The sequence below is a fragment of the Telmatherina bonti genome, assembly GCF_933228915.1.
Source record: "Telmatherina bonti genome assembly, chromosome: 15".
NCBI classification, from domain to species: domain Eukaryota; kingdom Metazoa; phylum Chordata; class Actinopteri; order Atheriniformes; family Telmatherinidae; genus Telmatherina; species Telmatherina bonti.
The window spans coordinates 17,752,313-17,896,491 of NC_136613.1; the positions used below are offsets into that span (position 1 = coordinate 17,752,313).

At 39.3% G+C, this 144,179-nt stretch overlaps 4 protein-coding genes across 4 annotated transcripts in view; 2 read left to right on the forward strand and 2 right to left on the reverse strand.

Moving 5' to 3' along the window:
* The first annotated feature begins 1,965 nt into the window (after positions 1 to 1,965).
* rpe (ribulose-5-phosphate-3-epimerase) lies at positions 1,966 to 5,981 on the forward strand. The gene is made up of 6 exons (XM_079254589.1): positions 1,966 to 2,117; positions 2,440 to 2,519; positions 2,620 to 2,759; positions 3,682 to 3,816; positions 4,612 to 4,698; positions 4,799 to 5,981. Exons 1-6 carry the CDS (start codon positions 1,996 to 1,998, stop codon positions 4,919 to 4,921), a joined length of 687 nt encoding a protein of 228 aa, XP_079110715.1. The 5' UTR covers positions 1,966 to 1,995; the 3' UTR covers positions 4,922 to 5,981.
* A 15,668-nt stretch (positions 5,982 to 21,649) lies between these two features.
* On the reverse strand, positions 21,650 to 101,179 carry igsf3 (immunoglobulin superfamily, member 3; the record flags this gene model as incomplete). The annotated part of the gene is made up of 9 exons (XM_079253725.1): positions 21,650 to 21,933; positions 23,242 to 23,688; positions 26,317 to 26,727; positions 37,714 to 38,139; positions 40,511 to 40,918; positions 46,232 to 46,618; positions 51,648 to 52,067; positions 81,516 to 81,896; positions 101,140 to 101,179. The coding sequence occupies 9 exons, from the start codon at positions 101,177 to 101,179 to the stop codon at positions 21,683 to 21,685; spliced, it is 3,171 nt and encodes a 1,056-aa protein (XP_079109851.1). The 3' UTR covers positions 21,650 to 21,682.
* Positions 101,180 to 126,221: 25,042 nt separating this feature from the next.
* On the reverse strand, positions 126,222 to 138,069 carry LOC306766832 (immunoglobulin superfamily member 3-like; the record flags this gene model as incomplete). The annotated part of the gene is made up of 10 exons (XM_079254682.1): positions 126,222 to 126,406; positions 126,502 to 126,882; positions 128,014 to 128,424; positions 128,520 to 128,912; positions 129,022 to 129,390; positions 131,454 to 131,828; positions 131,980 to 132,384; positions 132,550 to 132,969; positions 133,112 to 133,480; positions 137,982 to 138,069. The coding sequence occupies 10 exons, from the start codon at positions 138,067 to 138,069 to the stop codon at positions 126,222 to 126,224; spliced, it is 3,396 nt and encodes a 1,131-aa protein (XP_079110808.1).
* A 1,617-nt stretch (positions 138,070 to 139,686) lies between these two features.
* klhl6 (kelch-like family member 6) overlaps positions 139,687 to 144,179 on the forward strand; it is a gene marked incomplete at both ends in the record, with an annotated part of 6,417 nt that continues 1,924 nt past the window's right edge. The window contains 4 exons of the mRNA XM_079254683.1: positions 139,687 to 139,943; positions 140,021 to 140,186; positions 143,029 to 143,478; positions 143,582 to 143,819. Coding sequence (XP_079110809.1) covers positions 139,687 to 139,943; positions 140,021 to 140,186; positions 143,029 to 143,478; positions 143,582 to 143,819 — 1,111 coding nt within the window. The remainder of the gene's footprint in view (positions 139,944 to 140,020; positions 140,187 to 143,028; positions 143,479 to 143,581; positions 143,820 to 144,179) is intronic.

Here is a 144,179-nt window from a genome sequence, read left to right on the forward strand (position 1 = left end):
AAAATGTTATTTGTAATTTGGGAAAATTTATAGCTGCGTTTAGCTCTTGTCCTTCTTCTTATGTCTTTGGCAGAATGACTTATGAACAGCGCTTACATCTCAAAGAAACTATGCCAATACATGCAGAATTTCGACACTGCATACCTTCTTATGAAAATGTTTTTAGATTGAGACCATGCCAACAAAGATCAACACAGAAGAGCTTGAAAACATCCTAAAAACTGAACATGGGTCACATTCCTGAGCTGGTTCTACTCCAGTAAAACAAAAAAAGTTGTTTTTATTGGGGATCTCGAGTAAACAGGAGCTGATGGTTAGCTGAAATGATATGCACACTGTTGTAGCTGTTTCAGTAATTATGAAGAATGTTTCTGAGTCTGAGTTGTAGATAAAAGAATCAAGCAAGCCAAACAGTGCATCAACCCTGGTCGTGACCCAGACAATTTAAGTGGACCTTAATTTTTATTTTGCTCAAATTCACTTAATGACCTGCAGTGAATCACTCCTCCCCCGCCCTTCTCCACACGATCAGAGACACTACGTTAAGATGAAGGACTTTTGTGTGGACAGACCCATAAAACTCCCCTTGCAGCTATGGCACTGCTCCACAATATGGCTGTCAAAGCCCAAGGCTTTTTTTTACTGCCTTCCTCTTAGTCCCTTGAGGTTTCTGTTTTCTGTGGCGCCAACTTAAACGGCCTCAATCCTTCTCAAAAACTGCATATATCATGTCCGCTGGTCTAGTAAGGTACTCCACACAACTAGTGTTTCCATCATCGCCACAGTAATGCAAGACGTGGGGCAAAACTCATAAATGTCAAATCCAGTTTAGGTTATCTGGGTTTATGAGTGTTGCTCTTTGTGGGCTTAGCCTCAGCAAAGAGTTGGGGAGAGGCTTATTAAAACCTCAGTCTCTCCTCCTTAAATAACTGCAGCTTGCACGCCCATCTGAAAAACATTCAAACTGTTTCAGAGAAATTCATCAATGATGACGAAGGTATCAAACAAATGATACAAAGAAAAGACTTAGAGGCACTAAATTATATAAAGCATACAGAAACATAAGTTATATAACTGAAATTAAATAATCTTGCACATTTTCTGAAATTAAAGCTGTGTGTTTATCCAGTGGGATGTAAGAAACGAAACTGATTTATTAAGAACTAAAGAAGAAACTAACTTGAGCAACCTAATACAAATCGCTGAATGTGTTTGGGCTGGTCTCTACATGTGGCACTTAAACATAGAATTAGATAGTTAATATTGGCTAGAATAAAATTGTGTAAAAGCTAAGTGTTTACCAGCTTTTTAAAATCTTACTTGTAGGCTTCTTTTGTTCTCATTGCCATATTTACTTGAATTCACTCTTTATTTAATTTAAAGCCACTGACGACCTGAAAAAGCCAACATTGCTGAACTCTTACATCATGAGGCCTGCGCCATCTAGCGTTCAAAGCAAGCAACTATAGTTTTATCATGAAGACGGAAGTGTTCGTTGACAAAGTGACTAAAAAAGATCAAGTTACCGGTCAAAAGCCCGAGAATAACCAGAAGTAATATCTTTACTTTCAAAATAAAACTACAATGCAGGAAAGAGCCCTTGAAGGAAATTTATTGACAACTACATCGTGTTAGTGGCTAAAATATTCACGTAATTTTGTTATTACATGAGAAGAAACATAGTCGAAATTTTATCAAAATTTAAAACGACTGAAGAGCATAAATCTATTGAGATTACTTGTTATTTAAAGCCTTACAACTTAATAACACAAGTAAGCAGGTTTATACATATCATTTTAATACACAGCTTAGTATTTTATGCCGTTTTTATGTATGTGCGACATTTTTTAGTTGCCTGAAATGAAACGTTTTGACTAATAGTTTTATTTTGGAGGTCATTAGTGGAAGTTACGTAACATGTTGCGTTTGCCTTTAACAGCGCGTCTCCTTTTAGCCTGCAGGACCTGTAGACCTGAACCTAAAAGCTGTGCCAGAATGTCTTACAGTGCGAAGATCGGTCCGTCCATCCTGAGCAGCGACCTGTCATGTCTGGGCAGCGAGTGTGTGCGCATGATGGAGTGTGGAGCAGATTACCTGCACCTCGACGTCATGGATGGGTCAGTTTGTCACGTGTTGAAGTAGTTAGCATGCTAACTGCTAGCCAGCTCAGGGGTTAAATATCAAAGTTGGCTAACATCATCAAGCTAAGTTAGCCTTCCAAAACAGTGAATTGGATATTTGTGTAGATTGAGCTTCGTGGAATAATCTTAAATGTCTGAGAGTAAAAGATTACAATTTTTAAAACCTTTAAAATCTCTTCCTCATGCCTGGTGGTTGAGACATGTTTTGTCTTCCTTTACAGTTTATGCAAAACGTAACTTTGCAGCAGTTTTGTGCAAGATGAGAGTTTCTCAACAGCGGGTTTTGCTTCCTTTAAAGGCACTTTGTCCCCAATATTACATTTGGCCATCCCATGGTGGAGTGCCTGAGGAAGTCAATAGGTCAAGATCCTTTTTTTGGTGAGTTAATAAAACATCTCAACACATCATGTAACAGTAATCCTCTTCATTTTAAAAATGCCCTGTTTGCTGTATATATAATATTGTTTTGATTTTGCAGACATGCACATGATGGTATCTCGACCAGAACAGTGGGTGAAGCCGATGGCTGCAGCAGGAGCCAACCAGTATACTTTTCATATAGAGGCCACTACCAACCCTGGAAACCTCATTAAGGAGATTAAAGAGAGTGGCATGAAGGTGAGAGATGTTACACTCCAATGAGAAAGAAAGTCTTTTAGCTCTTATATGACTTGGATCGGTGAAGACTTTACAGATTCAACATGGTTTAATAAACGGACAGATCCTTTATTCTGGGGACCTCGCTAAAAGCTAGGCATTAGAAATGGATCTTGTAAAAATATATATTTCCCCACTAGTATGACACTCTTCTGCATTAGTGCACTTCAGGTAGACGTATCACAAGTATTTTTTATTGAATTTTAAACATGCTTACATCCAGATTAGTTTTGCACTCGTCAGAACTCCACATAAGTTTTAATTATTCCGGTTGATGGAGGGCTTGCTTCTTGGTGAAGCACCATCCAGAGAACTTGGCAAAATTATCCTCTGATTGGTTCTGATGAATCAAGTTTCTTTTGCTTAGAATACTTGCATACACAGTCCCATTCAGTGATCAAAGGGATTATTTTTACACTACAGATAAGCTAGAGAAGATGGAAAAACACATTATGAACACTTGCGACTTTTGTTAAGAAAAGGGTGTGTATTACATTTAAATTCACATACCCTGACTGAGGTCCACTACCCTTTGATCCCAGGTTCTTATCCAGAGATCTCACTTCAGAAATAGGATTATGGGACATGCTACAAAGGTGTTGTCTTTATATTTTTATATATATCAAAACAGTGTTTAAGTTAACATGAACACAAAGGAAGTAAAAGCAGCAAGATTATTGATAGTCAGTTTAAAAAAAAAAAAAAAAAAGTAATTCCCAATTAAAACTGGGTTCAAGTGTTTATCAGCTCTGTACTTTTGGCTCCTGCTCATCCACTTGAGTGATGTGGTGGCCCCTGACTTGCATTTCTGACATTATTTCTTTGTGGCTTTTATGGAAAAACAATAAAACAACTTTTTTTGTTGTTGTTTATTGTGTTTTAGGTGGGTTTAGCCATAAAGCCCGGTACTACAGTTGAAGAGTTGGCACCATGGGCTAATCAGATTGACATGGCTCTGGTCATGACTGTTGAGCCTGGTTTTGGGGGACAGAAGTTCATGGAAGACGTGATGTCCAAGGTGAGGAGGAAAAAACAGCTGGCTGTTTGTTTGGGCAGTGTTTTCCTGAGACAACTTTGGGAATACGCACACACTTTTTGCCACAGACATAGTATTTTTGTTTACTCTTTTTTTCTTTTCTTTTTTTTTTTATAAATAAATTTATTTAGTTATGACCGTGTTCTCTTTAAGTAGGACAAATCTTGAACTTTGCATCATTTATTTACATAAGTGACGCAGTTTAACTTTCACAATATTCTGAGAGATGCTCCACTAGTGATTCTGTTAAACCAAATGTTTTACTTTATTGCTTTTGTTGGCTTTGTCCTCCTGCAGGGGGACCATAAATATGTGGTTGGCTTGTATACGTATGTGTGTGTATGTATATGCGTATGTATGTGTATATGCATGTTTTGTCTTTCTCTCTGAGGCATTTTCTCTGTCTCTTGCCTACTTTGTCTGCTCTCCTCTTTTTCTATATATAGTGTGTATATATATATTTTTTTTCCATATATTTTTTCCTTTTTCTGTTCTTTTTCTATCCTTTTTCTATCCTCTCAAGTCTGGTACAGCAGTACTATACAAACTCTGTAATACAAACACTAATGCAAAATGAATATTAAGATAAAATAAGAATCCAGAACATCAATGGGATCCTTATATCTATAAAGCTCCTGTTAGCAAAGTAAATTTGCTCAGCAGAACACAGACCATCATTCTGCTTGCTGCAATGTTGGACAAAATGTTCCATACTACTATATAAAAACTATGATAGTCAGTTTTGATTTCTCTTTTCTGTTTCTGTCTTTAACCCAGGTGTCATGGCTGCGGAGTCAGTTCCCTTCTTTAGATATCGAGGTAGATGGGGGGGTCGGCCCTGACACCATTCACAAGTGTGCAGAGGTAAAGGACACAAACTTAAAACTTTTTCAACGCCTACCATAAAGAAAAAAAAAAAAAGTCCTGTCTAGTTTTCTTACATTGTGTGTGCTTTTACCTCCAGGCCGGCGCTAACATGATTGTGTCGGGCAGTGCTGTGATTGGCAGTGAAGACCCTCGTTCTGTCATCGCACTTCTGCGCACAGTGGTGGCTGAAGCTATCCAGAAACGCTCGCTAGACCGCTGACATCAAATTCCCCACTGTGACTTTCCACCTGTCTGTCCAAAGCAGCCTGTGGAGACGACTCTGTATGGACATTTCTGGGGTAGAGGTCAAGGGTCACGGTCGGAACGGGGGGGTTTCTGAGGTGGCGTTCATTGACCTTCAAATCAGTATGACACGAGAGAAGCTGCATTGTGCCTGTTTAAACTTGGTCCTTTCCTGCCGCCTTCTTCTTTCTGAAGAGTCGACTTAAACTGAGTTTTATTTCGGCAAAGAAGCAAAGTTTTCACTGAAAAACTCTGTAAACATTCCTGAGCTTCATCTTAAATATAAACTCATTTATAGAAATAAAGTGGTCCAAGAAACACTAAGCTTGCCTTCAGTTGGGAAAGTTTGGGTTGTTTTTGTTGCCCCCCCCCCCCCCCCCCCCCCATTTGTCTCACTGCATTCACTGTAGAAATCATAAGCTGACTGTACTACTGAACAAATGCCATTAAATTCTACACAATCTGGTTTTTGCAGATAAAAAGTCTCAACTGAAGTGTGCATCTGAATGAAGTGTCTTTGCATTTTGATCTTCAGTTAGCTTTATGTTAATAAATTTGCTTGTTGGTATGCAAACTGAAATACTTCCGAAGTAATGTCTTCTTACTGTTGCTCATTCAGATTTGATGCAGTTAGGCAGTGTAAGCATGAATCTTTGAACATAATGCATTGTGTATTTAGTACATAAGTAAAACACTGAAAAGCATTAAGTATTTTAAGATTAAAAATTAGGAGAAACTTTAACATTTAGAAATCTGGCATGTTATTTTAACAACTAATAATCTTCACTCCTGCCTGTAAGTATTTAGATACTGATAGAGAAACAGTACTGCAATGGGATCTGTCAGAAGAATTATATTAGTAATACAGAGGGTTTAATAGAATTTTGTCACATGGTGGTTCTGTCTTGATCAGGCCATGAGTATTTATCTTATACACTTTATGCACTGCAAGACCAGTATATGATGAGAGGTTATCATAAAGAATGTGGATTTAATACCAAACGGTGAATTTTGGCTGCTGTGCATGAGCGCTCTCAATTTACAAGGCAAGAAGGTGTCTATGCATGTTTTTTTTTTAAAAAAACTGCTTTAGATGTGGTCAAATGTGGTAAGTGTCACACAACAATCTGAGTTTTTAATAACTAAAAAGACGGGGATAATGAACAAATTTACATATGGATAATGATGCAGTGATTGAGCTGAGACAACTCTCAGCTTCTACAGAAAAAAACAGGAGAAATACACAGCTATGGCCGAGCCAGTCTCATGGATGTCAGGCCTACTTGATCAAGCTTTCGACTGAAGACATAACTGAAGGAACAAAGACCTGCAGCTTCTGGAAGGAAAAGCTCCACATTTGCGGATGTTTGTAGGTTCAGGCAGCTATCAGACTACAAAGGCGTTGTATTAAAGTGTTAAATTTAGGAGAACATATTTTCTACATGTATTTTGTATTTATGAAAACACTGTTGTTTAAATTTTATTGCAATATTTCTGTGTAAACCTCTTGAATTAAATATACAAATCAAAACGTTAATCATGTCTTGATTGCTTTGATTCACGCTGTGGTGGCAAACAGGCGAAATCAGGAAAACTGCAAAACACTAATGAGCCTGGTTATCAGGGTTTCTGATTTGATATTTGCTTTGTCTATCTGTGCTTAACATTTGTACTTTAGACTTTTACCAGTCAGCTAGATCAATGGCCCCTTGACGGATTAACCTATTTAGAGTAGGGAAACATAATCAATGAAATAAAAACAGGTTTAACCTTTAAATGTGATTTTAATAAATTGAATTTTCTGAAAAGCTGAATTTATTTAAAAATATATTTCAAAACATCAGTATGAAATTTGAAAATGACCATGTGGCTTGAAAAATAGTTTGATCAGGTCTGAGTTCATTTAAATGAAACTGACAAGCTCCTACGGCTTTTTCTTTCTTCACACACTAGGTGGCGACTTTGAACATAATCTCAGCTACATAGTGGGAAAGACTATGATTAAATTGTGAGGGGAATATTATTAATTTGTGGATTTGAACAAATCTTTTACTTCAGCTCTAAATTAGAGACACATTTCTGTAATCTATAATGCATTCAGGCTCATTCTCTGAACAGCACCAGTAAGAGTTCAGCAGAGAATTTGGACACAGAATGACTGCAGAGGGGCTCTCTGCTGAAACATGCTCACATCTTCATATCTTTGTGGTCTGACAGCAGTGTTTGAACCTTTGATTTTTTCTCCTAGAGACCTTTACCTTAGTCAATATCGCCATAAACTTCTATTTTTTGGGGGGGCCAAGTGAGAATAAGATACAGTATTGCTGTCAGTGGCTGTTTACATTGAATAAGTGAACATGCAAGTTTGTTACCAGGATATGTATTCAGGGCTTGATATGCCACATATTAGATTTGTCTAGTCTGACTCCTCTGAAGACACCTCGAAAGACCAAAGCTGTGTCATATTGCGTCTGTCATATCTCTTGTCTGCTGAAAGAATCCCTCCTGTCAATGAAAATCACCCCTAACATACTTCAAACTGCAAGCAGCTCACTCTCAATAATGCAGCACATGTCTTGGAGGCAATTCACAGACCTTCTGAAATATTGATGCCTAAAATCTGTATTTTCATTTCAAAGTCACACATAATGGTGGATAATATTATTGCCTTTGCTCACCGTATTGGTTCATGTGTATATTTACAAGTTCAAATCAAGTGCATGCGTGTGACATTGGAGTTTTGATGTGATGCATACATTTCTACATGGTTAGGGAGCCTCCAGTGACACATTTCTGCTCTAATAGATCATGACAAGTGTTTTGTATGCCGGTGTCATTGCTGCTGTGCAAAGAAAGAAAGACGGTTCTTGCTCGGGAGCTGTCAACACTTACACATGCTCGACACTCTTTAAGCGATGTTGCAGTCTCATTATCTGTTCAATGACAGTTGTTGCTTCTCTCTACAGATTGTCTTCTGCTGTTTACGCATCAGTTGCTGATTAATTTTGAAATTGGAATTACAGAAAAATGGGTGTAAGAAGCAAAAATAATCACTGTAAAAGTGTTAAAGGATGTTCACTCGGTGGCACACACGCACACACTCAAACACACACATACCAGTTTTAACTCATACATCAAAGTCAGGGCATGACTGACTTTCTGTTCTGGTGCCATGACAACTACATCCACAGGTGATGGCATTTGTGATTAAAGGTAATAGTAAATGGGATGTGGCAGGGAGACAAGGGGAGGATAGTCAAGCTGTCAATCAGTGCTTGTTTTTCATACCTGGTCACATATTAATCATCAGTCTTTTACAGCATGGTGCAGGATATGTATAGAAAGAAACTGACAAACACAAAAACAAACTGGAACTGGTACACTGAGAGACCACAAAAGATTTAACACCAAAATCTAGCCACAAAGTCGTCATGTAGAGGTTTTTATTTTCAGAGAACTGCCATGAGGGAATGTTTCACTTTCTGACAGAGGTGTGTGCAGACCAGGTGCAGACTTATGAAGAGTACCAGAGGTTATTCACACAGGGAAGGTGATCAGATCACCAATAGCCCACTGCGCTGCACTGGTGACTCACCATTACAGGGAGATGTGTCACACCTAAATCCACATCTGGAAACTTTACCAAGGCTGTTCAAACTTTCTGTCCCCAGTATCTCTTCTCATTTTCATGACCTTATAAAAGAAGAAACTGGAGAAGAAACATTTGTATGTGTCCTAAACAATCAGTCTCTAAATGGCATGAAATTAAGGATGAAACATTTTTTCAACAGTGTAACTTACTAAGATCTTAAACTTTAAAACAATAGTGACAGTTTTCTGACCCATTTTGACAGCACACTGGCATTCATAATACCAGAGTCAATCCCAAATTGTGATAATAATAAAATCTAAAGTAAATTCATGATTCTTTTTTTTCCCCTTTTGCTTTGCAAAACAGATAATGGGAAGTGATCAAAATTCTGCAGTTTAATATGGGAAGTCCTTATTGAGTGATTTCACTGAGGAAAAATAGATGTAAATATGGACTCAAATTGTAGGTTAAAAGGTAGGACCTCTTCTTTTCTTTTGTGTTTTGAAACCGTCAAATCTTTCTTTTCTTTATATAAAGACAATATATATACTTTCACTGTCTTTTTGAAAGGCAAGGCAAGTTTATTTGTATAGCACCTTTTATGTACAAGACAATTCCAAGTGCTTTACATGGCACATTTAAAAACATTGCAGATGGTGTAAAAAAACATAAAAGACAACACAAATAGCAAAATCACAATAAAATAATAAATTATATTAAAATAATTAAGGGCTTTATTATTTAAAAGTTATTGTGCAGATTTAATGAGTAGGCACATGGGAAAAGACATGTTATAAACCTGGATTTAAAAGTATCTACATCTGGTGAGAGTTCAATCTCCACTGGCAGTTTGTTCGACTTGTTTGCAACATAACAGCTAAACGCTGCTTCTCCATGTTTAGTCTGGACTCTGGTCAGGACTCTGGTCTGGACTAGCTGACCTGAGTTATTGGACTAAAAAGCTTTGCCTGGTTTATTCTCTGAAAATAACTCCGGTTTAAAGCTCTTTTTAGAAAGTCCTGTTAAAAGGCCATTACAGTAATTTAGTCTACTAGAGATAAATGCATGGACGAGTTTCTCCTGGTCTTTGTGGGAGACTAAACTTAATTTTGTTGACATTTCTGAGTTGATAAAATGCTGTCTTAGTGACTGCTCTTAAGTGGCTGCTGAAAGTCAGAGATGAGTCTATCAAAACCCTAAGGTTACAGGCTTGATTGGTAGTTTTAAGAACCTGAGTCTCCCAGTGTTTACCAATACTGACCCTCTTTTCTTTGCTACCAAACAAACTAATGTTAGTTTTTTCTTAATTTAATTTCTTACTTTCTCTCATCCAGGTTTTCATTTGCTCCAAACACTGACACAGTAAGTCTATTAGACTGTGGTCATCTGGTGACAAAGACTCATAAAGTTGCGTGTCATCTGCATAACTGTGATAACAGATGTTAAAATCTCTGTATTATTTGACCCAAAGGGAGCATATACATGTTGAACAGAAGAGGTCCAAGGAGTGATCCCTGAGGTACTCCACAGGTCGTGGCCACTCGCTCAGATTCATAGCTGTCAATTGTAACAAAATAGCTCCAGCCTTCTAAATAGGACCTGAACCAGTTAAGGACCACTCCGAAAAGTCAAATCCAGTTTTCCAGCCTGTGCAGCAGAATTCTGGGATCTACAGTATCAAACTTTAAGATCCAGTAGTACCAGAACTGTTTTTTGACCAGAATCAGTATTAAACCTAATATCATTTAAAACTTTGACCAGACCCGTTTCAGTGCTGTGATGAGGTTGAAAGCCTGACTGAAATTTATCAAGATTTCCACTTTCATTTAAGAAGTCATGAAGCTGATTGAACACAACTTTCTCAATGATCTTGGATATAAAAAAGAATTTACGGACTGGTCTGTAGTTATCCATTCATTACAGAGGCATCTAGACTCATTTTCTTTTAGGAGTGGCCTAATAGCAGCTACATTTAGAGAAACTACCTGATGCCAATGAGCTGTTGACAATAAGCAGGAGGTCACTTTCTAAAACTGTTTTTAAGAAGTTGGATGGTATCATGTCCAAAGAGCAAGTTGTTGATTTCAGATCTCAAACTATTTCTTGTAGGATTTTTAAATCAATCATATTAAATTCTTACATAACATCTGAATTATTTTCTAAGTTTTGGACAGAGACTAGTTTTCTTGTTTGACTGTGTGCCATTAATATTTTGTCTAAATGTTTTAATTTTTCCACTAAAGAAAGTCAGCAAATTCATTGCATTTCTCAGTGCATCAGAGATGAGCTCTGGATTGAACTGTTTAGGAGGATTTGTACATTTTTCTATCATAGCAAACAGTACGGGAATTGTTGACATTCTTGTTAAGTCATCTGAGATAGATACCGCTCTCTGGCCTTGCACAGCTCATTGTTATAATCTAGAAGGGTTTTGTTTGTACAGATCATAATGAATCTGAAGTTTTTTTTCCCTCCTTGTATGTTCAGCTTTCCTGCATTCTCTTTTTAGGTTTACAACCATATTGGTATTTTGCCATGGTGTCTTTTGTTTGCTTGAGTTGCTCTTGATTCTGATTGGTGCAACAGCATCCATCGTATCTAAGATTTTCCAATTGAAATTATCCAGGAGTCCATCAACTGACTGCAGTTGTTGTTGGCAACAGAGCTACGGCCTTGATAAACTCTGCACTTGTTCTCTCATTAATGAGCCTCTTCCTAACTGAGAACCTGGTTGTTTGGACATTCTGGGTGATCAGTAAATCAAACAAGATACAGGAATGGTCTGAATGGTCTGAGTCAGAAACTGAAACAGAGGAAATATCAACAACTTTCGAAATAAGGTCATTTTTTCTGGCCCAGCTACAATAACAAAAAATTTGATACGGGGCGCCTAAACTTTTGGATGTCATTACATGTTACATGTTGTCCAGTCCAGAGATATTGTTTGTTTTATTGAGTCTATCCCCTGCTGCATTCTCTTTGACTCTATGAATCACTCCTCCCCCTTCCTGGGATTGTTATCCAGCAAAATTCTATCTTAGCGCTGAAGAATTCTCATCTTCAGCGCTAATGGCACATTAGAGATCTCCCTTTGCCTGTTCCTGCTCATTCCTAATTACTAGGCATCCCACAGGAGAACAAGACGCATAACGTTGATTAGCTCACTGTTGTTACAAACTTTACTTATGCAAAAAATCCTCATCTGATAGTGTGCATTGTCTTATTAACAATTCAAAATAACTTGCATAAGATGGTATTACAAAAGATCTCTTTGCTTTGCCCTCCAGCAAGGTGGGCTGCAGAACAAGCACTGTGTGTATAAATATGACTGGTAACGGAGTGGCTGATTCACTGGGTGGGAAAGCGAGAGGAACCTGTTCAGCCTTGTTGCCTCTTAGCTCAGTTCATAAAACTGATGAAAGAAAGAAATGCCTAAAGGCACACGACTGTAGCTTGTATCATGAGCTTACTGTGTCATTTCACGAGGACTTGCCTTTGCAATACTCTCTCAGTATGGCTGCAGCATACTTTAACTGGTCTGGAATGGATCATGGCAACTAAACTATGAAGTCAATCATATTAGATCAGAAATATGTCTGAAACAGATATTTAAGTCATACTAGACGTTAAAGCAATACTAATGTCAGCCAGTCGGTCAGCGGGTCCTACTTTAGGCTGAAATAATTAAGATTGTTTGACATAAAAATTTGTAGACCTATTCTGATAACTTTCCCTCCAGTATCGCCACAAAATAGGCATTACTCTTAGCCCCGGATGAACTGTAAAAACATTCAGGTATTTTGCCATCTGATAACATATTGTCTGCCAAAATATACAAATACAGTATGTTTTATGTTTCACTGCAGTACAGTCACTGCAAGTCTCTCTTCTCTGCAAACACACTCTTCAGCAGTTTAGTGTTACACGTGTGTTACCGAGCACAAGAAATCAAAGGTACCAGAGTTTTATGCTTAAAAATGGTTCAACATTTTAAAAATTTACAAAGAAAATGCCAACAGAGTTAAGAAACAAAATACGTCACAAGTCCTTTTCAATCAAGGAAAGTGCAACATAAATGGCTTCATTAATTTTTTAAAGTGACATCATCCAGTCATTCTGACATTGGGCCTTTTTGTGTTCATTCAGTGCCTGTAAATGTGACTGGAAAAACAGCAACAATGTGTGCATCATTTTGGGATGATCTGTGTGAGACCAGTGTGTAAATAAAGTGAGCTATATTTCAATTGTCTTGATAGAGTCCTAAGACAGATTTTTAATTCAGTTTTACATGCTGGCTTTTACTATTTCACCATTTTCTTCTATTACTTATTTGAGTAGCTTTTATGACATGTCCGGCTGTTTTATTGTTTTTATCCTTGTGTTGGACACTTCACCTTGCTCAACTGTGTTGTTTGTAAAATGCTATATAGATGAAGTGGAATTGTAGTTGGAGTCACAGTTTTCCTAATATACTGAGCCAAGTGGAGAGTGTCTGTATAAAGCATCAGTAAATGAAACAGCTGTAAAAAAAAAAAAAAAAAATCACTTTTCTGTTTTGTGAAGATTTGATTGCATTGCAGTGAGACAACAGTAATCAGAAGAAAGACACCACCTCCAGGCTGTTCTGTAATGTATCACAACTTTGAAACTTAAGATAGAGTGGTAAGTCATCTGTTTATTCACTTTCCATACCAGCTTTGGTCAATAGAGCGTATCAGCTGCTATTGTGAGGCAGGGCACACCCTGGACAGGTTGCCGTCTAACACCAATGCATACCATCGTCCACTTTACCAATCATTTCTGTGGTCAATTTAGAATTTCTACATCTTCTAACATGCTTTTTAGAGTATTATGAGGAAGCTGGATGTGTTGGAGAGAACACACACATGCCCAGGAAAAACCCAATCAAGAATTGGACCATGAATCTTCTTACTGTGAGGTCACAGTTCTGACTACATCATCATCTAACCCAGATATGATCTCAACTGCCCTCAGCCTAACGAGTCGAAGATGCAATGTGAATATTGGACCCATTTGGAACAAACTACGATTAAAAAAAAAAATTTAATGAGTAACTCATCTGTCAGTGTACTCATTAAGATGGGGGAAGTGAATATGAGCATGGATTCTCAAAGCTTATTTCTCCTCATAATCCCCTAAGTAAATATTGGATCCTTTAAAAAAACAAACAAAAAAAGCAAAAAAAAAAAACCAACCTACATATGCTCCAGACATTGTGACATTAAATTGGCATCTTTGCAGCCCTAAAAATTGGGAAAAGTTAAGTTTGTGTGAGACTTGCCTGGTGTGTCAACAGCACACTCTCATGGGATCTCACAACACAGACATCCTTTAGCAAAGGGAAACTTGAAAATATGACCTAGATACAGCATATATCAATTTCAACACTTTCTCATTAGCCTGCTTTTCTCTACCAATAAATTTGCACCTCGCATAACTCTATCTATTCTCATTTATCAACATAACACTCAACACCTCAGCTGAGCCCAATTGGGAGATTGGATAACATTTTATTCCACTGGCACAGCAAAAACAAATTACAGCTAAACAAGAACAAATATTGGTGACTGTTTCACAGCATGTGAAGCGAGACTCAGAAGATTTCTTATAAACACAAAGAAAAAAATGGCAGACAAATATCCTCATTTTGTTTATTTTCCTAACTTAAAAACAAAAATGGTAGTGTAATTCCCATCAGTTTTTTTAAATATTTATCCCAACTCTAAATTAGAACTGCAAGCTTATGGATGCATGCCCACCCCCTTGTGCCAGCCCCAAGCCTGTTTAAATGCAGAGGTTTGTGTCAAGAAGGACATTCAATGCAAAATCTAATCCAAGTCAGTATGCAAAGCATCTCAATGACCAAAGTTCTAGCAGACAATTCTCTGTGGCGACCCCTGAAGGGGAACAACGTTAAAGGCAAAGATGCATGTATGCCTCTAAAAACATGTCAGATTGCAGATTAGCTTCCGGTGCTTTCTTTTTTTTGGGTTAGATAGTAAAATGGTGATTAGTCCTCTAGTGTAACTCGCATATATCACAATGAAACTGACCTTTGACTGTCTGGAAGTAAAATAACGTTGTTGTTAACTAAACAAATCTATTTAGTTTATCCTTCAGTCCAAATGAGCATAAAGCAATTCTGTTGTTTGGTTTATGAGAAAACATGGATCAGGATGGACATGTAGAAAGCCCTGTGGCCAATGCAGAATCAGAATAAAAACAAATAAAACAATGATTGCCTGGAACACCTAATTAGCTTTACTTGTTCATCTCCAGGCTTTTGCAGGGCCTCAGAGAATCAAGACACTAAATGCTGAAGATCCCGACGGAATGCTGCTGAAATCTTTGCATCAGTTTTCATCTTAGAATGAATAGAGCCACACACACACACACACACACACACACACACACACACACACACACACACACACACACAAACACACACACACGACTTTAGTGTCGATCAATTATGGATGGTATGACAATGTTTCAGTGTGCGTGTTTGTAAATTTGGGCATGTTTTTAATCCATAATGAATGATGCGTCTCCATCAGCAATTTTATTGCTTGTACTTCAGCCTTGTGAATTGTTTGCTTGCTGCTTTTATGATATCCATCATCAAGCTCCTTCATTTTTCGTCTAGCGCACAACCTTAACTAAAAGCCTCTCCGAATACACCAGTCAATTCTCCTTTTCAGCACAGTTTGCACAGATCACACGGCCTGAGAGCTTTCTGAGTGCTGCTGACAGATCTACAGCAAATTGTGCAGCCATTCGCAGCAGTACAGGTGGTGCATCTGTTCTCCTCCTGTAATTCTCACTCATGTTTCTCCTTTTCTTTAATTATCTAGAGATAACACTGCGCTTGATACGTGACTGTTAGATTTAATTTATTTACAACATTTCACTGTCTTCTCTCTGACTCATCCTTATATCACTGAGTGAGTCACACCACACAAAGCAATGTGGGATCATACTGTGGTGAGTGCAACAAGCTGTGCACAGGCCTCAACTAGTCACAGTTCACTTGCTGTTAATCGTCATTCTGCTTTTTTTATGTCTCAAGTCTGAGAATAAAATAACCCATCTGTTGTCCTCTTATACAGTGTAAAGAAGTCAATATGCTTTTATGCACAAACATGTTGCCTGCAGAAATTACTACTTGAAACGTACATGGTTGATACATCTAATTTCACCGCAAAAAAATGGGAAAGTATCATTCTCGCCTTTATATTGCCTTCATCACTTTCTCTCAAATTGCTCATAAATTAGAATTTATTTGCCTGACTTCTTCCTTGCCGCTTTGGATTGCAAATACCGTCTGCCCATATGTGCCCTCTGGTGCCTGAATCCTCGGCAAGAGCTATGAATTTGTGACTGTTGCTTACTTTTATGCAAAACATCTCCTCACAGGGGGTCCACGAGGAAAGAAATGGGAGAAAAAGAACAAAAATCAGGGAGAAAGTGGGACGGGAACATAGAACGCTCAAAGAGGGCGGATTTCGGCGTTTTTCCAGTCTGTGAAGATGCAACAGAGCTTGCTGACAAAAACATAAGCAATGCGTTTGCAGTGTAGCTTGCCATCTTTGAGTGTGAAGGCTCTTTTAGACAAGGCTGCATGTAGAGTCGACCAAAGACTCGTGCAGGGGAACCTGCTTGCATCACAAAACCTAGTAAAGATCCACAAGCTATGAGTTTTTCTTGCAGTGAATGCTGTTTCCCCACATGTCACTGTGATTTATGGAAGGGGTGGTAGCGTTTGCTCTTGGCCTCACTGTGCATGTATGCATCAACATGACTTAGCATGAGTTTACATGAGAAGGAATACAAGCAAAGTACAGAAGGCATGAACTTATGGAGGACTGCAGTGTGAGGATGAGAGATGCGATTATTGGGGTTGTAAAAGAGTTCCTATCTGTGCATCATTTAACCTTGAACAAGATATCCTTATCTTTTATCTCTAAAAACATAAAGATGCATACTGAGCATGCAGAGTAAATAAACCCTTAGGTTGTTGGAGGTTAAATTCTCACACATACGAAACACATCCCTGTTGTATGCACAGCACTAACCATGGTTTTACGGTTAAAGTATATCACAATGGTTGGGAAAAGGTGCTGGTAGCTCTCCAATAAATCATAGTTGCTGTGAAAAATAAAATTAAATAATCTGCGTTGTTTTAATAAGCTTTCCATAGGTACTAAAAATGCATTTATGAGGAAGAAAACCAGGAAAATGCACTCAATGTGTTTTATTGCAACGAACTGACAATAGCTAAGTGTCTTTTCAAATGTCACAATATATGATAGGTTAAAAGAAAAGTATGATTGTATAAAATTACATGAGTGGAAACAAAGCATCACTGGCTCAGCTGATCACATCAACACAAACTATTTTACCCCATAATCTGGAGCCAGCCAGTCCATGCAGTCTTTAAAACACAGCGACAACAGTCAGAATGTGTGGAGGGATCTCAGGAGGCATCTGCTGATGGTATTCATATCACCACGAAACATCAGTTTGACTGTAACGAGCCAACGATGGTGGGAGCACTGTGATATAACACCTCAACCACATTCTCCTCTTCCTGTCACAAGTCTGTGGAGATGGGATACATTTTGCATGAATTAAGCAGAGGAATAAGTGATATGCACGCTGCAGCTGAAGCAGCTGTTCCATGGCACCATTTACCGAACCTGATTCTCAGGGAATGTTTAAGATTCATGAAAGGCAATCACTCAGCCAACTAATAAGTTCATGTAAGGTCTTTTTTCTCGTCTGTTTTTCTAAACCACCAGCTTTCCGTTATAAGTCTATGCCAGTGCACATCATTAAGATTTCTGGGGGAAAAAACCAAAAAAACAAAACTATTTTAGGAGTTCCAGGCAATGCTGAAGCACGAAGCTGTACAAAATTAATTTTCTGCTCTTTCAAGATGATTATGAAAACACAGTAATCAGTCACAAACACATCAAGTGTTAAAATGTATATGCCAACATTTTGACTGCAAAGCAACCGTCACGAAAACATGATCATATTCAGAGTGTACTAAAAAGCAAGATCAAAAAAGATGTTTTTTTTTTTCCCTGTAATTGTCACTGTGAATGACGATATATCAAGACCCTGATACTTTATCATTCAGATCAACTTTTATAGTTGTTTTAAAGCAGTTTCTGGTTGCCCAACTGGGATAGCCAAGCAGGAAGTGGAGAAAGCAGCAGACATCCTTTGTGATTTCACCTTTTACAGTCCTGTTTCATAAAGTCTGCAACAGCTGTGAGAATAAAAAATAAAATATAAAAATGAGATATGATAATTTGCAAATTGTTTAACAACACAGTTGATTACGAAACAATTGAAACGCAGCATATTAGACATAAAATCTGATCACCTTTGATTTCACTCCGACAATTGATTTAGACTCCAAACCATATCTAAAGTTCAAAGAGACGTGTTAATGCTGAGGTGTATAACTTTCCTCCTAACAGCAACTTTTCCATTTGTAGATTGGAAGTTTACTGATGCCTAACAGCTTATGATAAGAGAATGTTTGTTTATTAAGAAAACATATTTACTTTATGGTGATGGATATATATCTTCTTGAAAAGAGATCTACATTTTCAGCTTATGTTGCTGTTGGAAAACCAAAAAGACTTGTGGCCTGCTAATTTGTGAATCTAAGGCACCTTATGATATTAATTTCTGAATAAGTATTCTACAGTAATTGTATCAATATTATATTTACCTATCATCACCAAAACTGCCACAGATTGTGAAATTAGTCACCACATCACAATAATATTGGATTGTTCAGTGTTTGCTAGCAGTGTCATTAAGTCCTGCATTTGCTAAGATTTTAATCAAAATCAAATTCTCTTTACGTAGATTTCATATTAAAGTACAGATTTTTTTAAATTTAATTTTGTTTATATTTGGGTATTTTTCAGTTAAATTTTCTGAGGAGAACAAAATTAAATGCAAGTTTTTCTGAATCATATTTAACGTGACTGTGTAAAGGTTTATAAAACCATGAGTTTGAACCAAAAGACAGTTTGATTTTGAGCCATCCAAACAGTGACAATGTCACAAGGTAACCAAAGAATGTACCCAGGTGTATCATTCATTTTACACTCACTTAACTCACTATTATCTACTATCTCAGCTTTGCTATATTAACTCCCTAAAGTCTTGAAACTTGTCGCTTTAGCAAAGAATGCTTTAGAGCAGAGGTGTCCAGCTCCGGTCCTCGAGGGCCAGAATCCTGCAGGTTTTCTATGTATCTCTGCTCAGACACACCTGATTCAAATTAATTAGTAGTAGAGCTTAATCAGTTGTGCACGTCATTGGCTGTTTGATCCATTTAGTGGAAGCTAGATGTGTTGGAACAGGAATACATGGGAAACCTGCAGGACAGCGGCCCTCGAGGACCGACTTTGGACATCCCTGCTTTAGAGCCTTCTTTCAGTGACAAGGTCGCCCCCTGCTGGACATTGGAGAATACAGGTGTAAGATCTCCTCTCAGGCTTTGCTTTTTAGACCCAGAGGCTCCATCCATCTCTACAGTTTATACATGTAGAATGTAGCTTGAAGCAAGATTTTCTTAACTAAAAACACAGCAACAAATTTCTTTGCCTTTTTATGGTTGTTGGCCTGATATGGACTTTAATGAATCAAACTGTTGCCTCATTAAATTGCAGAGACCATGCAGTTGTAAGTGTGTGGACCATCTCTTTGTTTCTTTTGTACGCTGCATTATTCCTGCACTGTGTGTCTGACCAAGATTGCGTGCACTGCAGACTAATCACTCTCTCTGTTACTCCCTTTTGTATAACATGTAAAGACATGCTATTAACAGTGACCAAGTGAGCAAAAAATTCAGTGGATTTCCTCTTTGACGATCTGTCAATTTGTAGCTGCGCTTGCTAAACACCTATCGCATCGTTAATTTCTGACTCGACTCCACCAGTTTACCCAAACCTGCTATAGTGTAGTCTACCAACGCACAGGTGGCTTGTGTCAGATTTGACATAAATCTGTTTAATGAAGTGCTGCATAAAAGCAGAGCATTAAAAATACAAGTTTGAGCAATAATATCAAACACAATCTCCACAACACCCATTCTTTGAAATGAACTACTTCACGGGCTCAAAGGGCATCTGGAGCTGGCAGTCAAATTTTGGAGGTGACGAGGGGCTTCGTGTGGACTGATGTCCCAGGAAGTTGGAGGGGGGAGGGGAGGTTGTAGGCTTCGTCACACAAACACAATGCTCGGAGATTTCAAAATGTACAAAACATCAAAAGTCCTCCTGCAATTTTGTCATGCAATATACATGTTGACACGACAGAGACAACAATGTCTTTTTTTTTCTTATTTTTTGTAAGAGTTTTCATGTCCAGTTTGGCAGTGAATGGGTTTCAGCCCACATCTGAGAGAATTTCACGCCTCTCCTGGCTGAGAAGGTGACACAGGTTTTCAATCCTTCTGCCATGTGTCATGGGAGGTGGGGAGAACGCCGTCAGCTGTGATTAAAAGACATTTTTAGCAGTTCAGATACAGTCTCTGATCAAACATCCTACTTAGGTGTTACATCACATTTTACTAAAACAAGCAAAAAGCATCAAGTGAATCCACTTTTGTGACTTGTCTGCTGATACTATTGTACATTTAAAGCCACATTAAAATTCATTATATGTATAGATATACAGTGTTTTGACGCTTACCAAACCTGACAGCCTGGTATGAAATGCTACAGACTGCAATGCGCAGGACAGATCTAGCATTTCTACTTCTACCACATTGTCAACACACAGGCTATTGACATAATGTGCTTGGTGCAGTTGCCTAGCAACACAAGCAGTACAGTTTTTAGAGGATTTCCGAGCAAAAAGAAAATCTTACAAAGCTATGCAAAATAGTATAAAACAATAAATAGAAAACATTTTAAAACACAAATGACACATTTGTGCTTAGATAATGTTTTTCAGTGTTTTATGACACATTTACACAAAAGCAATCATCATTTGGCCCCTCAAAACTAATATGCAGGTGATATTAAAAATAGGAGGGAGGGGTCACACTTGGAAACTTAAAGAAGTCCACAAGACCTTCATTTTATTCAGTTAATCTGTAATTTAACCAAGACTGCTGAACTGATTTTACTTTTAACTGCCAAAATGGCCCATTAATCCACAGCAGGAGTTAAGCAGCCATTTACAATCTGTCTCTGAACCCATCAGCTTCCTCACTCTCTAAAACTTCAAACACAAGCTGAAGAAAAACTGCACTGGAAAAAAAAAAAAAAAAAAAAAAATCACATATTAAAATACACACATCCGCAGTTGGGGAGAGCTGTTCATTTATTCTCGATCATTTCCAACCTCCTTTTCTTTCTCTCCGCATCTCTATTCGGCAAGAAGGAGGGAAGAGGAGAAGAGCGGGACAGTCTTTCACTCAGGCCAGAGTGTCTGGCAGTGTTTAAGTGGCACACCAGGACTTGTTTTAGTCTGCCAAGGCAAATCCATTGTGAAGGCAGGTGGGCCAACACACATCCTCACTTCGGACACAGACTTGTGTGTCCCAGCCTTTGTCTCTTTGCAGCCTGGCAACCAAGTCAGCAGCTACAAAGTCAGTGGGAGCAGAGAATTGCTATGGCAACCACCATAGTGGCCAAGGCTTTGGCTGCTCTTGGATCAGTAAAAGACTTTTTTTTTGGCATCCACATAGTCCCAGAGTCAATCGTAGAGTTGCTTCTCTTAAATGTTTTTCCAAAGATTGCCCTGCGATCTCATGAACACGATTTTATTTTCATCGTTTGAAAAATAGACTAATATTTGGAGTACCAAGAGTCAAACTAAACAGTTCGCACACTCAGTTATTCGTGCTAAAAATGGTATATCCATTCTTGCTCTCACACACACAAACACACACAAACACACACATTTCTTAACATAAAACAGCCACCAGGGGTAAAATCTAAAACTGATCAACTGACTAATTCAACAGAGCATTTAACAACAGTTACGTCTGAAGGTGGAGTCCAGATCTGCTCCCTGGAATTTGTGTTGGCTGAGTCCGCAATGTGCGTGAGGCAGGAGGAAGATGGTGGGGTGGTCCTCCTTTGTTTAGTCAACCGAGCCAGGATGCAAGCTGAGCGCAGGTGGGTCCAGGCAGGTGGGAGAGTAACTGAGGTGAGGTTCTTTTATCCACAGGAGAGGGGCACCGTTTTTTCCCTCTTGGCTCTTGGTGTTGTTGCGACTTTTGTAGCGCACAAACAGCAAAGCGATGAGGAGGATGCCGAAGATGGGAAAGGGGTAAAAGAAGACGAAGTAAAAGAGGGAGTCGATGGAACACACCACTGAGTGGATAGTAGACTCTGTTGACAGAGAATAACCAAATATTAGCGCTTTTATAATTTATAGTCCATATATATATATATATATATATATATATATATATATATATATATATATATATATATATATATATATATAAAATGGGGTTTCCTTATAGACATAAATTGTCTTTTACTATTAGAGCTGCCACTATGAAAAGAGCATTCGACCATTTTTGAAACCAAAACCTCAGGTTTGATCCTAAAGCGTGAGTCTATGCCCTGCTTCAACCTTAACTTAGTTTGCTCTTTTACGACATCTTTTACAAACAGATAAAAAAAAAAAAAAAAACATGGACAAGATTTAACTGTGTAAACAAGAAGCTCAAGTTTGTTTACTTCTTATCAGTTTGATGATGTTATTTGCAAGCCAACTGCTGACTGGATGAAAACTAATTTTTCCAAAGAGAGGATGATCACAAAGAGCAGAAAGTGATTGTACGGGACAATCCTTACTATTTTCAACACTTCACTTTGAGACAGTTATTTGTCCTCTGTGGATTTAGTCATTTCTGTCTCATGGCAAAACCGAGGTCTCAAAGATTAGATGCATATCACATTCTTGTGCATGCAGAGAGCGCAGAACACAAGGACACATAGCTGCATGCAGAGCTAAACACGCAATGAGGGGTACAAAAGCTCAGGCTACTGAGCCGAGAAGACACAGTCAAGTGAGAAAGTGGAATTTAATTCCAGTTTTCTTTGTGTCCACATCAACACTAAACTGTTTTTATCTTTGTTTTTTTTAAAAAGATCCCATTTAGTTACCTATTGAGGCCTTTTAGCTGTTCACACTAGAGCTATCGCCGTTGTTGCACAAACATATTAGAGGTGGGAAATGAAGCAATACAAAGACTCAGATCCTGGATATACAGCTAAAAGGATAAATAATAAACTGAGCCAAATTGTTCCCCAGGGAAGCAAATAAAAAACCTCTGAATTGCCGGGTATCTGCTGAAACATTGAGACATAACTGTGTATGGGGAATTTTACATTCATTTTTTGGAAAGCATTTTGTTTTGTACATCATATGAAATACTTGTTATTATCTGGGATCTTATTTCCTGAGCAACTTGGGATTTTGAACTTTAGATCCACACGGAGCTTGTCAGTCTATCAGAGTGAATGATTATCCAAGATAGATCAAAATATTTGATATGGATAAAGTGAAAGGGTCCATTTATTCTGTATTATGACATTTAGCATTTGGTCTTAATAGTAGCAGCCGATCACATCTTGTCAGTGTTCAATGTCACCTCCACTCATAGAGGCTGTGTATTCTGGGCTTACCTTGCTGCAGTACATTGACGATGGTGAATCCAGAATTATTGGCAGCCAGGCGATACCATATTTTGCGGGGGTTGAGTAACCACTCCTCCACATGGCAGTAGTACCGACCTGCGTCTGTCGGCCGGACCCCATGAATGGTCAGGCTGTACAGGTCAGAGTTTGTCCTTTCAAACTGCAAGCGGGAATTTGGCCCCGTTTCATCCCTCGGGCTGCAGTTTTCATTTCTGAAAACAAAGTCATGGGCGATGGTAAACACGCACTCGCGCTTATTTTCCTCCTCGCTTGGCTGATCCTCAGTGCTCTCGTCCTCAGACCGCTCCACATACCAGGTAACGGATAAGCGAGAGTCTGGAGAAGACTGTGAAGGAATGCTGCAGCCCAGTCGGATTGAACTGGACTCCTCTATCGTTACGTTTGACTCTGTTTCTTCTACCTGCAGTCGAGCCTCTGCAAGGCCAAGAAGAAAGACAGAGGATGAGATTGGGGCAGAAAAAATAAACAAACCTTTTGAAATGCAAAGAATGTGGAAAATGTCTTGGTTTTTTCCCCCCCATAATTTACATCAACAGCTCTTTCATGAATCCTTATGGTTTCAGCCTTTACTTCAACTTTCTGCCAAAATGAAGATGATAAAATTAGATGATTAAAATAAAGACTAAAAGACTTTCTTTGACCTGATTCGAATATATTTACAGCATAAAACAGTAAATCCTGCAAACAGGCTAATGGATGCACAAACAAGAAAAAATAAAGTCAATAAATTCCACCATGCTGCCTGAAGCTATCGCCAGTTTTTCAGCTTCCCATCAGGGTTAGATCCTCACTCAAGGCTACGGTATTTGTCTGCAAAGGAATGTTAAAGCCCTTCAAGGCTGTTACAATGACCCACTTCTAATATAACATAAAATGAAGTTGCAATAAAGACTTGGCTTGCATCGTTCTCTTCACTCACACTGTTTGCATTTTTGTTCTTCGTAAACCAAAAAGAGAAGCATGATAAACAGCATCAGAGCAGGACAAAGAAAAGCGCAAACATCATCATCTTTCCTCTCAAAGGACAGATTTCTGGATAAAAATCCATGTTTAGATACTATACCGTCATGTATACATGTCATTAGAAGAACTATTCCTCCGTCTGCTGTTGTTCTGTAGCTTATTCCTACTGACAAAAGTTTGATCAGTGTGTGAACGGGGTGTGAAGTGTCTGAGATGACACAGTTGGTGTAGTCAGCACACGGTGTGCCTCTTTCTGTTCATCAGACGTACAGCTTCAGTATCACACTGTAATGCTGTTTGTAAGGATGCTCTCAATGGCGGTGTGGTTTGTCTTTCCTGTTTTTCTGAGTTCTATTCTCATCTCATTATGAATATGATCAACCAAAGAAAAACAGTTTAAAATAACCATCACCACAATCCATTTGAGTGGATTAATAATTACCTCTGCGAGGAGATAATGTTTTTGCCCGCGTATATCTGTCTGGTTGTCAGCAACTACTGGGTGGATTTTTTTTTCCTGAGAATGGATCTTGATCTTACTTAGTTCCATTAAATTCTTGGATTCATCTGGAAGGAATAGTGGACACAGGAATTTTTTATAGGCGCTGTTCTTGCTTCTGTCTGAATTGTACACATGACAGAAAACAAAACCAAAAAAAAAAATTAAAAAATGCAAGTGGAGGTTGTCTATTATTTATCTGCTTTTAAGGATTTTAAATTGGATTGTAAGCATAGTTTATAATGTTCAGCCTTTAACAACCGCTCACTGTTACTTGTAGATCTAAAAGCTTCTTCCACTTGTCTACACCTGTCCAAGTCTTTTTGCAATTACAGATTTAAGCTCCTTTCAAATCCTCTTAATTAGATTTAAGGGAGAATATACTATTGATCAGTAAGCTGAAAAGAAAACAAATGTTTCCTTAATTTTTCTACCTTTTTTATGTGCCGTTTAATGTGTTTTGTGACGTTGACCAGGAAATGAAGCACAGTTTTGTGATTTTGGGCAACACATGTTGTGCCGACATGGCTAGGTATTTTTCTGATTTCATCATCCTCTACTAAATTCATTCCATTTACTATTAGAAGGAGCAAAGGAGCTCCATGGCACAGCGTTTTATTCAATTTGTCGCCTATACACCTCAAGTGATGCACTGTATTCCAGAAGAGCTCTACATTGGCTTCTTCTGTCCACTGAACATCATCGGTGGGATTCAGTGAGCAGATCACAGTGCTGGATGAAACTAAACCAAAATGTCATTTCAAACTTTTAAGAAGTGTTTTGCATTTGGTCTATGTTAGTATATTTTGTTAAATGTCTAACAAACCTGCAGCATCATAACAGTTAAAATGGAGGAGTTTCTCAGCAACATCAGAAAATGCTGAAAAGGGATTTCAGAAGGTTTTATGATTTTGTTGAAGCAATTGCTGTTATGTTTCATAAAAACAGCGTTTCTGTGATAGCCGTCTTGTCTAGAATCATTCAAAGCCTAATTTAAATGACGAAACACTATAATTTAACTGATTACAATTTAAAGTCTTCAAAAAACATACAAACAATCCTTTTAACTTGTTAATTTTCTTTTAACAAGTTTGCTTTTTTTTTTAGTTAAATATAAGTGGAACGAGGCACCAATAAGTCTGACCACTGTTGTATAAAGAAGGCGGGTGGACAGGGGTGAAGTGAAAACGATTCTGTAGGGAGAGAGAGAGCTATGAGTTGGAGTGTCCTAAAATAACTCTGATAAGGTGGGATGTCAGAATGTGGGCGGCAGTAGGAACGTCATCCCTTTAAGCGGAAGTATTTGAGTGCTGGACATGAGGCTAATCTCCATCAGTTTTCCTAACTTCATTTGTTTTTCCTCCCTCCACCTGAGCTCTATGTGGTGTAGGTGTAAGTTCATTGGAGTGGGATGGCCTCCAGGCTTTGAACCGAACATGTGGTGGTAGGAGGTAACGTTAACAATGTGCCACTGATCTAAGGCATGGCAGCGTGTGAGGCTAAACTGGCAGCTGCTTCCATCCTGTGGGAATAAAGACTCATCTAGTTAAAAAGAACAACCCTTTTCTCTGCTTGCTTACCTGGCTGCCTGACCAAAACCTGCGTGTAGCCTGAGGAATCCCGCGAGAGCCGATACCAGGCTCCATCTGGGTCTCTCAGCCACTCCTCCACCAAGCAGTAGTATGTCCCAGAATCACTGCTCTCTGCTCTGTTCAGCGTCAGCACGTAGAGACGAGGTGAAAGCCTCTCAGCCTGCACACGGAGTCGGAGTTTCTCTTCATCTGCATAGGCTCCGTACTCGAAGGCACCCGAGCGTTCAATTCTCAGCAGGAGCTCATCCGTTTCTGACCCTGCTGCACGTCTCACGTACCACAACACAGCATGCTGGGAGTCCTGGCTGGTCTGGGAGGCGATGGAGCAATTGATCCTGACACGGTTGTCTTCCAGGTACACATGAGACTGGTTGTTCTTTTGCACTTTCAGCTTACTCTCTGCAAGGAAACAAAGAAGAGGGGGGTCATGAAGAAGAAATAAACAGTCAAACCCTTTGGATATAGGAAAATGTGAACAGGACAGGTATACAATGCTTGTTTTTTTATTTTTGACAAATGGCCTGTCGTGTTGTCCATTTCTCATGGCAGCAGTGCAGGAAAAGAGAATGAGGTGTAAGAAGGTACAACTGCTGACAGTAAAAGAAAGATACAAAGAAGATGGAAAGGAGATTAAAAATACCAAGCAAGGTGTCAAACAGATGGTAAGCCTGATAGGTTTTAAGGTAGGAATGCATGACAAGATGCAGAACAGGTGAAGAGACAGGAGTGAAGGTGACAGCAGTGGCAGTATGGAAGACTATCATTAGGTCAGATATAAAAAGCAGGGCACTGGGGTCTTGTCAGCCACAAGGAAAAAGAAGAAGGCATGCATTTATGAAGTCATGCAAGCAAAGTAAGAGTGGGTAGGAGTGGATGGAGGTGACAGAGAGGTGTAACTGAGATGCCAGAGGGGAGCTGCAGCTTCTCTGAGTACTGTGACAGGATTGGTTACAGTGACATCAGTTGCAGGATAGGATTAGCTGCAGGTACATCAGGTCTGACCGTGACCAGAACTCCGCTGTCAAATGCTTGGGGGCAAGATTAGTTCAAAGCATGTCGAACACACACAAACACACACGCATATCCCTGACACAAGATACAGGAAAACACAGGGATACACAAAGACAATCAACAAGAACAAAATACCTTACAGTTCTTAAGCAAAATGCAGGAGAGAAATTTGTTATGCCATTTCTAGAAAAGCTTGGTAGTCTCCTAAATACAAAAATTACCTTAATGTGTTTTTTTTTTCTTTTTTTTTATTTGTTTGACCAGTCATTTAACAGATACAAGCACAAAAAAAAACAATGATCAGAGCTTGTAAAGTACTTACTTCAATAGATTTACAAACCTCTACTGATCTAAAATGATAGGAGAGAATCTTATAAAATAAATTAAAGAAAACTATATTTTATACAAGTAACATTATTCTGGAGGCCCAAAAGAAGTTTTAATAACACAGAAGTGGAACACATCAGTGGAAGGAACAGCATTTAGATCCCTTGAAGTATTATTTCTACTATATTAAAACACTTTGAGAAATATATTTGACGAATAAATATGTATCTGCAGGCAAGCCATTCCTAACAGCCTTTAAAGTAAGTAATCTTGCTCAGACTTTTATTTTTTTTTAATTTTTTTTTTTACTCTAGTAGTTTATATATTTTGTAATCATGAACAATAAGAAATATAGTTAGACCACTCAGTTTACTGTAAATCTGTAAAAACCAATCCAAACATTCAGACTGAAATGGAGTTGTTAATTTCTTAAAAAAAAAAAAAAAAGCAAAAAAAAAAAAAAGCCTTGGATCACGCAAGGAACAAAACCAGATGGGGATGAGCCAAGACAGGGTGCCATTTTCACAACTTGCTAGGTCCCCAACATAACCTACCCCAGCTTTAAAATGCACTCACTTGAAATTTAGTCTCTTTTTAGCATTGCTAAAAAAAAAAAAAAAATAAAAAAAATTACATTAACCATTCTGGTTTATCTCACCGACACCTGTGTGTGTAGAAAAAGGCTAATGACAGATCCTGCTGTGGAAAGACAAACTATACAAGATTTGTTTAAACAAAGTGCTTATTTTGGAGCATCACCAGCCCCAAAAATTCTAAAGAAAACAAGCCCAGAGTGACAAATGTTACTCAGGCAGCCACTGATTCCTCCTAGTTCTTATTCCTCTGCTTGTATGCTGCAATGGTAATATAACTGCACTGTCATATAGAAAGACATGCAGAAATTCACTAGATGTAGTTTGTAATGAAAACACAGCCCTCATTAATCCAACAGTGATTGTCTCACCATTTCAAGTCAAAATGTCTGCTATAAAAAGGTATAAATCAGAGGGTAAAACATTCCATACATCAACACTCAGTTGCCTTCTTTTTCTCACACTTCTCCAACGTTAAACAACCCCTCAGTGTTCAACACAACCCCTACAGCAGCTCATGCAAGGCTTTGCTATGACTGACTGAATGATTGACTGCCTAGGGTCACAGCCATCTGCTTAGAAAACCTCATCTTTATCCACAGATTGGCAAGCATGCTCAAATGACTGCTGTTTGTAGTTCTCCATATCTGCATTATAATTTATATTCAGCATGCATGCCTCTGGGCGCCTGGCTTCAAGGTATCATCAGACCACCCTGTTCGGCAACAGTATTTGGAGCTAACATCTCAAATTAGTCATCTCCATTGCCTCTATACCCACTAGACTTGGTAGGAATCCTGTTGACAGCTCCATCCAGAATTACTGCAGAACCCTGTGGAATCTTGGCAACTCTTTTTTTTTTTTTTTTTTTTTTAGCAGGAGAATTACCTTCAAACCTCCTGAAGTGGAACCACGCAGGATTGGATTGGCACAGGACAAAGCAATTCTCTCCCGTTCCCATTTGAAGTTTGAATAGGCAGCCAGGAGGAAAAAGTGGGGGCTGCGAGCCTGTTGCCATACACCAGTGTTTACAGAAATGCCTTTTCACATCTAAAATAGGCTAATTACTTAAGCCTTATTAGGTGGCATCAAGAGCCATTTCAAGTTATTATTACAAAAGACTCACTCAAGCAAAGACCAGGGGGGACGTAGAAAATGGAGAAACAATGGCCAACAAGGCAGAAGAGACATGAAAAAAGGAGAAATACTATCTCTTTTATGCTCCCGAAACAACTTTATAGTCGTCTCTTGCTGCTGAATCTTGTTGCTGTGAAAGCAACTTCACAGACCAGCCTGTCACATCCCCTGACACGTGTCCCATCCCACGGAGAGTGAGGTTTCTTCTGTCAGCTACAATACAGCCAATCATCAATGCATCTGCTGATCCAAGCAAAAGATAGGTCAAAAACTCAATGCAATCATACATCATGGACATGTGCATTGTTGTTTTATATATTGCATCAATAAAGGAAGGTTTGTTACATTTTGAGATCCAGCTCTGCTGTACACCGTTAACAAGGCTGTTCATCACATATGTGAGATCCCTGAACAGCATGAGTTGTTCTGTTTGCCTATGTGTCAGAAAGGCTATGAATACGCATTTCAAGGGTTATCACATGTTCTTTGCCACTGTGCCTTTAATTAGCCTCAAGGGTTCAACCACAAAGTAAGACAAAGCCATAATTAGAGAGACTTGTTCTTTCTCTTTAACAAGAGCTCATGTCCAAGGCAAATGTGAATGAAGCTGAACGACATTCGAAATGCACCAGCGCTCTGCTCTCATCTCACGTAGAAAAGTCACAATGTTTTTATTCTGTTTTGGAGCATAATGTTGACACCCTTTTGGGTTGTTCACCTACCTCCGTTGTTTCCAGGGCAACCCTGTCTCTTCGATCAACTTGGTAAGTTTAAAGAAGTCTTACCCAGCAAAACAGAGACTTAAAGCTTGGTTAAACCAGGTCAGAGCTTTTTTGTTTACATCAGCAGCATGATTTAATCTTTAGACTAATTCCTGCTCTGCGAAATGCCTTAGAACTACAGTATATTAGTGGGTGAAGAAGAGATGAAGAAAGAAATAATGTTTTATCCCACTATGTTTGAGCCTCAGTCTTGTTTCACTAGTTTTCTGGAGATGTGCAAACCCACACAGTACTGTCACTAATTGGCTCATTGAACCCTGTTCTCACCCCTTCTTTAAGTATGTCTAGCTCATATGGTTCAGTAGCTACAGGAAACATTAGAGCGGAGGCAAAGATGTTTTCATTCCTCTGCCAAAATGAGAGTCAAGTCAGACATATGCAATCCCTGCCGGTGGTCATCTGCCTGTTATTCTATAAGACTGCTAAAAAAAAAAAAAAAAAAAAAAAAAAACCCTACCCGAGCAAATTTCAACAAAAACTGGGTGAAGAGGTGAAGTGTGACCAAAACAAGAATGGTGCAGATCTGGGGGATGATCTTTTAAACTACAAAGCTGAGCATTGGTCCTAGCAGAGAATATGTTCCAAGTGTCCCTCCTGGTGATTTTGTTTATCACAAGAAGTGCACCAAGGATTATAATGACAAACCAATTTTGATGCAAAAGAAAGATCCTAAACTGTACCCAAAGTGTCAAAGCAAGTGTTTATGAATTCCAGCAGATGAAAACAGATCGGAGATGTAAAGCAAGCTTCTAAAATCTATAAGCAAAAAGTGAATCAAGTAAATGATTTATAGCAAAGGAACTCGTCTGTGTAGTGTCACCATACTGTAGGTCATGTAACCAGGGTTTTATTTCAATATATTAAAACATTTGTTATGGCAAAAAATAAACCTCAAGTAGAAAAACAACAACAAAACAACTTAGGCGGACATCCGCAAAAGCAAACTGGAGAGTTGTTCTTCAGAAATTTAATTTCTGGAAACCTGTATGACGTGAGTTTATATTTTGAAAAAGACCTTTCAGTCACAAGTTTATCAGACAGGAAAAGACAGTTATGTCTTTTATAAGGAAAGAAAGAGAAAAAACTATGCTAACAGGTAAAACATAAACATGGTGGTTAGCACTCCTGGTCTTTGTGAGACAAAAAATAGAAAGCAAAGTATGCTACTGGTTACTAAGTGGTGGTTACTAGGCTATGTCAGGAAATGGAATCAAATAAATCAACACAAAATACATGTTAAGGTTAAAACAAACATAGAAGATGCAGAACAAGTACATTCAAATTCACAAAAAAGAATATAAATAAATAAATTGTGGCACTTGGTGAAAGCATACCACTGCAGTTAAGGCAAAGCGGTCATAGCAGATCATGGACATGGTCTGTTCCAGCAACTAGTAGGCAAGAAGCAGGGTACAACCTCACCTTCAAGGTCACCAGTCCATCCCAGATTCTTAATGCACTTTTCTATTTTTATCTTCCTCATTTACCTTTTCTTATTCACGCCATCTAACCGCTAATAAAATGGTAACAGAAAGCTTGCTATTGTGGCACTTCACTAGGCACAGCTCTTACTAACACACTCTTATTGCAAAATATTAGGTTGAGAGAGAAAACAGATGGAGATAGCAGTCAAAGATCATTAGGCTTTGGTCTTTTCCAGGAGAAAAATGTGATTTAGCTTTAAATGCATCCTCTGTACTGTTCCTGCTGAAGCTGTTTCATGCAGAACAGTCTCTACTGTAGGCTGCACTCAACCATCTGATCCTTTTCTTTTATCAAAGTCTTCATTTGAAGAATCACCTCTTTTCTCTCATTTCTGCTTCCATGATCTGCCAGCCTTTTCTGATCAGCTTGCATGAATATTCAGCAGACTAGCCTGTGGGTTTATGAATATTAATTAAGCCTAAATGAAGTGTGAACATCAGAGGTGCAGGTAGAGTGTACCCAACATTTAGTCCATTTTTAAAAATAGTCAAATGTGTATGAAAAGACCGTAGATGACAACTTAACCACCAGGCTACAAGTGTACTGTAAAGCTTCTACTTTCAATGAAAAAAGGGGAATGAGAGAGGGCGAAGGAGATGGGAGAATGATGACTAAGAGTGAGAAGGTAGACACAGAAAGAGGAATGATGGGTTTTTTTTTCCACCAAAAGAAGACAGAATAGGAGAAAAATGGGAAAGTTCAGGGATATATCATCAAAGTGAATGGATAGTCACAGGAGGAGTAAGAATGAATGTGCAGAGGGAAGGAGAGAGTCTGAAAAAGATGAGATGTAAAAGACAGAAAGTGAGAACATGCTCCTGAGGGGATTTCAGAAATCAGCAGACAGCCTCTCCAGATGCTTACAAGAGGACTTATGGTCTTAATGGCTGCTTGTTCTGCCTATAGAATTAGCAGGGCCCTTGGCTTATCTTTAACAAGGACACACCAAGCATTACAAGACTGAAGGCTGTGGACACACCTGATCCCCTGCAGGACAGCACATTTAGGCCTGCTGCTACTTCTTACACAGACATTCTGCATAGTCTAACTGGGCCTTTGTTTGAAAGGGCCATAGATCAGCGTAGGCTGCCAGTCAGAGGCGATGACAGATAGAGATTGTATGACTGAAAAGCGCAGATTAAGGAGCCTAATTTCTATGCTAATGCCTGTGATGTATCTATGAACCCATTGTGTCAGGAGAATATTACCAGTTCTGATCTTTCTCCATGGCAACTCACCAAAATATCTCTATGAGTGGTCTAAATATGGATATCTATGAACGTGATGGCTTGCCTTATATGTATCCACACACCAATAAAATACATTCATTTCCCATTTTCTGACCTGATTGTTGGGCTGCTACCAGCTGGGCAGCAGATGTACAGAGGTTGGGTGAGACAGTGGGTCAGGGCAGGGGAACTCTGGGAGATTAATGACCCAAAGCAAGTTGACACGAAAAAAGAACATAAACAGGTATTAGATTCGGCCATGGGCCAGTGTGCATGCCTGAGTGTGTTTTAGAGGCTCCAGCCAATACGCATAAAACATATTATGTTCATTAAACCACAAAGAACAGTGGTCATTCAGTTGGTGCAAGTAGATGAATAGTGAGTGTGTGTGTGTGTGTTCAGGAGGCAGTGCTGCGCAGCTTCTCAAGCTTGCGTCAACCATTAGCCTCTGATTTACATGAGGAGCAGTGGCACTGTAGCTAGCTCTGAGTTACGACTTCAATTACAGCAGCAGCTAAAATGCGCACACACACACACACACACACACACACACACACACACACACACACACACACACACACACACACACACACACACACACGCAGGCGTTTAGAGAGAGGGAGGGACACAACAAAATGAATCTCATTGTCTCTGCAGATTGGGCCAAATAAGGAAATGAAGCTGAGATTGGATTAGCTTGGACAGAAATATGTGCACTGTGTGAGTTTACAAGAGAGGATGAGTTTTTTTGTTTTGTTTTGTTTTCGTGAGCGAAAAGACACAAAGGGGAGGAACCTGACCTTGAATGCCTGAAACAAACCCGATTAATCAGAAGCCTTTTATGAAATTATGTTCTGTTTTTATGCATCCCTGCAAGTCTTTGTTTTTCACACATTATGACCTTCTGTGATCATGTGTGTACGCAGCTGACAAACAGACTAAGTGCACTTTGATTATTCAAATGCGCAAAAGTATAAACTGTAGTCAAAGCAGACAAATGGTGTGAAGAGATGAATGCAGCTCTACACACACAGTCCTGCCTCACGTGAGCTTGGGGCAACCCCATACTGCACTCTTTCCACCCCCCCAAAAAAAAAGAATCAAACCACAGAAAAGATTTACCACTCTGTTAAAAAAAAAAAAAAAAAAATGTTAAAACCCAAACTGTGTGCAAACATGCAGCTGTGGCATATTTCATAATTCATGCAAAAATGACAGTAGTGAAGACACTATTTGAAGAAAAAATGTAAATATAATGGAGAGAATTATGAGAGAGAGGAGGGAAGTAGGGAATTATAAAATATTAAAAAAGCACAAGAGTGAGGAAGAAGCTGGGGGCGTGAGGAGGGGAACATGCAGCTAAGTGGGAGTGAAGGGGAGAGAAGGCATTAGAGACCTTGCGGGTAGCGTGAGGACAAAATACGGAAACGGCAGCAAGTATGCAAGGTGATGGGCCAGGTCTTAATGAAGATAGACAGCTCCTATCCCTGCGCTGATAAGCTGGAATCTCCAATTACTGCAGCGGTGGAAACACTATCAATACAGGCTTAGTGGCAACTACATCAGTGGCATGAAAGGAGAGCACATCTGTTATTACAAGGAAGGACATTCTTAACAAGAGCAGGACAAGTTAGTGGGAGGATTTTTTTTCCTGCAACTCAAAGCACAACCACAAGACAGAAAGAAAGAGGATAAAAATATGTTTTAAAAAAAAAAAAAGAAGGAAAAAAGGCGGCTGTTCCCGTATGGTGATGTTTGATCATGTGAGTGAAAGGTAGCCAGCAAAATGTAGGCATGAAAACAGAGATGATGAGAAAGTCTAAGTGGGACACCTCCCCCATTATAACTATAATCATTCTCACTCAGCCAATAACCAGACGGTCTTAATATCTTGCTCCTCATGCCAGGCACACATGCACAAATGATGAGAAAAATGTATTGATCTCCCCAAATCATCATTAATCTAAACTGCAGCTCCATTAGGGAAGATTCGGTATAATTAGTTTTATGTGTTTGCAGTGTGTGTATACGCGTGGTAGTGTTGGCACGTGTGTAGTTTGTGTTATGAGCGGGCGATATTAGATTGTGTAGCAGGGATCAGGGCTTCCCTGGTGATCTGCCATGCTGAACATGTGTTTGCCATTATTACATTTCAGAAAGAAACAAAGAGAAAGAAAACTCAATCAGGTCAAATCTAATCATTTTTTTCCAGACGTATGTGAAGCTGTATATTAACTGTTTATGTTGTGTGTTTGTGGACATCCTTTGCTGTGAGGGCTAATATCAAATCATGTTCCATCATAAGATAATTACACTTTTGCTCTGGGAGGTAACCCACTGTGTGCACATGCACTGCAAGTTTGTGTAGGAAAATGAAGTTTGCACTCCTATGTGTGTAATGACTTTCGACATGTCGTCTTTGGATGATAATTCAAACTCAACTGCTGTACAGGGGCCTCACAGTGAGTATAAAACTATTGTGTGTGTGTGTGTCTGTGTGTAGACATGGAGGTGAACTCTTCTGGCATGACCAATGGGACTTTGGCACAGGCAGCATGCTCCTAATGCAATTTGGAACAGCAGGTAGACCTGGACTAAGGAAAATATCGACAAAACATTATGCTGATTAGCAGACTGCGGGTTTTGGTCTAGCTTTTATCTGCATCCAGTAATACCCCCACCCCACCATGTTGATTTAAGATGCATAGATCTTGGATCCATGCACAATTTTTGATCCCCCCCCCCCCCCCCCCCCCCCCCTCTTTTGCTTTTGAAGTTCTCCGATAATTAAATGAAAAGTGTCATTCTGCATTGGAGACCATCTTACACATGGTGCTTGCAGCTTTCCTCAGAATACAAGATGGTGGCAGAAAGCTGAGAGAAGCAGTTTGGCCGTTGTGTTTCTGGGTGTCAGGGGCAATGTAGCCTTCTCCACGTTTGCACAGTAAGCACATAAAAGCTCGCATCATACCGGTGGGGCAGCTCATACATATTAAGCAACTACCACTGTAGGCATGTTTTAAAGTCTCTCAATTATGTATCTGGTCAGATGCTGTGTCTGCTCACACTTCATTACATGCGTTCCCCTTTATCTTTAAAATGTCTGGCAGGTTTAGCCAGGAGTGGTTAACATTTAGGGAAACATTGGGGGGAGAAAAAGGCAGATAGGGAGAAGAGAAATGTCCTCATTTTGACAAATGAGTCGTCAGTCTAAATGGTAGTCTGAGAACAGAATGAAAAAAAAATTTTAAAAAATCCACCGGAAAAGATGAGCAGGACTGAGCTGGGCCTCGGTACCTGATGAGATAAAGGAATTACTCAACCCCATTTCCTTGTGAGCTAGTGTCCTCACACACAGAGCGATCACTCTGTTATGGTTACTGATTGGATTCCAGTCGGCAACTGATCACATCGTCACGGATACTGATGGCATTACCAAGGTAACTGATCACTTTGTCATGGAGACAGATGCTGCTGCAGAAAGAGAGTGGATGGAGGACTCCTGCAAAAGTCTGCCTGTCAGTGAGTCTGTTCCTAGGATTTCTCTGGTAAGGGTTAAACACAGTAAGCCCCATATGATGTGAGGGGGGAGGGGGGAGGTAGGGGGGGTTGTTTGGCCTGAATGAGCATTCAGGATGAGTCGATTTTCAAATAACTCCCGAAGGGACGTAGGAAGCTGTGTGTTCTGCGTGAACGGTTAAGGTCAGAGTGCAGTCAGTCACCAGTAAGGCACTGTGTCTGCAATCAGTCCTGCTTCTGAAAGTAGCGCAAGTCTGTTTACATCTCTTCGCATTCATGAGTTTACCTGAATCAATATCAGTATGGAATGAGAGACCACCTATTCAATACACGTGACTCCATGGCTCACTTTAAAGTGTTATTGATCATCAGAGTCTTCCTCCTAACTCTGCACGGCATCTTTCACATCCACATCTAAACATTGAGGCATGTATGCATGCATCACTCATGCTCACAAATAAAACACTGCAAACCAACCATTTCAGATGTTGCCGGGTATTCATATAACAAGATAAGAACCTACATTTTATCCCACCCACACAACTCTCTCATGTTCTCCCTGCAAAATCCAACAAATCTTCGCCTCACCAGTACTGCAGGTACTATAAAACTTTGCTGGACTCCTTTTAAAGCTTAAGAAATTGAGGATATAAATGGTTTTTTTTTTTGCCAAGTAGAGGCTGCCTGCTGAGGCACAGTCAACTGATTAAATGAAATATTGTACTGCTGAGGCACAACAAGTTGAGCTAAATTGGGAAAATGCGAGTTTGTGCATGCTTTTTTTGTGTTCTTCCTCTAATTGGGATGTGTTTAAATGCTTTTTTCTCTTTGTGCGTGTATGGCGAATAAAGGGCCAGTGACGGTGGTATGTAGACAGTTTTAATGCCTCCGCTGAGGGAAAAAAAAAAGGTTCAAGGACAGATTGCTCACTCTCATCATCACTCTTCCTCATTTCCTCTCCCTTTCTCCCTTTCGCCTACTACTTTCACTCAGTTTTTCTCCTCCTGTGGGATGTTTAGCAATCCATTCACCCCGCTCCATCAGGAGACTCCACCCTGCCCTGCGCACATAGACGTACACAGACACACAAACGGAATCCAAAGACACTCCAATTAGTGGCTAAACCAGAGACTAAACGCAATTAGAGCAAGCAGAAATCCTCTAAGCTCTGGTGGATTCACTGTGTGTGTGTAAGTATGTGTGTGTGTAGCTCTTTGACTGTTTATCCCTGTTTGCATGCAGGTCTGTGTCCGTTCTAATTAGGTGTGTGTGTGTGCTTGGCAAGCATCCATGCAGCTTTACCTGGCTGTAGGACACTGATGCCGAGCAGGTTGGAGGTGCGGTTGGCCACTCTGCTCCAGCTGTTGTCGTAGTTCCTCCTCCACAGGACAGCGGTGCACTGGTACTTTCCTGCCTCGCGACGGCCTGCGCGGGTGACCGACAGCCTGAAGTTTGTGTTGGAGTGGGAGCGATCCACTGTGGTGCGGGTACCCAAACCGAGCAGCTGCTCTCCCCACTGCAGCGTGCCTTCTCGGGTGAAAGTCACCAGGTCCTTGAAATCATTCTGATCCTCCACTTCAGCTCGAGGGCTGGCTGGCATGAAGCGCCAGGTGACCGACGTGGGGACTCGTGGGTTATGACGGGGCTTGACTAAGCAAAGCAGGTCAAAGGAGTCTCCGAAGCTTATTGATGGGGTTCGTGAAGAGGCCGACACCATGAAGGAGGACTCTGTGTTTTGGAGAGGAAAGGATAGCAGGTTAAGGATAACACAGGGTCTTTTATTCATTTTGTTGTTGTGGTGAGTGCTTCTAACCTAACAAGACTGGCTCGGAAATGTAATTGAGACTACTCTCTCATGAGGTAAGAATGCACCATCTCTTCCAGGAAGGAGCCATCCTGTTAAGCATGGCTACTAAAAGGAACAAAGCATTTTGCTGGAGTAAATACAGACGATACTAACTGGAAAAAACATTGGCCCATAGGTACATCAGCTCTAAATCCTCACAAGTATTTCCCTACATTCTTATGGCCCAAGAGTCTAAACACAGCTTTGTGTGTGTACTTGACTGTGAGGGTGTGCTTCAAAATGAATGGTGATGCAACAAAGAAAACCCATGGGAGAGATTTCCTCTAAGCGCAGACGTTCGATCTACGCCTAGCTGCTTGCCAAGTCTAAGCTATCCTCATTAAGCTAAAAACATTCACCCAACTCTGTGTATTATTGCCAAGATACACCTGAAAAAGCAACTTAGACAGATAGACATGATAAAGTGAAGCTTTGCTTCTCCTGGGCATTCTGATAATATGTCCCTGCTCCTCGTGTTTTCACTGACTGCTAATTATTAAACTTGAATATAACAAAGATGGTCACACGTGCATTAAAAACATGTGGGAGGTGGAATGAAGACATGCTGATGATGCCTGATTCCCCCCCCCAGATCCCATTAATTAGTTTACCCCCGAATTAGCAGATTCTTTTGTCAACATGGCCGCCGCTTTCTGTCTGTCCCTCACCCCATCATGTCCTCTAACAGCCATCATGCCTGGTGTCCTTCAGGGTGTGTAATCAATGGCATTCTGTCCAGACTTGGCCAATGCTGGGACAGCTGCCTGGGGCCATAATTCTCTAACAGACAATAACTCTCTCCTCTAGCTCTATCTCTCATCTCCTGGCACCATCCGTCCTTCCATCTATCTCCCTTACTGCCGGCGTATCTCTGTGGCAGAAAAGAGGATTTTATACAGATGCATTTTTCCCCACACTACTTTTTAGCTGTTTGGAATATTGTAAATTATATCCATATGAGTACCTACTATACACCAGATTGCATGTGTGTATTTGGTATTTTCATACACACCCACACTCCACACCTTGAGGGCCCTTTACGCTAATCTGCTGGGAAGAAGCCCCTCTTCTGAGCACCTTTGTCTTCACTGTGGCAACAAATACATAAGGCTTGCTGCTGACATCCCACTACCATTCCCACTGGATCTTGCCAGCTATCAGCAGGAGTTCATAAAGAAGATGGCTATAAACTAAATGAAGGTACAGCGGCAATATATAATATGCCGAAGTACAAACTGTATGCTGGTTCACTCAGAGGACAGGTCGATGTGAAACACGATCCAAGCTTTGATGGAAATCTGGAGGACTGAGCTCTGTGCAAGAAGAAAGGAAAAAAAACTCCAGAAGTAAAAAAAAAAAAAAAAAAAAAAAAAATACTGTAATAAAAACTGGAGCTCTATTTGCATGGCAGGCTTAGATCCAATAAAACTGCAGCTGGAGGCTAAAGTAAGAAAAATTAAGGCCAAAATGAAACGCACTGACCGTCACACAACAGTGCACATTTAGAAAAACCCTTTTGATCAACAAGCACAGAGGAGAAGCGAAGGCGATGGAGGAATCTCACTGAATAGAGATGAGCAGTTTGGACTTCTTTCCTCTGATTTGCATAATGCCTCTCTTGTTCTTCAAACTAATGTTTCTCTTGTTGCCCCAACTTGACAAATGGCCACTTAAAAACTGACATCTCTTCTCTGCAGCACTGCTGTGTGCTGCTGCAGGGGGCTAATCCGTTGGTTGTGTGCATGTGTATGTGTGCCTGTACTGCACCCAGTGCTTTTGGCCTGCCAGCTCCTCACCGCTCCGCTTCAGTGGCTTCCTCAGCCTGAACGACGGATGTTCAGCTTAACTCAGCAGTGACAGAGGAGACCCACAGACTGTGAAACACACTGCTGCTGCATTTCCATTCTAATAATTCTGACTAATCCATACGTGTGTGTGCGTGTGTGTGTGTGTTTGTATGTGTGTAGTTCTATCATGGGTGTCATGAAAGCACAGCTCTTGACATGAGGCAGGTGGTGTTAGAGTGTGTGTCTGTCATAATAGCTCTTTCCCTAAAGCGATGCATGAATAAACCATGGTATATTCAACTATGTGCACCGCATGTCTTTCCAGAGCCATTCAGCAAATCACAAACTACAAGCCTCTTTTGGATTTGGTATTTAAGTGTGAAGCCACATGTCAGAATGTTTACATGCCTTACTGGCTTGAAGGTATTAGAGTATTATGATGCCACATGAGGGTTAAATAACTTACCAACTGTTTTGACAGTTACAGTCTTGGTATCTGATTTATCTTCCATCTTCTCCCAGCTTAGCTCTGGTTCAGTGCCAATCTGAAGCCACTCAGTAGCTGTACAGCGGTACTGCCCCTCATCCCCAGGTAAGGAGTTGTAAATGGACAGAGAAAACGTGTCGGCTCGTACTTTTTCAACACGTATCTCCCCGTAACTGGAGCGTTCTCTGTAGGTGGGGCTGTGCCACACGGTGCCCTCTCGATTCACAGAGGCCACCTCCTGGATCGGTCCAGTCGCTTGCTTGTCTGCCCACTCCCAGACGACAGACACTGGGCTTGAAGTGGATTGGACCACACAGGTCAACTGGATCCCATCGCCCTCCTGGACCTCTGATGAGTTACTGGACAATGACACGGTCATGTTGCTCTCTGAGTAGGAAGGAAGAACAAAAAGGATCATTAAAAAAAGGATCATTATTTATTAAATTGAAGATTTAATTTTCCATAAATTCTAAGGGAAGCTTTTCATGAAAAGATTTCACTTTTTTTTTTAAAATAAGAAGGGAATTGTCATTTATAAAAATCACTGACTAATTCAGTGCTTTGTGGAATCCCCTTTCCCAGAACACTCAGCTTTAAGTCTCGGGAACATCTCTGGATCAAACTGGATAAAAAGCATCTTAAATGCCATCTTGAGTTGCTCTACTAAGTCTTAAGTGTCAGCTTTGGTTTTTCAACTCAAGAGCAAACAGAGACTTTAGAACTGGGACGTATGCATAGGATCACAAACGTGCATGTAAACTGTGCACCCTTGGCCTCTCTGTCTTAGAAATATTTCATTTGTGGTCCGCCTGGTGCTGAGAGAACAATACTATAGGTTGCACACCTTGCAGGATTGAACCTGTACTTCTTGGAATGAGATTTTATTTAAGAATTTCAATAAGTCTCTGACTAAAAATTTCATTTGCAAAAAACAATCCAAAGCATATTTTGTTAAAAAACAGAACGACAATGAACCGATTCCTGCTTTAAACAAACCTTAATGCCATGTAAGGACAGATAAATTTACGAGGCCCGCCAGAAATGTACCATAACACCCAGTGTTTTTACAGCCTAAACTCAAAGCTTTTTAAAGCTATGCAGACACACAATAGATGCATACGTATTTAAGTGCAGATAGCATGACGGCTCCCCTCAGCAAAGATGGGATAAAGAGACTGCAATAAAACCTCTGAAGAAGGTGTTTGTAAGCACTGTGGGAATATCAAGTCATGCTACACTTGTGTTCATGTCTGTTTGGGAGTTTATCGGAGGGAGATAGGGAGAGGGAAAACAAGGAGCGAGGCCAAAGTGAGCCGCTTCAAAAATGGAAAATCTATTTTATTGTTTTCAACTGCTACAAATAAATCAGTCCATGTGAAAAAAAAAATGGCGTGCCAAGAATATGCTGGACTAAACTGCAGTCTCCTTTTCTTCCCATTTCTCTAATGTGATCCTTTAGTCTCTTGCCTAGTCGTGCTCACATGTACAAACATTCGGTACAAATTGATTAAGTCTGAATCTGTTCTTGGAAGTATCAATCCCATTCAAATGGTGCCCTTAAAAGTTCACATTTTTTCACCTAATTTTAATAATACTACCACTGCTATACTCCCACTATAAATAGTTTGTTCTCAATTTATGAGAACAGACAAATGCTTTTCTCCTTCATGCAAAGTCTGTTAAGTGCTGCACTTAAACTCCAAGCAGGCTCTCATATGCATCTTATTCAAGTAGCCTTTGTTGGACTCTCTAACCAAGACCCTTATTTGGTTGTGTAGTACTTATGAACTCATTCCAAATTATTGAGTCCATTATGCTGCTGACAATGCTTAAAACTCAGGAAATATGTCCTTGGGGTTTTCCATTAACTGACTTGTTTGAGGTCCAGATTTACATATCACACACAACAGAAAGCACAGGTAGTGTAAAGCAGATCCCAACTAACATAAAAAAATGGTACAGACTTAACACCGTGGGACACATTAGAACTGCTGAAAGTAAGGTTATAATTATTAAATGAAATGGATTATAAACACACAGAACTTAAAAAATACAGTACATCTGTAGCTATTGGTATTGCATTAATGTGAGCAAACTGATAAGATAAAAGCCACAATCTGCTAACCTGTATGACTGGAAAGGCTGCGCATTGTGGTAAACTCCTCAACTGATTATCTATACAGCAAAGACCAAAGTGCTGAATATAGAAGTAACAGATTTAAAACCAAAATAAAGTGAAGTTAAATCAGAAACTATAGCAGCAAAATAATAAAACAATAAAAAGAAAACCGGGCTGGATTGAAGACCAGATCATAAAAATGCTGGATCTTGGTTTTTAGGCTACCGCTGCCTTGTTTATCAGTCAGTAATGGCTGGCTTCCAGCAGAATTTTTTTTTGTCTTTGTGTGAAACTGAACTGTGAGAAACTCTCAGAATCGCTGTCAACTAGCTTCCCACAGTTGTAAGTAGTTCACAGTCTTCTTTGGAACCACATCCCCTATTCTCTGGCTTAGTTCCCCTATTTTTTCCTAAAAGAAATGTGCTGACAGGTTAACTTGCCCTTGACTTATGTGTGCAGAGATTGGTCCAAACTAGCATTTCCAGTGTTTTGTTTTTGCTAAACAAATCATAATCATAAGCCAAAGAACAGGGTATGTCCAGAGTGTTTATACTTTATACATGCAAGCAAAATGTGGAACATGTTCTTCATTTATTGAATACGACAATGGATAACAATGCAAAACAGTCTTGCTGAAATTGAACAAAAGAGATCATTCTTGGAATCAATTTTCATTGTTTCACTATAAATATATGACCGTACCATCCTGCTGACTCCTGCTTTATCTTCTCTCACAGGTGAAAATGTTTGTCATCAAAATAGCTCATTCCTGGATCTAATGCAAACACACAGGTGTACGCCTCACTAAACTATGTCCAGTAATATTCATTTGCCACAGATGGGCTCCATTCAAGTTCTAGATGCATCTCCCAGATAATTAAAACAGGCAAGGTGCACCTGTCCACAGCAAAGGGTCTGAATAAACTATCACTGCAGACGTTTTGGCCTGTGCAGCAGGAAAAGCATAGGTGGGAAACATTTCACCAACAGGGTATGTCTGTTTAATCAAGTGTCTAATAAGACAATCTGCAAAAACTGGACTATAGAACTTCTTCATTTGAATATTTTGTAGTTGATGCTATTTGTGTGTGTGTTTTTTTTCAATTGTACTCGTAGGTTGCAGCACACACTAACACTGGTATCAAAAGAGAACTTGACTGAATTCTGAAATAATGGACGGACCGTCACTGTAGTTGACCAATCAAAGCAGGTGTGGTATTTTGGGAGGGAGCGCCAGCCTTCACAGCTTTTGTTTTACACTGGAATTTTGATGCAACAACTTGACTTCCACCTGTTCTTTCATGGGAACCACATCAGGAAACAACAAAAGAGTACTGATACTTTCTGAACCCACTGTGCTACACATTTATCAACAAACAGATACAAGCAAAGAAGGGGGTAGGAGAAAGTTTCCCACAAATCTTTCTGTCCTGATGATGAGACAAATAACCTCAGAGACAGGAATAGGAGCCAAAACAATAAAGAAATCTCTGCATCTTTTCCCAGAAAATGCAACCCTTTAGAAGTGACATGCATTCGTGTTTGAATGCTTGTGGGTGCATATGGAAGCATGTGAGGGGAACTGGCCTCAGGCGTTCACAGTGACAGCTAGAGAGGAGTTGCAAGAATGTGTGTGTGGGTTGAGATTCTCCCTCTTAACCCTGTGAAGCTTGTTCACCAAGTCCGCATACACACAGGAGAGAAGGCTCAGATCACAGGGCTTAGTGGCACTTCAGAGGGAAGGATAAAAGTCTTCTTTTCAGCTGTCCCCCCCCCCCCCCCCCCCCCTTTTTTTTTTTTCCACCTTTATCAAGATTCATCACTTCAACGTCCATCAAACATCATGGAGCTCTGGTTGACCCAGAAGACGTCCTTCCCCCTGTGGGGCCTGTGCAGCGGCCTCTCGAGTATTTGGCTTATGATTTCTCACTTTTTTCCAACCCGCTGGCCAAGCTCTGCTGCCTTCCTCTCAGTTAGCCGAACCCCCTAATAAGCATGGACCCAGTGTGAAAATGGAATAAACTTGCTTCTTATTTCTAACACACTCAAATGAACAAAGGAAAAGCCTTTCATCCTTCTACTTCCCTTTGTCTTTCTTCTAAAAGCTTTATAGGTTTTTCCACGGAACATGCTGTATTATAGCACTTTTTCCACACTGACACACAGAGAGGAGATTGTGAGACACACGTTTAGATATTTCAGCCTTCGCATAAAATCATCTGGTTTCTGGACAACTGGTGTTTCTCTTACTTTCCTTTTACATGTCCTTTGAATTTAGGATTTTTATATTCTCCCCACAAGCTCCTCCGAGGTTTTGCAGAGCACAATGCATCTCTTTTTTTTTTTCCCAACAATTTACATCCCCTCTCCTTTTCACAACCTTTGCACTTACCCTTTCTATCAGCATGATACAGATTCAGTTTGGCAAGTGAGTTCTCTCTTGCTTTCTCATTGAAAAGGTAAACTCATCCATCAACAATCGTTTGTCAGAGGTGTTTACCACCGTTTTTCCTTTGCTGTCACCTCTGCTTGCCTCTGACTCGTCAACTCTAACCCCTGTCGTAACCCATTACTGATGCCAGCCCAATTCCTCCAATTAGAGTGACAAAGCACTCCCAGATATTCTATGACTGTGTACAGGTGAGAGAAAATCAAGCAGGAAGGGACAGTTTTCACATAAACCGCACCATGCATGACGAAACTGTTGTTTTTCAGGAAGGTCCTCCTCCGCGATACATGCCTATTATCTTGTGTAAACGCAATAAAGCGACTTTATTGGGTATGAAGGTCTTTTGCTAGAAAAACAAAACCTCCCCTTGTGCAGTTACTCCCTGGGGACTGGTGCAGGCTCCAGGGTACTGTTTTTTGGCTTATTTAGCAGAACATGCAGTGGTCAGAATGAGGTAGCAATGGCTGCAAACTTTGTCATGAAAATGCTTTATGTGCTGGTAGCAGCTGGCTTCATACATACTGTTCAAGCCCCAAGAGGCATGGAAATACAGAGACAAGAAGGGAGTGCAGCATATTCCCCGACAAGATTGAAGAATCTCTGTGGCAGATGACAAATTTGTGAGCAAGGTTTAAAAGGTTTGACTGTACATTTGTGCCAATCAGTTACAAACATGACATAACCCCATTGGCCAGCCCGGCTTAATCCAGCTGAAGAGGTCTCCCCCAGCAGAACACATTAATTTAGCCCAGGGAACCACTTACAGAGCCCTGGAGAGCTCGATGCCTTTCTCTGCTTCTTTTCTTTTCTCCACACTTTCATTTCATGGCTGTTAGTTCAGCCCTCTTCTGTCTGGACTCGCCTGCTCTCCATTATCCTCCTATAGTGTCCTCACCTCCTGCCAACCCCACCACAACCACTAAGCAAAGCAAATTGGGAAGGACCAAAATGCTGAATTACCAATCCTTAGCAATCCACTCAAACAGAAAATACATCAGGCATAAGAGCACCATTATCCTTTCCCTCTTTCTCAAGAACAACAATGGAGGTGGCACAGTAATCTGTTATCAGCCATTATTGGAAGGGGAGATAGAGGGGGCGGGACAACTCAGGAGGCGGACTCATTACTCACTGAGTGGCTGGACCGAGATCTGGACATTGCGGGACCTCTTGCTGCGGTCGATAAAGTCTCCAGTTGGCGTCTTCTCCCGCTCCGTAACACGACAGATGTACTTCCCAGAATCCTCTTGGCGCAAGCGCTGCAGCTTGAGCAGGTGCACGCTGGGACTTTCTTTGCGCACGGTCATGAGACCAGCTGCCTCTCGAGCAATATATTCTGTGCCCAGGACAGGCACGGCACTGGGGCCCACCACGGCCACCGGTGAGCTGCTGAAGACCCACGACACCGAGAAGAAACGCTCTTGGACATTTTGCGCCTCTATGGTACAGCGAAGCTCCAGCGGCTCACCGGCCGTGAAGGACCGCCGCTCCGTGCTCACCTGGATGCTGAAGTCTCGGTCTGGGAGGAAAACACAGAAAAGACTGGGTTAAAAATACCAGAGAATGTGAGCGAACTTGAATTTAAATAAAACTGCAAAAGCATTAAACTAAACAAATTTACTTTTTATAAATTTCCTTTTGCTTTGCTTTTTACTGTGAATTCCCATCAGCAGTTACAAGATTCATTCGACAAAAGACAGAACCACTAATATTTTACTGGTACTTTAGTCTTGTGCCATTTCTTTTCTTTTTTTTTTTTTTTTTTTAAATTTTCTTTCTCTGAGTTTTATTATGTCATTAAATTTAAGATCAGCACCAAAAAAAGACAAAACTAGCTAAAATCTATAAAACATCAGCGATATTCTTCCTGTTATTTTTGTGAAGGAAAGGAGTGATGGTACATTCCAAGGCCTCTTCTTAACCTACAAAACAACAAATCAAAACTTATATTTTCATTAAATCACCAGCTGATTATGTTCTTTCAGCATTCCCCTTTAGCAATATGCTTTTTTTCTTATAAACCCGAACCAATTCAACACTTGATGAGAAAAAAAAAAAAGAGGATCAGTACCAGCTGTCATTGGCTGAACTGCAGATTAGTTAAGTATGAATGTTTGGGAATAAAACTGCCAGTAAAGTACTGTATCAGTTTGGTGTATGTTAGTGTGAACTTAATTTGTTGTGTGTGCTAGCATGGAGCCTCAGACTAGGTTCTGTATGCCCTTTCAGATGGCAATAACATGCTTCAAAGACTATATAGTGCAATTTGTGTCCATACTTGTTTCTGCATGGTATCCCAAAGCTGTACAACCACATCTCAAAGGATACATACTGTGTCCTTGAGGCATTTTTGACCAAAATGTGTCACAGAACTTTCCAGAAGTCCTCAGGAAATCTAGTCAGATTGCATTAAAAGGGTATAATATGACTCTTAAAATACCAATAACATCCGAGCCAAGACAAAAGTGTAAATGTGGGTTATGATTAAAAATAAATGGCAAAGTTCCCACTTTTTTTTTTTTTTTTGACATTTTGACACAATAAACCAGCTTTCCAAAAGAAAATTCTGGTAAGGTGGAGTGCTTGGTGACACAGGTGGGGTTTAAAGTGGCTTCAGATGCAGGTGGCAGTGTAGAATATCTTAATGCTAAATATAAAGAGAGTATAAAGTTGTGAAGGTTAAGGTCGCACTGTAAAAACTGATCATTCAGACAACTTTGCCCTCCCTTCCTGCTTGGTTTCACCTCCGTAATAAATTAAAAAAGGAAACATCTCATTAAAATTCCCCTCAGCTTTCTAAAAACGAAGTCAGGCAGCCCTTCTTTTTATTGCTCTGTCTAAGACAGCAGAAAGAGCAAACATAGCTAATTCTAACACTTTCACATGGCCAGATTACACTTGTTGCCTGAGCATGTGCTGCTGAATTTGTATTAGTCTGTATGTGGCTGTTCGTCCACTTTTATTTGTTGTATTAATTTCCAGATGATGAGCGTGGTAAGTACCGCAGACAGCTGCTTTGCATCTCTGAGGGGTGGTAGCCCCGAGCTGTAATTACAAAGACTGTAAACAGTATTCCTGAAAACACATTCATGTGGAAAAGTTCAAAGACTGTGCCTGTAACGGAGCTAGTTATGCAGGGGAATATTATGGTGAGAAGGAGGGGGCATATTGTTTATACATGCATAAAAATATGACGACTCAAACAGCATCAGCCTATCTAACAGCAACACACAGAGACAGACGACCATTTACATTCACATTCACACTGATGGCTGACTTGGAATTACCTAATAACCTAGCAACTATATCTTTGGAGTGAAAACCCAGTGCACATACATTAGAACCCACAAACAAGAATCTAGTACTGCCACCTCACGTCAAAGAGGTTTGGGGCTTAAACAAACTTTTTAACGTTTTTGTTTTTTTTGTGGAGTTGTATATTCAACAGTATCGCTCCGCAATAAGGAACATTTTACAGCGACATAGTCTAGTGCAAGCCATCGTAAGAAACAAGTTAGTAATTTTCATGACAGTTATGATTAACGATTCACTGTTTATTAATTTTATCAGTATATTAGGACTAATAAATAATAAAACAAAAGCTCCTACAAGAAAGGAGTGTGATTGGTTAATTCAAACTATCAGCAGTGGATTAACTTGCCACTGCTAGCTGCTGGACTACAACAGAAGTCTGAAGAAAATGATCATGAGTGACAGCTAAACCTTTGAAGATGGAAACTAAAAGGGTAATTAGGAAAATATGTCATTTCTGGCAGTTTAATCTCACCGCTTACATAAAATATTACAGAACTGGTTTCTGAAAGTTCTGCAAAATGATTATGTCTGATTTAAATGATGGCAATAAGCATTATTGTGCTAGAACCATGTTTCCCCATATTTCCCCAGATACCAAAGATTTGCAAAAAACATCATGGTGAACCTGTTAAAAGTGCATGATTGCCCATCTGTTTTTGGTGAATTTTATAAAGACAGTTAAAATAACCCACAGCAGAAGCACAAACGAAAATGTAATTCAGCAGGATGGAAGAGAACAGCCAACAGATGCCAGAATGAATGGCACACTGCTGCAACTACGAGGACAGCAAGAGATTGCGATGTGACTTTTCAGTGTAATCACTGTCATAACCTGCTGAGATCAAATCTAGTTGCTGCTCAGTCTAGTGCTCCGCGATAAGGAACATTTTACAGCAACATAGTCTAGTGCAAGCCAGATATGCTGTTGTTTAGTTGTTATTAAAGAAAAAAAGGAAACAGAAGAGGAAGGCAGATAAGGCAGAAAAAATATACAGTGATGGGACACAGATGCTAAAAATGTTAGATGGTGTTTGAGCATGATACAGTGGGAGAATTTGAGAGACAGGAAAGAAAGACAGACATGGTAAAAGTAAAAGGAGTGGAAAATACATTAGAATTCTGTCCGTTGCTCCCCATCTCTGATGCTGGCTGTGGGTGATTAGCTAGTGATGAGGCTGCCTTGAGATCCACTCCATCTTTTATAATAGAAGTGTAATGCAGAAATCTGCAGCCTCTCTGGTCTACGTCCCTCCTAAATGCACTGTGTCAAATAAACACTTAAACAGGTGAAACACCAAATATGCACCTTGCATGGTTAAAAGGTGCACCCCTCAACATTTAATAAATCCACAAAAAAAAAAAAAAAAGGAAGTTAAAATGAGTACACATACACACCAAAAGTCAAGTTTGAGCACTTACATCAACAGCTGTACGCTGCAGAACAACTGCTTTATTCTCTTTGTCATGCAACAATAACTCCCATCAATTATAGATTACAGGGAAGACAGCGAGTGACAAAGGGTGTTGAGAAGGGAGCTTTTCGTGCCTTTTGTCTCCTCTCTGAAGTAACAGGAACTCATCTGAAAAACCTGCTTTACATCTGAGTTCCAACTCTTCTTCTCATCCATGCAGTACTATCTGGGGCACCATCGAGTTACATCCGATCGGATGCTTAATGGAGAAAGGCAAAAAAGATTCCGCTTTGAAGTGATTTGCTGGCATGAGACACTCACCACTCTGTGCCTCCTTAGTAATTGAGCTAATGACAAAGCAGTTTTATCACCCATATCCTTGGCCCTTTCTCGGAAGCATACAAAGAGATTCTTGATGTATGTGGACCACGTCACATCATTCCAAATACACAACCTCCCCGGGTGCCTCCAAGCGCAGACGAGGGGGACATAAAGTAGCTTTTGTTGCTTGTCCTTCTGGTCTACATGGCGGCTGACAGCTTATTAGATCATTATCATACAAGACTTACTCTCAGTCATCCCAGCACAGTCTTTTTTTTTCTCTCCCACATACTTCCATCATACATCCCTTTTTATTTCATCACCCTCCTTATTTTTACCCCCCTCTATTTACTTAATAACTTCCTCGTTTTATGAAACATCTTCTTTCAGTTTTGACAACGCGTTTGGTTTCTACCACTAATGCATTTCAGCACCAACAATCCTGATGTAACTGCTGGTGAGAAGTTATTTATTTATTTAGTTTTTTTTGGCTTGTGCACCCCAGGCTACAACCTGCTGAGAAGATTGTTTCTGTGGTTTCAAAGGTCTCCCATGACAAACATTTATGCTATTGGAGTTGGTTAAATTCATTCTTAGCTTTGCCTGTAATTTTGCCCATAAAACAGATACAAATACAAAACTGGAGAGTCTTTGGAGGTTTAGTTAAGCCCTTTTTAGTAAGCTAATGAGCTTAGTGGGAGATACTGATCAGCAATCACAGGAACCCGGCCCACATGGAGGCATATGTGTCTGTCAAAAGGACAGAGGGGATCTAGACTGATGTGATTACTCTGCAGCTGTGGATCAAAAAGTAGAGGACACAAGGCTGTGTGATTACAGGGTCAATAATTGTATGTCCGGCTCCTTATATTCATATGTCAAAGCGTCCATGGAAAGACAGATAACCACGACTCGCTACATGGACACTTCATTCATCCTCCGACAGTCACAAACTGATGAATGAAAGAGCAATACTTAATGAAAGGCCAATTATAAAAGGGTTGTTTCTATTAACCCATTAAAGCATGCATTAAGCTTCAGCAAGCATACTCCTTTCAGCAGGAGAGCCAGACTAAATGGACTATTTCTCCATTTAGACATGAGAAAACCTTCCATTTAAACAAGCCTTTTACTTGTTGAGTCCCTGCAAACAAGTTAAAAACTGGATCTGAATCTTTAAAATCACTTTCATGCATTTATATAATGCAATCTAGATGTAGACCTAGATGTAATATTAACAATCATAGTGGTTAACTGGAAGATTAGTAACATGTCAAAGCATTTGACAAAGGAAAATGGAGACAGGTTTAGAGTTTTTGGTGGTTTTTTTCCGCACTTCATCCATTGTGACTTGTGATACAAACTGTATCCTCTGTATGTATTTCACCAGTTCACAGTTGTTTCTATGCCACATAATGATTATATCACATAAAACATAGTTTCAAATGGTGTTTTAGTTGTTAAAATGGGAAATAAGTGCAGTTAATCTGATTAACTCACCAGTTGGCTGTATGCGGAGCTGGGTTTTGTCACTCTGTTTGCGGGTCATGGCAAACCAGTTTCCATCTGGATCCTGAATCCACTCAGCTGCCTGACAGTAGAGCAGTCCTTGGTCTACTGGCTGCAACTTGTGTATGGTCAGCCTGTAGGATGTAGCACTTGTTTTATCCAGCCGGAGGTCCCCCGCCGCCATCCTCTGCCGATAAGGTCCTCCGGAGCGCAGAACAAAGTCCCTTGACAGGGTGACCAGCTCCTGAGGCTGGGCAGCTGCATCCTCTGGAGACCTCAAATACCAACCCACCGACAAGTGGGTGTGATGGACTGTGGTCCGGGACACCTCACAGGTTAGCTGTAATGTATCACCCTCCACTTTGGACAAAGTCTGAGCTGGAGCCGTTACTGTCAACGAATCAGCAATGACTGAAAGGAAAAAAATATGAGGGAAGAATAGAAAATGTTATTACCAAGACTCGGGAGGAGTGAAAATTTATAGTCACAATCATAAACCCTCCATCTCTCTATAAAAAGCTTCCAATATCATGTTGTTATTATATATGGAGTGCTAGCCATAGTAATTTTTATTTATGCTTCCATTATGGAAGTGAAAATAAGCAGTGGCGCTGCTGTAAGCGATTAGTAATCTGATTTTGCTCCCAGAAGGAGGTGTGAGGAATAGGCGTTAATGCAACCAGGCTTTTTGTTTCGAGGTGGCCGCCTTCTATTTCCTCTTCCATATACGACTTTCACATGTCTCTGTGTGTTGATGACATTTTCTCTATCACACACATCCAGATGCCTCTAGAGATGCCTCCGGCACTCCTTTTGGACAGATTATGTCCTGCACTGATTGCTATTGTAAACATAACAACATTCCATCTTACAGCATCTCCAACATTTTTTGATCACACATGCTAAATATACAAACTGCGAGCTAAAATTACCTAAATAAATTCAGCTTTGTCCTATCTACAAAACAACTGAGAATAAAGGACAGAATAGAAGCCAGATGGCTGAGAACAGATGAGATGAGAGAGTTGGGGACAGTCAGGTGCAAGGAAGGAAAAAAGACATCAAGATGTGTTAATTTAAGACGGCAGGCTGGAAACACTCGGCACAGTGACAGAAATAAACATGTACAGCTTTTTAATGGAACCTGTTTAGCACTATATATTTTTGGATTTGAACCAGGGCACCACTGTGCTGTATATTAATCTTTGTATGTGTTTGTATGTGTGTGTGGAAGACTGAAAAAGAAATAACACTGGATTTAAGACTTAAAAGCTTAATGGATTATTGACAGATAAAAAGTCAGAATGGCTACAAGGCCAACATGTCTGGGACTGAACTGACTAAAGTGGAAAAACCCCTGATTCGTTTAGCAAATGAAGCAGATTTAAACAATGAAGTAACTCTGAGAAGTTCTTAAAAATCCCCAAACCGAGGAGTACGTATTTTTGTCAGTGGATTCCTGTTTGCCAACTAGATTTGTGTCTTCTGCAAAAAATGAAGTTTGACACCTTTGCTTCTTCTCAGTTAGCCAACTGTGAATAATTACAGATGTAGGACAAAAGCTTTAACTTTGCCTAATTTTCAAATTTCTGAGAGTACATAACACGTGCATGGGCAGACTCAAAACTCTCTTTGGATGTTTGCCTATGTGTGTGTATAGACATGCAATATTTAAAGATAGTGAGAACATAAAATGAGGCCCTATTAATGAAACAAAAAGAGGAACAAAAATGGGGGAGATCATAGAAAAGTAAAGAGCCGGCAAAGAGAAGACTTGACATCTGGTTACTGAAGTTTAACAAGGCACTCACAGAGAGAAACTAAGATAAAACAAAAGTGGCAGAAAATTATAGTTTCAAATGAAGTGGGCTAGATTCAGAGGCATTCTAATAAAATACTGCACTTGGGAAACATACAAGCTAAATCCAGACAAGACGAAAGCGTTCCATGTTACAGCTTGCAGCATTCTCAAAAACACTGTCAGGGTCTGATTAAATATTATCTCCAAATTGACTTGAGTGCTTGAAATACTGTCGAGCAGCAGGGGATGCAAATGACAGTCATGAGCAGCAATAAAACTGATAAAACTACTACTATTTGTATGTGCCAAGACTAAATAACCAACAAGGGCATCTTACTGGGTCTCGCTCTGTACATGTTTTATTTGAAAAACATTTACAAAAGATGGATGTGGAGCAGTTGGTGGTAATAGTTGGGACTACTGAGCGATAACTGCTCCATATGATCATTAATTTCCTTACAGTGGGTTTATTGTATTATCTGGCCTTATAGGCAACTCTTCTGAAACCTGTTTGGCTTTAATGAAGAATTAAAAGCAAAAATATCCTCTGCTTGTGTCACATCTGACAGGGAACTACTGCCGAGCCCATGGTTCCGCTCTTTTGGCTTCGTTGATGGCTTTTCTTTTAGCCTGTCCTTCGGTGTTCAAAAAGACAAAGACTCTGCTGCGTGATCTTGCCATGAAGCCTCTGCAGCTTGCTTCCACTGACAAGCATTTTCCTTGCCTAACAGATTGTCTGCACAGGGTGACAAACCCCTTTATACAAAGAGTATTTCCTTTCAAAAGCCTTTTCAAGAGGATTTTAATATCCTGTGGTATGGCAGACTCCAGTGAGAAGGTGTGTTTGGTTGAGCTTGACATAGAACTAGATCTGATCTGAAGGTAGTTATTGCAATGTGCTTTAGGATGTTCTGCGTCATTCACTTCAGAATTTGATTATTTTCTCAGTGTTAACATCGATTTGCCAGGGATTTATACACCACACTGATGCAAAGAACCTGTGGAGACAAATGGGCCCCTTGCTGTGCTGCATAAGTCTGGGCAAAACAACGGCACTGAACCACGTTGCAAAGAATATTTTACACCGCTAGGAAGTACCAGCTACACCTGTGCAATAGGTCACATTTCAGCACAGAAGAGGATGCTAGATTAAGGTAGGAAGGTAGGAAACAACAGCTCTACACTTCCATGAGGTTGCATTGTTCAAGCGACACCGAACAGTCAATCAGTGAAAGACCTGAGAGAGAAACTACACTGAATCAGCTGAAAATAACGTTCAAGGGGTCCAACAATGCAGATGCACACTGCAGACAAGACAGACAGGCTTTCACGGAAGCTCCAGACTCTCCCAAAAGCCTATTTTGGGACTACATGCCCCAAGGATATATTCTGTCAGGTTCTTCATTCTAAGCAAGAGGGCAAGATTTGTCACAGGTGGGCAACTGAGTGGGACTTAGAAACTTGTCATGAACTTCCTGAATGATGAGCTATGTCTGTCAGGACGGATTTTTCCAGAGCTGGAATGAGTGACTTCCCTCTCCAGAGACTTATCCCACCTTGTCTATATTCTTTATCTCAACTTCATTTATTTCTCTTACTTCCTTCACAACATCACACACTTGTGGAGCAAAGTAATAGTGTTCAGTCTTACTTTTATGCATAAAAGATATTTTGTCTGGCTGCTTGGCATATTTGTCCTAACCTAACATTAATTATGTCATTGGTCAGCTGTGGGTCTACGAACTGCTGGTAGAAAACCTGCAGAGGGAGATTATGCCCCACACTTCAAAAGTCTCTACTGCAACTGTTTTTTATTGATAGTACATATGTATAAAGTGTACTTTACCTATATGAAATCTTATATTTGACACAGTAAGTCTAATCTACATTAAATGACATTATTGTTTATTTTTAAAGGGATTGAATTGCAGATTCAAGTTCCATGTCTCTGAGCAGTTTTTGTCTTGGTGAAGTTGGTTGGTTGTCACCAACTTCTCTCTCCAGTCAAGAATGAGTGAATGACAGCCTGGAATAGTTTTACTGTTAGCAGAACACACCTACGCTACAACCTGCCATTGCTATAGCAACCCTCCCACATGATGCCGAGGGCTTTTGAGAACAGTCAGGAGTTACTATAACAACAGCACCACCAACACCAACCCAACTCTGAAACTGAGTCATGTCTCTTCAGCAGATACACCTATGTAGAGAGAAAACAACACGCTGCTCCCTTGTGTACCCTGGTCCTTTTTTAAAAACCTATTCTATTAACTAGATATGTCCTTCCTACCTATCTGTATGAAGAGATCTGATTGGATCAACACTCAAAGTTAAAAGTCAAACAAACAAAAGCAGCCAATCCTAACCTAACTGAGGGTCAGGCTGAAGCTGCAAACATAATGATTTCCTCCAATAGCCCTACTGACCTCAATCTGGGAAGGATTAAGAACAGCATGAGATGACATTTTTGGCCACAGACACTCAGTGTTTGTCACTTGTGAGGGCATTGTACCAATTTATTTGTCCTGCTGTATAATGAATTGCACCCATTATAACAACTGTCTATGGTTTCCTGAAAGTCACTATTTCAAATTCAGATGATATTCTGGGAAAATTCTGCAAGGATCATTGATGCGTTTCCCTAATCTTGAATGTTTTGGGGTTTTTTTACTGGCCCCAAACTCATGTCAATTTTCAGCTGAAAACAGCATAGAAAAGTAATACTCCTGCTCCAATCAGGAAATATTTTAGAAACTATATAATAATTGTGACTTTACACGTGTGACCTGCTTCTAAAATCTTACATTGTTCTTAAAGGCACACTATGTAACTTTCTGACCACTTAAAACTTTGGGTTCCTTACTGCATTGATGGCACAATGTCATTGTTATGAACATTTTCTAGAGTGGGCCCTGCGATGGACTGGCGAGCTGTCCAGGGTGTATCCTGCCTTCGCCCATAGACAGTTGGGACAGGCTCCAGCTTTCTCGCGACCCTGAATGGATTAAGCGGTTTAGAAAATGAATGAATGAATGAATTTTCTAGAGCGGTTGCTGCCCAGCAGCGTCCAGTGGCCAAAAAGCTGAATTTCTAAGCTTTTGCTTCCACGACACAAGACATGTCAACACAACGGCCATTTTTAATGTACACTAAAGCTGATTTGGTGTGCATAAGATGACATGATCGGAGTAAGAGAGGAAAGGATAAGACCAAAAGCACAGGACTAACTTTTACTCTCTAGAGAGAGATTCCAGTTCAGGTAAGATGCTAGATGTATGCTGATACAGCTGTCGATCGGGGGCGCATTGCAGAGAAAATCTGCCAAAGTTCTGAAGTATTTCTACAAGAACTTAAAATTGAGTGACATGTAAAGTAAATCATACAGGAAGTTATAAAGTTGTGAATAACAGATTGATGGACTGCCAGTTTTGGTCATGTAATGGGATTTGTTTCACCTGATGTACCAGATGGTGTGTTACATAGAACCATCTGGAAAATTGCCGCTGAAGTCTGCTTGGATAAGAAAAAAGCACGTCCAAATAAAAAAAAATATATATATATATAAACATATATAAAAGAAAAAATAACTTGGCAAGTATTTGGAGGAGCCATCTGTCTGTAACTGTCTATCAGAAACTAGCTCCAACCAATCACATCAACAGATTGAAACCAGTAGCTCAGATCCAACTATAAACATCTGGTAAAAAAAAACAAAAAAAAAAAAAAACAAAAAAAAAAAAACATATTGTTCAGAAAATACCTTCACTTATTTTCTGCTTTTTCCTTCAGTTAGAAAAAAAAACTCTCCCACTGTGACTTTTGGAGTTGACATCGCTGACTATTGTCTCAGTTCACTGTGACGGTGTGTGATACTGATTAGAAACAACTATCCATCTGCCAAAAACTCATGTCTGATTAATTCTGTCATTATGATCTGATGAATCTTTGACAAGTCCAACAGCCTAACAAGGTACAGATTTCCTGATGATGCCAAATATTTTGTTTCTCCTTTCTATTAAACATCTGAACTGATTTAATTCAAAAGAACACAATTTAAATGTCATTTAATTAAAAGAATGTAACTGTACATACTGTTACCTGGGAAAAGGCTTCCTTGTAGTACTAATTTCTTATTTCTTAAATATCTACAAAACATTTTGTATTAAATTTCACTCGTGCATTCGTTGCAACTTAATCTTGCATCATGGAATAAATAATTTAGGTTTATGATGGTAATAAAGTTCAAAGATTTGGGATCATTTTCCTTATTTCTTATGACAGTTAAAGAATTTAAATGAAGACAGAAAGAAGTAAAACTGCCAACTGAGTTTTTTTTCCTCAGTCAGACCGGTAATGATTTTGAGCTGGAGCCTATGTATACGGTAAAGAAACGTCCTGGTGTTCCTCTGCTAGTTTAACCGACACATATGCTGTCTGTTCTTTGTAAGTCTGTACAACTACTCTCTTCCTGCTTGGCCTCATCTGCAATTTTTGCTTTTATCTTCCTGTAGTCCTGATCTTCCTCCACTTTCTCAGCCCCCTGAAGTGACTGGTAGCCTTGTAAGTCCAGTCAGACAGGGCCTGGGGAGGAAGGGACACAAGGACACAACAATTAAGGAGAAATGATTTTTAAAAAATGAAACGATTAGAATAAAAAAAAAAAATAAAAAAAACATAATTTATGAAGTCTGATCTGTAAACTTTGCATGCTTGCAGCTTTGTAGCATCTCTCCACAGTGTGAGTTTCTAAACGCAGGAGAGAAGAAAGAAGCGACAAGAAATCAAATAGCAGTTTTTTGGTGAGGGAAATCTTTCATTTGTTCTGATCATTGTGTGTTAGCGTCATTTAAAGCTTGGTGGGAAGCAGTCGATGGTGAAGATTCATTTTTGTTGTCTTTATGCAAGTAAAGATGATTAGTTGAGGAACTGTTGAGAGTCACATTGCCCTTTGAACGTTATCACTGCTACAGATGTCAGCATCAGTGATGTTGGGTGATGTGAGCTGGCTTTCTGCTGTCACTACAAAACATGAGTGCATGTTGCAGCATGATTTTTTCTCTTCTCTAAAAGTTATATTGCAGTTCCAAACTGATGCAACTAACACAGCAAACAAAGTGAAAGTCCAAATACTTTTAGACTTGTATTGTATCTCACACCGAGTACAACAGGCTAGCACTACAGATGTTCAGTCACAGCTGAAGTGGCTTCTGCTTTTCAGTGGGTAATGCTCGAGTGTCTCTTTATGCACGTGTGTGTTGCTGCAAAGCAAATGGCCATTTGGCAAAGCCAGCAGGGTAATTATTGTTAATTACTCTGTGAAACTAAGAGCACTGCTAAGAGGAAACAGAGCGAGTGGGCGATCCTCAGCTCCACTTCATTTGAGGGCAGCCTCGTCACTAAGCAGACGTCACTGAACCAGGGTGGCTGTAACATATGCGGGCGTACTGGGTCACGAAGTAAAACACGGAGAGAAACTGTACCTACACCTGCCATTTACAATCTTATTATCCAATTTCATGTTGATTCACATTCTCCACTTCAGTCAGAATGAGGGGTGAAGTGGTTCAACTGGGATATTGCTTAAGAAGATGGTCAAGTTGGGGAAAAGTGACCAAAGATTAGGGGGAAGGAAAAAATAAAGAAGTAAAAAAGTGAAGTGCTCTTTTGTTTCATACATTTCATTACACACATACACACAATAACTGTCAGAAGCGGGAAGTGGAAAAAGACTATTTCAGATAAATCATTATTATTAAGTCTGTAGCCTATATATAGATAATGTACTTGTCACTCGCTTCAATACCCTAAATTCAGGCGCAAACTAACACAAATCTGTCAAACAACACATGGAGCAAGCACTTTCTCAAGAGACAAGCAAATCAAGCAGGTTCAAACAACTCGGTGCAACTGACGAGCTCAGCTCTACACACAGATCCCAAGAGCCCCCTCTTAGAACAAGGACGGGATATGGAGTGTAACAAGAAGAAAAGGGCAGTGTAAGGATAATGACTTAGAGCCACAAATAAAAGACAGGCACTACCCTTTCTTAATAGAGAACAAAGGCCTGAGGAGGGGAAGGAAAAAAAGGTTTGAGGGCTGCCATTTGGGATCTGTCCACAGCAGGGAGAACATCCATAACACATATTATCAAATGCTAACTAATTTAATTTCAGATGCACAACACTTCCTGGGCTACCCATTTTGTCTTAGATATCTCTGTTTAGTTACATGTACCATGGGTATAGCTATGAAAAACATTTTTATTGATACAGTGCAACAATTATGCAGAAAGTCAAAGACAAAATGCTTCTCACTGAAAGCCAGCCTGTCAGTTTTCCTCCTAAAATAGCAGCTGACGTTGGCAGGTTTAATCAACTGCCGCTAAGTAGCAGCTAACAGGATTCAAGGCTCATCCAAAGCATAAAAGTAAATAAATAAATAAAGTGCCTTTATTAGCAATGAAGCTGACCATGTTTTTGTTTGTTTTGTTGTTGTTTTGTTTATTTTAAGCAAGTCATCATGACTTTACTTTATTTAGTCCCTGAACTAAATGTGCTCATGGTCTTTTAGAAAATGACCTCTCCTTTAGGAAGACATTGTGCGTATTGAAAGGCCTCACTGTCTACCATGTGATAGGTTTGACTGACAATCTTACTTGCTGCACTCTTTCTGACTGTACATACCAATCTTAACTTCTGAAGCCCTTACCTTGATTGATTTGTGTAACTAAACCCCTTACAGACACTCAGTGTTATAGCAGAAAAATTAATTCATTTAATTGACTGAAAAACAGTCTGTGAAGTAGCAATGCTGACAATGCTAACAATTAGCAGGTTTTGATAATGACAGTTAGCTAATGCTAATTTTGTATCTTTCAGCCTGGATGCTAAATTACCAAAAAAAACAACAACAAACAAACAAACAAAAACAAAACATGAAAATTAGACAGCATGAATGTGTAATACGTGTATAATACAGCTCAGTATGTTTGGAATCTTGTATTGAAGTTTGTAAATGAAAGCAGTATTTCCAGATATTGAGTTAAAAACCTCACTCGAAAATAACCATAAAACTTTTAACATCTCCAAATGAAAGGGTGGACATAACTGTTTATATTACCATATACTGTAAGAAACATGATAATTAGGCAGGTGTTGTAACAATTACGGTTAATGCGCCACTACAGTAGCAGTATTTTTAACATTTCTCATCTTAACAACATACCAATGTCATGCCACACTTTCGGCTCATACATTTCTGGTTTTGGCAAGATAACATCATGTTGTGAATATTATAAGCGGTCAATGAGATAAGGGTTACCCTTTTTTACTATTGCAAACTTAATAATGATTGCAATAAACAAAATATATTTTATGATGCCAAAAAGCTGCAAGCAACTAAATGACCTATTTTAAGTCAGTCTCTTGTACGGATTAAAATGTCAAAATTGAAATAAAGTTTTTTTTACTCGCCTGCAAACACATATTTTGTAAAGCAGGCCTGGTTAGCTCCCAAACTCCTAAGTAGTGACTACAGATATTATGATACTGTTGCCAACTCCATAATGTTCTTCTTTCTTTTCCAGAAAGTCTGAAAGTGGTAATTATGTTAATTTCACAAGTACACTGCAAAAAGTTATACAGAAGATAAACCCAGTATGTTAAATAAGACCCTTCATTGTGGAATATAAAAACACAAATAAGCACATAAAATGACAACACATAATTATAGGATAACTTACATGGTGGCTGATTAGATACAGAGAATGGTACTTTTTACAAGCTACATCTTGAGCGCAACATAATTTGATGAGATGAAACTCAGTAAGGAAAAAGAAACAAAACACTGCAAGTGGTCTGTAACTGGATTGTTTCATTAACTCATGTGCAATTATTTGTAACCCGTCGGTAGCTCTCCTTTTCATAATCAGTCAATGTTAACATGTGGTAAAGCACCAGGAGGCCCACATCTGTTTAAATCCTTCAATCACTAGCATGCACAGAACTTTAAATAATCCAATAATTGTGTAAAAAATGTCAGTGTTCTTATCGAGATTATGTCTTTTCAAGAAAGATTTCTTCAAAGAAAAAAAAACAATGAATGTAAAGTCTTGCTTAAACTGAGTATGTGGAGGAATACAGTACTGTTTTAATATAAGTTTGTCATTTATGCAAATAGAATTTCTTTATAAAAATGACCTCAAAGCAGCGAATGAGGATAAAAATCAACTGAACCCTTTAGTTTATGTACAAAAGCAAACCAAAACAAATACCTCAATAGTTTGGTTTTTAAATGAGTTGAATGCCTCATAGGATCACAACCAATCAAAGAGACCTCCACAGTGTCCTATTATATTACCCCCAATCCAATCTTCTAAAAATGTGAAAGAGATGAAGCAGGGAGGGGGAGGGGGGCATCTGAAAGAGGGTGATAGGATATAGGAGTGCTCACAGATGCCGTTATGAGATTTTCCTGTGCGGAGCTGCGAGGCCTGCTGCCAGTGGAACATCACTCTCACTGGGTGTGTGTGTGGTGTGTGTGTGTGTGTCCTGTACTGAAACACAAAGGTCACGATGACAGAGGAAATGGCTCTCTTCATTTAATAAAGGGGTCTCTCAAGCATTCTTTCCCATTCCCTTACACCGTCATTCGTGTTAAGGCTGCCAGCCTCTGTCCCATTTTTCTCCTCACACAAGCTTTGCTCCATCTATTCTCCACCACAACCCATCCACGACCTCCCTCTGTCAACAGTACTATCTGGTGGGTTTTCTTTTCATTAGAGAAGTTGCTTAATTATCTGTAATTCTGCTATTAATCACCTTTATCATCCAGTGTGTTTTCTTTACAGTGACTCAAAACACAGGAAAGCATGTTTCTTCAGATAACATATCCTCTTTAACCGGTTTCTATTCTATATATCAGTAAGACAAAAAAATAGAAAGACCTCAGCGATGCTGCTGTTATTTTTTTCTTTTTTTCATCTGCTAGGCTGTCATAATGCTTAAAAAAAAACTTCTTCTCAGTGTGTATGTTAGTGCATGCAAGAGAGTCCGAGAAATGAAGGCCCCATGGCTGTAGCTCATTATACCTACATAAACAGTAGGAAAAGAAGCACATGAAAGTTAAGCAGTCCAGCTGTTACAAACCCACCCAAACACTCAGATAGTAAAGCCTGGGGGAAAAGAAAACTGCTCTCCAGCACACACAGATGAGTATAAGTGGCAGAGGTATTCCCTTCTGCTCACCCAAACATTGCTTCCAAAGCTGTGAATCAACTGCACTGGTTTACACAATCCCAAGGGACATGCAGCTTATTAGCATCAAATTTTGGAAAAACATGTAGTCAGTATTATTGTGAGATGCCGAGATGGACCATGTTTTGAAAGTATTTCATCTTAATGAATCCCAATTTTCCTGCTTAGTTTTCAAATAGCACGAGCCAAGCATCATGTGTGAAAGGAGTTCAAGAAAAGAGTGACAGATAAACACAGATCAGTCACATTATAACCACTAACAGGTCGAGTGAGTAATACTCATACCTTCATTACAATGCAATTCCCTGCTTGGAAACCTTAGGTCTTGGCATTCATGTGGATGTTCCATTGGCACACATCATCCATCCACTTAACATAGTTGCAGACCAAGCACAACCTCTCACGGCAACAGAATGCCCCAATAACAGCAGCCTCCCAAACCAGAAGACTGAGTAACAGCTTGTAGCCTGAAACACTCGTTATGACCCCAAATCACTGACCCAGTCTACAAACTCCCCAGTTCCCAATTCGATTGTGCATCTATTGAAGAAGTCTGATCCACACATGTCCCAAAGGATATGTTGCTAGACAGCACAGGACACCCACAGAGGTTACAAGTCCCAAGGGGTTGGAGTTGTTTTGGCCTCACAAAGATAGACACAATATGAAATAAGAGCTGTTTGATGTATGGCACATAATTGCCGATTGACAGAAAGTAAGTGTTTCCAGACATATTTTTGTTCAGAAATACAGAAACCATGAAATACCCTTCAAAGTTGTCAAAGGCCGATAAAATGATCCCTGTTTACGTTCAGCTTTCCTGCAGGCAGCACTTTGTCTCATTCAGGCGGTGTGGATGTTTGGATCTGTCAGTAGCTCAAATGAAAACCACAACACACCACTCTTCTGGTGTGTATCTTTTCAATTACTACTTCTATTAATATTGGTGAGTTTATTAACAGTTATCTCAAGAAATACCTCAAGTAACACTAAATCTGCACATTGACACAAAATATGAAGTAAAAAATGAAGGCAGAAGCTACTGACACTTGCAGAAAAGTTACATTTATGCTGGAGAAAGAAATTTTCATTAGCTTTGCATAATATAATTATATGTTTAATTTTATTGATAGCCAGCATGTAATTTTGGCTGTAGGTAAATTGTCAGCTTATTCATAACATAGTTCACTAAATAGTGAGTCGACTTTTGTTGTATCGGTGTTTGAATTTTTAACTGCAACTCTTCATTTACCAACATTTTGACATATTTAGTTGCATTATGTACACATGTCTTGTCAGCAGATTGCAGCTTATTAAAGCTGCAGCAAGTGTTAATCAAGGGGAACCTGTACAACTAAAGGAAGTTATTCATTAATAAAGATTTGCGTAAAGTTCTATGTTGGTGTTTTGGAGAGGGGTGTTTAAGCAGGACTACTGAACCTGCACAGATTTTTGCACTTTGGTGCCCAGAACAAAGGCTGACTTGGCTTCAGTCTTTTATCGGGTCTCCTCTCGGAGCTCTCCTGCCTAGTCTGACGTCATAACACTTGTTCTGTCCTCCTTTTTCTTTCTTTTTCTCATTTTCTATAATAATGCTTTTGTGTTTCTTGGCCAAATCAGCAATATGCAGCCATCACATGATGCTCCAAGCTGGAGTAAAATATTTGCAAAGTGCGGTTTCTCAGCCTGAGCAAGCGGTAGGGTAACGATGGCTCCAATTAATGTGCATTAAGAATGTCAGTGTGTTATCAAGACAGGTCTTAGAGTTAGTTTTAAGGTGACATATGTACTGTTATTTAATTATGTTCTCAATCGAACACAGCAAACTTGTGTAATTCAACACCACAAACACAGCAAATAAGGTCATGTTTATACCACAACAATGGTTAAAGCATTTTTGTGGATAAAACTGCAAAAATTTCACAACAACACACAAAGCAGTCTTGTCAGTGTAAACTAAAATCGGACCTTTAGGCGACGATCTTGCACTTGCGCAATCAGACCCTGCTTAACCTGCAAAAAGTAAGATGATGGTGGACGTTTGTGTCACATTTGTGATGTTGCATCTTTTTAGTTTATCTTCTCTGTTTAAGCAAAACCTGTTTCTGATAGAAAATGTATGCCGTCAGCAAAGACACAGAGGTTACATGTGCTATTTAAATGGCGTTTGGCGTGCAGTAGCTCTGTTGTTGTGCTGTGTTTCCCTGTATTATGATGGCACACACCTGGGTGTGTTAAATTGTCACTGCCTAGTACAGGCCTGGTATGTGCACTGCATTGTTTTCTGATACTATTCCCATTTTCCCCTGCATGGAGATGGTTATTATTCCACTATTGTGTAAATGCTCTTTTTTTTTTTTTTTTTTCTTCAAATATGCAAAAGACAAAGTTTTGTGTGAAAACATTGTGGTGTAAACAAGGCCTGAGGTCATTCAGCTGCTGCTTTTAGCATCAGCAGTCAATTGTTTCTTTTTTTCGTTCAACCTCCGATATCTATCCCTCTCTACAATGGAGTCAGTGGAGAGTGGACATTAAGCAAAATAAAGGCTTATAATCCAAAATCAACTCCTACTTTCTGCTACATATGACTCACCAACAGCATGAAAGTGTATCAACTTTATCAGGAATCAGATAAAAAAAAAATTAAAAAAAAAAATTAAAAAAAAAGACAATATCATTTGGTAGAAAGTAACTAATTTATCATCCATTAGCAGAAATATTCTTATAAATAGTTTGAGCTATAAAAGAAGCAGTATATTTGCCAGATCATTTAAATATTCCTTATTTGTGCCCAGGTTTTCTACTTGTGCAGCACAGGCAGAAAGGGATCACTATGACAAAAGGAGAAGGTGGGAGAGCAGAAGAAAAGAAAGATGGGCAGTGAGTGAAGGAGTGGGCTATGTTATTGTAGCAGGAGAATGGTGACTCGGAGTTAAAAGGCTGAATGTTGTGATAAGAGGAATCCGTGGTGAGGAGAAGCTCTCTAATATGAGATGCTGTTTACACAAAGGTAGAAGAGGAGGATTTAACACTTACTAAGAAGCGCACAAACATCCATGAGGTGCACGAGCTCATACACAATATGACACTACCTCTCACTGAGGCCCCAGCAAGGAAAGGAGCTTGAGTGAGTATGTTGGGAAGATGGAGTATATGCGAGAGATTAAAAAAGGCAAGGCGTGAGAGGAGGGCTAGTCAGATGAGAGGTGGGAGTATGAAAGACAAATCTTCCTAAGAATGTTTGAGAAGAGCTGTGCGCAAAGGTGTCGTTAACAGAAATTCTTTACAGTATCAAAGAGTTGCTAGTCACATCTAAACACATGAAATATCACTTCTACCCCCTGATTTAGCCCCCCACTCCTCTTTTTTTTGTTCTGTTTCTCTTCTTTATCTTCCTCATCTTCAACCCGTCTTTATCCATCTTTCCATCTGCACCACACTTTCTTTAGTATCTCCCATCTGCTTATTGACTCAGACACCATGGATTTCAGCAAACACTCTGAATCCAAGAAAACTGAAATATAAATATGGCACTAACCCTGTGTGGGTTTGTTTGTTTTCTCCATTGCTACTGTCCTGGAGGTTGTTAGCTCATGTGCATTTTGCTCCAACTGCCAACATCAGCACAAAAGACACATCCCAGAGTCATTACCACTTCTACACATAAACACACACACAGATGCTGCCATGCCATACCCGGTCCATACCTAGAGGCATACATGAACTGGAACACAACATGTGCATCCTCCTACTGGTACATTATAAACTGAATTTATCTAGTACATAGGGATTGTAACAACATATGTGCACATATTAATACTAATCAGCCCAATCCCTGAACTGCGTGTCCTGCCTCTCCCCTTCTTTTTTGGCCCCCTCTCTATACCCCTTACAGGAGCTCCCACCGTCTCCCTTCATCTCTCCTCCATCAATGCTACAGCCCCAGATGGCAAAGCACTGTGACCAATTAAGACTTCCCTGAGGATAGAACCAGTTATAGCCCCAACCATCTGACCATTTCTATGTGCTAGTGAATGTGTGTGTGCATGTAAACCTTCTAAAATATAGCTCAGCGCTTTAATCAGACTACAAAGTGCTGTTTTTTCTGCAATTATGCACACTGTCCCCCCTCCAAAAAAAGGGGCACGCCACCATACATTTTAGGAACAGTTGCGTAAACGCTTTTTTGGCTGTTGCAAATGATCAGTGAAAAGATCTCGGGTATCGTTTCATTACTGCGAGCGCAAGGCTGAGGTCAAGCATGAGGCTGGCCAGAGGTGCAGAGGCTTAGAAGCTGTACAAGTGTCGTGTCAGTGTGTGAAAAACAGTGTCCCTGAGGGAGAGTGTAAAGCGCTGCTAAGGGAGGAGGGCAGCGCTCTATCACCAGGCATCCATCCAACAGGGCAGCAGATGAGGAAGCAACTGTCTGTCTGAGCTGCCAGCACTGAGGGGATTTAGGCATATGCCAACCAGACCCACCCCTCACACAAACCCATACACACTCTTCTCTCTATGCCCGCATCCTGATGTCGCCACCCTGGCATCAGGACACAGGTGGCAGCATATGTCTGTCGTCTGCCCTGTAGTCAACTGTGAGGGGGGGGACTGGTCATGGCTCTGTAACACTGCTCACACAGACAGTTGCTTCTTACGAAAGCTTGTGGACGGACTGTGGGCAAAATTTATACAAAAGACTTTAGATAATAGCGTGTCCCTGAAAAGGGACTTCAGGGCCATCTGCTTTCTCGATGGAGCTTCCCAAAAATTAGGTTAACCTCGCAGGCGTCTCCTCTTTCAAGCTTTCAGAAAGAGCCTTCAGCTGTTTTTTACAGCCCACACTCCAACCCATTACATCAGGCGTTTTAACTAAATGTGATTCCTGTAGCAAATAATGAGACTGTTGTTTGCACACTAATAGGTGGGTGTGATGATAATCTTTAAGCCATATCAGTAAAGTCTTCCTCTTCCAGGGCTTTACTTTGCACAGCCTGTCAATAACAGAGCACACACCTTTGCTCTTCATAGACAAGTCTGTGAGGTCAGAAGAAATTTTTGCAGATATCCACACCAGGTCTTATGGACACCTCTAGATAACTATGATATGGAGATAATGGCGGGCTCTTGCACGTTTCATAAAAGCAACTCTGGAAAGAAAACAAAGCTTGAAGAAAGAAAAATCTTTGCCACAGCTTGCTACTTAATTCCATGAAATAAACAGAATGTACTCGCTATCACAGTTTCAGCTCTGGTGCGCACATGCACAACCCCTGGAAAGTGCGGGCTGGAATCAAAGGAAAGTTGTTTCCAATAACATTTTTTGAAGAAAAATAAATAAATAGATGAATGGAAATATAATCACATAAAAAAAAACTTGTGCAGCAGGTGGAAACGGTCTGTAACACTGACAGAACTCCTGCAAGCAGGCGATACAATACTGTGAACAGATCTATAACTTTTCTGTAAACACTTGGAAAATGTGACAGAAGTGCCAATATCTTTACAGGTTTTGTTCTGTGTGGAATGCAAACGAGCGTGAAAAACTTGTGGAAATGGATTGTAACGGCCAAGTCTGTTTGTCTTAAAACAAATAATCTTCTCTTTCTTTATGCTAAGATGATGTTTCAAAGCAGCTACGGACATCAAACAAATACCAAAGCTGCTTGGATGTACCCACACACACACACAAACTTACTGACTCACTGATATTATACCCTTCAAGTTCTGTATTCATGATGAATTCATATTCAAAACTGTGGCATGCTCTGCTAATCTCTCATAGAAGAGGTAGCAGGTCTTCAAGGGTTAGTACTTTGCTAAGCAAATCAAATCAACCAGAGCTACAACGTCAAAGCTACAGCCAGTCAACATAAATGCTTACAACTAAACAGACACACACACACACACACACACACACACACACACACACACACACACACACACTTTGTTATTTTGTAATCTGTGAGTTTAGAAAATCCCTTCTCGTTGGCGCAGCAGCAGCGTAGCGTAGCAGATGAGCTAAATGCAGAGCATCACTGACATCGTTCGTGTTTTTATGTGGCTAAAAATTTTAAAACAGTGCATGCTAGGAAGTGTGTCTGTAGGCGGCAAGAAAATTTTGATGCACATTTCATTTTAGTCGCCTCATCGTTGGCCCATCACAATCCCTCAGGAACAAGGCTTTTGTCACACAAACATGTGCATTAATCTTATTCATGGGCCAACAAAACTCCACTGAGTCCGATTATCCAAGACCTAATCTGAGACCAGCTAGTCCAAATCATATTTAGGCTAATTGTGTGGGGTGGTGTAATAAGACCTTTGCTATCATTTTGAGAGGCTAAAAATACAGATGCAGTAAAAAAGGGAGGCTGCTTTTTCATTTCTAGAGCACGATGCTGCTGCTAACATAAATATATTTGCAGGATAAGATGATGATCTAACTATCTTTATGTTTTTATATATATGGAATTAGGAGGAAGCTTGTCCTTTAACGTAAATTGAATGTGCAAATAAATGGCGAGCTAGATATGATGACAAAATCTTTCTGTTTGGAGCTCTGCCTGGTCTACAGCCTAAAGCCAGTTTGAGCTATCAAACATGAACACAAATAGCAAAAAAAAAAAAAAAAAAAAAAGGAAATTTAATTATAAAAGAAGCTGATAGGTGTTGGTAAAGCCAGAATGAAAGGTAATGTAGAAAATGTAAGTGTCACAGCAAGGAGAAACCAGAGATAAAATGCCCCAGTCACATAAAGGCCCATACTCCCAATCGATACCAAGAGACACAGAGCTACAGCATCTCTTGTCTATTCATCTTCCCTTGCTCTCCTTCACCTTGCCCAAGTTGTGTTATTTTGTGCATTTTAATTTGTCAACACAAGTCTTCATTCTTATATCTTCTCTAAAGTGGTTTTCTGTTGCCAGATTTTCCTCCCATTTTTCTTTTCCTATCTTTAATGAATCACTGGTTTAGTCTCCATTCCTGATCTTTAATCACTCTCATACCTTTTTACTCTAAGAAAACTCAAACAACTATATTGACAAAGGCAGCTGGGAGCCAAGGCGGAGACCAGGAATCAAATCTGGAGCTTTGGATTGATGAAGCAAGCAGCATTCAGATTTGAAGACAGCACTAAGAATAAGAGAAGTGGGAGGGGGTCTCCCTCTGTGTCACCCAATAAAAAAAGACAGAATGTAGGATGACATCTCCCCATTTACTTCATCTCATTAAGTGAAGTAGAGGAGTGCAGCTTGGCTGCTTTGACTCCCCTGTGAAAAGAAAAGTAGTGGAGACTCACAAATCACACATGTACACACTCACAATGCTGAGCTCAGCAGAACAATGATTCAGCTACTCTAACTGTAAGTTTAGCCGGGTGCAATCTTGGTCTCTCATGAAAATCTGCACAAACAGAAACATGTACACACCGCTGATAATTGCATTTTGACCTTGGTTAGGCAAATTTTCAGCTCGCAGTAGGTGCACACTTTCCTTAGGGAAAAGGATCCCTTCTCTCCTCTCAAGATGGAAGAAAACAAAATATAGGCCATAGATACGATGTAATTGAGTAGAGTGACTGAAAAAAGCCTGCTAATTTCCAGCGGCTTGTTCTGAAAACGATTTTCAGAACACTTTTTTTTTCCTTAATTGAAACTCTCCAGTCTCATCTGTACTTTTTTCTCTCTTTTTCTTTCTCTCTCCCTTTCCTCAATTTGTGCTGGCTAATTGCATTTTAGAACTTGTATGGTGGTTGGTAACGACATTAACCTTAAGAATCACATCAGGCAGAGACTATTTAAAATGCACCCCCATCATGGTGGTTGTATTGTGGGCAATGCCTTGGGGATGTGTAACCAATCACACTGGAGTGAGAGCAAGAGCCCATCATTTATTGGTCGCACGCTCTATTCAGCATCCCTCCACTACCTACCTCCCAGTACTGTCACTTTACTCCCCATTTTTCTTTTATCCGACTTCTACATGTCAGCCTCTTCATACAATCCATCTCACTTTCTTTTCCTTAAAACCTTGCTGTCAAACTTTTTTCTAGCTCCACACATCCAAAATGGGCCCTCTCTCAAAAAGTGGTAGAGAATAAAGAAAAAGAACAAGAAAACTATTATTAGAACTAATAAAGTCTTCTGTTCTCTAACATTGCTACTATTTACTTCATGGACAGGGAATGGACGACTACTGCCAAGCACTGAGGCTAGAATATGTATCTGCCAGCAAAATGACTCCTATGGTGCGTTCTGTAGCAGCAAGGGTACATGTGAGCTTCATAAGTTCGATCTGTGTGTATGAAGCCAGGGTTTGTTGTTCCGTTAGCTGTTGGACATGCTAACACACAGGCTGGTGCGTAGGACAGGGACAACCATGATGGTCATGTCAGGCTGTTGTCCTTTTTTTCTGCAATCTGATGTGTAGGAAGAAGTTAAGCAGGCGCACACACGTACACAAGTGTACAAACAAGCACAGAAACATAGACTCAAGTGCAACAAACAAAGCTTAGCAAGCTTAAACGGAACATACCGATATTGTAACATCTTGTAATTTGATGTTGTGTTGCCAACATCCAGGCAAAGGTTTCTTGTCTACACAGAAAAGGGGTCAAAACTAAAGCAACACTAGTAGCTAACAGAACAGCTTGGATGAATGTGTTCAATTCGAGGCCTACACCAGATGAGGTAACAAAAAACAGTAAGAAAATACATAGACCAATCAATTAAGTAGATGAAACAGAATGGTTCTGCACCAGTACTGTATCTTTTCTGTTTCACTAAAAGCATTTTCTGCACTACTTCAAATGCTGTGCTTCTTGAGGGGCTTCTAGAGGTATACCTTTGGTACTTTTTTTTTTTTTTTTGTTAAACATCAGTTATCATGAGTAGCTGTGCCAACAGGAAAAGCTGTTTATGTGGGAGCAGGTGACTGAGCTTTCCAAAATCCAAACCATGTCTGGAATTCAACCCCCTAAATCCAGACAAGTGGCGGATGTAAGACAGCAGCCAAATGGAAAGCAAGGAGAAGGACATTTATACCACTTCACCCCCTGATCTTCACAGAGAATGTAGGATCACTGGTAAATGAAGTGGATAACTTTAAGGCGACAAGGACACTTGTCAAAAGGCTGCAGCAACTAAATTTGACTCCAATGTCTTGCTAACCCGTTTTTAAACGGAGGCAGCAAACAGACAGGTAAAGTAAAGGATGGGGGATTGCAGAGCTTGTTAATGACATATGAGATCATCTTTGACATGCTATAGAGAAGAAACATCTTTTCACTATAAATAAAATGTTAACTTTAAGTTCCCGTCCTTGTTATTTACAGAGAGAGTTCACACGTGTAAGCTGCTGATGTCATCTGCTCAGCTTTTCCCTCGATACAGAGCACATCACATTCAAGGTTGTGACTTTAACTATACTTCCATCTCTACCACACTTCAAACTTTCCAACAAATTACCAGCTAATTTTATTTTTGTTACCTTTTCTTTTGTTTTAGCCACTTTTCTTTTAAAAAAAAAAAAAAAAAAAAAAAAAAAAGCAGGCTCCTGCAATCTTTCTCTTTGATGAGCTTAGAAAGAAATATAAAATTACTGACAGCATGTAACTATTGCAAGATAAGATCCATTTTTGCTTTGGGCAAATAGAAGTTTCACATTTGGTGGGATCATTGTGCTGCTGTTGTGGAGGAGAGGCAAAGTGATGCAGATGAAATCAGAGAATAAACCCATTGTTCGAGTGGTAGAAGAGTTGCCTGTTGTGTTGTGACCGGATGGAAGCTGAGAATGAAGCTGCATTGTATGTTCGAACCAGAAGTTCCGCCTTGAATTATTTTTACAACCAAAATTCACTTAAAAGTTGACGCTGAAGATGCAGATGGTGCTGTAGCAACACCGTTGTATCGATGCATTAGTTTAATCGATTAAAAAATAATGTCATCGATGACATCCTTAATGGTCGACTAATCGATCGTCGATTAACAATGCCCATCCCAATTAACGGGAGAAACAACTGCACTGCCTCGCTGATGATGAATGAAGGATGAAGAGTAAATGTCACGGTGTACTTGGGCAAGTCAGTGTGTGCAGCCACACACATTTGGACACAACAACACACACACACAACCAACCAGGAAACACAGGAAGCGTTTTAAACTGAAATCACACACATCGCCTTTTCTTCACAGAGATAAAAGACGAGCATTATGAAAAATTTTCATTGTCACCAGAAACAAAGTGTTTCTCCCTGGTGGTTGTAACCAGCTAGAATCCTGTGCATGAGGAGGAGACAGAGATTATTGTTAATCATTTTTCTGTTAGTCATTCATTAGACAGATCTACTTCAGTTTTGTTATGAAAAAAAAAACATGCAGAGGAATATGATAAAATTAGTTTTAATATTTACTAAAGAACAAAGGAAATGTGATCCTTTCTATTTATTTTGACCACCGGTGGTTATTTTCATCGCACAGGATTTTGAGCTGTTCTGCTTTTAATTATCCGTCATTCTGGGTCAGATAATGTGGAAATGTTCTGTAAAGGGAGGTATGCAGAGATGGATCCAGGCTGGATTTTACATCATACTGCACTTTGTAGAAGTAAATGTCCAGTTAAAGAAGTGCACTGAAATCAAAACAGCTGGAAGGCTTTTCTGCAGGGAAACTTTCAGCAGATTTGAAGAGAAATGCACTCGTATCAACCACGTGCATGCTACCGCTATGTGTGAAGCAGCACATGCATGTGGAAAGAAGGCAAGATTTATACAGTCATGGCAATCTACATTATTTACTCCGAAGCTAAAACTACAAGCCAGCGCAGATCAAGCCTCCCTCCTGCTGAAGCAGGCTTTGCCTTTTGTGCTGCAGGTGTCGGGCGTTTTGTTTTGGTCTTTTTTGTAACCCTGTTTTGTGCCACACCCACTGCTAGACTTCATAAAACAAAAAGATACAATTTATAGGGTTTTTTTTGTTTTTGTTTTTTTTTTATCCAGTGACTTTAGAAGTTACTTTACTAAAACGCTTTCATTTGACCTTCCAGATGTTACTCCTATCCGTTACATTAACTGATCACTCTGATAGATCAGCTGCTGTGTGAAGTCCTTCTGTTATCAGATCTAAATACACTGATGGCATACAAAATTATATTCTATAGGCTCCTGCATTCAGTAATGTCTGCCTCAGGAAAATTTCTGTCACTCTGGGAACTGGTGTTAAATGGAATAGGCCCATGTATGAACTTTATTTATTTATTTATTTTTCTTAAAGCAATTATATGATTACTTTAATCATTAATTACTTACTCTTAATATGCTGTAACTCTGTTACTTTTGAGGAAGTAACTAGTAACTATAACTGTTTACATGCACAACACTTTTTATATTCATGAGTTGCTCTCATTTTGACAGATTTAGTTCTGCCTTTCTCTGTGCATCTGAGAAGCAGATTAACTTGTTCCAGAAACCTGCTCTTTCTATCTCATACAAATTTAATTAACTTTAACATTAATATGAAATCATGTTGATTACCTGATGAACAAAAGAGTAATATTCCTTCGCACTTTTCGCTCCATCTTGCTCCTCACTGTCTCCTCAGGAAATGAACCAGTGCTTTGGCAATTACAGGCTTAATGGGGTTTACCAGCTACATGCTAAATTTGCCATTTTGCTTTTTTAAAGCAATGTAGATATAAAAATTTTAAAGCTTTATACTGAGAACAACTGCCTGTAGCAACTGGAAACAAACCAGTTAGCCCTCCTACATTTCCACAGAAAATCTTGGGAGAAAAAAAATTATTAAAAAGTCAGGCCCAGCCTCCTGTATTACATAACAAAGATGTGCCTGCATCTCTGTGCCACGCTTTAATTTAGTGGGCATAATCCAGATTTTGTAGCCTGATAGCCAATTATTCTTTTCAAATGAAAATGATTTCAGCAATTCCCCAAGGCTTTTTAAGCACTTAAATGCCGAACTGAACTGCATTTTCTCTGGATTAATCCAAGTAGAGTACCACAGAGGGAATAAAAAAGGAAAAAGATGGAAAAACAAGCTCTTTGGCTCGTCACTTGCTTTAAAAAGAAGAATCTTTGACTTACAAGCAGAAACAGGAATCATTATTCAGGCAATCACACCCACACTGTATGCTTTAATGTGATAGACAACACAACGCATAAAAGCACAAAGTAAGACACTACGGTGTCCAGGTGCACCTCTGAAACTGTTATCCACCTCAGGCAGTAGGTATTAAGTTTCACATTAAAACCCTCCAGTGCTCTTTGCGCAGAAAGGTGACACTAGATGAAATGCGCCATAGCAAGTGAGCCTTAACCCAGTATTCATGGCACAAATTACTGCATACACTTCTACCCCACCACCTCAAAAAGACAGAAGTATCCTGCCTGCCTCTTATACTTATTTTCCATATTTCCTTCATATTATTTGCTGTTTAATGCAGTCCTTTAGCAACACCCTTGAAACACAAATCCTCAAAGACAGCAGCAGCAGCAAGGGGTTTCTTTTAATATAGCAGAGTGTGCAAATTAGAGAGGAGCCATGGCTGATGAATGGACACAAACCCATGGCAGAATGAAAGGCAGAAGAAAAGGGAAAAGAAGAGGAATAGGGTGTATAAAAGGCTGGAGGACAGGGTATTGTTTGCTAGCAATGGTTGAAGGAGGCTTGCAGCTGCCCAGGGATTACACATGGACTCAAGTCATGGCAGGGAGAAAAAAAAATGGGAGACCCTGCTGTGCACCCCTGACCTACGAAACTGGGTTAAGAGGTTAGAGACACAGAGAGAACCTCAGATAACAGTCCCTCAACACCTCTGCTCACACTAGGTCTAGCTCTCTCTCACACCCAGATCTATAAATACTATGTGCTATCAGCAGCGCTGTTTCACAGTGCCCTGCAACCAAGCCCTGCCCCACATTCAGCTCGCACTGCACATATTAGAAATCATATCTACTGAAGTCCTGGAAACACTCATTCAGTCCATTACCAACTCTATTGATCTGTTATGCATTCAATTTCTTTTACTTCTAGCAAGCAAACCTGCAGCTGGTGAGTGATGCTGGCTGAAAAGAATGCTGCGTTTCACAGCTCAAAATGCGACACTATGACTTGGAAACTCTGGGACACAAGTGATTGTAGCTCCAATTTTCAGCCCATAAGCATTTGGTTTGAGCCTTGGCCTTAAGAGGAAGGTCAGCTATGTGAAGAATAAAGGCATGAAGGAACGAAGGGAATGGAATTCTCTGGCTATGACAGCTGTGGTTGCAGTGCTGCCTTTTGGGTAGATCCCTGTATGGCTCTGAAAACGAAGGAGTGGAAGGAGTGAAACTTGTGCTACTGTATGAAACAGTCCCTTATCCTGCTAACACACAGGATATGTTACAGAAACAGCCTGAGGCAAGGAATGAATAGGCAAGGGAGGCGGGGGGACATGTGTGCATGTGGATTATGAGCTTGGTTTCCCCAGTTGGGGGAGTTGGGATTGTGTGAAAGTAGACTGACATTAACAGATACTTTATGTAGTTTTGAAGCTGTCAAATCCTCCCAAAAGATGAGAGCAATGTGGAAACGTGTGATGAGAGCCATTTGTCTGTCAGCAAGATCACACAAAAACTGCCACAATGAATTTTACAGAGGCAAAGGCGGGGGAAAAGAAAGGGCCGTTAAATTTGGGTGCAAATGAAATGCTCCATTGAATTTGGCAGGACACACTCTCCAAGTGTTGTCTAGAAATATACGTGAGATGATCTTCATCTATCACAATAATTTATCTAATTTTTACACAAAAACCTACAAACCATCATCAAAAAGACGTGACCATTCTTATGTGGGAACCTATAGCCCAATTTCCCACACCAGGCTGTGCTCAGTACAGAACAGGTCAGAATGTATTTTTCACAAGGGTAAGGGGTCTCATTCATACTGAAGTGACCCGAAAGGGTAGAACTTGAAACTGTTTATTGGTCAAAACAATTGTCCATTTCAATGCAAGAAGAACAGAACTATGTTCAAATATACTGTGGATGTTTTGTTGTTTAAAGGCACATGTCTAGAGAGATCATGGTTTACTAAATGACACGAGCTAAGGATGCACAGATACCGATACTGGTATTGGTATCATTGCTGGTATCAGTATCGGCTTAATACAAAGCATGTGTACTCGTACTTGGTATTAATAAAAGTGTACCGATACCACAACTGATACCCGATACCACATTGGTCAAACCAGCGCAGATGTGTTTGATGACATGCTTCGGACATGTTTTAAAAGAAATACAGTGGGGTTCCAAAGTTTGGGCCCACCTGGTAAAAATGTATTTTAATGTGCAAATAAGGAGCTTTAAAAAGATGGAAAATCTCAAAAAGGCATCAAAGTACAGTTCAGACCAGGGGTCGGCAACCCAAAATGTTAAAAGAGCCATATTGGACCAAAAAACCCAAAAAACAAATATGTCCGGAGCCGCAAAAAAAAAAAAAAAAAAAAAAAAAGCCTAATATAAGCCTTATCATGAAGGCAACACATGCTTTATGTATCTATATTAGCTATATTAGCCTACTATCAAAATGACTAAGTTGGCTACAAATACATAATGAGCCTTAATGATAAAATGTTTATTTTCCCCGCTGCGCATCCTGTAGAGAATGAGGCACCACGTGACTACTCTGTTGTACGATGCCGTCTCATGTTTAACTTCATTACTATATTGATAAGTTATGTTTCGTTGCTTTGATGAAATTTAAAAAATGCAATATAGAAATCATATTTTTTTAATGTCATTTTCATTTCTAGGATTCGAAAAAAAAACAACAAAATGGAATGTGCATAACGCGCCCCTTATCAACAAACAGAGCACAATAAAACGCTGCCTGCATTTATAAAAAATAAACCAATAAATCAAATTAATACAGTTTGATTACTGTGCAAATGCCAAGCAAGTCAGTGCAAGGGTAAAACACAACAGCAGGATACTCTTCTCTTTTGACACGCAACCAACGCAACTATCCTCCGACCTGAGCAAGTGTCATTCCAAATATATACTGACAAAAATCAGAAATCATTTTATAAAAACATCCACTTTGTTACTCAATATGTGTGTATGAAGGATTATGTTCTTACTCGTTTAATGTGACTTCTGTTTTCGGACATCACTGGTCAGCTTCTCAACATCGGACATGTAAGATGTAACTTGTGCTGAATTAATGTCCTTGATTTGCTCATCGGTAATGTTGTCTGTCATTTTAATGGTCCTTTCCTTCACTGTCTAAGTGGAGAGGGGCATGTCTTTGATTTTCTGTATTATCTCGGTTTTGTTTTTGAAGTTAGCAAATACGTGTCCTGATATGTTGATGACTGACTCCTTCATGTAGTCACCATCTGTGAACGGTTTTCTACGCTTTATTATCTCCCGGGTTGCAACAAAACTTGCAGCAGTAGTGGAGTTTGGGGATGCAATCCACTTAAATCTATTTTTGCGCTTCTCTAATTTCTCTAAGTAATGCAATCACACTTTTTGTGTCACTCCCAACTAGGTACTGGCTGCAAATGTAGCATGCTTTCCCTGGAAATGTCTTTCCACATTACTCTTTTTGTTATTTGACAACATCTCGCTACAGAGCGAACATTCAGGCAATCCTTCCGCATTGGCAATGAACGCAACTGATTTGGTCCAAGAAACGTTGAATCCTCTGTTCTCCTTGGTTATTTTTCTCTTTTTCCCTTTGGGATCCATGGTGCATCACACAGCCGCTGTGTGTTGTGGTGGCACCTGCCTCCTCCCGCCCTGCTGATAGGCTATGTGTGTCGCAGGCTATGACGCAAATCTTCCTTGACAGAAATGTTGAAATTTAATATTTATTCTACACATTTTTACAGCATTGGAAAACGTTAAGAATGTTTGTGTCATGTTTGTCCTCCTACAGAACCAGATCAAAACAAAAATATAGATCTTTTTCCATTTTTTTTTAAAAACATGTTTTGAAAAAGCTCCAGGGAGCCACTAGGGCAGTGCTAAAGAGCCGCATGCGGCTCTTGCCGACCCCTGGTTTAGACATTCTTATAACATGTCAAAAAAAGTTACATCTTATTTCCATCATTTAAACCTTCAAAATAACAGAAAACCAAATATGGTGTCTGTAAAAGTTTGGGCACCCTGCAGAGTTAGTACCTTGTACGCCCCCAATTTGACAACAGAAACCTGACAGTGTCCTAGATTGTTTACAGTTAGTGTCTTGAAAGAGCAGGTGATGTCAATCTCAAAGGTTTTAAATGCTCAGACTCATCTAACCTTACCTCAACAATTGGCACCATGGGTTCCTCTAAGCAGCTGTCAAGAACACTGAAACTGAAAATAGTTGATGCTCACAAAGCAGGAGACGGGTGTAAGAAAATAGCAAAGCGTTTTCAGATGCTAATATCCTCTGTTCCGAATGTAATCATGAAATGGCAGTCATTGGGAACAGTGGAAGTTAAAGCAAAATCTGGAAGACCAAGTAAAATATCAGACAGAACAGCTCGCAAGACTGTAAGAAAAGCAAGTCAAAACCCAAGTTTGACTGCACAATCCCTCCAGGAAGATCTGGCTAATACTTGAGTTATGGTACACCATTCCACTATAAAGAGGTACTTGTACAAATATGGCCTTCATGGAAGAGTCATCAGAAGGAAACTTCTTTTATGTCCTTACCACAAAAATCTGCATTTGAAGTTTGCAAAGGAACATATAGACAAGCCTGATGCATTTTGGAAACAAGTTCTGTGGATTGATGAGGTTAAAGTTGAACTTTTTAGCTGGAATGAGCACAGGTACATTTGGAGAAGAAAGGGCACACAATTTAATGAAAAGAACCTCTATCCAACTGTTAAGCATGGGGGTAGATCAATCATGCTTTGGGGTTGTATTGCAGCCAGTGGCACAGGGAACATGTCACGAGTAGAAGGAAAAATGGATTCAATGGGATTTGAGCAAATTTTGGATGTTAACCTAATGCCATCTGTGAAAAAGCTGCAGTTAAAGAGAGGACGGCTTCTACAAATGGATAGTGATCCTAAAAACACCTCAAAATCCAGGGTGGATTACATCAAGAGGCATGAACTGAAGGTTTTGCCATGGCTTTCACAATCTCCTGACCTCAACATAATTGAAAGTCTATGGATATACCTTAAAAGAGCAGTGCATCACAGATGGCCCAAAATCTCAAAGATCTGGAAGACTTTTGCAAGGAAGAATGGGTGAAGATACCTCAAACAAGATTTGAAAGACTAATGGCTGGCTATAAAAATTGTTTACAAGCTGTCATACTTGCCATACAGCGGAATGGAAGGTACTAACTATGCAGGGTGCCCAAACTTTTGCAGAGGCCATTTTTTTGTTTTCTGTTATTTTAAAAGTTAAAATGATGGAAATAAGATCGAACTTTTTTTGACATGTTATAAGAATGTCTAATCTGTCATTTGACGCCTTTTGGAGATGTTCCATCTTTTGTTAGCTTCTTTTTGGCACATTAAAATAAATTTTTACCAGGGGTGCCCCACTGTAAATGCCTTGAATGTTAAAATATGACATTTTTGGTTACACTAAAAGCTATATCTTTGTTTCAAAACCACACATTTATAGTTGTACTTAGATAAATGTGCCAAATCAAAATAGAACTTGTTGAAATTGTTAAATCTGTAAATTTATTATATTTGTATTAGTGAGGTAACTTCAGAAAGGTTGGGTAATTTATTATAACCTAATAAAATCTTACATAATTATAACAGCAATAACAAGCATTGTCACAAAAATGTTCACATAAACAGATTTGGTATTGGCAAATATCAGTATCAGCAGAATTTCACATTTCAGATATCTGTATCAGATCAGAACTCTCAAAAAGTAGATTGGTGCATCCCTACCACCAACCCTCCCGAGTCTGAGCCCTCTGGTGGAAATATGCAGTTAAATGTAATTGACAAAGTCCCCACGTCAAAACGTAAAGTAAAACTTTGCTTGTAAATATACATATTACTATTTCTACAAAAATGTAATGTTGCATCCTTTGTCTACTATAGTAAAATGTGAAACTGTTACATAGAATGAAACTATGCAAGATCATGAAGCCGAGGTGTCCAAAGTTGGCCCTAGAGGGCCACAGTCCTGCAGCTTTTGGATGTTTCCTATCCTGTTGCAGCACATTTGAATCCGTTAATGGGTCAACCATTGGCAAAAACTGGACAACAAGCTTTTGAATTCAGCCATTTCATTTAAATCAGGCATGTTGGAGTAGGGAAATATGTAAAAACTGCAGCCCTCAAGGACTGACTTTGGACATGCTTGTCATAAAAAAAAAAAAAAATAAATAAAAAAAAAAAAGTACAATTTGCACATTGTACTATCTCTACACCATACAAGAAAAATATCTTTTGTGTAAAATGTCAGTATGGCAATGTTCAGCTTCTTCATGCATATACCGAGGTGATGACATCCACAGTCGAAATGTCACCATGCAGATCCATTTATTATGTTTTGCCACCATTGATTTAGATTTTATTAAGAGAAAGAAGGGTTTGAGAATTAATCTGTGAACAGTAATGAAAAATAGAAAGGATGAAAGAATGATGAAAGATAGAACTATTTTCCACAGTCTTTTCTACTTTACTGCTGTGATCTCATCTGCAGGTTAGTTAAGAGTTAAATGCACATTTAGATCTGTATTGAACTGAAGTTGTATTAAGAGGTCATGATTGGTGTCTTTCTGTGTTGTGTTTAACATTTTAATTGTCTATTGAGTGTGTGCATATTAAGAGACTCACCAGTGAGGTTGGTGCGTGCACTGTAGGATCCCAGGTATTGCCCATCTGTGTTGGGTGTGTAACACTCAAACAGACCCTGATCACTGCCCAGCACTTTGGTGATGTGGAGCACAGCAGAGTCACGGCTCAGCCTCTCCACAAAAATCTCCTTAGTATTCACCCTCTGGGAATACAGAGCAAAGGCATAGTTTGACTGAGCTGTGCTCACAATGCGAATCTCCCGCTCCGGTGCTGATGCCAGGTACATGGACCACTCAAAGTCCTGCTGCACTCCTTCTTTGTAGCCCGTCACGTTGCACCAGATAGTCACATGGGAGCCTTCGGTCCGAATCAGCGGTCCACTCTGCACTGTTACCACTCTCTTAGCCACAGCAACACCGGCTGCAGGAAACAGAGGGAGGTGAAAAGGGGGTGTGGGGTGGTAGAGAAAGCAGAAAAGAAAGAGATAACATGGGTTACAAAAATGCACTTTAAATATTTAGCACCTGCAGAGTTTATGCACCTTACATCTCCCAGGAAACATAAAAAGAGCTTGACATGTGCAACTAAGCCTTCTGGGGAGGCCTGACTGTGGCGGAGGTGTCCTCATACGCTGACACAAACACAGCTTTTAAATACCACTTGAAAACATCACTCTAACTCTTGAACAGCACCACTATTACACAAACCCACACTTTAGCCCTTCACCTTACGGACAGCACTGCAGCTGTACTACACCGAGGTTACAGGCAGCCTGGGATTAAGGTGAGAGCTGCTAAAAACACAAGCCTGTTGGAGACAGTAAGTGTTCTACGATGCAGAGAGTACTGGTTATTTGAAATGGATAATAAACAGTATTTTGCCAGCTGCATTCTTACTCGATACTCCTTGTCCCGATTGAGTCTAAATATAAACCATGCAATGGAGCCAGAACCATAAAAATCTTACAAGCTTACAAAGTAGACTGCTATTTGTTGATAACATACTGGTTCATACATGTACAAAGGAGGAAACATGGTGAGAGATAAAAAAAAAAAAAAAAGCTCATTTAAGAAATGCAAAACACACAACACTCGAAATGCAGTCCACCCACAAGAGAACACTGACAAGTTTTTGTTCCAGCTGTTGTTTTCATCTAACTTTCAGCTATTTGCAGTTAAAAAAACATAAGCCAAGACTCCAGAAAAACACAAAGGTAAACCTTCAGAACATTTTTTTTATCCTAAGCAGAATGAACAAGTAATCCTCAGTGGTAATACAGTGTTTTAAAACAGTTTGTGGATTGAAGCATGAACATGTTCTGAGCACTGAAACAAACTGTAGTGTAAAAGCCCCTCTGAAGAGTGATCATTACAAGCCTCTGTAACCTGTATTTAGGCATACAGCATATGTGAATCTTGTCACTACCCCTTACCCCCCCCCCCCCACACACACACACACACACACACACAAAGAAATACACAGAGAACATCTCCCATTCAGGGAACAACTACAAACATCCCTCTCATTGGGTCTGGAGACAACAGAGCACTTACACATACCCCAAATCCAGACAGAGTGACAAGTACGCCGTTTCCTGTCGGCACAAGCAACTGGGGATTGCAGCTGTGTTTGTGTGTGTGCGCATGTGTGTGTGTGTAAGAGAGAGAAAGAAAGTCTGTAAATGGCTGCATTTGTAGGCACAATGCTCAGCATTAATAATTCACTCCAACTGCTTTTTAACTTTAACATCCTTGCCCTGCTCATCGTAACTTTCTCACACTTCCGCTAACAATCCTTCCGTTGTTTCATTTATTGTTATTAGCTTGAGCCCGTTTACATCCATGTATGTGTGTTCATGCATGAACAGGCACAAGCCTTTGCATGTGCGTCCCTGTCTTACAAAGATATGCACGCTGAATTAACTGAGTCTAAATAACAGGAAACAAAAATATCTGAGGAAGACGCACGGTGTGTGTTGAGAGTGTGTTGCGTGGGCAAACATGCATATCCTTCTCTATAGGTCATATGCTTTGTTTCCTTCCTGCACTTCCTGAGCTTCGGATGTTGTGTGCATTGCTTTCATTCTGGGACACATTTAATTTATGGAAGGAAGAAACAAAGATTTAATTTCGAACTCTTCATTTAAATATATTTCATATTTAGTCACAATGATAAATCAAAGTGAAAACTCATTAAAGTAATCATTCTTTATGTCATTATTTCTACTGTGGAAACTTAGCAGGACATGAATTATGTGCCCATGAATGCAACAACTTTAGATCTGGTCTAAAAAGGAAAGAAAAAATATATATTTGATCTAATAGCACAATCACTCATAAAAATGGGGAAATCATACGATATACAGCTTTGGATGAATATCACAGGAATATGGAGTTTGAAATGATAAACTGAATAACCCAGTTCTCTAATGTATTTTTTATTGCCCACACACATATTGCTTACATCTTTCATGCAGTTCTGAATACTGAATAATATCTTCTAAAGCTTTATTAACACAAATATAAGCAAATGCATTCTTTCCATTCAAGCTAGTTGCTTTATTGCTGTGTATAAAAAATATAGCATGATCAATAAGACACTTAATAAGACAAAATATATGTACTTTGGGGTCTACAGAGCCTCTGGGGTTCATTGATAGAAGAAAATACTGTCATAAAGATCGGCGTGAATCGGCTGTGCACAGTTTTAGCAATACGATATTACAACATTATCATTTCTTATTAGAAATTTCCCAGTCTGATCAGAAATGTCTGACTGGGGTCCACTCAAGGCCTGTTTTGTATAATTGGTAAGAGCACTGTGGTGTTCACTTTTCATAATAAGCTTTTAAAAAGCAATAAAAAAAAGATATTTAAAAAAAAAAAAAAAAAAGGGTGTTGGGCGATTACAAGCCACCATTAACTTGTCTGTAAATGAAATTGTCCCCTCCGGTGTCACCCCAAGAAAGGACAATAACATTTTAATAAAAATTAAGTGCAAACTGACTTCTGTCTGAGTAACCTTCAGATGCCCAAGTGCAAGTAAATGCAGCACGTGATGTTGGCTTCTTTTGATGTGATTTCATACATCATCATCACCACCATGTTTGACAAGCGTGGATTGCAGGATCATTTATACGAAACAAATGTTGATTAAAAAAATGCATATCACTTCCTGTTATTTATTTCAGTTATTTTCTTCTAAAATATAGACCTCTTTTTATACATAAATAAATAGGTATAATTTACAAACACCACCCTTCTCCTGGTTTTTGCCCCTGCTTGGTCTTCCCATCAAACCTTTCTTGACCCCTGGGATTAGCACATGACTCATTTGGCCTAGGTAGGCCATTTCTCAAGGTTGACACTAGACATGCAGCACCTATTTTCCTCATAAATAAAACTTTTTATTTACCAATCACAATAATGGTGGGAGACAGAAGGATAAACAGGAGAGTAGTATGTAGTATTCAGGGGGACCGCTAAGGATTACATTTTTAAAAAGGTCCATTAGCATAGGCTAGCTACAGTAAACAAAACACTAAACTTGATTGTTGAAGCACCATCAAAATCCTGGCTGAATGTGCTACGGAGATGCAGAAGGTAATAAAGGAGCCTTCAACAGAAACTCAGCTGCCTCTTCTCCTTTGCTGTGATGTCAGCGTGCAATCTGGCGGCACCCAGTCTACCCGATTCCAAGTCAGATCAGCTCATAATAGTACTGCTGCATCACTGCTTCTCACGTTTCAGCTTCTCATCCACACCTGCTGGAAGCATATTACTCACGCATCCAAGAAAGAAAAAACTGGCATTACTCATACTGCGTTGGTGCACTAAGAGCTTTTTTCCATACGCCTGTCTCCTATCATCCTCCTGAAACAAGCCTCCTTACTTCTGATTACTCTCACGCTTCCTTCCTCCTTGTTTCACCCATCATCAATCCTTCCCCCCTGTCCTTCCCCTCCAGTATTTCTCTGCATATTCCTGTCTTTTTTCTGTGCCTCGCGGTTCTCTGCATCTTTTCAGGCAGGATTTAAGCAGCTCTGTGGAACTTCAAAGTGCCCATCGCTCTGTAGGCTGTTTAGAAAGGTTGACAATGACATACCAAACCCCACAGACCTTCAACTGATCGCTCTATTCCACCACCCATCCACAATAATCCTGTGCTTGCAGCCTCTCCCCGCTTTTTCACCTCTGGCTGTGCTGCCTTGATCTCCAAGTGCTGTATTTGCTCAACAAGGCCGAAGATTTTCTATTATCAAAGCTCATCTCCATCTCGGCATACCTCAAATCTCTTGCTTTGCTATCCCCTTTTTACTCCCGCCCTCACTCTTCTCTAGATTTCCACTCTTGTGTGTCATCCCTCATCTTAGCTGCCAGTTGCTTCCTACTCAGACGCAGGAAGCATGTGTCCAATAGCAGATGATGGAGACTGACCACGAACAAGCTGTCCTTGCTTTTCATCGAGAGGAGCATGCAGAGAAATGGGAGCAAACCATTTCAAATGCACATACACGCACACACATACACACAAACTTACACAAAAAGCTGCAAAGAGGATTAAGCTAAGTGGAGGGGGGGTGGGGGGGTTCAACACTAATCCAATCATTTGTGGCCAGTGTCTTATTCTCAGCAGAAACAGCAGTGAGGCCACTCACATTCGTGCCTGCTCCTCACATCATCACTCCTCCATGACCCATGATAATTATACACCTGGAAAGGTGTATAATAAAAACGCTGCAGGGTGTGAGTAATATAGAGCATAGTCACAGCAGCGTGGAGATGTTCTAATGTAGAGATTTGAGCTATCCATCAACTCAGCTCACTTTCCTTCCATGTCTACACACTCACATACACAACAGTGTTTCAGGAGTTCTTATTAAAGTAATGCAACATCGCTGTTGTTTGTGTTTTTCACCTGTGCTTCTTTGCCCCTGTTGGTTTGGCCTAACTTTCAGCCAATAAGAATTGGATCAATGCATAGCGTTATCTTGAAAAGCCTGCGCGATAAAGGTCAACAAACATTGACACTATTTCAAATATTAACTTTGTTGCTTCCAGTGTTTTGGTCCTAAAAAAAAAGCAGTTGCTCACCCAAATATACAGTGGAGCTCCAAAGTTTGGGCACCCCTGGTAAAAATTATTTTAATGTGCAAGTAAGGAGCTTTAAAAAGATGGAAAATCTCGAAAAGGCATCAAAGTACAGTTTAGACATTCTTATAACATGTCAAAAAAAGTAACATCTCCATCATTTAAACCTTCAAAATAACAGAAAACAAAATATGGTGTCTGTAAAAGTTTGGGCACCCTGCAGAGTTAGTACCTTGTACGCCCCCAATTTGACAACAGAAACCTGACAGTGTCCTAGATTGTTTACAGTTAGTGTCTGAAAAGACCAGGTGATGTCAATCTCAAAGGTTTTAAATGCCCAGACTCATCTGACCTCGCCTCAACAATCTGCACCATGGGTTCCTCTAAGCAGCTGTCAAGAACACTAAAACTGAAAATAGTTGATGCTCACAAAGCAGGAGACGGGTGTAAGAAAATAGCAAAGCGTTTTCAGACGCTAATATCCTCTGTTCCGAATGTAATCAAGAAATGGCGGTCATTGGGAACAGAGGAAGTTAAAGCAAAATCTGGAAGACCAAGTAAAATATCACACAGAACAGCTCGCAAAATTGTAAGAAAAGCAAGTCAAAACCCAAGTTTGACTGCACGATCCCTCCAGGAAGACCTGGCTAATACTGGAGTTATGGTACACCATTCCACTATAAAGAGGTACTTGTACAAATATGGCCTTCATGGAAGAGTCATCAGAAGGAAACCCTTTTTTATGTCCTTACCACAGAAATCTGCATTTGAAGTTTGCAAAGGAACATATAGACAAGCCTGATGCTTTTTGGAAACAAGTTCTGTGGATTTATTAGGTTAAAATTGAACTTTTTGGTCGGAATGAACACAGGTACATTTGGAGAAGAAAGGACAGAATTTAATGAAAAGAACCTCTATCCAACTGTTAAGCATGGGGGTAGATCAATCATGCTTTGGGGTTGTATTGCAGCCAGTGGCACAGGGAACATGTCACAAGTAGAAGGAAAAATGGATTCAATGGGATTTGAGCAAATTTTGGATGCTAACCTAATGCCATCTGTGAAAAAGCTGCAGTTAAAGAGAGGATGGCCTCTACAAATGGATAGTGATCCTAAAAACACCTCAAAATCCATTGTGGATTACATCAAGAGGCATGAACTGAAGGTTTTGCCATGGCCTTCACAATCTCCTGACCTCAACATAATTGAAAGTCTATGGACAGACCTTAAAAGAGCAGTGCGTCACAGACAGCCCAAAATCTCAAAGATCTGGAAGACTTTTGCAAGAAAGAATGAGTGAAGATACCTCAAACAAGATTCGAAAGACTATTGGCTGGCTATGAAAAGTGTTTACAAGCTGTCATACTTGCCAAACGGGGGAATAGAAGGTACTAACTATACAGGGTGCCCAAACTTTTGCAGAGGCCATTTTTTGCTTTCTGTTATTTTAAAAGTCAAAATGATGGAAATAAGATCGAACTTCTTTTGACATGTTATGAGAATGTCTAATCTGTCATTTGACGCCTTTTGGAGATGTTTCATCTTTTGTTAGCTTCTTTTTGGCACATTAAAATAAATTTTTACCAAGGGTGCCCAAACTTTGGAGCCCCACTGTATAGAGCATTTGCATTTCAGGCCCAATGAGAATAGATGCAAACATACACTCAAAATTGTTAAAAAACCGAGCAAATATGTACATATGAAGGAAGATGCCTTCATAGGAAAGCGTAACATATATTCAAACACAAACATACTAAAAGGCAGAGAAGCATCAGGTAGCAATGCCACCACAGACTGACTGCATGCTTGTAAGCACTGGAAAATACATTTTTTACACACTCTGGCTCACTGACTCTTACTTCCAGGGCATTACACTCAGCATTCAGGGTTCAATGTCTTTAAACACAGATTTTTTTTTTTTAATATATATCAAATACACGCCTGAGCTTCGCCCATTTGTACTGATCACAATTAACGTCTGGCACAGTGTTTCTGAATTGCCAAGAGGAAACTCTTCAGTTCCAGTTAGGTTCAATTTGGGGAGATTAAAAATTCAAACCAGCAGAGGAGACCAATGTTTCTGTGGTTGAGCCATCAAAGCTCCCACTGAAACAGGAGATATATCTATCATGACAACTTGATACAAGTAAAACAATGATATGATCTTCCAACTAGCCAGTTAAAAGAGAAACATGGACAGGTGAGGTTTATATCTGTGCTGATAAAACACATTTTCTCAGCTATTGAACAAAAAATGAATTCATGGCATGAGTCATGTTCAGCTGCATATGCAGTATACCGCATGTAAAGGCTCTCAAAGTCTTTTTTTCAACCATCTTTCTCTGTGTGATTGGGTACTATGGAAACAGCATTTCCTCTTGCCTTGGTTAAACCTCACACTGCTTCACTATGAACAACAAAATTACTGTTTTTCCTAAGGATTATCTTGTTTCCTTATTTATCCCTCATAATTAAAATTACAGAGAAATACTGTAAAAATGTGACCTCAATTAAGCTGACTGATATATTTTTAATTTTGCTCTGACTTTTTATGTGAGCGTGCTTTGAAGTTACAGCAAACCTCTAAATTGCGAATAAAAAGCAACAACCTGTCACCAGACTAGCACAGTAAGTTGGATTGAGAAGGTTCTAATATAAAATGGTGATGAAATATAATAGACATTTTAAAAAAATGACCAAATCCCCACTGAAGTGAGAGTCAAGCTCATTCACTGTGAAAATTTGTGAGGATTTTCAGACAGGAAGGTAACGATGAAGAGAGCAAATGACTCCATGGTCTAGAGGAAGAAAAAAAAGAAGAAAGGGTACAAGGGTAACGAGAAACAGACACTTACCTCCAGGGTGCCAAACAGTACTAAAATACAATGAACTAAGTGAATATATAAGCATGCTACTGACTAATGTCCTGCATATGACTTCCAAAGAGAATAACTGGAACATCAGAGAATTTCCCTCTCAACACCTCTCAGCACTAGTTAACAATTCTCAAAAAAACCACCCTTCATCTTTCTCTCCCTCCAGGCCCCTGAAAGCGTTTGACCCCGTTAACATCATTACCAGAGAGACAGAGTCCGAGAGAGAGACATAGATTCCAGAAAGAGAGAAAACTGGAGGGAAAAAGGTAAGACTGGGGTGAAAGAAAAAAAAAAAAGAAGAGATTTTCATGTAGCCGATGTTGATATTCGGCAGCTAAACAAGATCATTCGTGCTTATTTTCTAACTTCAGTAAACAAAAAAACCTGCAGGTGCTTTAATAAAAGCAGAATAGCCTTCTTTGTAATGCCTCATAGGTTTTAACCATTTTGAAAAGTGATTTTGTGTTTGTGCTAATGCTCAATGAGGGGAAAAAAAGGAGGTTTCAGACTAAAAATTCTAACATTGTCTTAGAGGCAGGAAGTGAGCTTGTCACTCTTTAATACATGGCACTGGGTAATCATGTCATCCTAATGTAAACCATGTAATGGATTTATGTCAATCCCCACTCTTTTCATCCCCATCGCTCTCTCACAGTATTTTGGCTCTTTGAGGGGCTGTAGACGGTGTCAAACATTGCAATTCAGGCTGCATCCTTACTCCTTTTTCCAGTCCTTGTCCCTCCTGTAGTGATAATCACCATCTGCGTCAGAATGTATAAATCAGTGTAGTGGGCCTGTTATTAACAACCTCTGACCCCTCCTTTCTAGCTTCAGAAGCTTCAACAAATCCCCATCCTGCCTGCCTAATTTATTAAATATAATCTTTTAGAGCTAAATATGGCATACGCATTTCTTCTGAGCTGGTGAGAAAACTAAGTGATTTATGAGGGAAAACACTAGTTGCTGAAAGCTCTGTCAGTTGAGAAACGGGTGTGACAATAAGTGTGACATGGAAAAATACAGAGAGAAAGAGAGACTAAATGCTGCGTCTCCCATTAGTGGCCAGAAAGACATGCTGGTTGGTCACTCCAACAGCTGACAAACAGCCACAACAACTGCCTATTACAACCACGCAGCTCTAATCAGACCAAGAACGACAGAGTACAAGATGTACAGGGAATGAAGATAATAGTGATTGCAGTGCAAGTCGCCATTTTCTTTGTATGTGTTTGAGAGGCATTTGCGATGTCTGCCGTATTCGGCGATGATTAGATAAAGACATTTACACAGAGGAAGATGACTGTGAGTTTTTGTAAGCCAGTGGTAAGAGGACTCACTTTCATATATTTTAAAAGCTTTGGCAACCAGGAAACAGATAGAAAGCATGGTGTGATTGACAAGTGGATATATGGCGCATTAATGTACTCTTCCTCCATATCTAGCTCAGGAAAAAGCTGAGGTTCCGATTTTATGAACTGGAAATGTACCTGAAGCACTCATGACCTCGAAGTGCCCCTTTTTTGCTGCCCTTGAGAAACTCAGTAAACATACTGTAAAAATCCCAGACGGCAGCTGCTTTAATTTAATAGTCTGACTACTTATTGTAACTAAATCCACCTGTAAGAATCTCTGAAGACCCCTAATCAACTCTTTATGTCCTCCATGGCAAAATCTAATTTAAAAACAATGACTTGTTCACAAAAGGATTGTGTGTTGGACAGCCACACTGTGATGACAAGGCTTCAGGAAATTGCTACTCAAACTCTAAAGCTATACTCCCTGCAGATTAAATGAGCCAATGTATCTTATTTCCTTCATTTGCAGTCAATATGCAATGCTAAGCTAGCCAGCTGTTTTCCCTTTTCAGTGCATGGTAAGCCTAGTTTCAAGCTCTCTTTTATTGTTTTTTTTTTTTTTTTTGTTTTGTTTTGTTTTTTTTTTGTTTTTTATGGTTTCCCATTGGATGCTTTCAGGACCAAACTGTTCTGGCAACTCCCTAAGGGTAATCTGTCCACTGGAGACAACAGCAACTGGGATATGAATTGTTAGAGTTAACGAGTGAACTAACAGCAATCCAATCATTATTTTACTGATGTCTAAACACATTTCTAAAATGACAGTGGATGGCGGTGCATTCAGGGAATTGTGGATTGTTGTTCTTTTTATATCCCTGACTGAAAGCATAGACTTATAAAAAATGGATCAGGGGTTGGACTAATTGCTGGATGCCTCGAGTTAACATCCTGCCATTATGATTCAACATTTTTCTTTGAATTGAACTGAGATGTTTGAGAACCTCCTCTTGGCTGCATGGTTTAAGGGAGTTCTGTAGTTGATTCAGACATGTAGGATCATTTATGATGCAGACAGACAACAGCAGGGTTCCTCTGGTTGTTCTCGACGACAACTTTTTGAATGATTCATCTTTTTTTTATTTTTTTTATTTTGCATCATCTCTGATTAGATTTGAGTCAATACTTTCAATGGAACCATTACAAGTTTGCTGAAAATAGCATCTCCACCTCATAGCTGAATTCTGAACGCATCACTTGGTTTTCTCACAACCAAGAGACTGTTTGCAAATCTAGGTGCACCTATTACATATCAGTGTGCATGGTTAATGAAGCATGATATTAACAGAATACAGATATAAAACAAGCTCTCCCCATTTCAGTTAATCAGTGCAGTTATTATCCTCCAAAAAGAGTTCAACACCTCTGGACTTGTTTCCATAGTACACAAGACGCAGAGTTTTTACAGTTTCAGGCAAGATGCTGACAGTTCTTTCAAAAAGTAATGGAGTCTTTCTGCAAACATATTCACGTTAAGTTGTTGGTCCCCATCTTAGTCACACAAATCTAATTTCTCTGTCTGGACTGGGACTCCTGCTGTGACTCCCTACCTGGGTCAGGCTTCTCTCTGCTTTCACAATGCTAACTAGTCCTAATTTACGGCTCCCCTGGGCTATAACAGTCATGACCCCACCTGCGCTGTTGCACTTAACAGCTGGTCAGGCGAGGATGGAAGAAGTGGGGGAGGCCACTTCATACTCCTCTGTTGATGGGTTACAGAATACTGGGAACTTAAATAGCCATACAAGTTTATTCTATAAGAGAAGGGGTTGTGGGCACCAAACAGAATGCTCTGCTTTTTGTTTTTTCTAGTGAGCTGATTCATATTTTTGCTAATAGCATTTGGATTGCGTCAACACAGGGCAAATCATAATCTATCCTTCTCCACAGAACAGCTGCCTCTTCATCCTCCCTCCTACACCCTCGACTGTTTCGCCTTCCTGTTTGACCACAATGCAAAAGAGCCTTTGAGATGGTTTTGATCAGCAAACAAGGATTCCTCTGATACTTGTAAATAACATACAGCACACAATTTCCATAAACATTCTCATTTAGTGGTGCTGGATAAATGATATTCCTCCCTCCCATCTTCCAAAGCCAGCAGTTACCAAATGCTACATGTTGCTTTACCACTCAGTCCATCAGCATAAAGATGTGGTGAAGCAAACAAGCTTACTGTGGAACTTTATCAGAGATTACGTGCATGACTCTGCTATTTAGCTTTCCAGCACGGCAGCAAAAGTCAACCGGGACAGTCTGTGCAGAGCTGAAACTTACTTACTTCAATATAGTCAAATATGGCACAGCTAGAGAAACATCTTGACATATAAATCTAATTAAAAGCTAAAAGCATGTGTCAGGACAGCTCCTTACCAGCCATATTGTAAATGAATAATTCATAAAGAAAGAGAGAGACCACGAGAAATGGTATTTGGGTAGACATGCCTCTGATGCCTCTGTAGACGCAATGGAAAAGGCCATGGGGTTTGAAATCCCGGCACTGACTGTATCAGTCTTGGGTTATACAGACAGCCCTATTGGGAGCTTAGTAAACAGTGAACAAGATGACAGATGCACACACTTATTGTAAGCTGTGATGGCTGTGATGAACTTGCAACAGGAAAGTCTGTTCAACGCTGATGTGTTAATGTGAGGAGTTAAAACGGACTGGGTTCCTTTTTTTTTTTTTTTTTTTTAACAACTAAAACGTGAGGAAAGCAGAGATCAGGAAAGTGTGCAAGTCAGAACAGTCTTTTCATACTGTAAAAAACCCATACTCACACTCACACACACACACACACCTCCAGCACATTAAATGCCTCCAGCTACCCCCTCCATGAGTCCATTAACTCTATATGGACACCTGCTACCCACTAACCTCATCCCCCTTAACCCCCTCCATGTCATAACCACCCTACCCCCCCCTTTTCTTGAACACACACATCCCCCACATCCTGTCTGGATGACAAAGCACTGTAGTCTCCAGTCTATTCCCAGACAAAACAGTCAACCACTCATAACGCAAATAGAAAATATTACATGTTGTCAATGTTAACTTACTGTAAAGGAAAGTGAGGCTATAATACCACTCAGCTATCTCCAGTCATCATCCATCTCACGCTTGTGTACAATTTCGCCTGACAGCTATATCTACTTAATGTACAGTTGTTTGTTTTTGTGTGACTGGCAACTTGCTATCAGTCCCCACGTTTTGCACATTAAGCTGCAGATTGGAAAGAAAACTAATTAAGTATTAATTAGTCGTCTTCAAACAGACTTTTTCTGCAATTGTCAGTCATTTTCCTCCCGGGCTGTCAAAAACATGTGAGTAAATTGAATGAATTTATGCATTGGCAATTGGACACACACACACATGCAGCCATATTGGTTTTGTGATTAAAACACAAAAGAAGTGCATCAACAGAACACTGCTGCAAAGTAAACAGAGCACTTCATTTTTGCTTGTTTGCTTTGTATTAAAAAGAGGAAATGACGCTGAGGATGCAGGTGGACACATAGTTCGGTGAGCACTCTTATATTGCTGAACGTGAACACAAAGCTGAGCATGGCTCACTGCATGTGGAAGCGGGGAGCGGTCACCATAGTTACAGCACTCGGTGTGCATGCCACCAGCGTGGGATCTGCTCGGGTGCAGGATCAAGCAGGGAGATGGGATGGTAGCTGCGTTGGAAGGACAGCAGCTCAGAGCACTGTGGGTGTTTGTGCATCTGTGTGAAGGAGTGAAGTGGAATCCTCTATCCAGCACCGTCATCATGACTTCCCACACAGAAATGAAAACAAAACAAAAAGGGGGAGGAACAGACAAACTCCCACTGGAGAAAGAGAGCTGCATTAGTCTTTCACCTTTTGCGAAGATGGCGTGTATAAACAGCCAAAGATTAATGTGGCCAAAGCAAATGAAGAAAATATCACACTTAAGCTCAGTTTCTAATTAGTGCTCTTTGAAAAAGGGGGTGGGCTGGGCATAGCATTGTTTTAAAAAGAGTGGGGGAGGGAGGTCAGGGGGCTATTCACCAGAGGAGAAGGAGGAGGAGGTGGAGGCAGCTGGAGTGATTTTTAAGCATGCAAGTGAGGAGAGGCAGAGATCCATGCAAATCACCCCAAAAGAACAAACTGGTTTACAAACTGAATTGCTGGAGGGATGTTGCCGGCTTGTTATCACAAAACAGATAAAACAGATGAGATCAAATCAGAGTGAGGAGTGGAGAGATGAGCCATGGTGAGGAGTTGCATTTCGGGACAGGCCTGACAGTTAACTAGAGGAGCTGGAGTGAACTCAAATCAGACACAAAGCAGAAGCCGCATCTGCTTCGTCTCCAACTCCAGCCACTTTCCAGAATCATTGTGAAAGACAGGAAGTCTTCCCTCAAGAACTTTGTTTCTCCTCCGTCAATCATCTGTGAAGTGGAGAAAGGCCACAGCTTGAATCTGGGTTACAGAGGAGGATCTTCATTTAAAAAAAAAAACAAAAAGCAGACACTCCATGAGGATACATGCTGTGATCACTTATAGCAAACTGTAGTTTTTCAACTTAATGCTGTTCCAACGTTCATCCAGTCCAAAGAGACAAACCTTTATCGCTTTTTATCAAAGCGATAAAAAAAAAACCCAAAAACCTTGATCTCTTCTAAAAGCTCCACCAGAAGAAAAGTTGATAACTATCCTTTCACCTTGGATAAGAGACAGAAGACACAGTTTGATAACAGAAGCCAGTGTAGCTTTATGGTACAACTAGTAGTTGGGTGTGAGTCTCTGCAGCTGGCTGTGATGTCTGTAATACAAGGCAATTTCTTTCCCCTCTGGCTATTGGACACCAACTAGTATTTGCCTTTAGGTTCGCCTGAAGCAAAAAAAATTCCTTAAGCATAAAAAGGACCACATCACTACAAATCACATAAGCTTCATTAACTTCTATTGATCTATGCATGAGTGGCATGCATAGGCATGGAAATTGACAAATGGGACACCATTGACCTACAACTGACTTGTGACGTTATTGTGACTTCTAACTTTGATGATCACTAAAGAGGAAACTGAGCACTACGTTGGTGGATGATATCCGAGCTGGCAGTCTTGCTTCTGCTTCTCTATTGTTTTGCATTTTTGTCAGCTGAGCAGACAGTATTATGATATGAAAAACAATACCACAATAGGGATCTTGTCATGGACATAGACAAAGACCGGGTTCCAGTAAGCGCGTGTGCAACAGCAGAATATAGCTGGCAAAGAAGATACCATGAGCAAACAGGCCGAAGCAGGGTCTCTGATTCCGGTTGCACCTGGCATAAAACATAACAAGTGACCAATCTTAGGAAAAAAAATAAATGCCAAAAGAATTTCCAGACCATATACAGAGAACAGCTAGATTAACAATGAGACTGAGTTTTTGAGTTCAGCCATACCGTCTAGAGTCTAGACAGCACTCTCTCTAATGTCAGCTGAGGCCTAAAAACACAAGAAATGTATTCCCAGTGCTGTGACAGCTGATTCAACGTACTCAAAAAGTGGATGCACTGGCTTGACCACACAAGGCTAAAAATGTGTGTAATTTTTGGGTGGGGGGCCTCCAGCTGGTGCCCTTATTTGGGACAAAGGAGAGGTTGGGTGTATCAGGGAGTGGCTTCGCAAACTCTGAATCCTGAAAACACTTGAAATGCCTGTGTCAACACAGGCCACATCCAAGCCATTAAAGGTTGTATCATGTAATGCATTAAGTTTATATCTGAACGCCGCCTGTTTGCCGTCTCTTTGCTAACAATCAAAACGATAAGTGTCCACCCAGCCTCTTTCTAAACCGCATCCACGGCAGAGAATTGCTACCGAGTAAATTTAAACTACACATTTCTCTCGAGTTTTAATTATAAACTTCACATGAAGAAATTCACATCTTAATTAGTTTTACTGATATGAAAAATGAGATTGTTCAAACCATAAATGCTTCCAAGCCTATGTGACATTTGTCACAGCCCAATATGAACAATTAAATCCATAGATGAGTGACTTTAAGTGCCAGTCTTCTTAAACTGCAAAGTGAAAATGAACTTTTAACTACCTTCATGTTATGTGATTGGGCCAATTATGAAGGGCTGCCTTCTTTACTCTGCTGATAAGCAGAGTTTGATAGTGTAGCAGCCACTCAGAACTTTCTCTTTTCGATCAATAGCTTGTAATGAACAAGGATAAGGGGCTACCGCTTCGGTGTCTTTTCTGACTGGAAAGAATGATCAAATATAATATAAAACATCTGACTAGGCTGTGAGGATCGCTTAAAAGGAAAAATGAAATACAACAAAAACTATATCAAAATAGCCAAAGTACAAACACCAGGATAAAAATATGTGCTTTTGGATGTCTTGCATATTGGAATGTAATAGCATATTCTTCATGTAACGTATTCTTGTTCGTTTAAATCTTTTTGTTTCAGCATTATTTATTTTCCCCATAATGTATACATAGATTCAAAATACAGACTATAGAAAACACAATAATGCATAAGAACCAGTGTTTAATGGCAAAATAAAGTTAACAATCAGTTTTAAAAAATGCTGCTGTTAAGAGTAAAATAAAATAAACATGAAATCATAGCTGGTGTGGTTATTGCAGTTTCAAAACAAAAAGATCAATGCAAAAGTAATGTTGAAAATATTGGTCATTTTTGTTCATTTAATCCACAAATGACCACATCAAATAGAGCCCAGAAATCCTGAAATATGTGTGTACATTTGATTCAAACCAGCCCAAATCTGAAACCAAACCCAAAAGCTAGTTTGACAATGTTTACTAGTGGCAGCTCTGCAATATCTTGTCAGCGAGCTACTGTATTCCATTCCTTCACACAGCATCATACCAGCAACATTTTGTCTGCATGACTGTACAAGTTACACAGTCAGACAAAATTTCCACATTCATGCAATCATAGAATTTTTCTATTTCCCAAAAATTCATGGAACCAAGCTATTGCACATACAATGATCATCAGATGCTGCCTGGGTGGTATAACCACAAAATTCTGGTTCCTTTTTTTGCTTGTGCTGCTGTTTATATTGACACAGCAATGGGATGTATAATAGGGAACACATATGAGTAGATTTTATCTATAAATTAACCTTTTATTATCAATTATTATGATTATAACATTCTTGTGTCTGGTTTCTGAATTGGCTCGTCTGCTTTGTACAGCTTGACACGGCTTCCACCAAAAATAGATCCGGCACATATATTTTGGGTGTGCAGAGCACAGCATCTAGAGCGGCTCTGATCGACTACAGCATCCATGCAGTCTTCTTGTGCATTTACTAAGCCACAGTCTGCGGGGGGGGGGGGGGGGGGGGGGGGGGGGGGGGGGGGAGTGAGCCAATGCACCTAACTCTTCCAACACTTTGCTCCAGTCCACCTGACTCACCTCGCTACCATGCAGCCAGCATATAAAAATCTTGAACAGTGAATTTTAGTTTCCATCCATATTGGCTTGACGTCCTAGATCTCTTTCAACATCTGTGTTTTACATGCACAAACTTTGAGTCTGACTCCCTGAAAACTTAGATGCAAATATCAAACTGTCAGCATCACTCTTTGCTGAACAGGTATTGTGGTGATGGAATTCTCTTCAAAATAAGAGCATATATATATATATATAGTGATAGATATATATAGTGATATATATATATATATATATATATATATCACTATATATATCTATCACTATATATATCACTATATATATCACTATATATATATATATATATATATATATATATATATATATATATATATATATATATATATATATATCACTCTCTTCCTACTCTGTAGCAGCCTCCTCACTCAGGTTGTGCAAAGTCATTCATTGCATGTTTCAAAAGGTGAAAAAAAGCTTAATGCTGCAATATATATATATATATATATATATATATATATATATATACACACACACACATACACAGATACTGTACATACACATGCATATTCAGCTCCTCAGAATCTGTAACTATTGGCTGCTCTCCTGTTAGACAAATAAATAGAAAAGCACAGAGGCAGTTAATAGTTGAACTAACCTACCTTACACATTTGACTTTCAACTTAGTTATATATACTAGAACTTTGGGTTGACTGCCCGTTTCAAACATACGCTTACACACAAAAACACACTATAACATCATACTAAAAGCGTGACATCTCTCTCGCTCTCTGTAGGGAGAGAAGGAAGACATCTTGTTTGTAAAGCTAATAACCATTTGTTGCTTCAGGCAAGTCTTTTTTTATGCTTTATATCATAAACCTTTGTGCCACAAATAAACACATGCATGCACGCTCACTTGCACCTGGCTGCAAACTCAGCAGCATAAATAACCTCGATATAAGATTTGCCAGCCAAAAAAAATGGCACAAATGGCACCCCAGGGTTTAACAATGAATGATACAGCCTCTGTGCAACACAGCTGTCATGCACCTTTATTTCATTGGGCTTTTTTTTTTTTTCAACAAACACATTCAAGTGCAAACATGTGCGCTGCCTGACACATGACAGCTAAATCAGACAGCTGATCACACACATGCAGACTTTAATACATCTCTCTCAACACGCATTTGTGTGCATGCAGGCTGGGGTGTTGCACACACAAATGACAAGGCATTCTCCACATCAGCAAAACTTTTACAGCCAAACTGAGTCACAGCCAACTTAAGGACAAGTAATTTTAGAGCCATGTCCAGTGACATGGCTGCAAGGAACAGCAGTTTGCCATTATAAATTGAATTAAAACTGGATAATGTCAGTAATACAAGCAGCTCTCAAACTGGAAGACAGAGAGAGAGGCACTGAAGGCGGGTAGATAACAAGGGATGAAATATTCCATGAAATAGGTATAATACATGTGGGCAAAACAAATCAGCATTGCTGATACCATCACTGCAGTCTGAATCCTTTCCTTTCATTTAATTAATAAGCATGGCTACTTGTTTATTTGTTTCTTCTCTAATATTTGTATGACTGGTAAAACCAAATTAATAATAAAATAGGCTGTTTTGTGGTTGGTGGCATTTTAAGCAGAAGTGATCAATAACAATCGGAAAAGATCTGCCACAAAAGCCTGACTGGATTATTATTGCTCAAAATCTTTGCTTACTATAAAATAAAAATTTAGAACAGGAATTATTTGTTGTGCCATCTGTATGTTTGTAGCATATCCCTGTTGATGCAGTAAGAGCAAACAAGAAACCTGGCATTCATGCCAAAAATCACATAAAACAAATCTTTTCCCTCCTAACACCTAAAATGTCCATCAAAAACCTCAGACTGGTTCCCACAGCCCCACAATTACGCAACATGGAAACTTTTCTTATGCAGCATTCAATGTGGGGGAGAAACAACAAGAGAAACAATATATTTTGCATTTGCATGGAGCAAACTTGTTCCATAGAAACCCCCACCCCGCCACCCCACTTCAAGCCGTCGGTGAAAGTGACTTGACATGCTAAAAGAAGACTTGAGGCGAAGTGGAGACTGGTAATCCTCTTGGCCGAGTGGGGGCCTCCAGCAGGCCGACTTCCACTCCCACTCCCACCCCCCTCCTCTGTCCTCCAGCAGCCCTGACAGGCCACCCCATCCAGGAACAGAAAAAGCCATCTGGTGTTTTGTTAGGGATGGCTCACATGCAGGATGTACGGCAAGCTATGAGTGTGTGTTGTCAAAAGTCCCTCCTGTGTGAATGATAGTGCCTGTGTGTGCCAGGGCATGTGCATGCTTTAACTTGTATTTGTCTGTGAAATCCAGTAGATGAAAAGAACCAGGGTGCATCACCACAGTCGTCTGGCTGAGTAACAAAGGTTGCTTCACACCCACCAAGTGACTTCATGTCAATTAGGGTGCATCTTAATGTGTGATCCAGGTGTCTTAATAATACCTGTACCTTCAGAATTTAGCGCAGGCTACAATACAGACCCACATGTGGTTCCATTACAAACAACAGCAGGTTGTCTATTTGATCAGCCCAGAAACTGAAAAGGTCAGACGGTGTAGGGTTAATCTGTGCCTAAAGTCCACATCACATTAACCTATTTCACCACACACACACACACACACTAAACACACGCAGCTGTTCGTGGGCATCTGCTATTATTGCAGAAATCATCGATGACTACGTCCACCTGACTCATGCTGACTGTAGCTGCTCTCCCTGCAATGATCCATCTACAACCACTTCTCATACAGGTGCCGTGACATGGAGAGAGAGGAAAAAAGCAGCTGATGCCTCCCATTAATCCTGTGCAGAGGAAGAAAAATCAAAGGAAGAGAAGCTGCCTGGAAGCTTTTGCAGATGACTTACCAAGCAGCACACAGGCGAGCAGGAACGCACCGGTTGCCATTGTGTGTCCACCTCCAGAAGCCCCTCTTTTTGGATGAGGAGCGGATGCCTGCGAGGGTCTAGCAGTGTGGTTAGCAGCTAGTCCTAGACCAGAAAGGTGTATGAGTCCCTTGTGGGTGCAAAAGAAAGAAGAAAAAAAAAGAAAGGAAAAGAAAAAAAAAAAGAAAAGCTCCCGGTGGTTTGTCTCTGGAGTGAAATCCAGAGCCGGGTGGTTTGCCTGGTGAGCGACTTTCCCAGCTTCTGGTGACGCTTCCTCTCGCCTTCACCTTCACCTATCTGTTTTATCGATGACGACGTGCGCGTGTGCCAAGCTTCCACCGCGACCCAACCCACCACTATCCGCTCAGATTCTACGCATCCAAGACTGCGGAGGCGAACACGCACGCAGCCTCCTCCTCAGGAAAAGTCCGGTGTGACTTGGGCGTATTTGGACACCTGATCGGAATAATAATAATAATAATAATAATAATAATAATAATAATAATAATAATAATAAAAAGAGCAGAAAATAAAATGTGCAGCCTCTAGAGAATCTGCAGATTTGGAGTTTGGAGTCAGGCTGGAATAAATCGTGGAGAACGAGCTTCCTATTCTGTGACAAGAGAGCAGAGCGAGCTGTGGCTTTTTCCACGGTAAATCCCAGAGACTGAGATCAATCTCCCACGATCGCAGCACAGAAAGCCCATGGGCGGGCACTGTGGATGAAGCAGACAAAGCTTTGTGCTCTGCCACAACACCTACAAGAGTTTTGTTTTTGTTTGTTTTAAATCAATTATTCCTCCAACATTAAACTCTCATTTCCTCTAAGAAAAGCTACACCTGAGCTCTTGTATTTTTTTTTTTGTTTGTTTGTTTGTTTTTTTACAGTTTAAGCGCATTAAAGTGTTATAAAGTCAGAAAAATCTGATCAAGCGATTTAAAAAAAAATTTTAAAAAAAGCTTAAAATAAAAAAGCTTAAAATAAAAGAACCGCTGTGATATGATCCCAGAAAAACACGACGAAGCGTGCTCCCTGTTCCAGGTTATTTCCTTGTTCCCTCTCTAGGACAAGCACTTTGGCAGTTTGAAAACTTCACAGCGTGGGATCTGCTCCCACCCACTCCGAAAGACACACCCATGGGGGGGCCTGCTGCGAGGAGCCACATTTGCATGTCTGAATTTAAATTCTGGGGCATGCCGTCGATGGGTTGAATAGGTTAACTCAACTGGAGAGTAATTAAATCTATAAAACTGTGAATTATATATGCTTTTTTATTTTTATTCGCAGATCAGTTCAACAGTTTAAGGCGTGAATCGTTTGAAAAGGTCTTTAGAATATTTGGCTTCTCATTAATGGGTTTTATTTGTCTTATTCTCTTCACAAAAGTCACCTTCTCATGCATAATTTGTCTAGCAGTCTGTGTGATGCAGACAGGAATTTTCTATCACTTCCTCCCCCCTTATTTCCTTTTCCCACACACACACACACACACACACACACACACACACACACACACACACACACACACACACTCACACCACTGACTTGTCAGCATAATGAGGTGCCACTCTGTTTGGAAACTGCAGGAAATATCACACCTTGCACAGGTTCCAAGTTTCAAAGTCCACCCCCCTTTGATTTCAATAATGAGCGGCAAAGCCAGTAACTTGTGGCAGAAGCATATTGGTTTCATGACTGCTGCATTATTAGAAGGTTCTCAAAATAGACAGGGTGTGTGGAAGTTTGTACGGACGCAGAGGAAGGAACAATAGTATTTCTTTTGGTGTCTAAGACTGTGAAAAGAAAGATGCTGTCTGAAATGGACAAAAAGAGAGAATACACAATAGCTCTAACTCAAGGAAACTGAAAGCTCCCGTCTTTGTTGTACATAAATAAATTAGCAGGCCTTTGCACTTGCATACAAAAAGTCATTTTAGAGGACCCATCAGTATTCCCTTTATTTGCTGGGAATTGCAACCGTTGCCTGAATTCCACATGATTTTTCTTTTTCTTTTTGGAAGCAGTAAAAAAATGATTATTCTCTCTTTGCTGTGCTCATGGATTTCAGCATGAATAAAACTTTCCGCACAAGCAGTGAGATGGTTGTGGACCCCTAGGCGCAGAGGGAGATATTTACAGAATACAGTGCGTTAATAAACCGTAACCTCACATAACAGCTCACCAAATGAATTCATGGGGAGAAGAGAATGAAAAAAAAAGACCTATTTGTTCCTTCCTCTGGAGAGAACAGTGTCATGGTATTAAAAGAGAAGGAGCTTTTAACATGTTCATGCAGTGAAAACAAAAAGCCTATACACATATTACTTCTAACAAAATGAGAGTGAATGGAATTAGACCCTGGGATGAAGAATACAGGTTATTTGTTTAGTTTCTCCAGGTCCAGTGCTGCTGAAGTAATGCACAACCATTACTGGATAGGTAGGCCATGTGTGTTACACCTGGTCTACATATTGCTGCACCTAAAATTAGCTCAGTTCTCCACAGACTCCTCACTGCATGGCCAAGTGATGGCACAGTTTGCACATGCAGGGAGTTCAAAAGCAGCTGTAGCATTGTTTGAGCATTTAATTATGTTCACGCTGAAAATGAGATCACCTTTGACCCCTTTGCAGTGATTCTGGCAACAATTCTCAGATATATTTCCTTACAGGGATAAAAAAAAAACAACAAAAAACAATCTTTGGAGGTATGCTTGTAATTGCATATACAAGGGATTGCATAGATCTCCATGGAAACACAGTTCAATTGTATGTGCAGTTCCTAATGGGGTCCTTCACCAAGAAAAAGCTTTCTTGTGAGTATCTATTTTAAACTCGGTTCTTAGTATTATTCCTGTAAACTTAATATTTCACTATCTTGTGGCACTGTTTGTTGAGCTGGTTACAGTGCTGAGATGAGACAGCCATGGCGTGGAGGAAAAGAGTTTTGTTCATTTATTTCATCATGCACACATTTTCATCGTGCTTCCCCAAAGTATATGAATGATTTATTGCATTTTTCTGTACATTTTTCTTCAGTCTCCCATGACTGTGCCTGTACTACGCAGAGAATACTATCTCGAGTAAGCCACACACAAGCTTATGCACATTTAGGTTCAGATGTGTAGATTAAACAAAGAAATTCAAGCGTCACCTCTGATTACACATTAAGATCCCCACTGGGACATTTGAAAACCTGCATTGCACACAAACATGGAGTCACATGTGGGGTTATTTTGCTGATGAATCCCAACTTGAGCCTTGGATTCAAAGAGGATACTGTCTGTTACATAAATAGGCTCTGCAACAAATGAGAAAATAATAAATAAGTAAACAAAAGCATTTCAGGCTGGCAGAGGGAAGAGGCATGAGCAAAAACAAAGAAAAAAAATAGAACAAATACAAAAAACGCAACAATTTAAAACTGCTTTAACACCATATTATTCTGAGAGGATTCTGTAAAAGAGCGGGACGGAAACACAGACGAAGGCTGAGAGAGAGTTGAGAAATAATCCCGATAGGGAAAGTAAAATGAAGGGGAGACAAATGGGAAACACTGAAAGACATTTTTTTTATTGTCAAATAGAAGCTATGTTGCAATATAATGTTCCTCCGAAAGAAGTATGAGTACAAGTGAGGTTTGGCGTTAAAAAGGTCTCTTTTAAAGTTCTGCTCTCCAGATGTGTTCTATCAGCTAGATTTCAGTGTGCCACTCAAGATCTAATGTGTGCTGAGTCGCTGCACAGCTAAAGTAATGCTGTCCAACTTTTCACACCCCACTTCATGTCAACTCAGAAGATTACGTACTATCATATTGGATAACTTGTCATTGCAGAGACATGGCGGTTAGAAATCTAATTTTTATCAAAAAACCCAGATTCACGCTTAGGCATTCTGGGGCAGCTGAAAATCATACTCAGTTTTACAAACTTATTTAGGCTACATCTAAACGTCATGCTCTCATTGTATATCAATATCTATCTATCTATCTATCTATCTATCTATCTATCTATCTATCTATCTATCTATCTATCTATCTATCTATCTATCTATCTATCTATCTATCTATCTATCTATCTATCTATCTATCTATCTGTCTGTCTGTCTGTCTGTCTGTATGTATGTATATATGTGTGTGTGTATATATATATATATATATATATATATATATATATATATATATATATATATATATATATATATATATATATGTACATATATATATATATATATATATATATATATATATATATATATATATATATATATATATATATATATATATGTACATATATATATATAGATAGACAGATAGATAGATAGATAGATAGATAGATAGATAGATAGATAGATAGATAGATAGATAGAAATCTGCCATGAGCACAAATTACCACATTAATTATTCATTATTATTCATTGCAAGGGCCCCTAATGTAGAGTATTAATATGAAATGACAGATGAAAGTTGGCATTTCTTTTGGCCATCCACTGTATCTGTCTGTATCTTCTCTTCAATCTATCTCACAGGTCCTTTAACCTATTTCATCCCCTTTCTTTCTTCCGTGCTACACACTAATTGTGGCACTTTATGTCTTTATGTTTCTTTACACTTGAAAGCTGTGATTGCCATAATTGCATTATAATTATGTGCACTTTTATTTTTGTGTGTGTGTATGTGTGTAAGTGCATACATTTCTCAAAGTTTGCAAAGATGGAGAAATTCAATTTCAATTTGATCCACATCTGGGTTTTCTAGTACTTACTACTGTAGAGCAAAACTCCACTTTTTACCTTTGCAGCTGTTATTTAAATCCCTCATTGTTGTCTAATTATAGCAAAACCTCTCCCACAATATGAAATAAATCCAATGTCATTTTCATCATCATTAACTGACAGGTGGCTGCTAGAAATATGCCATATTTATTTAATTTACAGTGAGTGAATGTGGCAATTAAAGGCTTTTGCATGAAATGAACAAGCAGGCTACTTTAACATCAGAGTAACAGTGAGATTCTTTTATCCATCCCAGTCGAGTGAGGTATTATTATTCTGTGTGGCACCAGGTGTTAATGTTGCATAATTGTTTGCGCAGATCCAGTAAGATACATACTTGCCAGTTTCTGGGAAAAAAACCTTTTCTGTGACAATGAAGGACAGCTGTGTACCCTTGGTCTTCAGTGCAGGCAGCAAAGCTCATTTTCTGGTGTATTCATTAAGATTAATTTTAGAAAGGTCCTTGCATTTGTGCTGCAATTATGTCTCCTTTCTTTGCTGTCTGTCTGTGTCTGTCTTTTTCTTCTTGATTATGTGGGTGTTGCCCAACATGCAAACACAGCTGAATTTCATGCATTATTCATTTGCAACGTGAGGGTCATAAATAAACACACACACACTTACATAGGTACAAAATTTACAGAGAACGTCTCATGACTTCTCCTGAACAAACTATGAATAATCCTTAATGTCACAAAACAACAGCCTGATTGCACAACATACAAATGTCATCCTCATTCCTCATGCGGGTACACGTTTGTCCTCTTCAGTGCAACAGCAACAAAAATCATTAGCTATCAGTTGGAACATACAAAGCATCCTTATCTGTTCGTTGTCACACTAAAACCATCTGGATTGTGAAAGAAGGCAACACGCTCAGAACACACACTCCCTGTTAAACTGACATGGCTCATGGCTTTAAGGGGAGGTGCGTAGGAAAAAGAGCTTTGAGAACTCAACTAAAACGGTACTATGACTGCACCCCGTCATTGACCGCTTGGTTATTGCATGGAAAATTTGGTCTGTTTTAATTCCAACAGTAGCATTTGTACCATACCAACAGAGATAATTTTTACTTTAAACTATTAACCTACAGGGTATACCTAATTTCATGGATGCGGTTGCATGAGGGAGATGTGTTGGGGACTGGGTGATTGGCGCTGTAGTCTATACACACTTGTTGAGGAATGTAGAAAAAGAGAGAGAAAAAGGAATCTATGCATGACAAACTGAAACAAAAAAGTGGTTAAAAAAGAGCTCTGCCAATATTGAAGTTGTATGCTTTCTTCTCTGTTTTTATCTTGGGTTGTACACCTTAGGAGATGTTGCCATTGTTTATTTCATAATTTAGAGATGAGCAATGAACCTTTTTGAAGCTTCTCAGATTTTGTCCCAATTGTTTAAAAAATGATTTGAAGCTTCAAACCCTCAAAGATAGACCATAACAGTGACATCTAGTGGTCTTCCGCAGTTACAGCAGCCACAAACTTCCAAACAAACTTCCCACGTTATAATTTATTATAATTCCAACACAAAAGTCATGAATTCAGTCGTCATCTATTCTTTCTGAAAGTGATTATTTAATTATGAAAATCTGAAGAAGTCATTATCATAATAAATCATTGTCCTGTCACACATTTAAGTCCTGGGTAGACTAAACAGTGTTTGCCAGAAGCTACTTAAACATTCTAGAAATGTTATATTTTACCATGATCTGCAACCATTTAATCTTCACAGTGGTTGCAGAGAGGAAATTAGCAAATCATATATTAAAAAAAACTCCTACTTTTGTCGGTGACACAAGGTAAAAATGTTCCCATGTTGCAAACGTTTATTTGCATTCTCTGTCATCACAGTTCTTGTGCAGGTCTCTCACAATGAATAAAATGTCACAAATGATTATAATTAGTAATCTAACATGTGGTCTTTGTCTGGGATGTATGAGGTCTCCAATGTCTTTGGTCACATGATCACAGAGATTTAATTGAAGCCTCAACACAGATTTAAACCAGTCTGCTTGTGAAATGTTCCATCTCTACCATAAGTTTAAACCTTGCAAGACAGAAATAAAAGAAAAAAACATACAGGAGAAATTTGTGGCATCTGCAGCTTGATTCCTGAGCACCATTACTCAGGCAAATGCATCACAATCCCATTTTATTTTTATCTGTAGCTTCACAAACCCTCTCCTGTCCAGTGCTGAATGCACTTGACACTACCTGACTTTGTGTGAGTTTCTATAAAAGGGTGACAACAACATGCTTTATCAGTAAAATCCTTTTCAGTGGAGTGGTTTCTATGTGTATTGACCATAATTGTAACGTTTCTCTAGAATATGATTAGGTTGTTGCATTAGACTGTTAGAAGATAAAAGCAGTGAATGGAGACAATCATTTGCATTTTGTGACTGATGTTACTGAATAACCAGCATGAAAAGTAGCTACTAGTTTTAATTCACTGTCTGCGGTTCTTCTGCAAAAGGTCTGTTATGTTTCAGACTCGCTATTTAGGACTTATCTGTGGGGAAGAACCGTAGGCGTCAGAATAATGTCATTAACCATTGACTGCAGTCTAATTGGTAAATGGGTCAAACTTGTTTAATATTATGCTGTCAAGTATGAGTTTTACATGTGAAAGTGGTTTATAGTAAGGAAGGATGGGCTTAATTTGACAGCAGGGACATTAAGTGGTAATTATTTAATAACAGGCTGGCACATAATTGGTGACTGTGAAATGGAGATTGGATGGTGTGGCGGTGCAGTAGTTAGCACTGTCGTCTCGTAGCAAGCAGGTCAGCTGTTGCCTTCCCGTGTTGAGGTTGGATGTTCATTTAGTGCCTGTGGCTGCATTGTGGAGTTCTCCAGATGTAAATGTATGGTCTCCTTGGGTACTCCATGACCCTGAACTGGTTTGAGCAGTTAAAAAATATGTAAGAATGCATGGATATTTTTTTTTTTTTTTTTTTTTTCTTTGTTGCCTGTGTGGGTCACTCTGTATGCTCTGGCTATCTTCAAATCTCAAAGTTGGAACAAATAAGATTTCATTCTGTTCAAATTCAGTATTGTGATTAATATAGTATAGTGATCCTTGAGTGGCAAAACTGGTTCTGCACTCTTATGCTTTTACTTGGTCAAAAAGTGGCTTAAACAATATTTGAACCATGCATGAGATAAGACTGTCACCATATCTTATTCTTACATGAGTATCATATCCAAACATATTAATAAAAATAAAAAAAAATTTCAATAACCACAGAAAATGTGAACAAAATATATGTGATCAGACTGATGCTTTGTTTTTGTTTTTTTAAATCAAGTTTACATTTTCACTCTAAACAGCAAGTAAGGAACGTTTGAAAACATGGCTGTGTTTAGTTATTTATTTATTTATTTATATTTTATCAACTTAGATTAGATGTATCAGCTCAGATCTAATTTACAATCAGTACTATCAACAAAATGTATTTGTATTAAATCTTACACTGTCATGTAGTATAATGTAATACTTCTTAGCTCTTATGAAGAAGGTGTTTTTAATAAATATATGTTTTGGTTCATGAAATAAGTAGAACATATAAGTACTGTATTTTTTTAGTACATTCATAATATTTTACCCTCTCGGTGCAAAGGTTATCTTTGAATTGACTATATTCTATGTAACACATTTAGATTCTTACTGACTGTGCTTTTTTTAGGCACATTCACAAATATGTATACAGTCTCTCTGTTCTACACTGCAGTTTCAGCACATGCAGGGTTTTTTTTTTGTGTGTGTGTTTCTGTGATATTAAATTGTCACTTACTTCAATGCATGCATAAGAGGCTATGTAAGTTTGAGTAACAGTTTTGCTAGCTCCAGTAAAAACCTGTGTGTTGTTGGGGCTTTTTATGAAGTTATGTGGTTAAACTCCAAATTCCAAGTCCAAACCAAAGATATCACACCAAGGTGGAGGCCGTGTATTCAGCGGTGTTGGTCTTCCTGCTTGTCTATCTCTCTGTTTGCAACATAACTCAAAAAGTTATTCATTGATTTTGAGGAATTTTTCAGAAAATCTCAAAAATGGAATCAGGAACAAGTAATTAGATTGCTAATTGGAGTGACCTGCATCCTTTACTATGGTAATTGGGATAACTTTGACATTAGAGCTTCTAACTAAAAATTATGCAAATAATCATTGGCATTAAAAAGGAAAAGAAATTACAAAGACCTGGCAGAGGTCTGCACTCTCTTAGTGCTTCCAGCTGACATTTAAACTAGTCAGATAACAACAGCGTTGCTTAAAATATTAACGCTAAACTCCATCTGTCTTGCAGGCTAAAGCAATCAATAATACTTAAAGGTGGGACCTCCAGTCCAATCTTCCATCCATCACACACCCAAAAACACTCATCTTTACTTCCATGAACAAGGCTAAGAATCGATCATGGTCATTTTCATCATTTTGAAGAAATAGTTTGAAAAGTAGGAAAATATTTTTGGCTTCCAAAATGCTTCAAATTGAGCAAAAGCCAGAAGACATTTATGTTAATTTAGCATTAAAGAGAAACACTCTGGCTCAGTCCAATCAGCACTTCTAGAGCAGACACACCAGCACACAATTTAATCTTGAAAACAAACTAGATAAAATGTGCTAATTAGTGAACTTTGCTGTGCTAGCTGTTTCTACCTGTTTCTAGTTGCAAAGCTAAGCTAAGCAAACTGCCTGCTGGCTTCTTGGCTTCCTATTGAGCATACACACATGAAATTAGTAAAACTACTGTAATATTTCCGCAACAGCAAAATAAATAAATAAGAAATCTCTGCCTGTTATCACTTTAGGTTGCAGAGCTGCTTGGCTCCATCATTCAGCTACTCCTAAACCTGATCCCAACTGACATTGGGCAGGAGCCAGGATGCACCCTAGAAAGGTTGCCTGTCAATCACAAAACTGAAACATCGAGAATGATAACTACCTACGGCAACGCTGAGTCACTGATCTATTTACTAACAGCACGCTAAAACCTGGAGGTTACAGTGACCTCTGCTCGACCCATTCTGCCACCCTGATGTTATTCAGTTTAATAACATAATGAAAACAACTCATCCTGCTGTACATAAATGTAACTATAAACAGATATTTTTCACCAGTACAGTAAGATACAAGGCTATTGGAATTGCAAATCTTTTATAACGTTGGTATATGTGGCCTTCATCCTGAAAAGTTCATTGCAAGGCCATGAATGTGTACTCTTGTGCCTCTGTACAAGCATGAGTACAATGTGACATCACTGTGAAATTTAAGACAGGACACTTGAGAGTGCCTCACTCCCCTGAACAGAAATATGAGCCCTTGTTTAAAGAGCATCGATCTATCTGCTTTATCAAATACAATTAAATTGACAATAACATTAGGTCTCATTAAGATAAAGGTAATCTAAATGCTGATGCTTATTAAAACAAGTCAGATGGGAAGTGTCTGTTGGCAGATAAAGATTTCTGAGTTGCTCGTATTTGTTGTTTGAGGGAAAGCCCAGGGCTTTTGAAATGGCCGGGTCATTTCTATCTTATCTATGTTGCCTGCCAAGCAGAAGAAACATGAGCTGCCTGCCTACCTCGGGCTGAGTCATGCACTTCACTCTCTTACACAAACACACTTACATATTCATCTGCATGGACACACAAAAGACACGTTCACACACATATACAGAGTTTAGGATCCACATGCTGTGCATCTTCTACAAAGAGCAGAACACAGCACGCTAACGCTATATCCTGCTATCACTTCCATGCATAACACTTTCCCTGCCATGCTTTTCAAACTCCTCTTTGCTTTCATGCCCCTCAACAACCAGAAACATGCACACTGTTTTATATCTTTGTTCCTGGAGACCAGCTGTCTTGCCAGATAAACAGTGTTCTGTGGAGGGAGGCAAGGTGGAAAATTCAACATGTAACCATCTCATGTAGACTTACAGACTGTCACGCATGCACACACAGAGGTCAGAACAAGAATGTTGACTGTGCTCTAGATCTGATCTTGCCCAAACAAACTTTGATTCACCTCAGATTTCAGAGCCCCCCTCCTGTCAGCAGTTGCACAACAAAGCATCTCAACTCCAAATGAAGTAGCAAGTCTGGACTTTGTCATCCAGAAAGAAATACCTAAATGTTCTACTTGGTCATTTATTTATTGGAAAAGCCAGATACATCTGTATTTCTCTATTTCCAATGCTTTGACCTTTTTTTCTTATGAATTAGCTAAAGATTTCCAGAAAATTTCCAGGAACTGCTGATCAGTTTCATACAACAACTTGGAAAAAACTTTGCTCATTTCCTTCATATGGAACAGTTTCATCTCAGTTGAGGGCTTTTCTTACATAATCTTCCTACTTTAGGTCTCTCTATCTGTTGGATTAATGTCAAGACTGTCTATTCTTTAACATTTTCTTTATTCTTTCATTAGTGTTATTTTGGCAAAACAACTAGTAAGCTTTGGGGCGAAAGTTTTTCTGTCTGACCCAGTTTATCTTGAATTTCTATCACTTGAAAGCTGTCTTGACCTTTTCATTTTAGTGTTCTCTGATATAAATCATAATAAAATGTTTTGTCAGTTCGTCAGTAAAGGGTAGATTGTTAACATGATTGATTAACATTTTACAAACACTCTGTTTCTGATGCTTGAGTTTTGTTTTCGTTTTTTTTTTTTTTTTTTTTAAATGAGATATCAGTGGATGTTAGTTGTCCCAGTGATAAACAAAAAAGAAAGAAAACACATGACAAATTCTTAAAATCAACTCCTAGTCCTATGAGTCATATCTGCATGCACAGATATGCAATACGAGGTCATTTTCCTTATAATGAATTATTAAGTAAAATATTTTTGTTTTGTCTGTGTAATGTAAAATAATCTTTCTACATAGAAAAAAATCTTCAGGCTGTACATCTGCAACAAAGAAAAACCGAAAGTAAAAACCATGGATATATTTTGGTCAAATTGTCCTAAATTTCAGACACCTTGATTCACTTTAACCAAGGCGGATGCTTCACTCATGAAGCAAAGACAAATTTGCAGCAAAAATGTCTGAATCCAGGACTTTCTCTCACTCCCTCAGGACTCTATATCTGCTCTTCTTGGTCCACATTCTTCAAATGATTGAGTATATGTCTCAGAGACAGAATTAGTTTTCCTCCTTTTGAACCAGGCAGGGCTGTTAGCAAAAGAGTTTTAATTGATTTTGAAGTAGTAGCTGTTGGGAATGCCTCTCACCGTTAAAACATGCTTGACACACAGAAACCAAAACAGCCTATTACCACATCAAAGGGGCAACCACCCTCTTGCCATTTGTATAAATTGTGCAACCAATTTTGATGATACACAGCATTTAAAATAATGTTAATTTATGAATTTCCCTTCAGCTCTGTTCGGGTCATTTTTATTGAATATGCTCTCGGTTTGCAATGGTTATTATCCGTTTGGGGAGGGAGAGTTGTTTCATCCTTATCATACATACAGAGAGGCTTTCACAGAAGCATGTGGAGCGCAAACCAAGCCGAGCCAAATCTCACTCAACAAAATGTACGATAGAATTCTGCTGGAGATTTTCTCTTCCTTTTTTTTTTTTATCCTGGGAGGTGTTTATCTCACTGATACGTCTCTCACTGTAAAAGCTCAGTCATGAGTTCTTTGCAGCTCTGATATCAGTCTCCAGCACAGCATGAGGCTCTGCTCTGCGAGGAAGCTGCTTACCAACAGAAATACCAATTACTGCACACAGCGCCACGACGTCTAATGGGTCTGCTGTGCCAGAGAGATGCACAGGATGAAAGGCTTGTAAGTTCTCTTGCAGTGAAACCTGTATTCCAGCCCTCAGCAGCTTGTTTAAGGACCAGTGCGGTCTTTCAACACCTGATGGTGACACTCAGTTATAATGAATTTTTATCATTGTTTAGCCTTTTGTTCAGCTCAGATACAGCCTCAAAGGACAAATTCTGCTATCAAATGTTTGCAAAACAAGGATTTAATGTCACATGAACTTTATAGCTAAGCAAACCAGTAGTGCTGAGGCTCCTGCATGATTTGCTGTTAAAGCTTTTCATGTTTCCAGTATTAGAAACTGATCTGCGTATATAGACTAAGAACAGATTATTTAATGCAATTAATGTATTTATGTTTTTAAACAATTTATTTTAGATTCCTTCTTTGGTTTTATTCAATCCAGTTCAAATCTCTAAGCAGTGTTTCAGACAGCAGACTAGCATTTCTCATTCATTAATTTCTGTTAAATATGTTTAGTCATTCTGATACTTTGTTGTTTATATGTTTCCTGAAACTATGTGTTATTTCTCTTCATAAATTTCTATAAGTAAATCTCAGCAAGACTCATAATTTGACAATTTCTGACACTGAATACAGAATGAAGAAAGGAATGGGATGTATTGTTGGGAAGTCAGAGAGGTAAAATAAAGGAGGAAGTGAAAGAGGTCAAGGAAGTACTCTTTTGGCTACAGTTATTTTGGGCCGTGTTGTATCGCATGTCCGCAGTTGACAAATTATAGTGCCTGAATAAACAAATGTGATTCTGCTCCAATCTCTTGCAGCCATTTTTCTGCATTCAGCTTTATAAAGCATATGCAGAAAAAGCAAACAGAAAGACAGACATCACAGTCATAGCACAACAACTCTTCTGACAGAAATGGTCATTTTTGTGCATGCAGTAAATACAGAACTGTGAACAGCTCCTGCATGCAGCCAAAGGGACAAGTGACTCGTATGAATGTTTCCACATCAGAGTAGACCTTGTTGAGCATCTCTTTTTAAAAAATGCAATTCTTAATAGGGTTTGGTTATGTGCTAACATAACCAGGAAGTTTAATCACTCTCCGGCTGGGTTTACATAAAAACATTTTGTAAGGCTAGAAAAACATCAGGGCTGGGGCTAAAATATATCCCTTTTACATTGTAGCTGTCATGCTCTGAGAGGTTGTTTTGTACATTGTCATGGTAATATGAAAGACACAACACATTAATCAAATTAAATCAAATATTATTCATAAAGCACCTTCCAGACAACAAGTAGCACAAAGTGCTTTACATAAAAACAGCCTATTATATGTTGTGAAATTTTAAAAAAAACAAAAAACCACCAGATGATAATTTCTTTCTCAAATGCACTCATGCACCTACCCACACCACCACCACCAACACCCCCATTCTTGTACTATAGCTTCTTCTTCGGTCTCTTTAACTGTATATTAATGAGGAAATAAACATCTGGCTTGACACTGCTATGAGGAAACAATATCTTGGGGATCTGTTCACACAGGGAGCCAGCTCACTCATGACCACAAAGGCGGCTACCACTCTAAATCATCACAACAGGGTGCCAGCGTGTCCATACGGACCACATAAGGGTTAAATCTGGACTATGTGGGTACTGACTGAGCTTGAACTGGGCAAATTTTGCAGCTCCATTGTGGTTTCAGTCACAAGGGCCCCATATGGGAAGGCCATGTGGGCTGGTTGTATGAACCCCTTTAGGGATGTGGGTGGGCCCGGAGGGCAAGGAAACCCAATGTGGGCTGGCTAAGTGGGCCCCGATTGGGCCCCAGCTGACAGGTAGTCAGAACCAACTTAAAACCCATATGGGCAAACACAAGTGAGGCCATTGATGAAACTGCAGATAAACCCACATAGGATACTTATCAGCAGCCCAAATTTAACCCTCATGGTCTCCACATGGACATGGTGATTGGGGCAGGCTGGGGTTCACACCACAGCCATATGGTTACACTACCGGACCCCCACAGTACCCAGACAAGGGTAAACATTGTGGCAAAGCAGGCATAACCATACAGCTATAGTCAGGCATTGAAACTACTTGGGTACAGTTTATGAAAAATCAGAATTGAAGAATACACTAAATACACCATTTTTGCAAACTTTTTGAAAAGGTGATATTGGAACATTAGACACCACCAATGTCCAGCGTGTTTGTGTTATTTTAAAAGTCATGTCCACAAAACCCAATCCTGAGCCCTAACCCGAGCAGTTAAGTGAATGTGGGTAGATGCTGATGATGCAGCCACAAGTCAAAATCATTTGATCTTTTTAGGTGGTGAATATTATCATAACCAGGGATAGGCTCCAGCCCCCCAGTGACACTGAATTGGAATAAGCAGGTGGAGACAACGGACGGATGGATGAACACTGTAGTTCACATCATGGTAAGGGGTGGTTCCAAAGTAGCTTTTATTTAGTAGTATTTATTAATAATGTAGTGATAATTGAACTGTACTGAACTGTGTTGAACTGTATCATATGAACCTATATTTTCTGTTTTTAAAATGTCATGGGCTGTTTAGGAGATACACGAAAATTACAAAAAAAAAAAAAACAGCTAAAAACACTGTAATTCAAGCCTAAGCCAAGATAGCAAACAAGACTAAAGGGTCTGTCCTAAATGATTACATTTGTTTTTATGCATGTAAACAGAGATAGCCTGATGATGGAAAAAGAAAAGCTTCAAAATGATTGAACTTGACATTAGCGTAATTATGACTTTACATTTGGCTGTTATTCAGACCGGAATAAGTGATATACTTCCATGTGAACTTGGACCAGACTACAGTTCTCCCCTGGAGGCCTGCGGTGTCATTCTGCAAGGTCTTCACGATGTACGACAGACCTGCCTGCTGCTCTGTCACATAAACCAGCTGCTCAAAAATAATAGATAAAAAAAAATGAGAACAGCTGCGTGAAGCAAAATGAAAGAGACAGAAACATGGCTATTTTCATTTAAAATATTCTCATGTATTTCAACTCATAGGCCAGGGTAGCAAACATACAAATGTCACATAAAATGCACCATCAAACATCATGAATTTGATTTAACAGAAATAGATGACAGTCCTACACGGATACGTAAGGACATATCCAAAGTGTTTTTTCCCCCTTTCGCATTTCCCTTCATATTCTCAAGGAGTTGTTGCCATGGTACCCACAAGGCTATTAAATAGGATGGTTGTAGTCAGATACTCCAGTACAGTTTACACAGTCTTATACACATTAAATATCAAAATAGTTTATTCGTTGAGTAAAAACCATGTAAATGCATGCAATGTTTTGTAGCCATATGTATTTGTACGCATTTGGGTGTATTATATATCATATTGGAATGAGTATTTTACATATTTTTAAGTAGTTGCCAAAGTATACAAATATTGGTGTTGTAAAAACTGCCAGCCCTCAGTGTAACTGTGGAGTGTTTGTCAGCTAATTAGCAACATGACTTAGTGCTACAGCAGTTGGGATGGCGCCTCACACACAGAGGGGCTGATGAGCACAGCAGAGCATCATCGCTGGTGACTTGAGAGGAGAACGGGGGGGGGCAGCTAAACCACTGCTAATGAAGACATCAGCCATCTTAGTCACAGGCGAAGCATCCGTCAAAACTGGCAATATGGCGTGAATAAATTGCTCAGGGAGTGCAAAGAAACTGACAGACGCACACATAGGCTCCGGTACAGAGGAACAAGAACATTTTACCTGTGAATAAGAAATCATTTTACTCTAGCAGTGATGGTGGAGTCCTGATGGCACTGCACAGCCAGCTGAAGGTCCAGAAGTGAACTAAAGAAATGAGCAAATACAAGAGATTGTCACTGTTTGTTTGATGGATCAGCCTGACTTTAGCTTTGAGCTGATGTGTGCCATCTTAGTCTTTTCTGCATAATTTGACTATGCAGGCAAACACAGTAATCCAAGGAGGAGTGAATTAAAACAGCTGAACGTTCTCATTCTGTTTTCTTTAATGTCAGGTTCTCTAATTGTGATTCTATTTGTTTGTATAGTGAAATAAGGGGCACATTAGGACAACAGAGTCCTTCTCTACATTCATCAAGGTGCATCATGGACACATACATGAACAAAGAAAATAAAGCAAAGATTGCCTAAAATAGAGAAGTATAAAGCTACAAAGAGGAAAAGTAGACAAACATAATATCAGCTATCAGAACTGCAATGGCAGTCTCCTTCATTCTGCTGGTATTAAATCTAACAAGGAGGATACCAGTAGTTAAAACCTGAATGACCATGACATTTCTCCCCTGTTACCGTTCAGGAAAGCATGATGGAGGCGAGACCCTGATTGCAACTGGTTGTGACTTAAGCCAGATTGCCCGATCAACAGTTTGGATTGGCCTCAGCTGATCCAGCTCCCTGATAGCTGTATTTGCTGTCCTGCTCCGAGATACCACTGAATGAATGCTTTGGAGGCAGATGACATTTTTCACTCTGCTCTCATCCTTTCACTAAGAGGCCTCTTGTCAGCGGCAGCTCTGTCAGTATCAAAATCAGATAAAATCAAACTGCACACAAACAGTGTTGAAGCAGCTTAACAATTGTTTTCCCAATTTCCGAGCCAAGAGATTTCATGCCAGCAGCTTCGGTCAGAAGTCACAGTTCACATGAAAAGTTATGCTGTAGCTGACATCTCAAGTTTTTACGTGACATTTGACCAGATTGCAAAGGTAACTCCTCCTGCATGTCATCTGTTCTTCACATCTGGCACATGTTGCTGTCAGCAGGGCCGTTTCTAGCTTTGTGGGGGCCCTGGGCAAGATGCTGTTTTGGGGCCTCTAGTTACTCAAACTGTGATGAAGAGATTCCTAACCCTTTAGATCAGTGTTTCTCAAATCCAATCCTCAGGCCCCCTGCCCTTCAAGTTTTATGGGCAACCCTACTTTACACCCCTGAATAAAATAAAGGGCTCGTTAACAGGCGGCAAAGAACTTGATGAGGTTCAATAATCTGACTCAGTTACTTTGGAGGTGGGTCATGTCTAAATACGGCAGGGCACGGGGGCCTGAGGACCGGATTTGAGAAACACTGCTTTAGATGGTCTACTAAGATGCCATTATCTATTACACTTCTTGAGCAAAACAAGCTGCAGGTAAAATGAAAGATCTTAAGTTGAGCCACTCAGTAAGTTTCAATGATGAAGAATACACAGTAATAGAAATAAAAGAATTGTCTATATGTCAACAAGTAGAAAATATTAAGTATTTATAAAAATAATTTACATTGAATAAGAAAATCCAACAGACCAACGCTTAAAATAATGCTTAATAGTCAGTAGTAAGCGTTTGCAAAAGTTAGCTATATCATTTCTGCGAGATTCTAGTGCGAAAATGATAATGGCAAGGCTTGCACCACAGGAAGCCAACCATCTCAAAGCAAAAGCTCCAGCAAAAAAACACAGTCTGGGTGAGTGGTACCATTTTATCGGCTTTTAAAAGTATGTTGCATTAATCCCGAAATGACAAATCTATTTTCTGATTGTCAGTGGGATAGAAATGCCTTTGCTGTCTTGTTAAGTGAAGTGGGCTCTTGAGAATAGGCAAGATAGAAAGACAAAGGAGCAGAAAGCTCAATCAAGACTCCGTTAAGAATCATTGTTCTTATTCATCCACCGACTGAGAAAATAAAGAAAACAACAACAAACAACAAAATGGAAGAAAGCAAGCCAAAAAAAGAGCAAAGTCTGATTTCATTTTGACACACGAATCGGTATATGCTTCATGCAGTGCCTTTAATGAAATCTTGTCATCATCTGTGTTTTGGTTTTTCTGACAGGGGAGTCACAACAAAATGCAAACATGATTAAAGGTTTCAGTGACAGCACACGCACGTACACATGTTGACAGGTAGGCACACAAATATGAAAGGCACATGCTCACAATCGGCTGAGTTACCTTACCATAACAGGAGGTGCACTGATAAATCAGCTTTGGGGTATTCATTCATTCAGTTCCAGAGTGTAAGAGTGCAGGGAAAGAAAAAAAAAACAAGTTTTTGGAGATCTCCCTTGACAGGGAAAAGAACAAGCTATTACTTCATATTGCACCATTTAAGCTGTTTTTATTTTGGACTGTGCGGCTCCCTCTACCAGGCGGTGCAGTCTCTGGGGATAACAATCTGGCCTCAACAAGAAAAGGCAGACAGCTCTGAACAGTTTAGTAGGAAGTTTGCGAGGCCAGAGATGTGTGTGCTGCAACAAAGATGGATGAATAAAGTAATAACATCTGTGTTTGCATGAACAAACCTTTCTGTCATGATCATTTTGCTCTCTCAATTTCTGCTCCTTCAGATCACATATTTGTAAATAAGATGTACAGAATAATTGACACTTATGTTCTTATTATTCTGTAATGCTGTGAAAATCAGTTTTTAAAACCACTTCAATTTGCATGTTTGTTTATAAAAAAAAAGAAAAAGAAAAAGGATTTCTATTTTTCTTCATTTTAACAGTACACGTTAGGATCTTCAACAATATTAACTGTTGGTTTGACGTTGGGGCAGATCAGTCTGTAAGTATTTTGCGTCTGCTTAAACCTATTTACATTTCGACTTGTTTTCTCTTATTATATAATATGATGATTGAATAAACTAACCAACCATGTGCAGCAGTAGGTGTAACATTATCATGCCAACTTCCAACCTTTCTTATTATATGCCTCTGTCCAACTTTCCACAGACAAGCTGTGTTCTCGTCAACACTGTAAATAAACTGATTTTTCTACCTCTGCTACCTGCTAAGAAAATGGCAGCAAAGGGAGTTTTTCTTAACAAAAAAAAAAAAAACAATAAATGATTATACAGATTGTGAAGCTATGACACAGTGTTAACATGTTGGTCAAAGAGTATCAGAGTATCTTGCAAGAACTGCTCTCCAGCTATTTCTCCTTGCTGATGCTATTCCTGTATGTTATTCTGTTCTCTCAGTCATCTAAAAAATGTATTCACAGCTATGTTAGTGCCAGAGTTATTGGCACATTCAGACAAATGCAAAGCAAAGAACTGAGTTGCATCCATCACATAGCAGCTTGAGTTTTGTTTTTATCCAGTCAAGAAAATAGCCCTCTAAACTTGACATATTTGTTTAATTTCTAGCCGGTGCAGAAAATAGTGTTATGTGCCACTCTCAAATAATTTCCTCTTTTTAAAAGGGACTCGTGATTTGCAAGGTACAAAATCTTGTCCGTTATAATCTTTCCTTTGGCTGTACATGCATATCCAAAAAAGTCAATAGCTTGATTTAGCAAAGCAAATAGGTAAGAACCTCTTACTGGTTAAGTATGGTTGGATGATAAGACTGCAGCTCACAACCGGTTATTTAGCCCAGCAGGTCTGATGGTTTCCCGGCTAGATAACAGGCGTTTTCAAGACGAATACCTAAAAAAAAAAAAAAGATTTTGGTATTTACAGTTTGATGCAGGAATGTCAAGATGGAAACTCCTTCATCAGTGGTTTGAGCGTTTCAGGTAACAACAGCTCCATCCTGTGTCGGCAAATGATAAGACACACAGAGAGAGAGAAAACTTGTAGCCTTTTCATTCTGACTAGGAACAGAAAGCAGTAGTCAGGCTGTGTCCTCTCCTTTTGAGAAAAAAAATATCAAAGGCAAAGCTAAACCAAGAGGGAGCAGAGAGGAGTTGAGGGGAAAAGCAAAGAAATTCAATGAGCTGAGGTGAGAAGAGGAAGTGCTTCTGAGACTTAATACTGTCTCGGAGAGACATTACATAATCCATACAGATGACAGTTTGAGGGTGTCACTCCATTGTATGTTGTACCATTACCTTTGACAGTACAAATTATCCTCTCATTCTAGAGAGTGTTTTAGGGCTAATGACAATAAATTGTGCTGCATACCATGTGTGCATATATGTGTGTGTGTGAGTATACATTCTGGCATTGACAAAGCATTGTTATACTTACACAAACAAAGAGTATCTTTGTCAAAAATGAGGAAGTGTAAAATCTGCTGTAAACACTCAGGTACTTACTGCTCTGCTGCAATGCTTTGGTTGGCAGTACCAGAAAAAAAAGAGTATATATATATATATATATATATATATATATATATATATATATATCCCTGCGATGGACTGGCGAGCTGTCCAGGGTGTACCCTGCCTGTCGCCCAAAGCCGGCTGGGATAGGCTCCAGCTTCCCCGCGACCCTGAATTGGAATAAGCGGTTCGGAAAATGAATGAATGAATGAATGCATATATATATATATATATATATATATATATATATATATATATATATATATATATATATATATATATATTTATACTCTTTTTTTTCTGGTACTGCCAACCAAAGCATTGCAGCAGAGCAGTAAGTACCTGAAACTGCCAACGCTCAGAGTTGGTACATGTGACATTATAAATATATTAAATATATATATATATTTATAATATAATATAATATAATAATATAATATATATATATAATAATGTATATATATATTATTAAATATATATATATGTATATATATATATATGTATATATATATATATATATATATATATATATATATATATATATATATATATATATATATATATATATATATAAAAATATATATATATATATATATATATATATATATATATATATATATATATATATATATATATATATATATATATATATATATATATATATGTATCCTATTGAATTTAATGGGGAATTGTGTTCAAATGTGATTGGTGGAGTACGGTCAAGATATCACTGACAAGTGAAAGTGAAAATAAGATTCGTGTTGACAATGTTCCCTTCGGTTAAACTAGACAGACAGCTTGCCCAACCAAAAACAACACTTAATGAAATACAGTGAATTCAAGTTTCCAGGTATGCTGAATAGTGGTCCAATCAATTTTACTTAAAGATGTAACAGTTAGTTTAATAATAGATGTCTAACTGTTGTAATATTATGTTAGTGCTGTTTAAAAGCTTGCTACAACAACAACATGCTTTAATCTATTAGTAACCATAAAGCCCTGGAGCTGTTATAACTGCAAGTAATGACTTCTTTGAGTTTTGTGAAAGTTTTGATTTGTCTAAGTGGCTGCACCACAATTCGTATTTAGTCACCAAAATCTCCAAAGGTTTATATATAAACACCTTTGTCAATATTTAAAATTACCTTTGTGATTGTGCAAGCACTTTTAGGTGTGTCTTTTTTAGGTGGAACACATTTTTCCATGATGACATGTCCTCATAGACAAACATCAGTTACTCTACCTTACTTGAAAACTCTCCCCACGTTTACATGCACGACTCATTAAAACAGTTAATGATATCAAACTTTTGGGTGAGATTTACAGAAAGGACATTTCGGTAGAATCATGTAATGGTAATTCCTTTTTCTCATATAATATACAGAAACAAAACTAAACAAAAGTGGTGGGTATACCTAAACATAAAATGTTAATGTATCAATAACTTGTCATGTCTTCAGTGTTTTATCAACTGAAGTCTTATGCGAATGGTATGATGAAGATACAAGCAACTGGAACATTTAGATCTATTCATCATTCAGGCACTTCTTTATTTGAGGGGGGAGGGGTATTTGTTTTGTTTTTGGTTTTTGTTTATGTGATAAATCATGTATTTAGAGAGCAGCTTGTTATGAAGTGAGGACTAAAATATTAACAAGTTATATATATGTGCATTCAAAAGTTTAGACAGAGTCAAATGAAGTTATAATGGATTTTAGATTCATTCTATTATCATGCAAAAAGTGAAACATCCCCAACTATCCATTTTATGCAACTTATCTGGGGTCGGGAAGCTGGGACAGAAGGAAATCCTAGACTTTCTTCTCCTCAGCCACACCTACCAACTCATCACTGGGGATCCTCAAGTGTTTCCAGGCCACCCGAGAGACAATTCCTCCAGTGTGTACTGGGTGTCCCCCAGAGTCTGTTTCCACAAGGACATGAATAGTGCATACTGCAGACGCTGCACCAATACGCCTGTCAATCTCACACTCCATGTTTTTTCACTCATAAACAAGACCCGGAGATACTTGAACTTTTCCACTTGGGGCTTGACACTCCACCCTTTTCCGGCTCAGGACCATGATCAGATTTTTCTCTTCATTATCCTAACCGCTTAATCCAGTGAAGGGTCACAGGGAAGCTGGAGCCTATCCCAGCAGTCTTTAAGCGAAAGGCAGGGGACACTCAGGACAGCTCGCCAATCCATCGCAGGGCCGCACAGACACAAACAACCACTCATGCTCACACTCACTCCTATGGGCAATTTTTTAGCGTAACCAATTAACCTAACATGCATGTCTTTGGAGGGTGGGAGGAAGCATACACGCATGTGCAACATGCAAACTCCACACAGAAAGGCCACTGTCCAAACCTCACCACAGCCATGGGTTTAGGAAAGAAAGGGATTATAGATGTAGCCAAATCCCACTTTTCACCATGAGCTGAATGACATATTACTATTGTCAAAACAAAATCCAGAGACAGGACTGTTTAATATGTTAATGTGAGAGACTTTCTTTGGGAAAAGAGCGAAATGGAGACACAATTCTGGACACTAGGTTATCCATTTTACTTTCTGTCTTTTTGCTGTATACTCAGTGTTGTTGGTTTGCCTCCCAAATTTAGAAGTTTACATTTACAAGTACTGTCACACAAACACACGGGAGTGGAATTACAGGAAAGTTCAGAAGGATCCAGTCCATCATACTGTGAAAGTTTCATGTAATTCAAGAACAAAGGCAGCACATCATCTTTTTGAAGCTGAGAGAGCACTGTGCGAGAACTTGTCTTGTTCCTTAGTGTAGGTTTAGTCTTGCACATTTCTTAGAAAAATGTTGAGTTTTACCTTAAGTTGTACAAAACTGTTGTACAACAGCTCTCTATTGACCTGAAGTAATGTGCCACTGCGGCCCATTTTTACAAAAGGAATAACTTAACCTTATCCTAGTATCTAACATCAGACGATGGAAAGAGGGAGACCCTCACTCTTTCTACAACCTAAGTGCAAGACTATGAGGCAAGAGGCCAGCAGACTACAGAAGAGCTTTAATATATATGTATATATATATATATATATATATATATATATATATATATATATATATATATTGCAATAGCAGCCTGCTTGCAAAAATCAAAATAGAAAGCCAAAAATCTGCGAGAGCAACAGAGGAACACATAAAAATGGGAGCAGGATGTGACCAACGTTATACTTAACCTTAATGTAAAGACAACTTAAACCAAAAGGAAATCGAAGAACCAAACTGCCAGACAATGAGACAAGTGGCAAAGGTGTTAAACATAAATGTTAAACATCTTGATGCTGTGAAGAAATACAGAAGTGGAATTACTTCCTTAAGTCGGGTTTACATTTCTGCAGGATCCACCAACTTACAGGAAAGACTCAGAACCTTGCTTTATGAAGCCATATCTGTGAGTATAGGAGGAGAACTCACTTTACTTTAGGACAGTATGTTCTGATGGTGCTTACAACTGACTGAGATTGAAGCTTAGCCCAACTCAAAGCAAGAAAGTTCCTGCTTCATATCCCAGTTTATATTTACAAAGATATCGTATAAAGATATATTTAGTGTCTCATATCATGACGGCATAGATTTTTTTGAACTAACAATGGTTGCTTTCTGTTCCGTCTTTCCTTCAAGAAGTGAAAGTTCTCCAATCTACCACTGAAATAGCCAAAAGAGCACAGAAAATTTCACATAAAATTGCTTTATTTTAAGTCTCATCAGAATTCAGATACTGCCAAAAGAAATCTTGTTTTAAATTACATGTAAACTGTCGGTAAACACTCACTCACTAAAGTCCACAAATACATCTTCCACACCTCATGCAAAATTACAGAAATGTACTTATCATTGTGGTTTAGGAACATAAGAACACAATGACAGCAGATATAATTCCTTCTGGTATATTTCAGCCAACACTGCACAACTTCATCCCTCTATGACAAAGTCACTGTCTGTGAGAATGTTTATCATATGCACAGCTCATCCGATATGGAGACCACAGTCATCCTGTTGAGAACTACAGAGCACTTCCTGGTTGATTCACAGCTGCACCACTGATGAGAAAAGAGGTTAAACTCGACCACATTCCGTGCTAAGCTGCAGACGAGACCCATTGCAACTTCTCTCTTTCAAAGACAGCATCAATCTGCCCAGCGGAAAGTCAGTGCAAGAACATTTTTGTGTAGGTGTAAAGGCCACAAGTGCTGCGAAGCTCAACATGTCACTGTGAACTGTTGCAATTACAAATATATTTTTACCATGAAAATGAAAAGTCCTTGTTTAATTTTAAATCAATAATTCATAAAGGCAACTAAAGTATGTACAAAGGTTTTTTTGTATATATATGTTGCTCAAAATTATAAAATGACTTTTTTTTTTTTTTTGTGCTGAACAACAAAAAAAGAAAAATTTGGTGAGGTCTTCCAGAATCAGTCAGTCTTTACCGTCTTTCAGAGGATGTGATTCAGCCCAGAGAGATGGGGCTGATTTATTTCCTCCTGATCTGTTCATCTTGTATATCTTCACAAACAAAAGCACTATGACCGAGACTAAGACGATGGCAATAACCACAACTATCGACATCCATGTGCCAGATGAGATGGGTTCGGGTACCTCCGCTGAACAACGACAAAAAAAGAAAAAGAAATTTAAGTTCAATGATTTTACAAGACATTAAAGAGCAAATGTTATTCTCGTGCTCACGTAAGCTTACCATCTGCATAAACAGTAACGGCCAAATGGCCTGACTTGTTCATTGCAACCTTCCTCCATCCATGAGTCACAGACGGGAGCCATTCTTCCACCTCACAGAAATACAAGCCACTGTCTTCAGGCTTCAACACTGTAAGGATGAAGTGGCCTGGCAGAGGATGTCCAAAACTTAAAGCACCCTCCTCTAGCCTGGTTTGTAAGGTAGAATTTGTGTAAGATGTGAATATGGGACGTTGCTCCATTTCTGTATCTTTAAAAAACCATGTGACCTGGAACTTGGATTCATTGCTTGATTGTTGGGTGATGATGCAGGCGATGTTAAAATGATGTGTTTTGCTGACATTCAGCTCCATGTCTTTCTTTTCAAGGTTGAGCTTTGGTTCTGTAAGACATTACACAAGAAAAAAAGCTTTGTTTCGCCACACTCAATCAATGGGATTTTAATTACATTTCAAGGGACAGAAAGACTATTGATAAATCAGTGAACAGGGAGTGCATGAAGCATCACAAAAATTAGGCACAAATAACCCCCAAGAAAATACATCTGCAATAATAAAAGGGTCGACAAAAGAGAAAAAGTAGAATTGTCGTGTCTCAGAGAAGAGACATAATGGCAGTAATGGTGCATTAAAGGTTACAACAAGCAGAAGTGGTGATGTTGCTGAGAAACAGCTATGGTTGGTTGTGCAAAACAAGTCATGGAAATACGTGCAGATAACAGGCATGTATGTACACATATGAGATTTACAAGCTGTTGCAAGCCTCTGCTGTGCTGCTGCAGGTAACAAAACAATTCAAACTATCAAGTTTATTTTCTCTTCTCAGAGTCAGAACTAAACATGCTCCTCACATAATGGAACAAATTCCCAGAAAACTGCAGAAACTCTTGTATGTTTTGAATTTCCTTTAACCCCGCAGTGAGTCATTTTTCTAAATAATATTCCCAGCCCTCATTTATTGTCAAATTTTATTGATCTGGGTCAGTTAAATTCAAAACACGATCATTTTACATGTTACCTGTAAGTCAGTATGCATGCCAGGATTTTTTAAATTCAAAATTAAACTTTGACCTGTGGTGTGGTGGTTAGCACCGAGGCCTCACAGCAACTAGGTCATGGGAACCTGTGGTTATATACTTCTAGTCCACATTCTAGTTTATTGAGCATGCTTGAAGGATACTTTTATTCACTTTAAATGTTCCAATTTAGTAAAAAGAAGTATTAAGTTAGTATACTTTTGTGTACATTACAAGTTTATGGTCCATATATAGGCCTACTTGTACTTAAATTTACACTTAATTAAGCATACTTAATAAAATAAACTTCAAGTATACAACTTTTTGCTAACGGTAAATACTGTTGCGAGTTTTACAAGTAAAATTTAATTTTACTTATGAAGTAACCTGCTACGTAACTTCAGCAAATATGTAACCAAAAAGCATGAAATGCAAACAAGTTTTAACAAACACATTGCATAAAGCTGCTAATAGGCTGTTCTCTACTGTACCCCATACCTGCAAGATTTACAGCCAGCTGGGTGTAACCAGAACTGTTTGAGGCCTTCTGCTGCCAGACACCTTCATTATCCAGCTGGTATTGCTCCACTTGGCACCAGTAGAGCCCACCATCCTCTTCACGGGCCACCTTAATAGTGAGTTGAAAGTTATTCTGTGTTGGTCTGGAGAGATGAAGTCGTCCCTGTAGGTTTCTGACCACCTGACTGTCTGGGTATACCAGCAGGCCAGTGTGTTCCATCTCAACCAAGGTTTGATTGTTGGGGAAAGTGTCTCTTGTGTAGAGCCAGGTGGCTTTGTAGAAAAAGGAACCACCAGAGGCACCTGAGATGATATTGCAATGGAGCTCTACTTCTTCTCCCTCTTGGCAAGTCAGCTGTTGTTCGCTCTTATCTAAAACAATGTCATTGGCTAGACAACAAGAAAAGGATCAGTTGTAAACAGAGAATTAAACTTGGCCATATGTATGGACTGAATTTTACCAATCCAAAGATGAGAAGTCTTACCAGGCTCAGTAACAGTTAGCCTTATGGTTACAAACTTTGCAGGAAGAGAGTACCAATATCCACGAGGATCCTGAAGCCACTCCTCCACCTGGCACACATAGTTGCCTTTATCTGATAGTCTAGCTTGCCGGATAGTCAACTCAAAACTAGGGCCTTCGGTGCGCCTCATGCTGATTCGCTGGCTGTTGCTCAGCTCTCCCTCAGGCCCGAAGGTGACAAGAGCTTTCTGGTCCGAGCTTATAATAGTTTTATTCCCCTCTCCCTGCTTGAGCAGCCAGGTCACAGCAAACAGAGAAGATTTGGACGTATTTGAGGCAACCGAGCACTTTATTTGGATATCAGTATTGATATTTTGTGTCATGCTGGGGTTGGATTGTAAAGTAAGCTTGCTCTCTAGAGGAGGACAAAAAAATGTTATGGTAATAGTAAGGAAGGAAAAAAAACATATTGTACTTGAGTTTTTATCCAAAAATGCTTGAAATATTGATCATGTCTGAAGTACCTGGTTTCTGCACTGTCAAAGTCAGCTTATTGGATGGATTCAGGTTCTTATGTGAATTCATCAGGAAAGCTGACGGCTTGCACCAGTAGGTCCCATCCTCCTTCTGGCTGGCACTGATGATTTGCATGTAGTAAAACACCAAATTATTTCGGTTTTGTACTTTTACTTGGTATTGTTGTTGGCCTTCAGACCAGTTGATGGTGCCATCTGAGTTCAGCGTCACAATATCCTTGGTTGAGCCATCACGCTGCAGGCTCCAAGTCAGAGTAATTGGCACACGTGGTCCTTTAATCTGGCAGATAAACTCAACCATATCTCCTATGGTCACTTGGACATTGCGGCTTTTCAAGGACGTGCTCACCAGTGAATCTGCGATACAAATCCAACATGTCATCATTATTACCATAATCACACACCCTCAGTTTTAGAAGGTAAACAAAACACAAGAGTCCATGACTGTTCTAAAGTATTGCCACCTTCTTTTCTTAGCTATACACTAATTATGTTGTTGTGTTTTCTTTAAAATAATTGGAAATAGTAACTTGGTCTTCAGCCTAAATTAAAACGTTCTGTGGTGGAAACAATTCTGACAAAATCAGTTTTTCCTGATCATGTGCAGATTGTAACTCAAAAACTGATGTTAAGGAAAACTTATTCAAATGCATATGATGGTGATGTAGAAAAGACAAAATAACAATTGATGCAAGGCTTTTCAGTGTAGAATTTTTATGTCTGAAAATAATGATTTCCTATGCAGTGAACTGTGGACCTTCAAACTTTTAAATGAACTACTGAAATGCACAACAAAGCTACATAACACACTGAAGAGAATTTAAAAAACCCATCTTCTATAAAGTATTTTGAACTGAGGTAGAATGAAAAAGAAGCTTACTCCATGCTGTAAATGAAAGGGTGCAGCCTCTTTGGTGCATGAATTTGCTTTGTAAATTCTTTAAAATTCCTACTATGCAAATGTAGTTTTTGTTCAGATAGTGATGTCGCAGGAAATGTTAAAGCGGCCGTTAACTTGTATGGTTAATACTTTGGGTCACATTTCATGGCGATTCTAAGGCTGACCAGAATCGACGTTTTTAGCTTTGCCTCTTGGTCCCTTGCTCTTATAAAAGAAGAATAATCACAATAAAAATGTTTGATTAGCCTTTTTAAACTGTATTTTAGATATAAAGTCATGGATGGCAGAGATCTTCTTACAGCTCAACCAGGACAAGACTGAAGTTTTAATCACCGGTCCTGAAGACAAGAGAGAGATAATTTCATGCAAAATGCAGAGTTTTAAATCCTCCCAGTGTGTACGAAATCTGGGTGTTATTTTTGACTCTGAGCTGAATTTTATTCCACATATCAGAAATGTTACAAAAACAGGATTTTATCATCTTAAAAACATCACCAGAGTCCACCCATTTCTCTCTCTTGCCAGCACGGAGGTACTAATGCATGCTTTTATTTCCAGTAGACTAGACTACTGTAATGCCCTGCTCTCTGGTCTTCCCAAAAAGAGTATTTCTAGTTTACAACTACTGCAGAACTCGGCGGCACGAGTTCTGACAAGGACCAGGGGGCGGGAACACATTACACCTGTATTAAAGTCGCTGCATTGGCTCCCCGTGCAATTCAGGATTGATTTTAAGGTTCTTTTAGTGGTTTCTAAATGTCTTAATGGTCTTGGGTCTTCTTATTTATCTGACCTGCTTTTAAAGTATGAGCCCTCGCGGACCCTGAGGTCCTCAGGTACCGGCCTTTTAGTTCTTCCTAAAGTTCGTACCAAAACATATGGCGAGTCCACATTTCAGTATTACGGGCCTCGCCTATGGAACAGCCTGCCTGAGGGCCTCAGGGCTGCAGAGACTGTTGATGTTTTTAAAAAAACGCTCAAGACCTACCTTTTTAGTTTAGCTTTTAACTAAGTTTTAACAATCTTATATTAACCCATATTTATTCTTATTTTTAGTTAATTTGATTTATTTATATATTTTATATATTTATTTACATCTTTTTAGTTAATTTGATTTATTTATTTTATATATTTATTTACATATTAGTATAAATTTTATTATTTTTTTAAATGGATTTTCTTGTAGAGGCCCCCTCAGAGTATTGTTTCCTTATCTGATGCACATCTGGTACAAATGCACCTGGCCATTCATCTTCTTTTAACTGTTATAGGGGCTAATAGGGCATGGGTGAGGGTGGTTGTGGGTGGGTGAAAGGGGATGTGTATGTGTGTTAGTGTTTTATCTATTTTGATGTAAATTGTTTTATAATGTAAAGCACTTTGTATTGTTTTTAAGCACGAAAAGTGCTATACAAATAAAGTTTGATTTGATTTGATTTTTAGAAAGAATGAACTTGTCAAAAGGGAACTATACAGACTTCATTATTTGTCTTGAATAATCAGGTTGAGGTGATCTTACCAATAGCGTTCACAGCCACAGTGGTGCTTTGCGACTGGCTGTGAGTTTGGCCGTTGGTTTTCCTCTCAGACACAGTGCACTGGTAGACACCTGAATCAGAGGGTGTGACCTCATCAAGCTCCAAGACGAAGCTGTCTGTCTCTGGACGCGTCGCTATTACTTTACGATTCATGAAGTCCTCCGCTTTCTCTGTAACGCCATCCTGACTTAAACCGATGACTCGGGTGAAGAAAGCTGTTGTCGAGGATACAGATTTGCGTTGCCAGGTGACAGAAAGCTGGCCTTTAACTCCAGCCACTTTACAGGCGAGCCTCAACCTGCCCCCTTCGGTTATATTTCTGTCAGCGTCTTGCATTTGGACTGAGAGCCCGTATTCTGTGAGGAGATAAAGCAGCAGACAGATTGCTTGACTGTGTTTGGGGAGGTAATTCCTGAAAATATAACAGTGGTAACATTAACAAGAGCTTACAGGATCAATATCTAATTTATAAAAGAGAAAATCTATATCTTTTAAAAAAAAAAAAACCTTTGGGTAAGACGGTGATCATCTGGGAGCTGGAGTCCTGGGCTGCCCCCTGCGAAAAGACCCCATCGTGACTTCTGTCCTGAGGCCACGCTCTACAGACATACTCTCCCTGGTCTTCGACTTTGATAGGCTTTATGATAAGTCGATAATCTTTGGTCCCAATCCGCGTGGCTCTGAGCTCTCCTTCTTTTTCTCGGTCTCTGTACTCCGGCTGTACTGACAGAATGCCCATAGGACCGATGCGGGCCAGCTCCTTGCTTCCCTGGAGCCACGCTACAGAAAAGAACCTCCCTTCCTGGTTCTGTGCGTCTATGCTGCAGGACAGTGACAGCTCCTGGTCTTCCTGCAAGGTAGTCTGCTGTGTCGAGATTTTCACCACCAGAGATGGCATTCCGGGTATCACTTCTAAGTAGGGCCGAAGTCAGAAAAAAAAAACTCAAGACAATAAACATACACACATCCTGTCAAGAAATCACAGCGCCTTTGCAAACAGGTGTTGACTCATGTCAAGACGTACAACTTCATAAAGCAGAAGTGAATAAAATCCATTAAATTATTGCTGTTTCTAACCTTTGGCTTTGACTGTCAGGGGGGTCTTCTGTGCATCTTTCTGAAGGATTAGGTACCAGGAACCATCAGGATCTTGGATCCATTCCTGAGCACGGCAGTAGATCTTACCCTGGTCTGAAGGAACAAGCTGAGCCATCTTTAGCTTATATGTGTCCTTTCCTACTTTATCTAAACTAATGAATCCTTCATTGTAACGCTGCTCAAAGCCCTGTCCTGGACTCAGTGTGAAATCCTTGTCCAGAGAGATGATGGGCTGAGGGTCGTCTTCCCCATCTTTATGGACATACCAGGCCAAAGACAGATGTGTGTGCTGGAAGGTTGTGGTGGAGGCTTGGCAGGTCAATGTGAGATCTTCGCCTTCATTATAGTTTAGTGATGTGGGGGTGTCAGATGATGAAACACTTAGGGAGTCACTGATCACTGTGGCACCATACGAATGATAAAAAAAAAAATAGTAAGTCAGAAATGTTTAGACTTTTTTTCCTCTGGAATTATCATATGTAAATACAAATAAACTGATAAACAGATTTTAAAACAGACATGGTGAAAGATGATTGTTTACCTTTAACAGTTGTCAACGCGTTGTAGGTTCCATCATAAGTATATTCTGAATTAATTACGATACACTCATACTCCCCTTCATCTTCTTTGCGCAGGCTTTTTATCTCAAAGAGGACTGAAGTCTGGTTTACATATGTCAGATAAATGTCTTTGTTGTCCACACGATCTTTATGACTACCATAGCTGAAATATTTGTCTTTGGAGCTGATGATGTTGATAGAAATTGACTGTCCAGGCTGTATCATTTTGAATTCAAAGTCTTGTTTAGCATGCTTGTTGGAAAAGCCACTCACATGACAAGAAATGGTGAGCGGAGTGCCCACCACACGGTAAAGAGGCCCAGCTTGTATGTCAGTGTTCACCCTGGCTTCTGCATAGCAAAGCATAGACAAAAAACAAAAACAAAAAATAAAGAAATACGTTTCAGCCAGTTTAACACTACAAGTAAAATGTCAGTCATGTTTTCTTGTAGGGAAACTTTTGTATTTGTATGGCATAAAAATGCAAAGCAAAACTTGCTGCATGTTAGTTACAGTTCACATTATTTACATTTTTTGTAAGTAATAAACATTCGTTCAAAGAAAGTTTTAGGTAATTACAACCATAGTTCCAGTTTTGGCAATGAAAAAGTTGTAAGAAAACATCTTCTTGGGACTTTTGAAAATGACACAAATGAAAAGTTGTTTTTATTGTCCGCATTTTTAAAATTGTGGGTGATTGATTATGAAGCCAATACAAATAACTGATTGATGCATTTCATTTAACCATAAAGTTAATTTTACTGAGTTTGCTGTATGATACTATAACACCATAGGTTAGCTGTTACTATGATTCATTCTGTATGCATTATTTTTTGTCTAGAAATACAAACAACAATTTTATTTAAAAAGGTCTACCAAAGTTAAACTCCTAATTATAAGTTTTCCTAGTCACTTATGTCACCCACAAAGCACGGTGAATAGCTAATTAGTGACCATATCTTTACTAATGAAACACACCAGAGGCCAATTCTGTCTGCAGGAATTGAGTGTCCTACTTACCACAACGCAGCAGAGCAACCCAGAGCAGCAAGCTGGTCCTCCACAGGGAGAACCGGGAACACCTCATCCTGATTCTGCTTCAAAGATAACACGGTGTTCTCGGCACAGTGTGCAACTACACTGTCCTTCCTTTTCGAGTAATTCAGGTGGTTTAAACTTGTGCTTCAAGATATTCATCACGAGGAAGTATTCTATATCCTGTTTCCCACATTCACACCACCCGGTTTGTTTCACTGACATGTGCATGCGCAGGCGGCGTGCGGTGGCGTTTTGAAAAGAAAAACAAAAGAGTGAGAACCTCAAACTAGCAAGTTTATTTAATTTCTAGTTCACACTTGATTATGTTTTGCGTTGACACACAAGTGGACAGAAACTTCGTGTCACTCGAGCACCAGAAATGGATTATTTTAACAAAAACCTATTTAAAAAACAAAATAACAACATAGCAAGGGCGACCAACAATGCACTGAACGTGTAGTTTCTAGGCAACAACATATGTAAGAAATTTGCCCCCTTTTTTCTTCGTCAAAGTAAAAATCAGGGTTCTGTAAAAATTGGTTCTGTTTCTCAAATGAGGCAATAGCGCCACTTAGCGGAGAGCAAAAAGACTACAGCCATACAAATAGCCTAATACTGACTGAGGCGCTAAACTACATAAAAATAATACAACAAAGATTTGAACAAGTAAAGTTATGTATAAATCTTCTTCAATGCTTTTCACACTATCAGGCCTCCCATAGTGAAAGATAAACTTTTAGATATGGGGGTGGCCCCCACCCTGATATCCTGGATTATGGACTACCTAACATCAAGACCACAATATGTCAGGATGGGGAGAAGTGTTTCTGAAACTCTGGAGTGCAGCACTGGGGCTCCACAGGGGACTGTTTTAGCTCCCTTTCTTTTCACACTCTACACTTCAGACTTAGATACAACTCTGAGTCCTGCCACATACAGAAGTATTCAGATGAGACAGCTGTTGTTGCATGTGTGAGAAGTGAACAGGAAGAGAAGTACAGGGACCTGGTAGAGGCATTCACACACTGGACTAACAAGAACTGTCTTCTCCTGAACATTTCCAAGACCAAGGAGCACGTGGTAGATTTCAGAAGATCTACATCACACAGAAAGCCAGTCTGTATTGGTGGAGAGGAAATAGAGAATGTGAAGCTCTATAGGTACCTGGAGCTGGTTCTGGACCAGAGGTTGGAATGGTCAGCCAACACAGATACAGCGTACAGGAAGGGACAGAGTTGCCTATTTTTCCTCAGGCGGCTCAGGTCCTTTGATGTCTGCAGTGACCTGCTGCAGATGTGCTATCACACTGTCATTGCAAGTGTGATGTTTTTTGCTGGTGTCTGCAGGGGGAGCAGTATTACAAACAAGGACCACAAATGTCTGGACAAACTGGTCAGTAAGACTAGTTCTGTCCTCGGTAGAAGTCTGGACCATTTCAGAGCTGTAGTGGAGCATAGGATGAGGAGAAAACTTCAGGGCATTTTGGATAATAAAAAACACCCCCTCCATAATACCCTGGCAGGACAAAGAAGCAGCTTCTGTGAGAGACTGATTTCTTTTCGATGCAGGACTGAGAGGTTCAGGACGTCCTTTATTCCAGCATCAATAAGACTGTTTAATATTAATCTTTCATTTTATTTGTTTGTTTGTTTATTTAATTATTTGTTTGTTTATTTATTCATTTATTTATTTAAAAGGAACTGTTGGAACAGCTTAAATTTCCCCCCTGGGGATGAATCAAGTATTTATCTATGTATCTAAAACACTGGAGTCTATACAGAGCTGCATTATGTGGAAGTGTGGTGCAATCAAGGTGTGCAGGATAAAGTATTTCGCTCTGTGCTGCAGGTAATAAGAGCCAGTGGTGTTAAAAAATTTACTCATATTTTGGCTACAACATTTTTTAAGAACGGATTTTCTCTAAAGACTTTGTCCTGATTGGTTTAACCTCTGCCTGATGCAAACTCCAATTTTCTGACCTGAGTTATAGGTTATGCTACTAGTAATCAGTCCATTTAGACATTATTAACAGGTTGCAATTTTTTTCAAACATCCTTGGTATTTCATATTACTTTTAGCTCATATTTACAAAACCTGGACTGGCTGATGTTTGGCTGCATCAACAAAGCAACACAAAATGTATTGCAGCCTACAAGCTATTACACTTGGAAAAAAATGAAGAATAGCTGTATGTCAGTGTAACACATGGGCAATATTTTCACAAATTTTCTTTATAATTTGATTTAATTTCATTTAATTCACAAAAGTAAACCGCAATATTAAAACCACCAACTTCATCTGAATAATGTGCTTAGAAAATCTGCAGACTGGCATTCATGGATCTTTCTTTGAGACTTGCATTCCCACACAGTAGCAGACTTTTTGGGAAGACTAATGGTCACATCACAAACTGCTTAATCAAACCACAAGGCTTTTCCGTTGGGCTCCAAATTCAGAGAATCTGCTAGCATCTTTGACAGTCCACAAAGACAAGACCACAACACGCAGGACCTAAATTAAATATTGGCTATGTTGGTTTCCATACACTCTGGAAAACTCTTCATAAGGGATCTATTGTGCTATTTCTAGTTTTCTGAACTTTCTACAGTGTTATAGTGTTGAATACTCATCAGACACATGAATGGCGCCTTTTTTTTAAACACCTAAACGCATGTTTGAGTTTTCCAGCACGCTCTACGTTCGGTTTCCATGGCAACGGAAACTATTGGTTTTAGAGAGTTTTTTTCTACTTCAAAATTTGTATCACGTCTCGGGGAGGGACTCAGTGATTGGTCATCTTCTCTAGGTTGTGCACATTCACGAGAAAAAAGGAACATTGCAGGATATCAGACGCAGGACATACGGCGGAGCTTTCTCTATTTGCTTGTTTCTGGCAGAGGCTGATCTGAGAGGATCAATACAAAATGAATGAAGGGGTTTGTGAATTAGGCTTGATCATTTTTTGCCCTTCTGAACTTGCATATTAAAATAAATTAGACTAAAATGTGTATAAAAGAGCCACTTTAAGGTACAATATGAGAACTAATAGTAAACACTTCATTGCAAGCACAGTTGTTACTGTCAGTGGACAAAATTCTTCCAGAAATAAGAAGTACAGAAATTTATGTTTACAATCAGAATATTCCACCAGGAGGCACATTAGCAAACTCAGATCAGATGGAGCTGAAGAGGTAAGGGTTTGGTCCTTTTTTCTAAAAAGCAGAAAAAAACATGACATCACCAGTATCGAGGTTAGATACCTAAACCAGCATGTCACACCTTGTCTTCAAACTTTTCCAACATTTTTATCACAGTCAACACTGAGACCTTACATCATTACAATCCCCTTACTGGTTACTTGCATGATCCCAGTTATTAAATCCTGAGGACATGCACAAACTGCACCTAAGAAAATGGTAAAACATGTGGGGCAGCTGTGATGAACATATAATCAAAAGAACATTTTTTTTAATCCTGACCTGATCATAAATTTACTGCTTCTACAATGTTTTTGAGTATATTTCCTGTGTTTGTCAATGATAGAGTAAAAAATAAAAAAAAATAAAAAAGCATTATCATTTTGCAACTAAGTGCATGTTGATGCTGTGGAATGATGTCTGAACGCTGTGCCCTAACTGCAGTGTTGCACTGAGGGAGGCAACAAACAGAAAAATACAGTCTTAACATATGAATAATGATAAAATAAGTCTTTGTGGGATGTTTATGCACATGAATACATATATCTATATATTTTTAAACTGACTTCAAATTGAAATATGTTGAAAAGTTATCTTGCCAAATAGCAGTGCGCACCAAGCGGCTCTGCTTCCTGGAAGAACTGCTCCACTACCAACTGAAAGGTCACATGCACCTCAACCTCGGTTTTATAGAACACAGACATGTCTAGTGATGTTTTATTTGTGATTTGTTGCCTCTTCAAAAAAGTTAAAGGGGCAGTTTTCAGGACCAAATATGTGGTTAGTTGCCTGAGAGACATTTGATTTAGTTAATTGGCTCCTTTAAACAATCTGTGTTCATACACAGACTGCTCAGAGCTCTTCTGGCTACACGAGGAAGACAACCTACTCAGTGTTAGACAAGTTGTCATAATTTTATGGCTGATGATTGCATCCTTTTTACCTCCACCAAGGATGTTATGTTTTTTCCCACATTTATCTGTCCGTCTGTCTGTCTGTTTGTCAGCAACTTTATGTATTTTGTCCTTTTTTAGAGAAAGTCTGAACACAGAGTGGAGTGGCAAGATAAAAATGTATATCATTTGTCTTACTGTTGAATTGAAAAAAAGAGGAAATGTAAAAAAGGCTGATATGTTTTTAATAAAGATTTTACTATTAATAACATCTTTATTTAAAATGCCAAAGTTATTTTATATAAATAAATCAAATAGTGTATATAAAATGAATGTAGGACTCTGACACATGGTGGAAATCACAATATGGGAGGCAATGAATTGCTTAGTGGAGGTCTGTTCCGAGCACTTTTCTGGTTTTTCCACTATGTTTCAGAAATAAATCTGTTATTATCTACAACACAAAGCTTATTTTTGCAGCAACTTCTGAAGGGAAAGGGTAAGCTACTAACCCTATAATGACCCCTTAAAATGCAGAAAATGGTTCAAAATTAAGACAATGACTAATTTTTTTCACGCATTAGTCTTCTCTCGGTTTCATTTGAAAAAAAAAAGACTAAATTGATCACATACTACTCTGAAAATTATTATAAGTTGGAAACTGTAAAGAAATTTAGCGAGTCAAAACTCTCCCTAATTACCATGAAACAGCTCAGATTTACCAGTGGTCCTTTTCTAAATGTAGGGGGGGGGGGGGTTATTTCACTTGTTAAAACCTTCAACATGACACAGTCACAGGAATCCCCCGAATTCTTTTGCTAATGACCCACAGATTCATGCCAACCTTACTGAGTGTTCACAGGCCAAAATTGCTGGCAGTGATTTAGTTAAAGGAATGAAGGTTTTGCACCTCAGATGAAGGGGGAAAAAGGGAGTACACTGCTTTCAGGTCTGATGATTCTGCGATGAGCAAGTTGTCCCATAAATATAAAACTTATTCTTGTTCCACCCAGGTGTCAGCATGTTGACATGATGTAAGCCAGCTAGATTACAGTGAAGTTACTACCAGAGTTTGAGATAAAACACGCAGCTGTCAGGGCATCTCATTTGTATCCATCTCCCTTGGCTTAGGTCTTCTGCTGATCTGGACTCAGTCTTTCTGAGAAAAGGAAGGACTAAGAAATTTATGGTAAATTTACTAAGCACAAGAAGAGGAAGTGTTTTAGAAATAAGCACAGTTTGATACGCATGTTCCTCATAGAAGAGGAAGACAGGAAAACAACAAATCCTCGTCTCAAAGCAGCACAACTACCGTCAGCGTGAACCAGAAAGGCTTCCTTTCGCTCTACATGAACAGGTGTTTCTGAAGCAGCCGCCTGTTGTTCTTCTGTGGAAAGTTGACTTTCTGAGGAACTTTTGGTGCAAAAGATGAGCGACTCACTGGAGAGGACAACAGATTGTCCCTTGCCGCCTTTCAGCGATGAGCTCAGTCTGAATGAGGACAAGGGGAGCGCAGCAAGTTTGCATGAGTTATGCTGGCAAGATGGAGGTCTGCCAGTGGAGCTGCAGAGAGGGATGGAGAGCCTGCGAGTGAACAGAGAGCTGACCGACGTGACCCTCTGTGTTCAGGGACATGACTACCCCTGCCACAGAGCCGTTCTTGCTGCAGCCAGTCAGTACTTCAGGTAAAGTATTCTAACACTGTGTGAGTCAGCTTGTGATAAAATCAATTGTTTTATTGACTTAATATATTTCTGCACAGGGCCATGTTTTGCAGTGGTCTCAAGGAGAGTCACGAGGAATGTGTGGAAATAAAAGGGCTGGACAGCGGGACAATGAGCTCTCTCCTGGAGTATACGTACACCAGCAGAGCCCTCCTCACACACTCAAACGTCCAGAGAATACTTGAGGCAGCGAGTCAGTTTCAGGTAAAACTTTGACTTTAATCATCACAAGATTACAAACTGAGTCGAAAGCTCATGAAATTTCCAAAGTACAGTACCAGTCAATGATTTGGACTCTTTCCCATTTCATCCACTGGGCGAATGTACCAAAACGTTTGACTGGTACTGTTTTTAATTGGACTGTAATTAAGAGGAAAACCATCTTTGTGATTTGCTGTTTGCATGTCTTCCATATAAAGTCCTTCTGATCAAAGTTTACATTTAGAGCTTCTATTTTACTTTAATTAACATAAGATTTGAAACTCGTGGTCATTTTTTTGTGCCTCATTAAAGGCCTTGATATTTTATAGAGGAAGAGTCATAAAGTTTTAAAGCAGCAGCAGTTGTTTGAGTAGTTTTATTCATTATTGCAGAAGAAGTTGGTTAAGTCAGTTGTCATAAATACTGCATGAGAAGAAGAGTATATTTCTTTATGATTCTGTTCAACAGAAAAAACAATGAGACATGAGACTCTAACTGCGACACTTTGTCAATGGCAAGCAGCTAATGTTAAAATAAAGCATGTTCAGCAGCTCATATCGATAATATACATTGACTTATAGTTCAGTGAAGTATACCTGTGGTTCCTTAAAGGGTCACAGCCTAAATATAACTTGTCTTGTTTGTGCTGATCTGAGTGTGTTGATGCCAAAGTTGCTGCAAAAAGAGCTTGGCTCATGTGTTTTGGCCTTCCTAAGTTCAACAATTACTCAACGGGTTTGTCACAAAAAGACTCAGTTTCCACATGACCATTTCATCAGAACAGCAAGTCCATGGTTCTGAATTAGCAGGAAGAAGCATTACAACATACATAAGGCTTGATTGACTTTCAGAAAGACATACTATTTCATGGTGCTTAAATAAATAACTTTCTCGTTTTTGTCTTTCATATCAGGCAATTTTTTCTCCGTTTAAGGGAACAAACATCTCATTGAGTAAGAAATCAGCCGCTCTGAGAGGGAAGTGAAAGTTGGCCAGTTGTTTACTGTCAGGATCAGTTTTCCATACAGGCTTAAATTAACTACACAGCTGTGCCACACAGCAGAGGAGGCAGGTGTTTGTGTTTTTGTGCTTCTATTTTTGCAAAACAACAAAAAAAAGTAGTTTGAGTGTTAGATTTTGAAGATACACATCTGAAGTATTTTTATTGGTCCCTCTTCAACAGGATGTTTTAGAGCCATGACTCATTGCAACCAAGAATTGAGATTAGAGCTAGAAGAACCACATGAGATTTAGAATGTGTGATCTTATGTAGGGTCCAAAGTGAGCATTGCACTACTTTTCAAAGCAGTTTACGCCTGCATTCAAGTAGTAGCATTGCACTACTTTTCAAAATGAAAAAAAGAGAAGCTGATGAACTATATAAAAAAATTCTTCATGTCTCAAAAACTGACTGTTTTAATTTTTTTAAAAGGTGAAGTAGTATCCTAACCTTTCCAGGTTTATTGGGTTAATTGGATATTTATTTAAAAAATAATTATTAAGTCTTTTTTTTTTTTTTGCTTTTATTTTGTTTTAAATGCAACATATGTTGAAACATTTTATGTAATTTTAATAGAAAGTACCGGTAAGAATTTTTCATATACGTTACGCTTTACCTAAACTGGCAGTAAATATGACTGAAGTTTATGTTGGAACTGCTGTGAATCATTAGTTTTATATTACACATAGATCAGCTTAGATTTTAGACAGGCATTTGTTATGTCATGACTTGTTTTAAAGTTGATGCCTTCTCCCTCTTGGGGTTGATAATAATATTAACATTTTCTAAATTTATGATACTGCATTTTATTTAAACTTAGCAACAAAACATAGAAATTTGTGTTTGGTCAGTCATTTCGTCCTTTCATAATACCAATTGTGGTTGTATTATAGGCTACATAGCTTAAAAGACTGATTTCATCACCTTTACAACAGGTTATAACTTGTAAGGACTGCATTTCTGTGGAATGAGCAACACTGTTAATTATGCAGCTACTGCCCAAAAAAATGTGTCAAAATCTCCTGTAATGTTCCTCTGTTGGTATGTCCTCTCATTTACAGTCATTTGATGGATTGATTGAATACGCCAACAATGATAACACATGTTGATCATTTTACACTGTTGGGGACTTCAGTAGTATATAGAAGATCAATACATCCAAACTCATCTCACAAATGTTCAACTGGATTAAAGACTGGACTCACAGGAAGTCATTTCATCCAGTCTATTCAGAAATTCTGGAGATTTTGTGAGATGAGCCTTTTTCTGAAGGGGAGAGCATTGTCATCTTGAAGGATGGAGTTAGGTCTCAGATTATGGAGATATGGGGTTTCCCGCTGGCTCCAGAATTTCATCCCAAATGACCAATAGATCAGGTACCAGTCACGCATCTGTGGAGCGAGAGTATTTCAAAGTCAAAACACCAACAGGAAAATATAGCAGGGGATTTTGTCACGTTGTTTGGGGGCACGACCCACATGTTTAGCCATATTAGTCATTCCACAGAAGGATAATCTTTACAAGATGTACGCTTAATGTAAAGGTGACTAATCAGGCTTTCCAACAGCATACAGTAGAACACTAGCTGTTATTATTAACGCGGACAAATAATCAAACACAAATTTCTGTACATCTTATGCTGAGTCTAGACATCTTAGAAGATGAGCCAAGGATGTTTTTAAAGGAAAGAACTTGCAAATTATATAGAATATAAAATCTAAATGTTTTTTACTTTAGATTGCACCCAAACTTCTTTAGGAACAGAGTTGTATATTTACTTTAAAGGATCTTTTATAACTAAATGCAAAATGTTGTTTTTAAAGTGACACAAATCTTGTTTTTCAGTTCCTGCGTGTCGTAGATGCATGTGCTGACTTTCTGAGCAAATCTATGCATCTTGAGAGCTGTATTGGGATCCTGAACCTGGCTGACAGTCATGCCCTGCCAGCTTTGAGATCCAGGGCTCAGGACTTCATCACCTCTCAGTTCTCCCAGGTGGTCCAGCTGCAGGACTTCTTGGAGATGCCAGTAGAGTCTCTGGAAACCATCTTACAAAGGGACGACCTTGATGTTAAGTTTGAGGAGTGTGTTTTTGAAGCACTGATGCGCTGGGTGAGAGCCCGGCAGGAGGAACGTCACCCATTACTGGCCAGGTTGCTTTCACATGTGAGACTGCCGTTGTTGGAGCCGGCATATTTTGTGGAAAAGGTGGAATCAGATGAGCTGATTCGTCGCTGCAGTGAGGCTTTTCCTTTGTTACAAGAGACCCGCACTTACCACCTTTCTGGTAGGGAGGTCAGTATGCAAGGGATGTCTGTTTATCTTACCTGTTAACTTGTGTTGAAGTTTAGCTATTCTTATTAAAAACGTAAATGTCTCCTCTGACTTGTTTTTCTAGGTGGTCTCAGAGCGAACAAAACCACGTGTGCAGCAATTTCTATCAGAGGTCTTCCTGATCATTGGAGGCTGCACTAAAGATGAACGCTTTATTTCTACTGTCACCTGCTTGGACCCTCTCAGACGCAGCCGACTGGAGGTTGCCAGACTGCCAATGACTGAGCTCGAGGACGAAACCCAAATCAGAAAATGGGTGGAGTTTGCTTGTATCACCTTCCAAAACGAAGTGTACATATCTGGTAAGAGAGCAAATTCATGCCTTGGCAGGGAGGCTTCTGACTTGTGAACTTGACCTTTTACAGCCAAGATGAAAGTGAAAACAGTTCTGAAGATTATGCATCTGCCAAGTTTTGGTTTCTGTATGTTCCTCACTGAAAATGCTTTTTTATTACATTAAGACTGTGAAGACACCCTTATGTGTTGGGTTGTTATTAATAGTAAGCAACGCTGACAGCAAAATGTCATGTTTAAGTTGTTACATTTAGAATATGCAGGTGAGAAAAACAACAGGAGGATGTGACATCGTCTGAACTAACAGTTATTGTGGTTTTAGGTGTTTCCCATGTCAGGAACTGACGCTTTCAGCTCTAGTTGCGTTA

What these genes read in the sequence shown, in the direction of transcription:
- rpe (XM_079254589.1), top strand. Translation starts at nt 1,996, where the DNA reads ATGTCTTACAGTGCGAAGATCGGTCCGTCCATCCTGAGCAGCGACCTG. An exon ending in CACCTCGACGTCATGGATGG is followed by an intron (nt 2,118 to 2,439) that starts GTCAGTTTGTCA and finishes CTTCCTTTAAAG; the next exon opens with GCACTTTGTCCCCAATATTA. An exon ending in TTAAAGAGAGTGGCATGAAG is followed by an intron (nt 2,760 to 3,681) that starts GTGAGAGATGTT and finishes ATTGTGTTTTAG; the next exon opens with GTGGGTTTAGCCATAAAGCC.